The 121,896-nt window shown below is 41.1% G+C and overlaps 15 protein-coding genes, 1 long non-coding RNA gene, 1 other non-coding gene and 2 pseudogenes across 34 annotated transcripts; 7 read left to right on the forward strand and 12 right to left on the reverse strand.

Annotated features, from left to right (window-relative positions):
• Nucleotides 1-1,282: 1,282 nt before the first annotated feature.
• Nucleotides 1,283-2,817, forward strand: LOC115738570 (annotated as a pseudogene).
• Nucleotides 2,818-4,813: 1,996 nt separating this feature from the next.
• On the reverse strand, nucleotides 4,814-8,482 carry LOC115738779 (endoglucanase 2-like). The gene is made up of 6 exons (XM_030671511.2): nucleotides 8,027-8,482; nucleotides 7,474-7,757; nucleotides 6,706-7,140; nucleotides 6,262-6,409; nucleotides 5,557-5,723; nucleotides 4,814-5,452 (listed from the first exon to the last, which is right to left on the reverse strand). Exons 1-6 carry the CDS (start codon nucleotides 8,241-8,243, stop codon nucleotides 5,120-5,122), a joined length of 1,584 nt encoding a protein of 527 aa, XP_030527371.2. The 5' UTR covers nucleotides 8,244-8,482; the 3' UTR covers nucleotides 4,814-5,119.
• Nucleotides 8,483-9,890: 1,408 nt separating this feature from the next.
• On the reverse strand, nucleotides 9,891-12,606 carry LOC115738782 (probable diphthine methyl ester synthase). 2 transcript variants are annotated; one of them, XM_030671518.2, is made up of 6 exons: nucleotides 12,370-12,606; nucleotides 12,156-12,280; nucleotides 11,552-11,781; nucleotides 11,347-11,386; nucleotides 11,155-11,246; nucleotides 9,891-10,299 (listed from the first exon to the last, which is right to left on the reverse strand). In XM_030671518.2, the coding sequence occupies exons 1-6, from the start codon at nucleotides 12,517-12,519 to the stop codon at nucleotides 10,076-10,078; spliced, it is 861 nt and encodes a 286-aa protein (XP_030527378.2). In that variant the 5' UTR covers nucleotides 12,520-12,606; the 3' UTR covers nucleotides 9,891-10,075. The 2 variants fall into 2 exon arrangements, with proteins under 2 accessions (XP_030527378.2, XP_048131158.1); XM_048275201.1 differs by having other exon boundaries at nucleotides 11,552-11,835.
• A 1,488-nt stretch (nucleotides 12,607-14,094) lies between these two features.
• Nucleotides 14,095-20,292, reverse strand: LOC115738781 (tRNA (adenine(58)-N(1))-methyltransferase non-catalytic subunit trm6). Of its 4 annotated transcripts, none has more exons than XM_048274976.1 (14): nucleotides 20,024-20,292; nucleotides 19,770-19,897; nucleotides 19,074-19,194; nucleotides 18,550-18,631; nucleotides 18,384-18,454; nucleotides 17,694-17,735; nucleotides 17,158-17,258; nucleotides 16,481-16,574; nucleotides 15,533-15,581; nucleotides 15,443-15,490; nucleotides 15,212-15,369; nucleotides 15,024-15,129; nucleotides 14,567-14,653; nucleotides 14,095-14,379 (listed from the first exon to the last, which is right to left on the reverse strand). In XM_048274976.1, exons 1-14 carry the CDS (start codon nucleotides 20,146-20,148, stop codon nucleotides 14,284-14,286), a joined length of 1,308 nt encoding a protein of 435 aa, XP_048130933.1. In that variant the 5' UTR covers nucleotides 20,149-20,292; the 3' UTR covers nucleotides 14,095-14,283. The 4 variants fall into 4 exon arrangements, with proteins under 4 accessions (XP_048130933.1, XP_048130932.1, XP_030527375.2 ...); XM_048274975.1 differs by having other exon boundaries at nucleotides 17,137-17,258; XM_030671515.2 differs by having other exon boundaries at nucleotides 17,134-17,258; nucleotides 20,024-20,291.
• Nucleotides 20,293-29,437: 9,145 nt separating this feature from the next.
• LOC115738785 lies at nucleotides 29,438-32,094 on the forward strand. 2 transcript variants are annotated; one of them, XR_007197648.1, is made up of 4 exons: nucleotides 29,438-30,053; nucleotides 30,202-30,305; nucleotides 31,185-31,929; nucleotides 31,962-32,094. XR_007197648.1 is itself a non-coding variant. In XM_048275260.1 (3 exons), the coding sequence occupies exons 1-3, from the start codon at nucleotides 29,542-29,544 to the stop codon at nucleotides 31,835-31,837; spliced, it is 1,269 nt and encodes a 422-aa protein (XP_048131217.1). In that variant the 5' UTR covers nucleotides 29,438-29,541; the 3' UTR covers nucleotides 31,838-32,094. The 2 variants fall into 2 exon arrangements, 1 of the variants encoding a protein (XP_048131217.1); XM_048275260.1 differs by having other exon boundaries at nucleotides 31,185-32,094.
• A 1,483-nt stretch (nucleotides 32,095-33,577) lies between these two features.
• LOC115738719 (oil body-associated protein 1A-like) lies at nucleotides 33,578-34,757 on the reverse strand. The gene is made up of 3 exons (XM_030671430.2): nucleotides 34,592-34,757; nucleotides 34,077-34,480; nucleotides 33,578-33,987 (listed from the first exon to the last, which is right to left on the reverse strand). Exons 1-3 carry the CDS (start codon nucleotides 34,714-34,716, stop codon nucleotides 33,812-33,814), a joined length of 705 nt encoding a protein of 234 aa, XP_030527290.1. The 5' UTR covers nucleotides 34,717-34,757; the 3' UTR covers nucleotides 33,578-33,811.
• A 10,231-nt stretch (nucleotides 34,758-44,988) lies between these two features.
• On the reverse strand, nucleotides 44,989-46,676 carry LOC115738783 (WEB family protein At1g75720-like). Of its 2 annotated transcripts, none has more exons than XM_030671521.2 (2): nucleotides 46,473-46,676; nucleotides 44,989-45,648 (listed from the first exon to the last, which is right to left on the reverse strand). In XM_030671521.2, exons 1-2 carry the CDS (start codon nucleotides 46,608-46,610, stop codon nucleotides 45,118-45,120), a joined length of 669 nt encoding a protein of 222 aa, XP_030527381.2. In that variant the 5' UTR covers nucleotides 46,611-46,676; the 3' UTR covers nucleotides 44,989-45,117. The 2 variants fall into 2 exon arrangements, with proteins under 2 accessions (XP_030527381.2, XP_030527380.2); XM_030671520.2 differs by having other exon boundaries at nucleotides 44,989-45,657.
• Nucleotides 46,677-47,713: 1,037 nt separating this feature from the next.
• On the forward strand, nucleotides 47,714-52,243 carry LOC115738780 (hexokinase-2, chloroplastic). Of its 7 annotated transcripts, XM_048274092.1 has the most exons (11): nucleotides 47,714-47,909; nucleotides 48,039-48,098; nucleotides 48,162-48,468; nucleotides 48,956-49,106; nucleotides 49,199-49,381; nucleotides 50,110-50,184; nucleotides 50,276-50,431; nucleotides 50,518-50,613; nucleotides 50,703-50,833; nucleotides 51,256-51,337; nucleotides 51,688-52,243. In XM_048274092.1, exons 3-11 carry the CDS (start codon nucleotides 48,182-48,184, stop codon nucleotides 52,024-52,026), a joined length of 1,500 nt encoding a protein of 499 aa, XP_048130049.1. In that variant the 5' UTR covers nucleotides 47,714-47,909; nucleotides 48,039-48,098; nucleotides 48,162-48,181; the 3' UTR covers nucleotides 52,027-52,243. The 7 variants fall into 7 exon arrangements, with proteins under 7 accessions (XP_048130049.1, XP_048130048.1, XP_048130047.1 ...); XM_048274091.1 differs by having other exon boundaries at nucleotides 47,714-48,101; nucleotides 48,167-48,468; XM_048274090.1 differs by having other exon boundaries at nucleotides 47,714-48,098.
• A 1,231-nt stretch (nucleotides 52,244-53,474) lies between these two features.
• On the forward strand, nucleotides 53,475-57,109 carry LOC115738784 (AP-2 complex subunit sigma). The gene is made up of 6 exons (XM_030671522.2): nucleotides 53,475-53,647; nucleotides 53,758-53,856; nucleotides 53,981-54,031; nucleotides 54,861-55,034; nucleotides 56,235-56,294; nucleotides 56,777-57,109. Exons 1-6 carry the CDS (start codon nucleotides 53,645-53,647, stop codon nucleotides 56,816-56,818), a joined length of 429 nt encoding a protein of 142 aa, XP_030527382.1. The 5' UTR covers nucleotides 53,475-53,644; the 3' UTR covers nucleotides 56,819-57,109.
• Nucleotides 57,110-57,196: 87 nt separating this feature from the next.
• On the forward strand, nucleotides 57,197-58,193 carry LOC115738701. Its single transcript, XR_004015141.2, has 2 exons — nucleotides 57,197-57,367; nucleotides 57,452-58,193. It is a non-coding gene; the product is annotated as an uncharacterized LOC115738701 (long non-coding RNA).
• Nucleotides 58,194-58,920: 727 nt separating this feature from the next.
• LOC115738705 (snakin-2-like) lies at nucleotides 58,921-59,677 on the reverse strand. The gene is made up of 3 exons (XM_048274094.1): nucleotides 59,561-59,677; nucleotides 59,402-59,444; nucleotides 58,921-59,138 (listed from the first exon to the last, which is right to left on the reverse strand). Exons 1-3 carry the CDS (start codon nucleotides 59,648-59,650, stop codon nucleotides 58,957-58,959), a joined length of 315 nt encoding a protein of 104 aa, XP_048130051.1. The 5' UTR covers nucleotides 59,651-59,677; the 3' UTR covers nucleotides 58,921-58,956.
• A 4,956-nt stretch (nucleotides 59,678-64,633) lies between these two features.
• LOC115738691 (snakin-2-like) lies at nucleotides 64,634-65,743 on the reverse strand. Of its 2 annotated transcripts, none has more exons than XM_030671400.2 (3): nucleotides 65,552-65,743; nucleotides 65,404-65,449; nucleotides 64,634-65,044 (listed from the first exon to the last, which is right to left on the reverse strand). In XM_030671400.2, the coding sequence occupies exons 1-3, from the start codon at nucleotides 65,630-65,632 to the stop codon at nucleotides 64,863-64,865; spliced, it is 309 nt and encodes a 102-aa protein (XP_030527260.2). In that variant the 5' UTR covers nucleotides 65,633-65,743; the 3' UTR covers nucleotides 64,634-64,862. The 2 variants fall into 2 exon arrangements, with proteins under 2 accessions (XP_030527260.2, XP_030527259.2); XM_030671399.2 differs by having other exon boundaries at nucleotides 64,635-65,044; nucleotides 65,404-65,452; nucleotides 65,552-65,741.
• Nucleotides 65,744-80,767: 15,024 nt separating this feature from the next.
• On the reverse strand, nucleotides 80,768-85,747 carry LOC115738776 (ER lumen protein-retaining receptor erd-2.2-like). The gene is made up of 6 exons (XM_030671507.2): nucleotides 85,385-85,747; nucleotides 84,226-84,425; nucleotides 83,238-83,378; nucleotides 82,174-82,254; nucleotides 81,250-81,374; nucleotides 80,768-81,163 (listed from the first exon to the last, which is right to left on the reverse strand). Exons 1-6 carry the CDS (start codon nucleotides 85,605-85,607, stop codon nucleotides 81,115-81,117), a joined length of 819 nt encoding a protein of 272 aa, XP_030527367.1. The 5' UTR covers nucleotides 85,608-85,747; the 3' UTR covers nucleotides 80,768-81,114.
• Nucleotides 85,748-86,827: 1,080 nt separating this feature from the next.
• Nucleotides 86,828-90,416, reverse strand: LOC115738773 (probable alkaline/neutral invertase B). Of its 3 annotated transcripts, XR_007197567.1 has the most exons (6): nucleotides 90,078-90,415; nucleotides 89,323-89,792; nucleotides 88,548-88,979; nucleotides 87,855-88,413; nucleotides 87,255-87,647; nucleotides 86,828-87,148 (listed from the first exon to the last, which is right to left on the reverse strand). XR_007197567.1 is itself a non-coding variant. In XM_030671504.2 (5 exons), the coding sequence occupies exons 2-5, from the start codon at nucleotides 89,746-89,748 to the stop codon at nucleotides 87,352-87,354; spliced, it is 1,713 nt and encodes a 570-aa protein (XP_030527364.2). In that variant the 5' UTR covers nucleotides 89,749-89,792; nucleotides 90,191-90,416; the 3' UTR covers nucleotides 86,828-87,351. The 3 variants fall into 3 exon arrangements, 2 of the variants coding, with proteins under 2 accessions (XP_030527364.2, XP_030527362.2); XM_030671504.2 differs by having other exon boundaries at nucleotides 86,828-87,647; nucleotides 90,191-90,416; XM_030671502.2 differs by having other exon boundaries at nucleotides 86,828-87,647.
• Nucleotides 90,417-97,702: 7,286 nt separating this feature from the next.
• LOC115738775 (protein IWS1 homolog A) lies at nucleotides 97,703-100,129 on the forward strand. Of its 2 annotated transcripts, XM_048274123.1 has the most exons (5): nucleotides 97,703-97,762; nucleotides 97,812-98,227; nucleotides 98,423-98,584; nucleotides 98,691-98,761; nucleotides 99,633-100,129. In XM_048274123.1, the coding sequence occupies exons 2-5, from the start codon at nucleotides 97,877-97,879 to the stop codon at nucleotides 99,940-99,942; spliced, it is 894 nt and encodes a 297-aa protein (XP_048130080.1). In that variant the 5' UTR covers nucleotides 97,703-97,762; nucleotides 97,812-97,876; the 3' UTR covers nucleotides 99,943-100,129. The 2 variants fall into 2 exon arrangements, with proteins under 2 accessions (XP_048130080.1, XP_030527366.1); XM_030671506.2 differs by lacking the exon at nucleotides 97,703-97,762 and having other exon boundaries at nucleotides 97,775-98,227.
• A 359-nt stretch (nucleotides 100,130-100,488) lies between these two features.
• On the reverse strand, nucleotides 100,489-104,515 carry LOC115738774 (annotated as a pseudogene).
• A 1,253-nt stretch (nucleotides 104,516-105,768) lies between these two features.
• LOC115738629 (BRISC and BRCA1-A complex member 2) lies at nucleotides 105,769-111,221 on the reverse strand. 2 transcript variants are annotated; one of them, XM_030671301.2, is made up of 14 exons: nucleotides 111,076-111,221; nucleotides 110,903-110,993; nucleotides 110,421-110,613; nucleotides 110,236-110,326; nucleotides 109,653-109,688; nucleotides 109,433-109,531; nucleotides 109,214-109,344; nucleotides 109,059-109,107; nucleotides 108,875-108,964; nucleotides 108,739-108,792; nucleotides 106,802-106,867; nucleotides 106,119-106,216; nucleotides 105,941-106,039; nucleotides 105,769-105,852 (listed from the first exon to the last, which is right to left on the reverse strand). In XM_030671301.2, the coding sequence occupies exons 1-13, from the start codon at nucleotides 111,151-111,153 to the stop codon at nucleotides 105,973-105,975; spliced, it is 1,143 nt and encodes a 380-aa protein (XP_030527161.1). In that variant the 5' UTR covers nucleotides 111,154-111,221; the 3' UTR covers nucleotides 105,769-105,852; nucleotides 105,941-105,972. The 2 variants fall into 2 exon arrangements, with proteins under 2 accessions (XP_030527161.1, XP_030527158.1); XM_030671298.1 differs by having other exon boundaries at nucleotides 105,769-106,039.
• Nucleotides 111,222-112,145: 924 nt separating this feature from the next.
• LOC115738791 lies at nucleotides 112,146-112,244 on the forward strand. The gene has a single exon (XR_004015152.2). It is a non-coding gene; the product is annotated as a small nucleolar RNA Z161/Z228 (small nucleolar RNA).
• Nucleotides 112,245-113,319: 1,075 nt separating this feature from the next.
• LOC115738628 (putative E3 ubiquitin-protein ligase LIN-1) lies at nucleotides 113,320-120,418 on the reverse strand. Its single transcript, XM_030671297.2, is given in 18 exon segments — nucleotides 113,320-113,436; nucleotides 113,532-113,786; nucleotides 113,877-114,020; nucleotides 114,108-114,218; nucleotides 114,304-114,402; nucleotides 114,404-114,427; nucleotides 114,656-114,787; nucleotides 114,906-115,025; nucleotides 115,109-115,233; nucleotides 115,313-115,622; nucleotides 115,701-115,958; nucleotides 116,056-116,200; nucleotides 116,574-117,854; nucleotides 118,006-118,091; nucleotides 118,200-118,514; nucleotides 118,516-118,584; nucleotides 118,695-118,758; nucleotides 118,846-120,418. Coding segments are annotated over 18 exon segments (4,500 nt in total). The 5' UTR covers nucleotides 119,790-120,418; the 3' UTR covers nucleotides 113,320-113,418.
• Between the last annotated feature and the right edge of the window lie 1,478 nt (nucleotides 120,419-121,896).

Below are 121,896 nucleotides of genomic sequence, written 5' to 3' on the forward strand. Positions count from 1 at the left end.
TGGTTCAATCAGACCGGCTCGACTGGTTCATGAGCGAAATTTCCAATTGATTCGAGAACTTTTTGGCCGGTTCTAGGCGTTCTCGGACCGGTGCTAAGATAATTTGGTGTGTGGAGTCCATTTTTGGCGTTACTCACATTGTTTGTCCAATCTGCTATGTTTCGAAACTGGTGAAGTGCATATTATAGATAAAAGTGAAAGTTTCAATGTGCAATCACCATAGACTACAACCTAAGTAACGTGCAGGGACGGAAAGTCCGACTTATTTTTCCGTCACAGCTATTACCATGGATACTTCTCCCCTTGTCTATCGCTCTTTCCTTGGAGGGTTTCATTCAACTCTTCGAGAATTTGGTATTGCTAGTTCCTCTGTCCCTTCTGTTATGTTTATCACTTCAGGCACCTCTCATTTATGATTTTTTTTACTCCACCTGCTGCAATCGTATGACTTCAAATGATTATTTATTTAATCCAAATCATGCACCACCTAACACGTTTATGGTTCCCAAACCCTATCCTAAATTTGATTTCGGTAGGATAATTGTGTGAACCTAGCTTTGATGTTCACTTCTGGTTGTCGTGTTTAGATTCACGGACACGAGAGAGTAAAATTTACCGTCCGAAAGGTTGTGACAAATATGACGACATGGTTACCCTCGTAACATTAATGTTACTCTAAGATAAGTGCGTCATATGAGCTTAGGGCAAATTATTTTCCTATCGTGAATAAGATTTATCAACTGATCTTAAAAACATCTATCATCATTTGACTTGTCGGGTCGGGCGAAGGTAGCCCAAGCCTACTAAGCGGGTGGGGGCTTTCCTTGCCGGAATTTGGCGAGGGTTGCCCTTGTTGGCATTAGGTGAGGGTAGCCCTCGCCTAGGCAAGGGCGATGCCAAATTCAATTAGGGCGGCTCTCGCCCGCCCGGGCAAGGGCGACCCTCTCTCGATGCCACCAATGGCTTGAGAAGGGAAGAGAGAAGAAATGAAAAATATAAAGAGAAAAGAAAGGAAAAGAAAAAAAAAAAAAAAAAATCAATAAAGTAAATGATGAGAACACCCTTAGTCACTATTAAGATAATAAGAGTCCTTCAGCCTTTACTTGGAATTTTCTTTTGAATACTACAAAATCCAAAGGCAAAACAACAAATTCCGCCATCGTCCGTACATTCCTTCACTTTGCGTTGAAGCACTCCTCTCTGCTTCTCGTTCTCGACCCTTTCTTGCTTAATCTAACTTAATCTCTCTCCCTCTCTCCCTCTCTCTCTCTCTCCTTCTTCTTCTTCTTCTTCTTCTTCAAATAACAACCTGCAGCTTAGAAAAAAGAAAACAAATGGAGAATAATGAGAGGAAACATGGTGGTGGGGTGAAGCCGTCGAGGTTCAAGAGCGTGCGCGTCTTCTGCGGAAGCAGTCCCGGCAAGAAACCCGAGTTACCAACTCGCTGCTATTCAACTCGGCCACCAACTCGTGAGTCCAAAGTTTTTTTCCCTTCTCGTTGTCGTCTCCGTTTTTTCCTCGACTTCTGGTTCTTGTTCCGTTCTCAATTCCTCGATGCATGTCTCCAACCCACATTAAGAATTCCAACTCGCATAAAGTCCGTTCTACACGTTAAAGGGTGTGCGTGTTAATCCGATTCTTCTCGACTCGTTCCGTGTAGAATATACTTACATTTCTCATGTTGCACGTGCTCTTGTTTCGACGACGGCGGGTTCGACGTTCCCACCAACTGCGTCGCCATGGATCCTCTTTGGGTTCTAAGTCCTGTTATTGATGTGACGCTTACAGCGAGACGTTAACTCTTGCCATTACCAAAAGTTGACTATGATAGTGATAGGCCGTTGGGGGGCAGAACTACAATATTGAAGAGATTGTGGAGATACGATTGAGCAGAAGCTGCAGGACGATGCGGTTTGAATTGGACAAGAAACTCTTAACACTAAAAGAATTGCAGGTGGAGAGGAGCATTGGCCTGGTTTATGGTGGAGGGAGCATTGCCTTTGATGGGTCTGGTTTCTCAGCTCGTCTTCGATGGAGGTCGCCATGTGTTAGGATAATAATACAGCTATTATACAGATCTCTCTCTGTTTTTATATATATAAATACAAACTATTTACGCATCATTGTATTGCCTAATGCTTCCTCGTAATTTTTCTTGCAGAGTGATTCCCAAGACTCTGATGCCCCCGGGAGGTGATCCATCGTACATGAACCTCATTCGATCTTGTCATTGCTGCATGAGTTCTTCGGTTATGTATAGATCATGTAAATGAGTCCACCTTGATATTCTTTGAATGCAGATTACAGGAGAGACGATTGGAGAAGTTAAGAGTAGTGTGTGGAATGCACCAACAGAAGGCAAAGATGGCGCGCCAAGCCGAGGCATTCATCATCTTGCCAGTGCCAGGCACTCCTCTACATCACTTGAGATGTAAGTTTCAAGAAAAGATGATGTTGAAGTGAATCTGAGAAGAGACTATAACATCATGCAGGTGGATATGGCACTTTGGGGGAGCTCTTGGAGGTCATCACATGGGCTCAACTGGGCATTCACGATAAGCCGGTAGCGGGGAGGGCCAGACTGATTTTTTTTTCGTGCAATTTCTTGATTACCCTCAACAAACCGGAATAAAAATGATAATAATTTGGATGAAAATGCAGGTGGGATTGTTGAATGTGGAAGGGTATTACAACTCGCTGCTGTCATTCATAGACGAGGCTGTTGATGAAGGCTTAATTTCTCCTTCGGCTCACCACATTGTTGTCTCTGCCCCGACTCCATACGAACCCATGTCCAAGCTCGAAGTATGTCCTTGAAATTCTGTCATCTTTCTTGAGGAACAAGAAGTCGATCTCGGATCCACCAAATCTTAAAATCGCGCTCGCTGTTTAAGATCTAGCGAACGCAGATGAATGGGGACCCAAATAGCACTTTCATCAATGTAACAAGACCCACGAATCTTCTATTGCGAGTTCACGGTGTGAAAGTCGAGTCAGCATGAAGTATTGGATAGTGAGGTTAGATCTAACAAATCAAAAATTTTTCTTTTTTAATTTTTTTTTTTTTTTTTTTTTTTTTTTTTTTTTTTTTGGCGGAGTGGCGGCTTTCGGGTGGCCTCTAAACTATGTTGGGGGGGGCAAGCGGGTACCTTGCCAGCCTGTTGTCGTTGCTAACTAATAACGTGGTTTTGGTTGTTTATTCCGTGGTGTGGTGTCTGACTTTGGTTTAGATGGCAACACGGGGACTGTGGCTCCTGTGTGTCCCCTTTGTATTGTCGTTTTTTTACTGTTCTGGTGGTCCTCCTTGCTTAAACTGAGTTAATCTTGTTTATGGCAAATGGTCTGCTGGTCCCCCAATACCGTTGTTAGAGACGGGATTGGGCACCGAGGCAAGGAAACCGACCTCTCTCCCCGTCTTTTTATTTTTGCGTCGGGGTGACGGGGTCATGTGGTGTCCCTGCCTTGTTTCCGGACTCCTCACTGGGGGTGACTTCTTTTATGGCGCAATACATTGGGAAGATTTGAGTGAGCTAGGCTTCTGGGAAGGAACAAACGAAGAAGTAGAAGAAAAGGACCAAATTGAACTTTTCCAATTGCATTATTGGAGCCTACCATTCCAGTCTACAAGAACACGTCTGTGCCTTTGAGTTTTGACTGTACCACTAGCACAAACCCAAATGCCTCCAATGGTGGGAATTTTTTGTGACCCGTCGGTCTCTCTCTCTCTCTCTCTCTTTATGTCAAGATTGGGGGAGCCTGCTGTTGTCTGATACTTGTGAAAAAGACATAAGAACCCCCGAGGACTAAGCACTTGGTTGTCTTTAGCTGTGGAGTGAACCGTGCTCTGAAATGTTGTGGTGGTAGTGACATGTGTCAAGAGATTAAGAAGATGGATAAAGCAACCTCGGAAACTTTTTTTTTTTTATGCATCGAAGTATGTGAGCTCACTTCATTTCAGCCATCAAATGATGTTCGTACGTGATTTAACGATTGAAATGGAGTGAGCTCACATGCACCGAATATATGCGAGAATAGACGTGATTGAGAGGTACAAAGAACATCCATGTGAATTCTCAATGCTCATCGACACTGCTTGACCACTTTTGAGGGTCGTTTCCATTCACAGATGAGCACTAATTTGTGCTAAAGAGGAAAAGAAATGGCTCAGTTCAACTCTTACCAACTTTTCATCTAGCTGTTGCGTTTGACAGACCCCACAACAGAGTTGGTGTCCTAGGTTCGTGCTTTCTCTCAGCAGTTGCTGGGATTACATACTTCCTTTCTCTGAAGTCGTCTGTGTGCTACCGTAGCATCCCACAGATGATATGGTACCAACAAAACATTCTCGTACTGGCATGCGGTTCATTTTCATTAGTTGCTCTCCTGATGTGATTGATATTCACTCACCCTTTTGGATATCATGCTTAACCTAAAATATTCTATTTTGATGCATGTGAAAATGAAATGATGCACTCAAACAGCAAACTATGGACAATGTGCTTGATAAAACTCACTAAATGAGCAGTTCCGCTTAAACTTTCTGCAAAATTTGCCTGCGAACTGACAATATGATGGAAATGCACACTAGCAAGTTTTGCTACCCATTATTCATAGCAAGCCTAAGAGAACAAAAAGACCCAGCTCTCAAATAATTTAAATGATGCTGAGAAACTACAGGAAAGAAAAATGAATTCTCATCCACAATATCCAGAGTACATTCTTACGGAAAACCAAAACTTTAGTAAATCAATTGGTAAGGTGTATTTGCTAAGCATACTTGCAGAAGAAAGTTGGCTATGCACCAGCAGTTGAATGCAGAATAATCACGTTTGCTTTGCCTCTTCTGCACAAAGTACAACTTAGGCAGACTACATTTCTCTGCTGTCTTTTTTTCCTTTCTTTCCTTTTGGCCAGACTCTGCTGTCAAAGCTCATGGCATTATATGGAAATGATTACAAATAACGCATATAAAATGCTCACTGTAGTTGAGCCAAGAACCTATGACGAGGTAAACCAAGTAACAAACAACTAGCAGTACCAGACCTAGTAAAAAATAGGTTACCCCATTAGGCTACATATAATACAAGATTTTTTTGAGTAGTTATTTACTCAGAGCTCCTCAGGTGAAGGATTTGACAACTGACGATGTGGTGACCAGACCTGAGAGCAAGCCCACAATAAGAGCACTGTTGTAAGTGCTCGGTTCCCCTTGCATGGAATTGTTCCTGGAATCGATGTACGTCTCGTTCAGGAAAGGCCCGCCAACAAGTCCTCCCATGGCCACATTCGGATTAGGGTCGGTTGCGTCCAGCCACTTGAAACCGTCCCTGCAGTTTGTTTTGGCATTACCAGGGATAGAAGCTCCCCGGTGGTGCACATATTGCGGGTACTTGTCACCGTAACCCACCAGATAGCTCATTTGGATGGGATTGTCACCTAAGACATAATTAGCCTGGACGGCATCCAGAATTTATGTAGTTAGAGGGCATAAACCAACAAGGGCTGAAGAGATGTTAATTTCATTGTGTTCAGATTCTAGATCAGCAATCCAATTACCTGAGATTGGGCAAATTTACGAAGATCTGAAGGCCTATAGGTTTGTCCACTGCATGAGATTTTTGCAGTTTGGGATGTGAGCATGTAATCACTGTATATAGTTGCTAAGAATGCAGAAGCGACAGGATGTTGCAAAGAGTTCCATTCACTGACCCATATAAGACCACCTGCACCAATGAAAATCATTATAAAACAGGACCACATGATTCACATCATAAGTGGCACTAATGTTCTTCCTTCTGAAGTAAGAAGAAGCAATTCTAAGGACGGAGCCCAAGTACCCACAGTGGTGTGAGTTTTCACTTTCAAGGTTAGGAAGGGGAAACAGCTAGATTGAGGTTTTTCAAAGACATACGAGAATCACCCAAACTATTTTCACACAATCCTCTTTCCATTTTCGGTTACTGTTTCAGCCACCGATCAATCAAGGGATGTGCCAACTTTTACCCTCTTAAATATCAAAAATTGAGGTCAGTACTCATTTCACCCTCTAAGTGCAAAACACGCAACTCTAAGTCCCATGGCATAGAAAAATCCACTTCTTTCTTAAAGCTTGGCTTAGATGAACAATGCATGTGCCCAGTAGAAGCTCTTACTTTTAAATGACTAACTTTTGTCGGATTCAAATAAATTTGGAAAAAAGAAAACTAGTGGCATGAGAAGATTGCTTCTAAGCAGCAGATGAGCACAAGTGCAGCATATTACTATCTGTCCTGCTGGTTGTAGCTGTAGGAGATTTTGGAAAGAGGCCGCACATAACAGCCTCCGCTGTTTTTCTGTAATTCTGAAGGCCACTCTTTATGGAACTTGACAGATCATTAGCACCAAAAAAGCTCAATCGGGACAACAAAACCTGCAATAAGGCAAAGAAATTGGAGTAACCAAGCGGGACTGTAGCTCGCTTTGATCTTGAAAGTCACGATTCAAGTCAAAGTGCATTATCAATCTTTTAGCAAACGAGTGTCTTTTTAAAGTAGCTGTGTGAGTGGTTTTGCTGGTGTATACTGTGTGTGCCTACACGGTGGCCATAGGATGTGAGAGAGAGAAACAGAGATAACCATTAACCAACAAACTAATTAAGAATGGCTGAAAATTCACGGTTGATGAGTATATAACCAATTTGTTGATTGAAGAGAATCAGAAAGTTACCTGGGTTCCAGCAAGCTTGTTATCCCAACAAAACCAAGTTGGACTTCCAAATTTTGCATATTTATTTCCATTTTGCACAACATATTCCAGGTATGACTGATCCCCAGTTGCATGATAAAGCCAGCTAGCAGCCCATAAAAGTTCATCTCCGTAGCCAGTCGAATTATAGTATGTCTGCACTTCTGGGATGCTAAGACTGTACGAAGCTTGATGTTTATCAGCAAAAGTGAACAACTGTTCAGCATGCTTTAAGAGCGTGCTTGAATATGTGGAGTCGACGGTTTTGAAAACAAGGGATGCTGAAGCCATAGCTGCGGCAGTTTCAGCTGCAACCTCCGTTCCTGGGGTAGAGGTGTTCACTTGAGTGAGAGGCCTTTTCTCAGTCATAGTTTCAGGCCTGTCCCAACAATTGTGGTCCAAATCAGGATCACCGACCTGGGACAAAATTTGAAACACATCTCTAATTTTTAGAGCCGTTGTTGTGCAAACATAAATGATGCGTATTCTGTAATTGGGATCAAATACTTTCCTGCTGCAAGAAGATGAAAAGCAAGCTAATGATTTGTGGAGGAAAAAGAATGGAAGTGTTGCCCCTAATACAGACCCGTGATGGTGAGGTGAGGACAAATCAGTGTCTTTCTTCCCTCATTCACAGAAGGTAGAGACTGAATCTAGACTATAGTCTCTTCAGAAAGTCATCATAGAATCACAGATTCACAGAGAAGCACAATGATAAGCTGTAAAGGAGGAACTAGTCAAGACAACTACCTGAATATATAGCACATTGTCCGAAGCATGAGCATTGACAAGGTAGTCCGTAATCCACTTGAGCGAGCCCCTGGCAGTTTCCAGCCGATTCACGGCATTCATCTGATCTCCGTATTCAAGAATCGCCCACGACAACACAGTGGCAGTATAAGCCATTGGGAAACCAAACTTCATATGATCACCGGCATCGAACATTCCTTTAGAAAGATCTATGTCGGCTTGGTTCCCATCTTGAAGAGCCGAATCGCCTCTCCAGGATATAGTGTTGTCTTCCAGTTTACCAGCTACATAGACAAAGCAGCACAACCCACAAAGATTACGTTCCAAAATCAGTAAAGCATCACATTGTAGCACGACGTGCTCTTCCAAGGCCAGAATTTCTTTCGATGGATGAAAGCCGGCATTACAGAACTGAGGCCTAAATGTCGTTATCCGCTCTGATTTGGTGCCTGTATGGTCATAAACTCTACATTGCGCGAGGGATGCAGATCGATAGCAGAACGAGACAGTGGGAGAGAGAGAGAGAGAGAGAGGAGGCTATTGTTGACATTACATTTCTGGACGTCGAAGAACTGCATAGCAATCTTGAGAGCGTCGGCGTAGTTCTTCTGGATCGCACCGGGCGGCCCAGGGACCGGAGCCGCCTGGTCGCCGCCGCCATGGTCAGATTTCTTCTTGACGGCAAGGAAGATGGCGACGGCCACCACCGCAAGGATGACGAGCACAAGGAACCAGCCGCAATAGCCTCTGGAGCGCTTCTCAGCCCCCATTGTCACGCAATGCGAGAACGGAGAGATCTGTTTCGGGGAAAATGTAGGGGCGGAGGGAGCGAGAGATTTGGAGAGCGAATGCAATGCAAACAGCGACGGATCAACCGATCGCGGGGACGGATCTGGACCGGGTCGGACCGGCGGAGATACGGCCGCTCGCTGGCTGGTGGGGAGGCTGTTTTTGGGGCACCGACAGCGAGTCAGTTCAGTTGACAGCAAACCAGCGAGGCGGGAACGAATCGGTTTTTCCTGTGTGTTTCAGCGATTTGTCGAATGACGGACGTGGAGAGCCGTTCAACGTTGTGGTGCCCCACCTGGGAGGTTTTGTAATTTTGGGCCGTTCGAGATGGTCACCGACACCTAACGTGTGACGGGGACGGTTCGACACGTGGCGCTTCTCCTTTCCGTCTCTTTTGCTGGTGAATGAGCGGTCAGGATCGGGACGGTGAAGTAGGGTTTAAGCAATGTCGGTGTTGCCTTGAGGAGCGGTTTAGGTGCAATGCTGATTATGGGTTATAAGATGGGGCAAGATATTTGGATTAGCTGACCACATTTTCTTTTAGTCCATCTCACTAATCGGGATTTGAAGGTCTTAGAACGACACTTACGCGACATAAATTGCGGCCCTCATGCTTGTTAATATCTCGAGAAGCTCATTCAAAATGCGTGTTTTATAAATGGAAAGCTCTAACCTTTACAATCACCACGACTATATTTTTTTGATTTGAATAAGTTCTAGAGTTGCATGGACCGATTGATTCCATGCTTGTACATCCCGACATCCAATCCCATCAATGTTCTTATTTTTACGTAGTCATTAACATTGACAAGATCTTTCTATTTAGAAGCACCTTATGATGACATAGCTTGAAGTGAAGGACCGGATTCAAACGGGAAAATGCTTATACATACGTTTCGGGGATTTCAAAATAAGCGTAGGTCCAAAAATTCCTGAATAGGCCAACTGAATCCATGGGCAAGCAACGTATATCATGACATTCTCCCCGATTCTCAGATAAATAAGTGATCGCGACGAATTTACGGAGGTTAAGGGTGCGTATGGTAACGTTTCTTTCTGAAACAACTTTTTTTTTTGTTCCGGCTATGATTTTTTGGAACAAAACGTTTGTAATTACAAAAAAAAAAAGTGTTTAAAAGCTTTGATAAAAAGTCGTCCCTTTGAGAGTGTGAAGGAGTAGTCCAGGAAAAAGGGGGGAAAAAAAGTTTCTTATGCTTATAAAATATGTCAAAGTTTGATGACTGGTGCTCAAAAAAAAGTGTTCACTAGGTCGGTGCGTATTTGGTCATTCGGTCGTGAGTCCCTGACATTGCAGCTGCTTCATCGAAATAAAAAATTTAGGGTGACTGCTAATGACATCTCCCCCGCCCCCATACATCTGGGTTTGGCGGAGGACTGCAATCAGGACGGCGACATTTTCATAATGATCGCACCATCCCTTCTGTTAACCGAAACTCACAAGAAAATTAGCAGAAGGCACAATGAAAATGGAGTAAAGCACAAGAAAGCGAAAAGGTGTAAACCTCTGCTGATGGACTCAACTCACTGTAATTCAGTCCTATAACACCCATTAAAAGGAATCCCTTGGGCATGGGCAAAATCAATCTGGTGCTGCTAAACCGGATAGATGCAACAGGTTTGCTTGTTCCTTCAGAGTGACCTTGGGGAGTCACAAGAGGCGCAGCACCAACTGCTTCAATAGCTTCCGGCACAGTCCACACAGGGTCGCACCAGTTTCCACCAGGGAGAAGTTCGCTAATCTGCACGTAATTACCAGAACATCCAAAACTGCGTCGCATTGACACGGGAGATGCTAATCTGCAGTCACGTCTTCCTTAGGCTCTGAGGTCCTCCCTTCGAGCTTGTAAAACTCCAGCATTTCTTCTTCCAAAGGGTGCGTGCTTCCTACAATGACAAGGCAATGAAGAGGTGCTCCAAAATCAACCGTGCGCAATTGCCTCATGGATCCTGCTACTATCATCTGATCTTCACTTCCCAACCGCGCAAGCCCCACGCAATTGGTATCCTCGTTATAAACTGTGACAGAACACATTATGTGACCAAGGATAAGATTGAAAGAACCAAACTCCAACACAACTCAGAGAAAGAAACTGTCTCCCCTGAGTAACCAACGGATTTTTCAAGCTGCAATATGACTGGAACCATGCAGCTTAAACAACGTCATCCATTGTATATCAACTCCGTTTGTTTCGTGGTATCTGGAAAACATTTTCCTAAAAATGACTGCTTATATTGCTCTAAGTAATTAATCAATGGAAAATGTTTACATTACCGACAACAATTCATGTCTAAACATTTTCATAAATGATATAAAAGATTTTTCGTTCACCCATTTTTGTAAGCAGTACAAGCAAATTATTTGTAGGAAAATGCTTTCCAAATCATTTATTTTCCACGAAACAGACGGAGCCTAAAGAATACCATATTTTAGCCCAATAGTCTAACATTTAGCATAATTTTAATCCACCAACGGTTGCTAAAGGCTGTACAGGTGTAAATTCTCCTTTTTTGGGGTCTGATACAAGCGGGGTTTTATTTAATTTAACGGAAAGGTCACAATTCAGTTTACACCCAATTTAGTAAGTACTTTCTGCAAGAATATCAGACAATGTGATTGCTAGATAAGTATAATGTAAATGAGAAGAGTAGCAATCAATGAAAGGTACTGGATTACTCCAATTAACGCATTTTTGTGAAACAGAAGATGATTGGCAATTGACTGACTCAGTAAGTGAATCTAGTCCAATTATACATGCCGAGAATTAGTTGCAACAACTTTTTGACATTAACTGACCAGACTAGAAGAGGAGAATAGGCTTACATGCAGAAAATGTATATACACTTGGAGGAAGATAAGAACATCAGACTTACCACCTTGCCCTTGCCCAGTTTCAACCTCCAAGAGTTGTTCAATTGCTGTATTTATCGTCATATATCTTGGTGGCTCATATACCTTTCTTCCTCTAGCAGAAAAAGAAGTGCCGCACAATCCATCTTTAGGACAGTGTATTTACACTATAACGATAACAATGTAACAATGTGCTAAATCAGTTCGCCCACTACCTGCACAAAGATTCCAGAGATGGCTCCTTCACACGTATGTCTGTGCCAAAAAGAAACTAGACATCACTGAGTGTATCAATCAGTGAAAACTGAATTAAAGCTCCAAAAGATAAAAAGCAATGAATTGTTACTATGGCATTTGAACAAAACAGAATTGGAGAGGTCAAAGACAAACGGTCTTTGACCAGTAAAATAATGGCCTCACCTAAAAGGCAGAGTGTATGCAAACCAAGCATACGATTCTTTTGAATCTTTTCGTAAAAGCTATCAGGTCTCCATGTTTCAGTAAAGAATGGTATGGAAACTGTTTCCCCATAGTGATAAAGTTGCAGACCACATACTCCCACAGCATTCATCACCGAAGCATTGTGAACAACCTTAACATCTATCCCCAACCGCTTTGCTCGAACAACAAGATCAGTGTGTGTCGTAGCTCTGTAGTTCAAGTAATACACATAATAAGACGAGAATATCGTGCCATTGATTGCTCTGTAAATACAATTAGACCTTGTCTTTCAATTAGGTTAGCGACACAACGCCACACTCAAAATCAAAACTAGAGCAAGCAATCTCTCACAGCAAAGGGAACATCAATTTATAGTGCGCTTAAAACTCGACTGAAGCAGCAACATTTAACACTTCACCATTGTCATCTACAATTCGGGATGAAAACAAGCTAAGGTAACATCACCACACAAATAACCAAGCCAGCTGTACTCTACAGAAATTGAACAAGATAACAAAATTTGAATTTTCGAAGAAGGGCAGAGGCGAAAAATCGAAACAGCCGGAACCCAGAAAGTCCATACCCGAAAGGGTCGCCGACGACGAGAAAAGCCACATCGCTGGAACGAGCTTCCGCCAACATTCCGTCAGCCTTTTCCTCCACCATCTCTCTGTCCGCAACAGTGACTGGTTTCCCGTAGAGCTTCTCCTGAACATAGGCACGCCCGCCGGACTCGGTCGTCACCGGGAACAAAGCAACTGAATCCGGAGTCGAAAGAGGAGGTGTTTAGCAGTTACCAGGTTGGAGAGACCGTGGGAGGAGAGACCGAAGGAGAGGAGGGAAGTGTAGGCCTCCATGTAGACCTTGTCGCATCTTCTGATTGCTTCGAGGCCTTTGACGGTGATGTCCTTCTCGTCGCCCAGTCCCAGGCCTACGATGTACAGCATCTCTCTCTCTCTCTCTCTCTCTCTCTCTCTCGTGTCTCCGTGCGTGCCGCTAAAACCCTAAACCCGGGGAAGAAGAAGCAGAGGCAGCACGTGGTCTTGATACAGTTTGTCTTGCAAGATGTCGATATTTAAGCATTTCAAGTTTCTTCATGTTTTTTGTATTTAATTATTAAAGTGTTGGCTTTTTTATCTTGTGTATATTTATTTAGAGCAGTTATCATAATTCAGCTTTTTATGTATTTTGTTTGTTTAACTTGGCTCTGTGTACATAAAATAATTTTTGCCTGAACAATTTTCGAGAAATCTAATTATTTTTTTACGTTGTTGAGCAAATTTATGGGTTAATTGTCAAGTAGAATCTAGAGATTAACATGGAAAATTGTGAAAAACAATCTTATCTTCATAACTTTTTACTTTTGTTGTGCATGTCACCATCAAGCCCTTTCTTATCATGATATTTCTTCGAAAATATTTTGTGTCAATCCAAAATGATGAGATTTCGCTTGTATTTTTGAAAAAAAAAATCATTTTTTATTTTATACGTGTTGTGATTTAATTACATTTCATCTTTTAAAGCCTCAAGGTGGAGAATAGAAGTATGATTTTATTTTAGAAATTCTTTATAGTTTTTTTTTCCCTTTTTGTTTCTTCAGTCATTACTTTCTATGTAAATGTGCATAAAAGAAAAGTGATAAGAAAGAATGTGATGGTTGCCCTATACAACAACAGTGAAAGTTTATAAACAAGTCGTTTTGTTAAAAAGGTTTCTTGAAAAAAAAATCGACAACACTAAGTAAAATTGAACAATAAATTCAAAACATAGTACCTTAATATACATAGGATGCCACAAGAAAAAAAAAACAAAACATGTGAAATCTTAATTATATATAAAATTAGAGAAACTGCAAAAGAAGGAAAATGAATAAGTTCGGGACACCACTTTAAATGAAAATTAAATTAATTGTTCTCAATTTTATCTTTTTGGTAAAATCTGGGCGGATTTAGCCATACAAGGGATGAAAATAGCACCCGCCTTTGTTTAATTGTCAATCGACTCATGTCAATCAGATTAAACTTACATTCTCTATCTGGTCAAAGTAAAATCGTTCATATTGCAAATATTGAATTCGCATTTCCCCAAAGAATCTCCTGAAGGCATTAGCTATAAAGATTTTTTTTCTCTTGTTCTTTTGTCTTAAGTTTTTGCGGGTAAAGGGCCTTTTTTTGCGTACGAGGTTAGAATGAATGAATATTGTGAAAATTCAGCAATTAGTGGTAAGAGGTCTAGCCAGACACCACCTGTATTTGTAATGACCGTCATTTTCTCTTCACTAATTTGAAATGAATATGAAAGCATAGAATATTTGTGGCAGTCACATTGTATCCCAAACAAGTTTTCGGACATCGGACTAAAGTTCATCTCCTCGAAGATTCAGCAACAAGATAAATTTATCCATACAAGAATTCTAAGAAATTACTTGATCTAAAAAGGGCAAGAAATGCAGCAATGGCTTTTGCTGTCGTGTCATATTTGGACTGCAAATTATCAGGTTGCACTAAAAGATGAAGAAGTCAGATTTGAGCAATCCCAAAATTTGCTTCCCAGAAAATAACATTATATTAACCAGATTCGATGATCCAAACACAACACAAAAGAATGGCAAAACTATGTCATACAGTTTTAACGGTCACAGGCTGACACCTCTTATGAACTCGAGTTGACAAAGAATATGGAAGCACACAAGGATGTAACGCGACCACTTTTTACGCGCTTTCTGGATTACAAATCTTAACCCCACTTAAGATGTACCCGCCAAAAGCACTCATCTGCATGCATGGATGAGTTCTTGATGGAAGAACCTGCATATCACGAAGAAACAAACGGAAATGGAAAGGGGAAGTCAGAATCATATCAGAAGTCAGGTTGGGCATTCAAAGGAGCATCCTGTACCCTAAGGAAGAAAATAATTTTAAGGAGCAGAATCTCTGCAGACGAGCTGCCACATCTAGTGAAGACAAAATCAGTTCGTTTGAGATTTGGAGGAACCTGATATTCGCGCAGCCAAGGTTCTGATATTTGCAAACCGACTGCCATCTTTTCACTCTGCAAGCGGTGCATGCAAGTTGCCAGAGGCTGCACTTGGGACAAATGAAGCAAGAAGTTACTCAAAATTATCACACCCAGAATGTATCGATTCACCAGAAAGAGGCGGAAAGAAGTTTTATGTGCAAAAATAATAGATCTTATCGACAATGGATGCCGTTGATACGCATCTACGTAGCTTTGCATAACAGTTTCTACTCGAATATGCTTAACTAAAACTGCATATAAATGCATTAACCACAATACTCGCCCATTATAAAGAAAGCAAACTAAACAATACGATGAAATGCAAGCCCCCCCACCATTAGAATGATACCAACAAAGGATTAAAAATTTCAGTAGAAAAAAGTCGAGCAAAAAATTAACACAATTATTAGAAAGAAAAATTGGAAACACAAACCTGGAGATATTGGTGATAAATTGCAAAGGGAGCTGAATGTGATAGATGGGGCATGAGATCTTTCACTGTGTTCCAAGTATCCAGTTCAGGAGCTGCAACAATCAGACTGCAGATTGGATTTAGATTCTAGAATACTAAATTCCCACCATCATTTGTCTTTGATGAGTATATAGCAAGAGCTGAACTACCTAGAAAATCCATTTGCTTTCCACAAGTCAATCGTTTCTTGGGATGCTTTATCTCCAGCTTTTGGGATTTTGCATTTACTAACTTCATTTTCAGATGGCAGAGCAATTTCTTCCATACCAGATGGTTCTGTAAGTGTCTCATGAGAACACATTTGCTCCTGAGAAGATGGAATCCTGATCATTAGGCGACTGACGACAGAGCGAAATTTCGTAAGGAAGACAGATACCTACATTTGATGAATTTGCGGTGGCGGAGACATCATGACCCATTTGCTCAGACGGATCATTTTGAATGGAGACATCATGACCCATTTGCTCAGATGGATCATTTTGAACAGAACATAAATCACTGAGAGACGTCCTCACAATTCTAAAAAAAAAAAAATGAACTAATAAGCAGTGAGTGCGGAGAAACAGTATGAGGCAGAATATACAATAGGGATTATCTAATGACTGGTATTCATATATTTCAGGAGTGAAGAAGAGAGCTGTTTAGTTTCATCGATTATGCTATATGAGAAGATTCTGCAAAACATGTCCCAATTAAGAAAAGTAATACAGCTTTATTGAATAGTACAAAACTGCTGTCGCTAAAAAATGGTCCAAGTCAAGATGTAGTGAATAAGGCCCATCATACACTTGTTAAAGTAGATGATTTCAGTGATAAGAGGTCCTTGACATATTACAGAAAACAGTGGGTTAGTATCACACCAAAGAACAATAACACCTCTACAAGTGAGCAGCTTTTGCTAACAATGCCTTCCTCCCAACCCCCTCAGGAAAAAAAGAAGATAAAATAGACAATTTAAGCAACCTATCACAGCCCCAAAAAAAGTTCTTAAGCCTCCAAGTATAGACTGTGCCGCAGGGTGCAGACAGATAAAGGGTCAACCATTAAGTGCAATCATGAGAAAATCCTTCTTCAAAGATGAACATAGCGGAATCTGGTAACACACATCAAACCAAGTTATCATACCAATGGGACCTTCCTTGTATTCACTGAATTTTTGGAAATTGTCTTGTTCAATCACTGTCAATAAAATTTAGAAAACTTTGAAGAGATCGTCTTATCATTTCATTGTGAGTGATAACATCTTTCCTTCCTACTACTTGACTGATTGAAAGACATAACACGTCAACATTGAATTCACAAAAATAAAATTTAGGTGTTGCCACAGCGATGAAATAATTCTTTACATTTTCCAAACTCCTCCAATATATAAAAGTTGCAATGAAAGCACCTGTAGTGCATAAGCTTCAAATGCATACCTTTTACAAATTTCATCACCGAAATTGAACATCCTCACTATGTCCATGGGATACGGGCTACTTTCAAGATACATATTGCACACATAACCTGAACCTGTTGAAAACATGATACTGGTAAAAAATCAAGATTTTTGCATGCAATGATCTTTGCTTAAGTGACTGAAACAGTCGTAAATTTACAAGTAAATAGCATAGTGCCTTCTCTTCATTCGGGCAGTAGATGATCCATCTTGGTGAGTGTTCAAACAAATTATCGACGTTGAAATTTTTCATCAGAAATGAGAAGTAACTGACAACAAAGTACATACTAAGTGTTAGTCTAAAGTGACTTTTGACTATTCAAATCTTGCGGCTCCCTCAAATTGACCTTTCTTTTTCCATCTTAAGCACATGAAACTTTCACTATATAAAATATTGAAGTGCAGATTCACATAAATAAATTTAAATAATAACTTAAAACTTCAGCAGGAAAGTAAAAAAAGTGTTTTCTGCTTTTCACAAATCCAAACAAGCAAACTATTCTTTTTCCCTTTCATAAGTCCAAACAGAACAAACTATTCTTTTGCTGTTGAATAGCAGATGAACAAAGCATTGTCTCTAGTTACTTTAACAGCAACACGCAACAATCAATGGTTTAGATCAAATGGACGAACCACCCATGCGCTCTGCTACAGCACCAGTGAGAAGACCGCCAACCATATCCACCACAAGAATGTCAGAATTTGCAGCAACATTAGCCATGGAAAGCAGCAGAGACAATGTATCCACTCGCATGAACCTAAAGGCAGGAAGAAATCATCAAAGTTGTCATTCTCAGCAGTGATTACATGGGCGTTGCTCAAATTTATTCTTAGCGGTTAACTGTCCATAAATTCAAAGGGACTAAGCTAAAATCAAGCTACGTGCCGTTGTGTCTGCAGTACAAATAATTTTACAGAAAAATCCAATCTGATTATTTGCCCTCATAGCTTTTTTTAACATCCTAAAGCTATTCTGGTCTTGAACATTCCTCTAGACCTGGAATTGAAAATGCCTACATATGAGCGGGAAGCTTCCCATTTATACTTCCTAACAAAGGTACTTGTATTGACCAATCCATAGCTTACTGTGCACAAGTGCACAGATTTGCCCTGCATACCTAGACAAACCTCACAGTACCCAATGAAATGACAATCAACATAAGCCTGCAGTGGTGAAAGATTGCTGCTATTACCCTATTCTGGCTGGATACTTTGTGAAGTATGTCTCGCATATACTGAAAGGGATGAAGAGAAACACAAATCAGTGCGAAGTCAAATGAAGGAAACAAGTAATTTATATGCAAGGGATAAAAAGAGTGGAGAAAATCTTTCCAATATACAAACACATAGATGCCTGCTAACTGTCTTTTTTGAAATACATCTAACACACAATAAAGTGATCTGATCATGATATGATGAATGAATTCCCAGAGGGCACCTAATTCTGGAAAAGTCTTATAAATACCTACTTCTATTATATGGGGAACCATGAACTTGTGTATGCAGCCTATGGTTCCTTCTTTTCTATCACTGCACCAGCTCTATCCTATCAAGCACAATAGTTGAATATTTCATAGCGTTACAGCCGGTTCATCTAGAATGCTCCTAAAAGTAGCACCAAGCATCTAATTGGTTTGAGGCTTGAAATACAAAGCTTTTATGAACAGAAAAAAAAAAAAAAAAAAATCAAAGCTTCCCCTCCTAACCTAGAAACTGAATAAACCAACATTTTAGCTACACACAGATGCCTTAAAGCAACTTCCGAATTTTTGACAAATCTGTAAGACGAGAAGAAAGAGAAAATGACAACTGCTGCCAACTCAGACGAATAAAGTGCGAAAGAAGATAAACAAGATCGCCAAGCAACAAGTTTAATAAGTAACCTTCGTGCCACAGGTCGCCTTAACAGTACTCTGGGAGCATATTTCTTTTGCTTCTTCAATCTGTATTTTTCCTGAAGACAGAATGCAAATCAGCTTACCATTCAAGTTTGACACCTGACATTTTGCATGCCGTGAGGAGAAAAGCGCTTCAAGAGTAAGAAATAACCTGTGAAAACGCTGTCTTCTTCTCAAATGTAGCACTATTTGCAATTAGAGCTTCAATAATTTCATCACCAGTCGCACCCTGTCTGCATCAGACTGATAAGCTTTGGCAACATTTACATGACTATCGTATCAGAGAGACTGCTATATTTTTCTGTGGAAAATTCTCATCTGTCAAATCATCTTACTACTTAATGAAAGACCACCATATATTAGAGTCTTTCACCTTGCAGTGGTGTGCTCCACAGGGATGATGGGTATTTAAGCAGAAACACATTACAGAGATAAATAAAGAAAACTGATAATGGGCACACTGGCCGCATGTATATAATATACAAGACTTAGTGCCCATCCTCTGCAACTTCTCATGTACTAAAAGGTTTCCAGCTTTATTACATGTACAAGTCATTAACAGAGGCGAGCAGATTAATGATATACTGAGATTTTTCTCAGACATGTTGATTGTGCATCTATGGAAAAGTTTGCCAAATATTAGCTCCAGCTAACAAAAGTAGCTTGATGTCTAACCTCCGTAGTTCCTCTATATCTTCACCAGAAAGACTCTGAGCTTTATTGTTGTCGACAAGTTCCCTATTATCCCTGTGCTCCTCTACTGGCTGATAATCACCATTGTCTTCAATGTTACTGACTAGACAAGTAACAAAGACGTCTTAACAAGATGGACCAAATTGACAGCTCAGTGAGTAATGTGCCAGCAATGATATCCCCAGTATTAATCGACACTCAAAGTTAAAGCATGCAACAAGCAGATAACAAGTACTTCTTTGTGTGCTGTTCAATCTAAATTGATGCCGCTATTAGCCTCATAATTGCACTCTAAAGTGAAAACATTATAACAACATGAATGAAGAATCTCGTTCTGCTCGTCCTCCCTCCACAGTTGATGCATTTTCCTTTTGTTTTGGCTTTGTGGCCTCAATTTTAGTATGACATGCTGATGGAATGTATTGATCCAATGGTATAATACTAGAGGCCCCCTTACATTGCCAGAATACTGGAAAATATAGCATGAATTACCGAGCTGGACTGGAAACTCATATCACAATTCAGAAAATAATTCTCAATAACACCTGAACATTAACACTTCCAATCTCCAATACTACCTAACACACGTGAACATGCCTCGACCCTCACGTGACTTCCATTACAAAGACTTCATTGCACGTGCAACATGACAAAAGGAAGATGGGAAGTAGGAAAAACCTTCAGCTGATCGAAGAAGGCGAGATAATTTCGACCCTTCAGCTCCATATTCGACCTGGAACAAAGAACCGAACGGACAACCGATGAGCGGCCGTAAAGAATAGTTCTTTTTCCCGATCTTCAAAGTCCTGCAAATCCAAAAGACCGTACATCAACAAACACCATTGACCATCGACCCAACTCCAAGCATTCACATCAGAAAAAAAAAAACAAAAAAACAAAAGAAGAAGTCGTTAAATTTCTGAAACACTGACGAGTTTTCGGTGAGTCGAGAGAAGACCAATCTGTCGCCGTCGTTGATGTCCAGCAAGACGCTGCAGCCTTCCCAGGTGACTCTACGGCTTTGAACCGAATCGACATTGGACTGATTTCCGGACATTTTTGGACGACTGTTGAGCCAAAACTCCACGGGAAGTAGGAGGAATTTGGGGTCGAAGCTCGAAAGAGGAAAGCTTTTTGCAGTTTGCGGTGTCTGGACGAAGAGGGTCCGACAGCACTAAACCTCGTATTCGCTCAAGGGGGTTTAAGGGGTTCGATGGGCCTCCGAAGTTCGTGAGATCTTTGATGGAGAAGAGAAACACCAGTTCAAGCTCGGCAGTGCCTTCGACCAAAAGAAAGGAAAAAAGAAAAGCTCGGGAGTGCCGAGTTTGGGCCGTACGACCATGGAAAAACCGGTTTTTGTGCGTTTCTTAGGCCCAAAGTGAAATGAGCCCTGGCCCCTCGAATCTGGACCGAACTCGACGGATGACTCTGCCAGTTCGACCGGTTGAACCGGGAATTGAGCAAGCTAAGGGCCTGTATGGTAACACTTCTATTTCTTAATTTCTCTGCCGTAAGTCAATCCGACAGAGAAATCCGTTTGGTAAAAACACTGCTCGAAGTAGAAATTCGTTTGGTAAACAAATTGATTTTTGGTAAGATTTTTCACTTTCACTTCTAATAGGATTTTTCACTTCTAATAGGATTTTTTGTCAATTTTGAGAAGTAAAAAATTTTAACTTTTCGGCTCCATAATCATTTCTTGGACCACACTCGCCTCCGCCGACCACCGCCCGCCCACCGCCGCCATGGCCGCCCGCTCGTGTCGCCGCTCGCCGCCCGTCCTCCGCGCTCGCCATCGCCACCATCCGCCTTCCACCGACCACGCCCTAGACGATCGCACTGCCGCCGCCCACCAACCACCGTCGAAGATTTTATTAATAATGTTTCAAAAGTAGAAAATTTCAACCGTTACCAAACAAATTTCTCTTATCATAAGTCAATTTAGAGCAAAAGTAGAAAAATTAAATTATGCTTTTGAGGAGAAGTAGAGAAGTGTTACCATGCGCACCCTAAACCGCCTAAACTTGTTTTTGGTCGAATTGGATCGGACTTGTATTTCTCACTCCTTGGTAGTATTTTTTTTTTTCTTTTTTTGGTTGAAGTGATTGATAACTCCATAAAAACAAAGTTATTTTACCTATTTTATGCAACAAATAATGTGATATTTATGAAAAATATTTGGATTTCCTTCTATTTATTCAAATTTTTCTTGTTATTGCGGGATAATGAGATATGAAGAAGATAAGGAAAAAAAAGATAGAGACCAAATCGTTAGAAGATTGGCTTGCTCTTAGGAACTCTTAATGTTATCTTTAAAGATTTATTTATTTTTAGGAGCCCCCACTATTATCCTAAGAGATTCATTTGTTTTTACAAGTTTTGGATGTTATCCTACTTATAGGATAACATTGAGAGCTTGGGATATGTCTACGTTCGCATCATTCTTGGAGTTTTTCAAGTATTTTGAAGAGAAGACAAAGTGTTCAAAGAATTATTGTTCTTTGATTCAAGATGTTTGATATAATTTATTTTTTTGTTTCTTATTATATTATGTTTTAATTTTCTTTGATTAAGGCTGCGATGTAGCCTAATCATGATCATATGAATTTCATGATGTTTATTTTCTACAAGTGATTTCGTTCATGTGAGTTATATATTATTATGCTTAATATTTTTAAATGACTGGCCACCATTTGAATGATTTGATGTGCATGTTTGAGACCGAGAAGTGATAATATGCAATTACTCTTTATAATATATAATCATGATTAAAATGTGGATAGAAATATACCAAGTTATTTGCGTGGCTTTTCGGTGATGAGGTGATCCTTAATATTCATAGTAAATAGAAAATATTCACAGATTTTAATGCGCTTATGTTTATTTAAATTCACATAAAGATATATTGTATTGACAAAAGGTTTATTATACCTAGAGATAGGATAGTAAATAGCATGGTAAATTTCGCTATCACATGTTTGGTATTGTATGCGTAAAGATCCGATATTCATATCTAGTGGTTATGGTGAAATTGGATGCTTTAACATATTTATTTGATTGATTTATCGCATCTAGTTCCGAACTTTTACCTTTAAGATTATTAATTTTATTTTATACTCAATTCTATTTTTACTCGTTAGATAAATTTTAGAATTAGTCCATTTTTAGTATTTAATTAGTTTATCAATCATCAATCACTGTGGGACAAAATCTTTTTTTTATCATTATATTACTTTTTCGACATGTTCATTAACACCTACATTTTCGTTGAGAATTTTACAAACGGTAATATTTAATTCATATCCGCCAAAAAAAAAAAAAAATGAAACTTGGCAATCGCTATTGCTTCAAAACAAGACAAGCTCCAAATAACAACATAAATCATCAAAACAAATATAGGGATCACACACTCAAAAAAAAAATCTATGTTTTCTTCAAACCAAAATCGACGGCCAATCACCAAATCCGTGTTCTTTCGTGAGCACACGCCGAGATCTTCAACCGTTGCTATAACTTTTCCTTTCGGCGGTGTTCCCCTAAATTCAGTGTCCCTAACACTATCGTTATGCAAAATAAAAAGATTGAACGAACACTTATATGATAATGTGGGTGAAACCTTCAAGAAGCTCCTTCGATTTCCTTTGAAATTGGATTTGTATGCTAACAAAATCCGAGAGAAGCGAAATTTTGAAAACATAACTAAAAAACTCCTCGAAACGGGAGAGAGAATTTTCCAGATCTAGGTCGGATAGGGAAAAAAAAGCCTCCACAAACAGAGAAAAGCAAGAAATAAAAAACTAAAACACTTAACAAAGAGAAGAAGGGAGGGGAGGGAGGGATCTAGTTTAAACACTCCCCTCAATAGAGGTAGAATAAGGGAATTGTGTGAGATGAGAGGAGAGAGAATGAAGGTGGCATTAGGGTTTTTCTTCGGTAGTTAAGTTTTTTGACGAGATTTGAGCTCTGATCAAATCATCATTATTATCCAAACTTAAAATTACAAAATGGGTCAAAGACCCATTTCTTAACCGATATATGATAGTTTGAGTTATTATATGGGTAAGTTATATTCAATAAATAGGTCATAAAGAGGTTTAAATATAAATGAATTGTAAATGGGTTTATAACTTACTTAGACTTAACTCACCTTTATGACTTTGTTTTTATTCTCTCTCCCTCACTAGATTTCACGCTTATTCACTCCGCACTCTCACCTTAGTTTGTGTATGAATTTTCCTTGATTGGATTAAACATGAAAGTATTTTAGGAATATAGGTTGGATCGGATATAAGGTTATTAGATTTGCATTGTAATAAATGGATCTATTTGGGTAGGATTATTTATGGCCCAACCCAAACCCATCCCGACCCATCTATTAATGATTCTATCCAAACTTATTTGGTGGCCTTCTATTTTATAGCTAGAGTTAACCATAACAAAAAAAAAAAAAAAGAATACATTGGTCTTCTTTGGTCGAAAATGTTAAAATCATTCTTTGTTGTGTAACCCATTTCCTGTTTAAATGGTTTCGGATATAAGTGGCAAAATGAGTCTAGATTCCATATTTGAGGGTTGCTTAAGTTTTAAAAGTGTATCATAAATGGGTCACTTATAAACTCAATGAGTCCGAAATGGGTTCAAAATAGGTCATATATGGGTTAACTATGGTAACTACTTCAAGTGAAACATAAATAAGTTTTCTGAATATTTTAAAAGCATTTCAAAATTTTTAATAATTTATTATTTCATTTATTTTACTTTTTATATTTTCTTTCTTTCTTTTTCTTTTTCCCCCCCCCCCCCTACCTCCTCCTACCTCCACTGCCATGGCCATCGGGGCTCGCCGAGATCCGGCCTCAAGCTCACCGGCTTTGGGCAAGCTCAAGGTCACCTAGATCGGGTGAGCCGCGAGCTCGCATGCCTCGGGTGAGCTCGTGCTCGCGTAGATCGGCCGACCTCGAGGCTCACTTGGTTTTGGCGAGCCCTTAGCTCATTGAGGACGATGACCTAGAGGTCGCAGGAATGCGGCCGGTTGCGGGGCTTCCCTAGGACATGGCCGGTTGCCGGGCGTCGGACGGAGGTTACAAAAAGAGGAGGGAGGAGGAAGGAGGAAAAAAGAGAAATAGAAAATACTTTTTAAAAAATTAAAAAAATTTAGTAAATTTGTATTGCGTAAAAGTGTTTTAGCAATATCATTTTTTTAATCAAATTATAAGAAACAAGTATTGTATGATTTGGTTAAATATAAAAATGTTTAATAAATACGGGTTGGGTATAGGTCAGATCGGATATGGATCATTAAATTTGTACTGCATAAAAATGAGTCAAAACGGGTTAAATGGGTCAGATCATATTTGACCCAATCCAAACCCAACCCGATCCATCTGTTTGACACCTCTAGTTTGAGAGTGTGGTAGGGCTAATTTCACATTATTTTGATTGAAATACATTATTTCAATCAAAATATTTGCTATGAACATTGCTCTCTCCTCACTCCATATTATCATCTCTCCTTTGCATGCCACGTTAAAGTAAGTTTCCAAAAAAATTAATTACCTTATATACGGTATTTTTTGGAATCACATGTTAGTAGAATACCTTTTTAAAAATTTGTTCACGAACTTGACATGTGAATTAGAATCGAGAATCTCTCTCTGTCTCTCTCCACATTGGTTTTTTGTAACATATGATGCGAATTTGAGTTATTAAGACATAATTCATTGACGCTTTTATCTAAGTTTCACATGATTTTTATGGAAGGCCAAACCTAGTTACGCTTTCTTTATAATTAAACTCATATTTCTTCATCGGAAAACTTGGTTACTCTCTCTGGATATATAATCAGTAGGAATTATGGGATTGTGAACGATATGGCAAAATGATAGAAAAGTTTACTCTTTTTTTCTTCTTCTTTTTTCTTTATGGTTTTGTATTGGAAGGAACAAATAAAAAAAAAATCCCAACTCGAGTTTCTAACTAAAAATACTCCCCATCCAGGTGCTTTGCCTTTTTGAAGGAACAAGTAATTATTAGGTAATCGATTTCAAGGTGGACACCTGGAACCTATCTTGTCAGAGTCGATCTCCGTGTTTGAAATAAGAAACAGACTCTCTTGACCCCGGAGCTGGCTTGAATCTAAACTAGGCGATTTTTTTGTCATTTTATTTCTTTACATATATCATATGCACATGTCAATCATAAATATAATTCTTTCTGTTTGAGAATAATATGTCAAATATATACAATTTCAACAAATATTTATAGTTATAGAACAAAAAGTAAAAGAACTTATTTAGGATCAAAGGTAAACCAATTTTAGGTTTCCAGGTAAAGCCAGCAGGTTCAAGGAATAGAATCGAGAATCTAACTGGTCAAGACCCGCTCCCGGGTTGAATCGGCTTGATTGCTCACCTCTATAAAATACTCTCTTCAAAAGAAAAACGTTTGAAATAGATCAAGATAAGTAAGTAGCAAAAAAAGGTGTTATTATTCTTACCAAAAAAAAAAAAAAAAGGTGTTATTAAGTATCAACACATTTGCTTAACCAATATCGAAGACTAATTCTGTTTCACGTTCAACAAGCGACCAAGAAAAAGTAGCAACAATTTCCTTTTTTTGGGCTAGAAAACACATGCAACCATCATTTTCTACCAACACAATTCATTCTAATGGGGAGGGGCTCGCGTCTTATCGGATACATGAATTCAACTGTGTAGTTCAAAAGGGTTTGCCATTGATCCATCTATGTTTGGAGTTCCACGTCATTAAATCCAAAACTGCAATAACAAGACCAACTTGTCATATAAGGATTGTATTGCATTCACTGGAAAATCACAGCCACCCCTCCTCGAGCTTGAAATAGGTTTACCAACATAGTCCGAGGATGGCTCATAAAAAGGGAAAAGAACGTAGCTAAGAGGAAGAGCGTTTCGGAATTCTTCAAAAGGTGGGGTTCAGAGACCCTTTTCATCCCCCAAAAAAATACTTCGGTTTTTTCAAAATGTTGCTCATCAAAGTTAGGGCAAGCGCATCTCCCCGTAGTATCCCCGACCCAAAACCGGTTCCCCATTTATTTTGAAAAAAATCGAAGGTACACGTATCCCCAGTTCCTAATATCGTGAAAGCACCTAAAGATATAAAACATGGTCCACCTTTAATTTATGTCGCTCTTGCATGAATACGCGCTGTGCAACGTTTATTTAATGCTGAAGATATCATCCTTTTCTTTTTCCATCCACCAAGACACCACGATGTTCAAATTTTGAACAGAATTTCATGTCTTTTCCCCCCGTTTTCTCGTTGTTTGTGTCGTGTCGAACTTAATTAGGGTTTAAACTAAGGATTAAGTGCATAATTTTGGTCCAAACTTGTTTTGCCTTCGCTCAGTTCCACGCAAATTTATCATATAAGTAAATTAGTATTCCCAGTTGGAGCGCTTCGAAGTCAACCAAAGAAGCAAAGCGCACGTGGTGTTTGGACTTGTCCTTGATAGGATTTGAGGCGTGAGGACAGATGAAAGCCTATATTTCCGTGCTCATGATTAATGAGGCGGCCTCATGAAAACCCTAGCTCACATGGCCTTCCCACGAAGGTAGCCGATTCTTTCTCTGGTTCTCTGGTTTATTTAAGTGAAGATTGACCATCAATTAGTCTTGTTAGAATATTTAGTTCTCAGTAAAATCATGTTAGGCTGCAGTTAGATATTTTGAATGTGATCGTTAGTATTGCTTTGGGCCTAGAAAAAAGAAAAAAAGGGACCCTTGTGTAATAATTCGACTTAAATAGGAAAGAAAGAAAGAAAGAAAAACAAGTAAGCAAAAGGGGATTAAATAGGATCATGAAGTAGAGATTAGCGGCGTCATTAGGAGCACAAAGGTGATCAAACATTTGTCTTTTTCGTCAAATATACATTGCATGATGTAACAACGTAAACAAAGCTTGGAGCGTTGGCCAGAAGACAGCACTTGGTTTTCGGGCAATAAATCTAAATCAAGATCGTACTTTTAGTACAAACCCCCGTCTTTTTTTTTCCGTTTAGTTTAAGGTTTTAGTGGCAGCATAGTTTTGCTAGCTGTGCGATTCGTTTAATTAGCGAGCGTTTGCCCCATCATGGATCGGACAGAGAGCGATGGTTGTGGAGGACAAGGAGCCACTGCCTTTTCGGTTATTATATTGCAACAGATTGTTAGCCAAATCTCCAACCACTCTCCCTCTCTGTCTAAAAAAGAAGATGTCATCAGAAAATTTGCAGACTGAATAATCAATGCAATGGTGTTAATTCACTCAAAAAGGCCAAAAAAAAAAAAAAAAAACAGAAAGATAAGAGGAGTTGTTGAACTGCAGATCAGAAGGGGTGTTGCAAGATTCTTATCTGATCATTTGGGAAGCTAGCATAGCAAGCGATCGATGATGTTTTGTTCCGTTCTTGTTGTCGGTTCATTTGGTGATCCATATGCGCGGGTCTGCACATTGACAGTTGGTATAGTGCACTGGACGAAGCCCCAATGGTTTTTCGGCCAGAATGAAGGGCCGGCATCGACCAGCACGCATGATCGTTATTCGTGTTCCTGAGACATATTCACTCTTAATTAAATTCACGTTTATATACATCCATAGAAGGATTTTGCGTATCGTTTGCAAACTATAGTCACAAGCGTCTTGTAAGATGGTTGAGCTTTGCTTGATTTGTGTTGACGATCTCCATATATAAATGAAAGTAGAAAGTTTTTGAGGTATTCCAGCAATTCTAAGCAATCTTAGCTTGATCATGCTTTGCCAGGTCGGCTTTTGGAGTCTTATTGCTAAGCTCAAGTCTTTTGACATTGCATTAACCTAATCCCCGGCAACATCGTTCCCCTTCTTCTTCTTTCACGGTTCGGTGTCAGCGGCCGTGCGCACCGGTCATGGACGAGAGCGATATAAAAGCTTGATTTGAGATATGTTTAATAAAACGGGAGAGAGAAAGAGATATTAATGCTATACAATTAAGGTTTTTTATCTGGACATTGCATTCTAAGGTTGTCGCTATTGGGATGTGATTCATACTTTCCATCGATAGAAAAATACGGGGTAACCTCGTATTTTTATAATTGAGGAATGTAATGAGAGGTGCGAGGTATTAATTATAGCAAAATCCTCTATTTGACGTAACTCTAATTTAAGGATGAATTAAGAATAAAATCTTATGTTTCGATTTTCTTTTTTTTTTTATTTATATTTTTTATGTTTTATTTCATTGTAATTGTGAGCCGAATCTTAATGATTGCATGCAATTCGTTTGGGGAGGCTAATCGAGATTGGAATACCCTCAATTTGGACTCCGGTCTTGTAATAATCCCACGAGGACGGTCGTCGCTCATCTTGATTTGTAATTTTGGAGATGTTTCGTTGGCCATTAGAGGGGGAAAGAGGGGCAGATTCGGCAATCCAACCAGTGAGCTCCAAGTGGGGAGGGGCGTGGGAAGACGCACATTCGCAGCGGACGGTCCCAGTTTCCAAATCCTTTCCGCGCGTCGTGTACGATCCCTCCTCGGCACATTCGCTCCCCATCTTGCTCTCCCCCCGGAATCTGGGCCCACAACCCCCGACACAGTTGGTTCGGGAAATGACCCGAATGCCCCTCTTAACAAAACCACCCCAAATCTGGCCAAAAGAGGGTTGACTCGCCGAGTCGCAGGGCAGCTCCCATATGGGGAAAGTTCTCCGCACCTGAATAAAGAAAGAGCGCACATCCGCTCGCGGCGGCTTTGTATTACGAGGGAGAGAGTCCGGCGAGAAGTACCAAGGGAATAACTCCAACCGGGACAACATTAAACCCAACATGTTCTACCACCTAAAGTCAGATGTCCAAAGCACATCACGTGCTTTCTCTCTCTCTCTCTCTCTCTCTCACAGATATAAACCTAAGCCAGGCTCATCCACAACTACTTCCACCAGAAGCATTTTCACTAGACCCCATCTCATCAAGAGCTTTAATGGGGGTGTGAGATTGATATATATATATATATAGAGAGAGAGAGAGAGAGAGAGAGAGATTGTATGGTTATGATTGAATGCCCCTTTGCGATGACGGACCAATCCGTAGGTGCTGATCAGCTCCGACGTCACCCTCCCGTCGCGCCGAGAGAGAAAGTAGTCGCAAAGCTGCGACCTCAAAGACAACCAAATGTCGAATCATCAATTCGGGTCGCCAAGAGCGCACTTGCCTTTGCCCCATCTCTACAAGACAAGTACGCAAGTTAATCCAAAACCAAAAGTGATAGAGAGAGAGAGAGAGAGAGTTCAGAGAAATAGGAAAAGAACAATTAAACAAAGGGAGACCCACCACACCACCCACCTTTCTCTCCCTTAAGACCTCCTCTTGGATCTCTCCCCTCTCTCGTCCGATCAAAGAGAGAGCTTTTATAACTCTTCTTCTTCTTCTTCCTCTTCTTCTTCTTGTTTTCTCTTCATGGCTCTCCTCACTTTCCTACCGGACAGCTCCTCCAGCCACAAGCATAAACCACCCCCTCCTTCCAAACGCAAGCGAACGAAGCACCACCAGAAGCAGCACGAGCAAGATCCAAAGCTAAAGCAAAAGCCACCCGCATCGCCGCCGCTGTCGTCGTGGGACCAATTCAAGAGCCTCCTCACGTGCAAGCAGGTCGAGGGCTCCGCCGTCCACGACCCTTCCAAGAACAACAACAAGCTCGCCGGCTCCTCATGCAGCTCCATATGCAGCTTCCGGGACGTCGTCCACGGCAACACCCGCGTGGTCCACCGGGCCGACAACTCCCCGGAGGGCAGCTCCGTCGGCCAGGAGGCCGGCCTCCTGAGCCGCAAAGGCGGGGCCGGGTCCTCGTCCTCCAGGTCGCTGGCCGGGTCGACTAGAACCCACGGCGGCGGGGGCGGGTCGTCGAGGGGCATGCAGTTCCGGAAGCTCTCCGGGTGTTACGAGTGCCACATGATCGTCGACCCTAGCAGGTAATTTACTGGGCGCACGCTAACATGGTAAACTTTTCAGACCCTCGACGAAGAAGAATCGACCAACCACCGTCCTATTTCGCCTATTTTTAGCCTAGGCTCATATGACGAATGACAAAGATGGTCTTGATTTGATGGTCACCATCAGGTATCCTTACACGCCCAGGTCAACCATGTGCGCATGCTCCCAGTGCGGCGAAGTCTTCCCTAAGCTCGAGAGCCTAGAGCTTCACCAAGCAGTTCGTCATGCTGGTATTTTAATATTTCGCTTCTTTATCGTATCTTGGCCAAACCCAGAAAAATATCATTATTTTTCATGAAACGAACAGAGTTGGATATTATTTCCTTCTTGTTCTACATAATTACTTAAATTTCCTTTTTTTTATATGCCTAAATCATCTTTCACACGAAAGCAGAAAAGGAATAAAAGGAATAAAACTTGCCCGTTACTGATGCATATCTTTGCTTTGCTTCCATGTGTGCACCAAAATCGCTTTTTTGTGTCACCTTGTGTTACATGCCAGGGTATCACGTCACAGAGCAATTTACTACAATCTTTTTTTTTTTTTTGGGGGTGCCTGAGCAAAGACAAAGTAGTAGTAGTCGATTAGAGTGAACCGCCTTTTAATGAAAAGCTTTGGCTCCCGATTAATCACCAAATCACTTTATATAGAAGATCATTGCACCGCGAATCTTGCATTTTTGCCAATATGGCGCAAGGTATCAGATCGCAAATTGGGGCAATCTTCAATTGAATTACCTTTTGATCAATAAGCACTCGATTCGGTCGTGTTAATGGTGCACCGAAATTTTTTTCTTTTTCTAAGTTAGGGGGACCATTTACTACTTTTTGCGTTTTTACTACTCCTTGCTCCTTAGTCCACCGTCACAGCTGTCACGATGAGAACCGAAGCGATGCCCCACTCGGTTTCTTACGTGGCGATGTACTATTGGTTGATACCCACTTCCGCTTTATTCATTTCAGCGAATCGTGACCCCACCGACAAGTTGGAGTAAATATTGTTTTTTCTTTTTTTTTTTTACTCCACAATTAATTTTTTTCTGTTTTGCAGTTTTACCCCAACATTAATGGCGCACTTAAAAATAAAAATATTTTTATTTATTTTGCAGTGTCTGAGCTGGGCCCGGAAGATTCCGGCCGCCACATCGTGGAGATCATCTTCAAGTCGAGCTGGCTCAAGAAGGACAACCCCATCTGCAAGATCGAACGGATACTGAAGGTCCACAACACCCAGCGCACCATCCAGCGCTTCGAGGACTGCCGGGACGCGGTGAAGACCCGCGCCCTCGCCAGCGCCCGGAAGAACCCGCGCTGCGCCGCCGACGGCAATGAGCTGCTCCGGTTCCACTGCACCACCCTGGCGTGCGCCCTCGGCTCCGGCGGCTCCACCAGCCTGTGCGGGTCCGTGCCCGGCTGCGGCGTCTGCACCGTCGTCCGCCACGGCTTCCACGCGAGGCCGCAGGGCGGGGGCGTGTGCACCACGGCCAGCAGCGGCCGGGCCCACGACTCCCTCCAGCTCGCCGACGGCCGCCGGGCCATGCTCGTGTGCCGCGTCATCGCGGGCAGGGTCCGGCGTGTGGCCGAGGAGGGGGCGACGCAGCCGGGGGAGGAGGAGGGCCCCGCGGCGGGGGCGGCGGGGGGCTCGTACGACTCCGTGGCGGGCCACGCCGGGGTTTACTCGAATCTGGAGGAGCTGTTCGTGTTCAATCCGAAGGCGATCCTTCCTTGTTTCGTGGTGATTTACAAGGCGCTCGAGTCATAAAAGAGATCAGCGGACGGACAATTTAATTGAGCATCAACTTCATTTTGGCTTTGTGACAACGTTTTCATTCAATTTTAGTGTTTTAGCACCAAGTCAGAGGTGGGCATACCAAATGGTGTCACAGTTGACTTCCTGTTATGTTTCAGTCATTTGTATATATTAATGTGTTATTTTACTCGACGTATATAATGTCGAGTTATTAGGAACTTCATCTTTTCGATTGCTTATTCAAGATTTTGGTTATGAGTTGTTCTTTATTCAGGTGACGGTAAGATTAATAATCTGTTTTGGGTAAAAAAAAAATAATAATTAATTTTAAAAATTTATTACTCATAATATACTGTTATTCTCATAGTTATTCAAAAATTGCTATATTACTAGTAAAGCCTATTTTGTGTATACGAATTTTCAATGTGCCTTTTTGATTACATACGCTCCACAAAATCCCTATGATTAGCAAAAACAGAGTGATTACAGTTAACCGAGCTCTCTTTGTAGCAAATATTTTTATGACTTGATGGTTTTCGATGGAGTCACACCTTGACTTTGGTATGTTATGTGACCTCGGCTCAACCACTCTAACTAAACAACACGCCCGACGGATAAATTAAGGGTTATGACGCATTTTTGCGAAAGATCAATGAGAGATTGAAATGAGTAAGGTGGGGTTAAAGATCATTTAACCATTTCGTGCGATGAACCATGAAGAAGACAGCATCTTTAGATATGGGAGAGGACGAGCCAACTGCCGCTTTCGGCGAGGAGGGTCGCGAGTGCGCTAACTCACTCGAACAGTCGCCTTCGAAAGAGACCTCTTTCACCGGAGTCAAAATCACAACCTGACCTTCGATCCCCATGTTCGGCAGGGCAAGACCAGAGCAATGAATGGCCACGTGAGGCTCGGTCTTAAAATAGAAACTGTCTCGAAAGGAGGGAGGGAGAGCGGGCGCGAGATCGGATCGGGTCGGCCCATATGCATCGAAGACCTTTTTGACCGAGTGGGAACTCGGAAGAAAATGCCAATTTGCCAAGGCAATTTGATTGCACTGCACGTGCACCTCCCACCGGGGGTTGTTTTCTCTTTTTGTCATTTCGCCATTCGTTTGGACCTTCGAGACGGATTTATTATTAGACACGTAATGTCACATGTGACGTCACTGATTAAGATGGAGAGACGGTCTTCTTCTCATTATTGTTTGCGCTGCGGAATCTATCGAGATCGCCGCATGATCTTTACTGCACGTAAAATTTGGGTACTTCTCCGTCTAGAATAACTTAGTCATGAATGAATACGATCATCAGGCTGACCCTTTCATCAATCTCCCCTCCTAATAGAAAATAAATAAAAAATTGTAAAAAATTTGCAATTGCTCCAATTCAGCCTATTTGACCGGCCGGTGCTGACGTGGCATCGCCGACGCAGGAGTGATACTTTTTTGGTGCAGTGATATTCTTGACGGCTACCTTTGTTTTTATTGATTAGAGATAGGACGATGAAATAATTCAATGACAATACTCTTTGAAGGTACCTCAGACATGGCATAACTAATTATAGATGAGATTAGTTCAATCCATTCCCATATCGTGTTAGGCCCAAGACCATTGTTGCGCCCGACAAAGCAAGTTCCAGTTCTCTCCCGAGCGCCGATGGTCGTGTTCCAGCGCTCTGTAAGAAGTATATCGCCGGGAGAGATTCAGAACCACCTACAGCTACAGAGCTTTGACACACAGAAGCCCAAGTGGGAAGAAGCAGCAAAACCAGATTGCTTCTAGTTCAAGCGACGATGACATTACAGCAAACGGTGCGTACCTATGTTAAGTTTCTTGCGTTTTCCTAGGATTTCTCTGCAAACAACCGCGGCAATTCTTGACATGAAAAGAAAAAAAACGAGCCCACAGCATACGCTATTTACAACACGATTCGACCACAACCGATTGTGAATTTGTCCGGGACGGAACGCAGACAACCCTCCTTCAAACGAAGACTCTGGGCAAGGACTCGACGGGCTTGCATTCCACCTCCCTCAGCTCCGTCTCCAGCCCCTTCCCCGCCGCGTTTGCAACCGGGTGGATCCCGTGCTCAGGCCCCTTCATGTACGCCCGGTTCTCCCTCTCCTTCTGGAACGACACCCCGAATTGCTTCTCAACGTCTGCACGGGCGCATCCAAAAATCACCTACATCAGTCGCTCACTCGTGCGCGCCAACAGTCGGACGAATTGCGCAAGAGAACCGGCTTACCTCGGGCGAGTTCCTCCTTGAGCTGCCCGTCCCTGGTGAGGGCCATCATGATCTGGGGCAGGCCCAGCGGGAGGTTGTCCCCGCGGTCGACCTGCCAGAAGTGGATGGTCTTGCCGTAGGTCTTGCACACCTTGTCGAGGTCCTGCCGCTCTATTGGGCCCGGGACGCCTGGCATGAAGAGGTACCCGCCCTTCACCTCGTACTCGTGGCTGTGCCAAAGCAGCTTCTCCTCGTCGGGCAAGGTGAGGAAGAGATTCTCGGAAACGATGTACTCAAGGCCAATGAGCCGGGCGTCAGCGCCGGGGCTGTCGTAGATGAGGCACTGACGCATCTCCTCGTTCTGGTGGCCGCAGAAGTGGTGGGCCTCCACCTGCCGCGTCATGTCTTGCGCGTAGAAATGGAACCTGAAAATTTAACAAGGCAACAAAGAACAAAGTACAAGATGATGATGATAAAGCTCTTGGTTCACTGTTTAAAAGAGAAGTAGAGAGTGACATTGAAGCATTGAGTATTACGCGCAGAGGTGTTGGTGGATCTTGTTGATGGGGCCGAAGCCTTGGATGGCGGAGGTGGCGGTTTCGAGCAGCGCAGTGCCGGTCTGGGTGGGCTCGCCGGGGACGTCAGGATGAGTCGTCGCCATACTTCACCTCTCAAGCCTTATCTCTAGCAACCACTTCGAATTCTTCTGGCAGAGTCGCCAAGTCCCTTTTATTGCTTTCGTCGGGGCGTGGGATCGTGCGCCACTACGCGTGGCAGGGGCGGGACAAATGGCCGTAGCGAGGAAGAAGCGCGCTGTCAACGTGGAGGAACTGGAAGGTGCAGGACGGAGCAGCTATCTTCTTAGGGGTTTGAAAAACTTCGATTTTTACTTCTCTCTTTTTTGGCAAGTCTTGACTAAATTTATTTTTAACTGAGCAATTACTAAAATATCATAAATTTATTTTAATTGTGTTAATACAGTTAATTTTTTTTTTTTCTGATTAATTGTGTCCAGCGCGGGCCTCACCCATACCATTTCAAGGTGCGGTTGCAAGAGACGTCGACTATGGCCGGCCGGTGAGGCAGCGTTTGCCCAGATCTGGGCAACGTGGCCTTGCGTGCTGCCGCAATGGCTGCGACCCTCGCCAACCATAGCTCGCCATCCAACGGCCACAATGGGTGAAGGAAGGAAAAGGAAAAAAAAAAAGAAGTAAGGAAAAAAAGGAAAGAAAAAAATCAAAATTTTAAAAAATGTCCACGTCAGCTCTGGCCGTGCAATATTGGACACATGCAGGCGTCCATATTAGCAATTTTTTCCGGCCAAAATTAGTCAAATGGACTGAATTGGCACAAATACAAAATGTTTAGGACTCAATTGAAAAAAATTATGATTAAATTGGCACAATTAAAATAGATTAATGATTTTTTTTTTGTAATTTTTTCTATTTTTAACTGGTGTTTGAGGACAACTTACGCTCCTGCGCACGAAATTACACATCGAACTCAAGAGTTATTGGGGGCATGTCCACCAGGTGTGGTGATAATGTAAGAAGAATTCTCAAGGAAAAATTTCAAACAAGGGTTTTTTTTTTTTTTTGGGGTTAAAAACGCTATGCCTTTGTTCAATTGTAAAAGGTTCCGAGCCCATTAAAATGAGCATCCGTACAAAGTAAATCTAATAAGTCAGGAGGTGGGGATGAAACTCAATTTGAAGTGATTGTTTTCTTTCGTTGGGCTTTAGCAGCCCGATCTGCTACCAAGGAAGAGAAAATATCCATGCTCATAATACTCCAGTTAGAAGACTTAGTTTAATTTCTGTCGAATTGATGAAACCAAGAAAGATGAAGGTTGAGAATTTTCAAAGAATTGAAAAAACCAACAAAGAAAGGGCATCCTCAGAAAAGTAAAATCGTGCCAAAGAAAATTGTGGTGGCCAATATACCATAGTAATGAAATCCAGTTAAGCCTAAAATCTCTGATCCATGGAAAACAGATTACACTCCTAGATTAGGATCTTAACTATTACTTCAAGAAAAGAATCGTGCTTCTACATAGGACCCTAAACTATCTAAATCATAAAAAAGTTCAACATGTTCGTAAATACGGGAATATTTATTTATGGAAATTCTTAGAAAATCTAACATATAAACTTAACATGATAAGTGGAGAGAGATCATATGTATGGAAGAGCATATAAACCCCATAATTAAGCGATGTAGGAAATCTCAACAAAAGTTAAAACCCTTCGTACGAGAGGGAAATTACCAAAAAATTCCTAAACCGATTGCAAATGTCTTGAACCTTTTAATTTGTCCAATTTGGTCCTAAACCATTTTACAACTTGCTAATTCAGTTCATTTGGCCAATTTTAGTTGGAAATTACTAATGTGGAGCCAATTCTCCTACGTGGCCTTACTAGCACTGACATGGATAAATTTTCATATATATATTTTAAGAATTTAATGAATTTTGTTCTTACTTTTTATTTTTCTCTATTTTTTCTTTTTCTGTTTTCTTTTTATATTTTTCCATTGTGGCTGGTGAGGCATCTGGCGATCCGACTAGAGCATCCCTTGCTAGAGGTTGCAAGGTCGAAGGCCACAAGGTTCGACCTCGCGGTCTCTAGTGAAGGCGAGCCTCTCCGTCACAATGAAATAATACAAACTAAAATGAAAAAAAAAGAGAATAATAAATGTTCATTAAATTTTTGAAAAAGTATAAGAATTGTCCACGTTAGCTCCAACGGTGTCATGTAGAATAGTTGACATCCACGTCAAACGGTAGGTGTCCATGTCAACAATTTTTAGTCGAAATTGACCGAATGGACTGAATTAACAAATTGTCAAAATGTTTAGGACTAAATTAGCCAAATTAAAAAGGTTTAATACCGAATTGACACAATTGTAATAAATTTATAATTTTTTTGGTAATTTTACCTTCATGTGAGTCTAATCTATCTATGAGAAAATCCATTGGAACAAACTTAAAAGGCTTAAAGATCAAAAAAAAATTCAGTACTTCCGGATAGGAGTCTAAATTGTCTAAACAAATGTTCCTCAACACGAATTTAAAAGGTGTAAACAATTTTAGTACTCCTAGATGTGTTTCAACGTTGCCTATATTCTAAGATAAATTCAAGAATTAGACTTCGTTTATTTCACAAAAAATGAATAATTTAGAAACGTTTTCTTTAAAAAAAAAAAGATTGCTTGTATTGCTTAGGAAAAAGAATGAACGATGAATATTTTCATCATTCTCGAAAATGTTTAGACATGAATTGCTATCAGTAATGAAATTTTTTTTTATTGAGTAACTATTTCAAGCGAATGTGAGATCACTTAAAATATATATATATATTCCAAACCATTCATTTTTTCTCGAAATAAACTAAGGCTCCGTGTCTCATCTCATTTCTCTTTGGATGATGTGAACTGGGAAGTTGGAGAAATTCCATAAGTCGTTGGAGGGCAACATCTCATTTTAAAGTTTCTTCAAGCTCTAAAAACCCTCAAACGAGTATAAGAGGTGAACCGCACCGTTGTGAAGGGCGAAGGACTTCAAGTAGAAAGCTCCAGGGCACACCAGTATTAGACGAAGAGCATGAAGCTATGCCTCTTCATGCACTTTGCATACACTAGATGCATCAGACATGATTTGAAGTTCGCGGCATTTGGGAAATTTTGAACAAAAATAGTTTAAAAGGTGTCACGTCAAGTAAGATTTGATTGTGTGATTAGGAAGATCCATTTGGAGAAGATATTGATATTGCAAAACTTTTCTAGATATATACGGGAAAATGCTTTTACTGTCGGGACGTATAATCTCAACTATAGATCTATGTATCATTACCGGGTGTATTCATAAAGTACTTATTGATTGGAAGATTGTGTGATCAGAAATAATCGATCGTCTTGTCAGATCGTTAGACAAACAGTTTCCATCCTAAAAATATTTTGGTTTCTTTTGAGAAATTACTTTTAGGAATATAGCTGGAGATGATATCGTATTATATATTTGGAATTACTTTGTGGATTTAATTTGAGCATCTTTCTAATACGATTTTCTTCATCACCCTCATAGGGTGCCTATAGATAGGGTCACTCATTAAAAAGAGAGGACGTACACATTCAGAAGATACAAGTAGAGAGGGAAAGTTGTCCAAGCAGAGTTCTAAACCTACTTTATGGTGGGCAATTAGTCGTAAATCTTTTAACATGTCAGTTTAGGTCTAAACTTTTTAATAATTTGTCAATGAAGTTCTTCCAATCAATTCGTGTGGATAACTAATTTTCATAATTCACTATACATGTTTTATTGTTGGGAATTGTGACCTCATCACTGTCCAAACACTTTGGCCCACTGGAATCAATAATAGATGGTGACTGTTGACGCCCAAAAACAACCTAGGCCACAATAGAATCCACTGATGTTGACGACGAGACGGCCAATAGCTATTGCTAGAAATCGGTAACTAAAGAGGGTAACTGTCGCTATGTCAGGTGATCGGCAAAAGCTGGAGATCGACATACAAAGAGGAAAGACCAGCCGTCGGAAGTGCAGAGGTCAAGATAGAGACGAAGCACAGCCACTTGCCGATAAGAACGAATGGTTGTTAGCGAGTGAAGTAGAGGCTGGGAATCTCGAAAGTAATTAAGGAGTTAGAATTGGAGGAATAACCGCTCTCAACGGTTACGTTTTGTACATTGCTATAAAAATGAAAGATGACAGCTCGTTTGTAAAGGATCTGCCACAAACACTTATTAAATTTCTTTGCAAGTTTACTGTACTTTGCCAATTCTTTATCCTTTAATGTTTATCTTCAGTCGTAACACAGCCATACCGATTGTTCCCTGCCAAATCGTCACAGAATCCTATTCATTTCTAAAAATTAAACATCGCATCCTTTGATGAAAGATCATTCGTTGATCACCATTTTTGGCTAAAAAACAACTATTAACCATTATATTAGCCCCTTCTTTATCTTGCCATAACATTAATATTTTAACGGAACATACGTGACTATCAACCCGGTGTTACCTTACACGTACCGTCACTTTATCAATAAATTTTAATTTATTTCGCGCATTTACCTTAGTTATCATAAACTTTCACTGAAGATCCAATCTTGAGGGATATGACAAGTTGAATGCAAACTAATCATTTTACTTTTACTCGGGGACCTTAAAAGTTTCGTATTACTAGTGATTATACTGAATTATACAACATTAATGAATAATACGGTACGACGTACCATACCCCTAAATATCCGAACCTCAAGGGGGCATCAACTGTCGAATTACATACCTATCTTGTGTATGCAGGAGAAACGGCACGTAAAAATTTATCAAAAACTCTCTCTAATCTCATGAAAGAGAAGACTTTATTGGATGTACATATCCGATGGAGGATCAACAAAATCATGATGGCACGTGCTAGGGCATCGATGCCGGTCCATTGAACCCTTTACATTTCCGGTTTATCTTCGTGCGGCCTTTGTGTCCTAATGTCCACCTTTTGACGGAAGGAGAAAAAAATAAAGAGGTTGTGGATTCTGACACATCGAATTGGTTGGAACTTTGTAAAGTTTGTCTTAGCATATCCTTGAAACCTCGAAAGCAAAACAAGGACACGACGAGTTATGATGTGGTCTCCCTTGAGTTCTTACGTGCCGTTTGAGACAGCTAATAGAGCCCACCATTCGAGTTGTGCTCATTGGTCAGATCAACTCTTCATCAGGACCCATCGGATGGGACAAAGAGGGGGTCACTCACCATTAATGGATTGCTAGCTAATCATATAATTAGACATCCAAACATATATTATGTATGACAAATGTGTTTGTGTACTTGTGACCGTAGAAGAGAAGTCGCCTCATCAACGTTTTTCTCTATCGGAAGGGCGACTTTCGTATCAATAGGTCGATATGGTAGAAATTTGATACCTTCATTTGCGTAGATCACCAAAGAACAGACCGAATTTGAACCCATCAACTTAGTCAGGTGGACTCACTTTTACGTAGTGTCTCAAATCAACGAGTTATGGACTAATTATGATAATAACTGCACCACATTACGTTACATTTCATTCCCGATGTAGGATTTCTTTCGTTTATTATCCTCACGTGTGTAACTCAACAAATCTTCCCATTTTATGCGAATATTCAGCATTAAGACCGCTTTCCATTACATCAAGTGCCCTTCCACACCGATATTGTCTCAACTCAAATCTTCATCGTAGCTAGGGTTAAATGTAACGGATGTTGGAGCCAAGAAACAATATCTAATCTTCAGCCTCTACCCCAATCGCTTTGGCCCAGCCAAGTTTAGCGGAAATCAGCAGAGACCATTCGCTACCTCGATTAAGGAGTCACATTCGAGGTTTTCTTTCCTTGAGATATTCACTAGTTCTCGATTCGCACATATAGGAACTTGCCCATCCAAATTATCGTCTCTGGTGTCACTGGGTTAGGTAGATGCAGCAGAAACTTAACACTTTTGCATCACATCCTTCACGTGAGATTTTTTTTCGCCTAACACTCTCGCATGTAGCCGCTATAACCAATCATGGATGGCCACATACATAAATTTGGGCGGGGAATAATTATGAGCTTTGTAATATAAGGACCCAAAAGGGTGAAAGTGCAAAGACAGTCTCTGTTTACTTTTGCAAGGTGGTCCAACCAATCAAATTCCATGTAAGGTACCTTTCCAAAGGACAAAGTCAGCATTATTCAAACCTAAGTAGACAACACAAAGTCACTTGGATTTCTGGAGAAAAACATTTACATAAGCCCTGCAACTCCTTAAGTTTATCAATGTTTGCCAGCAATAATGATTAGTTTGCTTGGTAGATAATCGAACATTAGGGAGCAATCATTCCGTTGGACATGATCAAGAAAGAAAATTTTTGAGTATGCACTAATTAATTGGAGAATACCAAACAAACCCAGTTAGCAAACTATGCTTTGTTAGGACAAGCTAAGCCCATGCAAATGATTTGGGCACATGGGTCTAAGTTCTTGTCTTCCAAATATTCTCTCTAATTCAGTCTTTTCCCAGATAAAGAACGACCAAATAATTAATCATTGATCTGAGCACCCTCCATTTCTATATATAAGTATCAATGTGGCACATATGATAGCATTTTACACTTCCCACAGTAGCATATTTCTCAAGAAACAATTAAACTAGAGAGAGAAAAAAACCATCTGAACTAAAGGATTACTATGCATAACAAGCCTCAGGTCAGAGAGAGCTTTGTGATACAAGTTGGAGGAGAAGGGTCATCATCACTCGGGAGGCTCCCTCCGAATCATTCTCAAGCATCATCCATCACCGCTCCGAAGCCGAATCTCTCTTCCATGAAGCTCCTCAACCGGTTCCGGAAGATCGTCATGCGCCTCGTGTTCCCCGGGTTCCCTCCCCGCAGCGCGTCCACCTCGCCGGCGGCCGGGGGCTCGTGGCACAGGAACAGCTGCGACAAGCCCGAGCCGCCGAAGAGCTCATTCAGCTCGTATTACTCGTCTCAATCCCACTACAACGAGGCGATCGCCGACTGCATTGAGTTCTTCAACAAGTCGTCGTCATCGTCGTCATCGCAGGAAGGGTTTTCGGATGGGAGAAGAAGATCCGATGTTATGGTTTGATAAAGAGCTGTTAAATATGATGCCTCTCTAGACATGTGCCGAGTTTCGCCGCCCTTCGTATGGTTGAATTTTCCTTTTTGGGTCGCTTTTTATCACGAGCTAAGCGTTGGACAAGCCTATACACACTTGGTTTATCAGCTCTGATTGTGGTTTCAATTCCATGTGATTACCGGCGGCACGACTTAGTCCAAACCTGGAGCCAAGGACTTGGTAATGGTAATGTGCGTGACAATGTGTATTGCATATTTTATTGAGTAATTAGAAGTTTATGAATATGGACGTAACAAGTTCACAAGCCTGCGATCGCCTTCGGTTCGAGCCGGGTGATGAAAAGTTTAATCAACACTAGCACGAACTCTCGTTCTTTTAACCTTCTTTCATCCGAAAGTTGACCAAATGCCATTCGGTTTTAATAAGTCCGGCCGGCCTGGCCATGTTTTGGTCCGCTAGGACCCTCCTAACCCGACAAAATATTATGCATCATATTTATTGATAAGCGGTAACAACAAGTTAGGCTCGAATCGAGAGTCCGGAGACCCGAGCATGCCTTAATTAAGACTCTTGTGATAACTTTTGCCCTCGGCTGCAGCTTCTAGACTCTAAATTGCATAAAATCAATGAGCTATTTAGCCTCAAATCGATTTAGCAAAACTTCAATCAATGTCATGATCTTTTTTCTTTCGGTTGACAATGTCAAACTTGCCGGCATTTTGGATGTCGACCAATGCAAATACATGTAAAAAGTTGCGAATTGTAAATGTAAGATATTAAAAGATAATGTTCCGATTTGCTCCATAGACTAAGTCAATCCCACATTTAAGAAATAGTGAGATTTTTTTTTTTTTTGACATTGGATAGTATATGCAGCAAATACACACAAAGTGTCGATAGAATAATCACATAATGATTGATTCCGTCGATCACATCATCCATAAAATTGCAATTTACGAGATTGTAGGTTTCGAATTACTATTTTGTTGAACAACCAGCTTTCCAGGAGGCTTTTATGCCATCATGATATCTCTTGTCGTGCGAAAGAGAAGTGGCAAGTGTGAAAGGATTGTGAATATGACGCAGCGTTCAGCGAAAATAACAAGCAATTCCTTACTTTAAGAGAGAAATCTCGAAAAGTCTGATACTAAAATAAATATTCATCCTCCAAAAGCATCATAAACACATTTTTTTTTTTTGGTAACCGAGGTGTCCGCGCGGCCGGCGAGCTATGGCTCAAACTAGCGGTGAAGCACGACTAGTCCTCGGGGGTGGCTAGCGCAATCCCACCGCCACGACCCCAAATCACCATAGTTTCGGGACCTCTCGTGAAAGGAACTGGGCTCAAACCATCGCGGCCACCGATGGGTGGGTTCATAAACACATCTTTTATAGAGTGTTAACCCTAATCCTAACCCTAGTAGGATTCTAAATATCGAAATCCAAAATTACAAAACTGCCATTAATAGTAAAATAAATCTCGAAAATACTAAAAAAAAATAGGAAAACCCATCTAGACGATCCTAAATCGCCAAAATCCATCGTTAGTCATAGCCAAACGCAGTGAATATTGATCGGCACTCCGTTTCACTTCAACCTACCAAATTTGAGCCCGATTCGATGTCGTCGACCTAGTCCACCGGTTCTTGGTACATCATCGTTTCACCTTCCGATCAATTGGATTTCTGCCTGTCCAATCGATCAAAAAACGCACTACTAATACGTCCCGCATCAAAAGATGGAAAACTCATGCTTCTAATTGGTTTCTACTTGTGCCTTTTCCTTTTGCGGTAGGACTGCTTGTGTTTTTTTTATTCTCCAAAATGCTTTTCACTTAACAAATCCATTACAACTTTAGGCTACGGCATTCTTTAGGCCGTCAATATTAAAAATTTGGTATGTAAGATAGATAAATTGTAAGCCAATAAATACTTATAAATTTAAGGGAAAAAAAACATCGGTAAGCAAACGGTAACCCAGAATTAGTTGGTAATTAATTGAAAAAAAAATGATAAGTCATTTAAATGAATGTTGGTAATTCAAAATAAGAGTTGATAAATTCAAGGCGTTAATAAGAAATGCAAATAAAAGTGGGTTAAGGAAAACTATTGTGATGATTGATTTAGTGGTGTAAGGATTAATTCCAGGTGGTTTTGAGCACCTGGTTACAGGTTAAAATCCTCAAGTCGTTCCTTGGCCTTAGGAAGGCTGGGAAAATTACTTAATTAGTCATAAACTTATTGAATAACTATCAGTTTAATTGTAAGCTTTTCAATTTGACCAATATAATCCTAAATATTTATGTGCAAGTCTAATGTAGTCTTTTAGACAAATTTTGGTTGAAAAATGCTGATGTAGTAGTTCACTCACTATCAATTTGAATTGCTACATCAATCATCCTACGTGGCACGATCGGCGTTTGATGTCAAAAAACTTAGATATCATTTTGAATTTTTTTTTTTAAATTTTCCAAAATTTTCCTTTTGTCTTTCTCTATTTTTTTTCCTATCATTTCCTTCTACTGTCGATTTTCGTTTAAGGTTTTCCAAAGAAAGAAAACTACGCCGCTTATGTTATTCTAGTTAAACGCCAACAATGTTACGTAAGATGGCTGATGATGATTAGATTGCCACGTCAGCATTTTTCGCCCAAAATTTGCTGGATGGACTATATTGAAAAATCATCAAAAGTTTTAGAATTGATTTGACACATTAAAATGTTTAGGATTGAATTGGTAGCCGTATAATATGTTTAGTATTAATTGGTAATTTTTCTAGGAAGCCTAGGTTCATCAGGGGCGCAAGTAGAGATGGCCAAAATGGACCGTGGGCCCGGAACCGGCCCGGAACCGGCCCGTTGACCCTGCCCGTTCCAACCCGGGCCGGGAGCTGGTTCGGGCCGATTTAAAAAAAAAAGGGGGAGGAGGCCCGGTGAAAAATAACCATTGGGCCGGAACCGGCGGTTCCAAACCCGGAACCGGCCACCTATAGGCGCAAGATCGGTCATGCCATGATACCTACACCATGGTGTGGGATTATCTCGGCTCTACTCCCACGAGTATTGTGGTGGGACGGTGATGATAGACTTGCATAAAATGGGCCGTAGCTATGACTCAAATGGAATCTCCTGTCGCGGGTGGAACTACTATCGAGATGGAGATGCCTAAAGTCGCCGACACTAGTTGTCACGTCCCACCCTTTTCACTGATAAAAAAAAGTATTTGCAAGTTATCAACAAATTATCGGAAAAAATGAAGCAATTGCTGGAATCTCGTACCAACAATTTCCTGGGGGAAATTATGCTTATTTTCTGTCATCTTCGATTTTGCAGACAAGTATACTGAGGGAAAAGAAAGGTAATCAAGACAAGATGAGATCGATCCACCATTGTTCGACCAAACTCTCCAACTAAAATTAAACTACATCCTCATGCATGTAGCGCCGACGTCGTAGCTTCAGCTCTGTTCCCTCTCTTCCTCGAGAAGATCCCCCCGATGAGCTGGCCCAGCGGAATCAACGCCTTCTTCTTCTTCGTCCGCAGCGAGGGATGCCTCCGCAGCACTGCCTCGTCGACTGTCGCCAGCGGTGCCGCCATGTGATGAGCCACTGACACGGGGTTCGTGAACGTCACGTACCGCTTCTTCTGGAACTCCGTGGTCGTCTTCTCCACGAACTTGACATCTTCTTTCTCGTCGTCGCCACCGCCGCTGCCGGCAGCCTCGGCGGGGTGCTTCTGTTTCGAGTTCGAGCCGGAATCCCTGTGGCGCTCCAGCTTCTTGAGATGGTGGAGCTCGCGCTTGGTCCGAGCGAGCTCTTCCTGGAGGGAAGAGAGGGACTTGGCCATGGACAGGCCTTCCTCTCTCGCCATTTGGAGGCTCTGCTTCGTCTCTCTCAGCTCTTCCGTGAGGCTGTCGTCACCGTCGGGGCCATGGGCATGCCGGTTGACTTTGACTCCATTCTGCTGCATCTAGCAAAACAGTGATTTGGTTAGAGAAAGCGTGTTAATGCGTTAACGGAAAGAAAATTCTTCCTTATATAATTAATCCCTTTTGATCCTAGTAAATTATATTTAGAAAATTGTAACATAATAACAATAAATTAGCAAATGGTTCAATGTACAGAGCAAATGCGACTGAAATGAAACACCTTTATTCCTTCACACGTGATGATCGAGAATCATCGTTAAGAGGTGACTTGATCTCCCCGCAAGCTTGTAGCTTGTACTAGAACGCTTTGCGTTGGAGGAAAAGAATTTAATAGAACAATAACACTACACATTACAGATCTAAAAAATGACATTTTCTATTTGCAGTGATGTGTTAGACCGCTAGAACGAAGACTTAAAACAATTGGGTCTCATTCAACAGTCTTTTTAACGGTTTGCCATAGCGCTTAATATGTCAATTATAGAGACGGATTCCGGTGTATTCGCTATTTCTACTGTGCGAATCATCGCCTGGTTTTCGAGCTGAGATCTTTGCATATGTTACCCAAAGCACATTGGATGAATCTTGGCTGATGTTCTGAGAGGATGCATTGTTTTCAAGTACACACAAATGTAAGAAAGATCATCTTTTGTGAAGTCTTACGCGACACAGATGAGCAAATTCATGCATGTAGCTTGACCATATGTACCCAAGTGATCACAACACAGTAATCAAAAAGGAATCGGAGTGGCTGTATGGATAGGAACACTTGCAGAAAGGAACAATTTATGAACTGCTAAAAGCGGATGGAAAGAGTGAAGGATTAGAACTAGAGAACCCTTGAACATACTGTTACCTCTTTGGGCTTGCCGGTACAAACCAGCTCTCCAGCGAGGACTTTCTCGCCGAACAGCGAAACCGCCTCTTTGACGGACTTGAATGGCGCCCTCCGATCAATCTCGACCCTCCTCGCCATCACATTCAAGCCGTCCATGATCTTCTGATCGAGAGGAAGGAGCAGTATGTTTTGCTTCGAGAGGGGGTGGTGATGGTTAACAAGTAGGAAGCTTATGAAGAGGAGGGAAGGAAAAGATATCAAAGTATAACGTGGCTTTAGCTTCCTTTCTTCTTGTCCACTTCAGTGGGGAGTTTGAAGTGGAAGCTCGAAGATTAGATCTCACTCCGACTAAAATATATTTATTTGGGGAAAAGAGGGACTCTTCACCTGCACCTAACTCAAGATTCTTCGATTTCTTCTTGTCGCTGTTGAATTTCTTATGGTTATTATTATTTTTCCCTTTTATTTCTCAAAAAATGAAAATTTAGAAGACATTTTCCTAAAGTAGTCGCTTTTATTATTTGAAATAATTAATCAATAAAAAATATTTTCATTAATAACAGCACTTTAATGTCTAAACATTTTAGTGAACGCTGAAATATTTTTCGTTCATACTTTTTTTTTTTTAAAATACAAACATCTTTGAAAGGAGAGAGAAGCTTGGCAAAACTATTCTAATTAAGCCATCGTTTTAAATTGTGCAATTATCTAAGATGAGGCGTAGCTCACTTAGGTTAGGCTACAAGTTTTTTATGAGGGTTATTTATGGATATATATTTATAATGCGAAACTATTCTAATTAAGCCATCGTTTTGAATTGTGCAATTGTCTAAGATGAAGCAGAGCTCACTTAGGTTAGGCTACCTAAATGAGATTTGTATGGCCAGGCTCCAGATGACGAGTTCTTTCGAGTTCGTGCGACTCCAAAATCGACCTGCCTCCGTGTTGCGCCAATGGGATTTCGACCATGTAGCCTCGACGTGGGTTACATCCACTTTCGATGGATCTCGATCTACCGCGTACATTGCCGAGGTTTCCCTGAAATCACATCCAAGCCCAAAAATGGATCACCGCCTCACCCATAATGAGATCGATCCCAAACTCGTTATTAAGGGAAAGACAAACGCAAGAAAAAGAGAGGAATTTGGTGGAAAGAAGGCATGGAGCTCGACAGAACCCAAGAGCGCACCTAACCGTGCACGAGACCGCACGTCCGTATGATCCTCCTCGGCGAGAACCGAACTTTGACCAAACAGGAAACAGAGATGAGATTGCCCCCGTCCACATCCAGACATCATCGTCTCCTCCGCCCCCTTCCTCTCCCCAAACCTTGTCCTGATCCTAAACCCACCCTCCTTCCTAATTTTCAAGAAAGAGAAGACAACCCAGAATTTCGTTTTCATACTTCGTTTCGTATTTGTTTATTTCGGCAGAGAGCTCATCTGAAACTGTCAGGTAACGAACGACCGGTTTGGTTGTTAGCTACTCATCGGACTGTACAAAAGGTTCAACCTTTGCGGCCCCCCTCCCTTATAAACAAGAAGATCGTGTAATGATTTATGGTTTTGGCAACTAATCTTGCAGCCTAATTCTCACCAAAAGAAATAAAGGAGACGGAGCCCTCCTCTGTCTCTCTTTCTCTCTAACGTAACATCGGTCCTTCAGTGTCGCTGCCTTGTTCTTGTCCCGACTCTTTCCTCCTTTCTGCATAGATCTTGCCGCAGGCAATGTTGGTGGCATCAGCGTCGCCGGCCGTCGGATCGCCCTGCCTCCGCCGGTCCCCTGGGAGGGGCCGCGGCCGCGGCGGGGCCCGTTTCGGGATGACCGCCGCCCGATCCTTGTCCGTCTCTGTGGTTCCCATCTTGAAGAAGCTGCAGAGGGAGTGCGCCACCCCTCTGCCGGTCCTCCGCCACGTCGCGGACGCCATGGCGGCCGATATGCGCGCGGGGCTTGCCGCCGACGGCGGGAGCGATCTCAAGATGATTCTCAGTTACGTTGACAGCTTGCCCAGGGGGTATGTATGTATGTATGCGTGTGTTTGGTGTGTATGTATGTGTGTGTGTTTGAAGAGTTTGACTTGTGGGTCTCTTCTTGTACTGTAGCCGTCTCTCTGTGGTGTTTAAGGTGTCGTTTCTGGGTCTGTGATTGATCATATGTAGAGTCTGTCCGGTGCTTTTGAGTAGGGAAATCACGGGGGTTCCTTCTTTTCTTGTGTTTGAAGATCTTTTGTGTGTATAAATTCTGTCACTTGTTTATTCTCCTGCTGAGAGTTTTAAGAACAGGGTGGCAGTTTCTAGTGCTCTTTTGGAAAAATGATGAGCTTTTAATTTTGGCTACTCTCAAAGTTCAGCGTTTTTCAACTAGTCTACGTTGTATTTCGGTTTCCTTTTCTGGGTTTTAGATGGTTTTTAGATGGCTTCAGTTATGCATCAGTGGATATAATAAGCAATTTGTCTGTTGTGTACTTTATTTATGCCCTGATGAAAAAATGCACTTTGAAGGAATGAGAAGGGGTTGTTTTATGCTCTGGATCTCGGGGGGACAAACTTCCGGGTGTTGAGAGTTCAGTTAGGTGGGGAGGAAGACCGTGTAGTTGCCACTGAATTTGACCAAGTGACCATCCCTCAAGAGCTCATGTTTGGCACCTCGGAGGTTTGCTTTTCATGAAACTGTGCTGGAGAAGTTAATTTTGGTTGTGGCTATGCTCACCCTGTTTTTAATCCTCAGCAGTCATTGCTTCGCAGAAACTCTTCGACTTCATTGCTTCCGGTCTCGGGAAGTTCTCAAACAAGGAGGGTGGAAAATTTCACTTGCCGCCTGGGAGAAAGAGGGAGATAGGGTTCACATTTTCCTTCCCCGTGAAGCAGATTTCAATAGACTCTGGCATACTAATCAAATGGACGAAGGGGTTTGCAGTCTCGGGCACGGTTTGTCCAATGCTCACAAATTTTCAATTCTTAGTCAATTTCATTTGCAGTTTCGGGGGCTTTTATTGACATTATATATACAAGAAAGATGTGAATTTTCTGATCCTATCGTGGAAGTCATTTTGAGTTTTTGTATAAGCCCCTCCGATGACATTCTCCTGTCTTGAGATTAATTTGCCAGTATGGGAGTGTCTTGACAATGTCTGATGCAGAAAGTGCAGCTGGCAACTTAACTGAAAATGTGCATGTCAGCAAATGCTGCTATACAAGAGTGATAGAAACATGTTGATCTCGCCCTCCAAATCATAGTGTGCACGGAGGAAGTTTGGACTGAGCACTCGCGAATAGGGAAAAACTGAGAATATACGTGAGGTCCGTTTGATTAAAATCTTCAATGTCACCACAAACGTTAGAGGAGGGAGGAAGCAATGTACTTAGGAAGTACAAGAAACAAGCTTCATCAGCTGGAGCTTCATTCATTGGCTTAATTCAAGCAGCCACAGTTTAGTGAGACCTATGGTTACAATGGCTCTCCCAATCGTGCGTTTCCTTTTATATCAAGTCATAAATTGCTAAGATGAAAGAGTACCTACAATTGTCCATGGGGTGCAGCTTAAATTGTTGAGTGTGTTTGTTCTACAGATTTTCAGCCATTTCCCCTGATCTTTTACATGCCACTTGTTGCTTATTTGTTGCCATTTTGATTTAGACAATCTGACCTTCTCTAGGCTGGGAAAGATGTCGTTGCATGCTTGAATGAAGCAATGGAGAGACGAGGATTAGATATGCGTGTCTCTGCCCTGGTATGTGATTACTTTTCTCTCTCTCCTTCTCATGTCATCTCTCAAATTGTGTTTAATTAGAGAACGATTGCCAACAACTGAAGAATACCAGGTGAATGATACGGTTGCAACATTAGCTGGAGCCAGGTATTGGGACAATGATGTTATGGTTGCTGTTATTTTGGGTACCGGTACCAACGCTTGCTATGTGGAAAGGACAGATGCTATTCCCAAGCTAGATGGCCATGTTTCTACTTCTGGGCGAACAGTATGAACAGCACTCCTTTACTCTCTACATAATTAATGGTTTAATGATGCTTAGTGTCACCTTTGATAATTATATGTGTGGTTTAGATTATCAACACTGAATGGGGAGCATTCTCGAATGGCCTTCCTTTGACCGAGTTTGATAGAGAAATGGACGCAGCGAGTATTAACCCCGGTGAGCAGGTAAGAGATTTGATAGTTTATTGTATTTTCTCATTTAGCAATCTATTAACGTGTGGAATGTGAGCACCTTGAGTCCAATCTTGTGACAGATATATGAGAAGACAATATCTGGAATGTATCTCGGTGAAATTGTGAGGCGAGCTCTAGTGAAGATGGCTGTAGAAGGTGCTCTGTTTGGAAAATCTATACCGCATAAACTATTGACTCCTTTTCTTCTCAGGTAAGTTCACATGTTCAGTGTAAAAGTGACGAGCTGACTGGTGCTATAAGAAGCATTTAGAAATCCTCCTTGAGTCATAAAAAGAAAATTATGTCCCTTTGCCCTGTCGGTACTTTGCTTAAAAGATGGACGGTTTTTAATTCCACTGACCGTGATCATTCATCATTCTTAACCGGACATAACTACAAAATCATAACTACAAATGGATAATTGGTATGTCATTATTATCTAGAAATTTATGCTGATGCCGCACTGCACCATATTGAGAGAAGTTGCAACTTACAATTGTATATAGCTGAGAACCTGTTTTCCTCGGGGAATTGTTCATGCAAAATCTGTCACATGAAGTGAACTTCATGAGACTCTTTGCTGCAATGGATTAATTGATGCACCATTACTGAAGTGTACTCCAAACTTCTTAGGACACCGGATCTATGCGCAATGCAGAAAGACGAGTCCGATGATCTGCAGAAAGTGGGGTCGGTCCTATATGATGTAGCCGGAGTAGGTCCCTCTTATCCTTCCTCACTTTAATTTACTTGGTAGATGTATGGATTTCAGATGTAGAAACCATGGCATTGTGACGTGATTGACTCAGTTTGGTTACCGACCTCACTCAATTTGGTTACTGCCTTACCGGTGCTTTGTTCTTTTGTACCACGAACTGTGGGCCTGGGAGACGTGTAACTAACTGAGCTTTTGATAACTTCTGTCCGCATGTCGTGATTACAATAAATACAGCTCTATTTTGCCTTGGTGAAACTTAGTGATTTATCTTTGCGATGCTATACGTACTTTACGAAGTTGATGTTTGATATAATCTCAAAATTGCTTGCTCGTGATCTGGAAATCAGGTGGAGTCCAACCTCGGTGCGAGGAAAGTCGTTGTGGAAGTCTGCGACACCATCACCAAGCGAGGCGGCCGGTTAGCTGGCGCGGGAATCGTGGGAATCCTGCAGAAGATGGAAGAGGACTCGAAGGGTCTCATATTCGGGAAGAGGACGGTCGTGGCCATGGACGGAGGGTTGTACGAGAAGTATTCCCAATACAGGGGATACATGCACGGCGCCGTCACGGAGCTTCTGGGGACCGAGCTATCGAGAAACTTGGTGATAGAACATTCAAAGGACGGGTCGGGCATCGGAGCTGCTCTCTTGGCTGCTGCAAACTCAAATTACGAGCACGACTTCTAGAGTCAGACGGCCCGATCGCTTCGACGTGTCATTGCAGCATTTTTGTTCTTTCATGTTTGATTGAGATTTGGTACATGGAATTTTTGGTAGGTCGAATGCCTGGACGAAGAATAATAACAATGGATGGAATAAGAGAAACTGAACTTAGAAAGAGACTGTTTCAGTAGAGGATTGTGTAATATAATGCAGAGGCAAGAAGCACTGCTTTTCAGATTCAGTTTGCCAATGCGGACAGGCGGACAGGAAGACTCGGACTCATTTTGTTTTCGAAAAATTGAATGATTTGAAAAATATATAATTTTTTCTAAAAATCACTTGTATCGCTTGCAATCGTTAGCCAATTAAAAGTGTTTTCATCAGTCATCATAATTTGTATTTATATATTACTGTGGATAATGAAATTGTGATCAATTCGACAAGTGCAAATTTTTTTTATTTCTGTGGAGGCTTGCAATTTGTACTTGAATTCCTTTTATATATGCCTGTTCAGTAAATTCAATAGCCTCTTTTTATTGCTTTGCGAAATGAAACTCTATTCTTCAATTATCCATCTATAAATTCTGCAAGAATATCAGGGTCCTATAACATTAATATGTAATTCTTCAATTCTTCGCGTTTTGCCTTCTAGTAATATAACTTTTACTTTGAGAATCTCATATAGATTATGACTTGAATCAGGTCAATTTTTTTTTTTTTGAATTTTTATGCATGCAATTCCCTCCACATCAGAGGATATTCTCATATTTTTTTTTGTATATAATTTTTGATAAAATTTTGTATTTTTTTTAATCTTCTTGTATACCCTTGGAATATTTGTTGGGTTGTGCAAACCAAATAGAATGATGTCCTTGGATTATACTGAGTCTGACCAAGTGAATTTATTTTTTTACCAAGTGAATTTATTTTTTCTCCCATAATCCCCCACTATTATATATATATATATATATATATATATATATATACCTTTTTTCTAGTCGGATTGCTTTAAGCAAAAGAAATCTTTTTCATAGAAAGATGTATCTTTTAATCCAATCCATATATGACAAGCGGGTCTCCTTATCGCATAATTCCGTCCTTGAGCTTGAGATTTTAATTTTTTTCATAGTAATACCCTCGTTGACTTTGGCTTTACTAACAACTAAACTCGTTTTATTGAAATTCATATTATGACTAGCATTTTCTGCTTCAGAGTAAATCAACTTAAAAATGGAATAACACACTTGATAAAGGTATAAGTTCGAGTATCATATATGTTTTCTCGTAGGAGCATTTACGAGTCTTATCAATAATTTTTAACTAATTCATTTTCCACAAAATCAACGCACTTTAAATCCATTCACGGTTTACCTTAAACAACTCTTAAAGACGATATTTGGTTAAGTGTGATGATCTAATTTAGATTCGAAGTTTGCAAAGCATTGTGATACCTCTGTCTTTGTAATTTTCTCTTTCTCTCTCTCTCTTTGGGTAAAATTTTCAACGTTCAAATCAAACTCTGGTCCAAATCATCGAATCGAAATCCCTAGCTGAGCTGCTGCTGCTGCTCGCTCCTCCTCGGCTTGCTCGTGCGAAACGAGCCGGTTCCTGCTCCCGAATCTTCTCCGACGACCCTCGTAAAATGGTGATTCGTTGCTGGGCTTTTGGAATTTAAAGGAAAGATTCGAGCTTTTAGTTGGCTTTCCATTGATTTCGTCTCTGATCGCGTCGTTCCCTGATGCTTTGATTCGCCAGATCCGATTCATACTGTTGCAGAACAGGCAGGGCAAGACTCGTCTCGCCAAGTACTACGTCCCTCTCGAGGACTCCGAGAAGCACAAGGTCGAGTACGAGGTAGTCATTCCTTTTTCCTCCTTGCGATCGATTTGCTTAATTGTGCTTGTTTCTCGTTTTCTTGGCCGGATTGGTGTTTTTGCTGGTTAATCTTTTCTCTTTTGTGTGGTTAATGGATTTCTAGGTTCATCGGTTGGTGGTCAATAGAGATCCCAAGTTCACCAATTTCGTCGAGGTTAGAATCTTCGATTTTTCCCTACAGTTACTTTCTTTTTCATTGATGATCCTGTCATTTGTTGGCTCTTTTATGCAAATGCATCATAAGAACATGTTATACGGATAATTCCCATTGATTGTTGTGGTCACGGCGATAGATGAAGAGAATTTAGGAGTTTGTGAACACAAAAGGAGGATCATAGGGAAGTAGAAAAGAAACAGAGGAAGAGGAGAAATAAAAGAAGCCAAGAGAAAGATGAGCACTGAACTTCTAATGACTTGGTTTTCTCCACTCCTCAGTGACTTTACTTATGTGCCTGAAACCACCATAGCCAATAAGGTGTCCTCATAGATTGAGCACGCCCGTTCACTGATTGGTTTATGAAAATGCAACCGAAGTGATCCATAATATGAAAGAGTGGTTTGTAAAAAAAGAGTGCTTCTTTGTTCAGCCATTCTAGTTCTAAGCATCCCTGCTTGTTTATTCTTTCTTAAGTCATCAGAAATATATTTTTTTCCTGGCGGCATTATGTGTGAATTTCTTTATGGCATTGTCAAATCTATGACAAATCCAGATGGGATAGGCTCACTTTGAGATTTGCGATACATGTTTCTGTGCAGTAAACTTTAGGAAATACCTCTTTTATCTTTTAGGATGTATGAGGAGGAATTCGTTCAACATTTGATAGCCAAATATCCAACCATTTCGTTTACATCTGATTGTACAGTGAACTACATTTGTGATTCCATAGTCTTGATTTTGCAGTAACACTTTGTCTTTTCGGATGCTGAAAAGTTCCATGTTTCCTAGTTGCACATGAAGGTCTAATTGAGATTTTAAATTGCAGTTTCGAACACACAAGGTTATTTACAGGCGATATGCTGGACTATTTTTCTCGCTCTGTGTTGACATAACGGATAATGAGCTTGCATACTTGGAGTGCATTCACTTATTTGTGGAGATTTTGGATCACTTCTTCAGCAATGTCTGTGAACTAGACTTGGTATTCAATTTTCATAAGGTTTGTCCATAACCATCAGCTCTACTTATGTCTGAACCTGCTTCTGTATCACACCTTACAATTTTATGCTGCATTATTATATGAAATTAGTTATCAGATCTTGTCTGGCTGTCTATTTTCTTGTGCATACTACATTGGTGCTGTTGTCTGAATATGTGAGTGGAGCTGGACACTAGAATATGCTCTCTCTCGTGTAGGGTTTATGTACATCTTTCTTCTCCAATTGTTGGTAGACTGGGTTTCTGGAATTTCTGGAAAACCTTCACTGAATTAGCTATTTTTACTTAGTTTTCTTTAGTTTTAAATGGCCATCTCATATTTGAATTTACACCGAAAGACCCATTTGTTGTTGCATCCACTCACTGTCTTAATGCTGTATTTGGCTGTTCAAATTGACTAATTTCTCTTGGCTCATTTGGGTGTAAGCTATGAAATTTTGCTATGTATTTCAAGCTACTTTAGGGAATGGGCTGACAGAATCAGTGCTTGTTGCTTTCTTGTTAGTTTGAATAGGTTCTACACTCTAGAATTTATCTTGAAGCTCGAGAAGCTTCATTCCGTTGAGGGTAAAATCTACCCCATTGTGTTGTGCTCAACCAAAATTTCTCTGTTTCTCTATTTGTGTTTTAGGATTTATGCTTTGCTTTTACTAGAAACTTCTAAACATTTGGGACGGTAAAGGTTGAGCAAGTCCAGCTGTTGTCTCTAATCTGTTTTCGGCATAAGATCTAGTTATTGCTTTGAGAATGGGTAACTATGAAAAGACGGTGGATTTGCACATAATGGTGTAGGTTTTAGCTTGAAAGGAGCACACATGAGGTCTCAAAGCACAATTTGATCAGAAGTGGAAGTTCGACAGATAGTTGAGAAGTCTCTTATTCCCAATTATAGAGTTAAATGGTTAGTAGTCTGCCAAACTTGCTGGATATTGCAACAGCCTGAGCAAAGCTAGGGAATCATGATGCTGCTCATTTTCTCTATCTCATGTGTAGTGTCAACTTGTGGTTCACGAGGTTCTGCTTCATTGTGTTTGTATGAATAGTTCAAGTGTCCAAACAGTGTTATTTGTCGTCTTGACTAAATTATTATGCTTTTATATTCTTTGATGTTGCCTCCATCTTGTTGGGGACACCAGCATGTTTATCATGGTTGAAGAACTTATTTCTTAGAAATCAACTCACCTTTTTCCCCCTTGTGAAGGTTTATCTGATACTTGACGAATTCATCCTTGCCGGTGAAATCCAAGAAACAAGCAAGAAGGTAAACATCTTATGTGGTTGTTTTGTATTTTAACATCTAGTCGTCAGATTGACTTCCTGCTTTGGTGTGTAGCAAGATATGTTCCTCTTTTGAGATCGCTTCAATCAGCTATCTGTTTCAATTGTTTTTCCCTTTCCTTTTTGGTTTTCGGGAGAGTGAGGGAACAGTTGCAGTTGAGGGTTCCAGGGGTTGCACATTGGATGACACCAACACTACCTTTAAGAGACAGAAATACAAAAAAGGAAGGCAACTGTCAACCCAAAACAAAAGAGGCAGGAAAAAAACAAAGAATCTCTCCCAGGTCCATGCAGCCATGAAAAAGCTCACACATGCACATGCATACACTATGGACCTTGAGATCATTTAGGGAAATAGAATCACGGACCATGAACAACAGCTTTTTACACAAAGCATATGCTTTTCCATTTGGTTCCTGCAATTTTACGTAACAGTCACTGAAGCGATTTTCCTTTGGGTTGCAGGCAATTATAGAGAGATTGGGGGAACTCGAGAAGCTAGAGTGATGCTCCTTTTACCATCTAAAGAAATCTTCAAGTGGGAAATTCGATATTCTGCATCCCTCCCCTCCTCATCAGTTCAGTGTAGCTATTTTTTCTAGAGATGTTCTGTTGTATTGTGATTGGTTTTGTCCACATTGTTTGTGGAAATGTGCTATTCAAAATTTTCTCTGCGTGCCATTCGTGATTGCTCCACTTTGTGGAAGTCTGTTCTTGTCATTCGATAAATCATCCGTGCTCGATTCCAAGCTTTACGGGATAGAGGCCCACCTTTTATGTGATTCATCTTTTATCCTCGCAAGTGCAAGACGGTGATCATGGTGAACATTAAACTGACTAGTTGTCCCTATGTTAGAGGTGTTCCAGAAATGTTTGCGATTGAGATTGCTATAAAGTTGTGTGGGATGCGGCAGGTTGCCAAAGTGCCTACTGCTTTAGGTACTACATGATCTGACAGGCTTCACGAAGATTGATCCTTTGCTCGAATGAGATTGATCATGCATCCCTTGAAATGTGATTAATCAGTTTGAAGCGTAGTGAAATCATGTAAGATATGTAAGTATCATTTCCTCCTGCGGGACGAACTTAATACACTACAGTAAGTCTTAAATTCCCGCTTCTCATTATTCAAATTATCAGTTTTTTTGCACAGTTGACTTGCCTGTTCCGAAAAGCTTAAGGACATTTATGACGGCCTCAGTGGGTGGTCAGGTTGGCATAGCAAGGGAAGACTACGTAGTGGCCGTATGTTCCGGCAGCCACACACCGGCAGCGAGCACAACATGTCCCACAAGCTCTTTCATATAAATGCACCCATCTATTCATTCTATCCAGAGCAACGAGTTTTACCCATAGAGAGTGATACGGATCGCACTGATGGATGGACAGGAAGATGTTACCTATAAGTTCGTGATACGACAATGGAATTGATGCGGTGCACGTATCCGATTCAGTCACCTGAGAAAGTTTCGAAGCCTGAGTCCAAATTGGAGAAGGATTCAATACCCGAGTAAGAACTCTCAATCCTGCAAGATTTGACCGACGAAAGAAACAACCAGATTAAGTTTTCATTTTGGGGCAAAAGAACTTGACTCTTACCCGAGAGGACGGCCAGAGTATGGTGCATCGTAACGATGGCAGAAAATAGCAGGAGCGTTATGCAGGAGCCAAAGATCTCCATAACTCGAAACCTTCGCGATAAAGATGCTTTAGGCACACACACCCTGATTGCTTTGTCTTAGAATTCACAAAAGTCTGGAATTTGTATTGTATGTATGAAGAGAGATGTGCCAAGTCCAAGGGTCACATGATTTGCGGATGGTTTGACTTCAAGGCTTTCGCTGGTTTGCTAAGTTTGAATGGAATGGAATGTTAGATTAAAGCTTCTTCGGCCAGGACGTAGGATGAACCTACTACATGTATTAACTGAAGTTTTCGGTCATAACATGTTTTTATCACGCGGAAGAAAACGATAAGAAAGTTTCGAGTATTCGAGATAGAACAGAAAATGGGGGGCATCATGCATATCGTTCACAACATTCCTCACTAACTCCATTGGAAAGTGATCAGAAGTGCCAAAAAAATCCCTTCTCTTATTTCTCCTTCTGATCACATACATGCTCATAGGGAAGGCAACAATCAGTTAAGGTAACGACTAAGGTACAAATTTTTGTGTTTTATTAGTGTTGGGGTCCATGGGGTTTACCCTGGTCCGCCCATGTAGGCAACCACATCCCATGCACAACCTGTCAATAAGACAGTTATCAACATCTGTGAAACGACGTGATATATGTGTTTTATCTATTGTTCTTCCCTTTGCTAAATTCCTTCGATAGAACGAAAGAATAGAGAATAGTGAAACGACGGCAACGACGATTCTCTCTTCCCCTCTCCCGAAAGTGATATCGGGACGAACTCTCTTACTATAACGGTAACATTTAATCTGTGAAAAATGAGGTATATCCGTTCTGTAATGTAGTTCTCCGATCGGTGATTCAAGACAACCTTAGGGCTTGTTAATTCCGTGTAATTTGTTGTGTATGTTAATCGGGATCGGTTCCCTTCAATTAGCGACAACACGGCCTTCACTGGGAAAATACATACACCCAGCCACCCTCGGACCAAAACGACGTGACTTGCAGCTTCTAACGACACTTGCGCTTGTTGTCGCGGGTCGTGAGGCTGGCGTAGCAAGGGCACGTGTCAAGGTTGCCCGAGATGCCCGGCGGGATGCAGTTGCACCGCACGCAGCACGTGCCGCACGCCCTCTGACACAGCCTCGGCCTCGACGATAGTTCGCACCTTGCAGAGCAGGCTCCGCCGCAATCTGCAATTTTTTTTTTTTCCAAATTCATCAGATCAATGTTTGAAGAGCGGCATCGTCAGTTTAAATCTGCTTTCCGGCCTACAGACGTTGTCGCGATGGACACGCAACAGACCATATGACATGCGTACGTCGGAATGATCGGCGAACGGCGGGTAGACGGGATTAAAGCCTCTCGCTCCAACCTGTGGGACACAAAAAATGATAATGAAGAGAATAACACTACAAGGATCAGAAAGGGAGACTCGTGAGAGTTTCTTACGTACCCATCCTTTTGAGAAGCGTTTTCTCTGCTACATCTCCTGTTCCCTGCAAGATCATTCCCGTTTGGTCAGTCCACAAAAGCAAGATACGAAGGACTTCATCAAAGAAAACAACCAAAGCGGGTAGCGAATGAAAGGAGAAGAAGGGGTTTGCTGTATTACCGAGTCCTGTAAATCAGCTGGGGCCACTTGGAGGAGGAGGAGGGAGGCGACGATGAGCAAGGAAGCAGTCAAAAGCTTGGAGCTGGCCATGGACAAAGGGTGGCTCGAAAAGGAGATGACAAGATGATATGGTATTATTGGTGCATGAAACAGGAGAAAGGGTTGGTCGTATTTGTAGGTTGAGATTGAATTTGAGGGAGAGAAATCAAAAGGTGGTAGGTGCACAGCTAAGGCTGGATGGGTCGGCACATGCGTTTTGTTAGTCCAAAAAGTTTGGAATATGCTTATGCGATAGTTTTTTTTAATCTAAAATTGACATCATGTTGTGATATTGTGGGATCCACTCTTTCATCAATTTGTGGCCCTCAACATATTGTTATTCTCATAATCACTAAAAAAACTGATATGTTAGCAAAATCCAAAAAGTTTTTGAAAGACCGTGAGAGTGACATCATGTTGTATGTTATAAATTATTGAATAAGTGGGCCCCACAATAATTTTTAATTATTTATTATTCATTTTTTGTGTGGACTAGAAGGCTCTTAATCTCACAATAGATTTAGGACAATCACATAACCATTTGAGATTTGCTAGCATAATCGTGTTTGGGTGACCGTGATAGTAACAACATGTTATGAATCACTAATTTTTAAAGGAGTAGAACTCACAATAATTTCTCATTAATTATTTTATATATATTTATGGCTCAAAATATATCGTTAATTTTATAATGAGTTAAGAATGGACACATAATTGCATTTTAAAAAAGGAAAAAGGGGTGACATGCAAGCTCATGATTCTCTGCGCGCATGTTAAGGTCCCCCAAGATGATTAAAAGAAAATAAAGGTGTGTGAAACCCAAAAAAGGGGAGAGGCGGAAGGTGGTGGTCGGGAATATTTTTGTAGGGGGAAAAGGCTTTAGAAACATATGGAAGTTGTACTCACCATATCATTGTGCCAATAATGCAAAAGAATATAAAAGAGAAATCTAACTCATAGATTAGATAATTAAAGGAAAAATTATCAAAAAAGTCCTAAACTTATTGTAATTGTGCCAATTCAATCTTAATTTTTTTTTTTTGGCTGATTCGGTCCTAAGCATTTTACAATTATGTCAACTCAGTCCATTCAGCGAATTTTGACCGGCCAATGCTAAAGTGGATACCGGTCGCCAATGACACAAAATTTTAACATTTTTTTTATAAAAAAATTCCTTTTTTTCTTTCTTTTTTCTTTTCCTTGTCTCTTCTTCCTATAACCGGTTGGTTCGATGGTCGGCCAAATGCAATGGCCGGTGACGCGGCGAGGCTCGACCTCGCCGTCGCCGCCTCACCCGGCGACGGCAAGGTTGAGCCTTGCCGGATCTGGCTGGCCGTCGCCGGAACTCGGGGACCGGCTGGAGGAAGAAGAGGGAAGGGGAAGGAAAAAAAAAAGGAAAAACAATAAAATATAATATAATAAAATATTTTGTTGCTGGTCGGCATCCACGTCGATATCGGCCTATCAAAATTTGTCTGATGGATTGAAATGACACAATTATAAAAATTTTGGAACAGAATCGACCAAAAAAAAAAAGTTTATGACTGAATTGGCACAATTGCAATATGTTTAGGACTTTTTTGGTAATTTTCCTAATAATTAAATGATTCAATAAATTTTGACATGGTGGTTGACCATGATTCGCTTAGTATTAAATGACAGTCTATCACATTACTTGACAAATTAATTTTATCCCACCAAATTTTACACTACTCATAACTATCCAATAATTCTTTTTGGGCGCACATGACATTTACGTGGTTTTAATAGTTTTCCTATATTTGATTCTCTTTTCGAAAAATTACCAAAAAAGTAGTAAACTTATTGTACATATGCCGATTCAGTACAAATCTTTTCATCGTACCAATTTAGTTTTAGACCTTTTGATAATTTGCTAATGTAGTCTTTCCAATCAACTTTGATTAAATAAGGACTCGGGCCGTCTTACGTAGAACCGTTGATATTGAATTAGACAATTTTACAATTTTTTAAAAAGAATTTTTGAACTTTTTCTTATTTTTCTCTTTTCTTATTTTTTTCTTTATTGCGGCTGGCAAATGCTCGGTGACCCTCGTCGGCTGGCGACAAGGGTCTCGCGGCTAGTGAGGCCGACCCTTGCCTATGGCTGATCGCTGACCATTACTTGAGATCAACCACTAGCCAAAAGGAAAAAAAAAATTCAGAAAATTTTAAAAGATTGTCCATATTAGTGCTAACCACTCCGCATAGGATGATCGACGCTGATTGGACTGTCATATCAGAAATTTATAGTCAAAATTACCCGGAAAGACTACATTAGCAAATCGTCAAAAGGCTTAGGACTAAATTGTTACAATTTTGACGAAAAAAATTATCACAATTGAAAGGTTTAGGATTGAATTAGCTGTCGCACAATAAGTTTAGGACTTGTTTGATAATTTTTTCATTCTCTTTTTATTCAGTTGAACCAAAGTTTCTTTGGTTTCATTAGTTCATGGGAATAGTCATAGCGCACCTTTTGTGCCTAGTATAGTTAGATGTGAATTCAATCTCTTATATTATGCCAGCGTCTTCTGTTCCATTCATTAGACTTTGATATGTCACTTCATTTTGGCCTCGGCATACTGTTGCTTGCACTTGTCAAAGGTTTCTTGTTTTAAGCAGTCAGTGATGTCTAGGTCAGCTTTCGCGTATTTTCACTGGTCTACCTTCGTGGACGATCTTAAGGGCACACTATTTTAGTTAAGGATGCGCCATCACCACGTACCCATTGGTTTGAACAAATTCAAACATTTAAACTAAGTATTAGTAATCCTGCTAAATTTTACATAATATGTATCCTTGTTTTTATACTCGATATGTACAATTAACTCCTCTTTGTGATCAATGTTACCATAGAATTTGTTAACTAATTCGAACAAACATCCCAGTTTTCACGGGCCATGTTTTCCTCCATCTTTAGTTGGAGCAAATTTTCTCCAACCATGCCTTTGATTAGTGGATTACGACATCATTCACTTTTAATTTTAGGGATAAGTTTATTATAAGTCCTAAAACTTGTCACGAAAATGCAGTTGATTTCTAAAATTTTCAAAAAATGCAATTAAGTCATAAAACTTGTTAAATTGATGCAGTCAAATCATTCTGTTGATTCTACCCAATTTAGCTAATTGAAAATGTTAACGTGATTTTTTTTTATTTTCTCTATGCTACGTGGTGCTGGTGTGGCTAAAATGAATGTCGTTTTGGTCTCGATATGGTATTTTAGTACAAATTTTGTTTAAGTTATATTAAAAAATAGGCAAAGTTTAAAAAGAAATAAAAAAATTAAGAAAAGGGAAATGCAAGAGTTTTCCCTTTTGTTTCTTTTAAAATTTTCTTATTTTTTTTGTAAATTTTGTAATTTTTTTAAAATTCAATTTTGGATCAAAATGACGTAGTTTTAGCTTTATATGTTTGAGTGAACAACTCAATGAGGACTTTTGCATTGGAATTAGTGAGTTTATGGGATCTGTTTATGGGATCCACGTTAGTGATTTGTGTCAGAAAGGATTGAATTGGTACAAATGCAAAATGTTTAGGACTCAATTAAAAAAAACTATCATTAAATTGACACAATTATAATAAGTTCTAGACTTTTTAAATAATTTCCCCCTTAAAGTATCAATCCAACTTCAAGTTTTTGCAGAAAAGCAGCGCTTTATTTTTCCTGAAAAAGATTATGTGAAGATTTTAAATTCCAATTATGCTTAATCTTTTCCTGGCTTATCTCTGCTAGTTGTAGTTGTATACTACTATAGTTAAAAGAGAATTAAAGGGGATATTTGTCTATCAATTTTGTCAGTGAAATTTCACGCTCTTCATTTTAGAGATCATTCAATAGAAAAAAGATTCAGCTCGTCTATTACAATGCAAGGACAAACGATTATCGTGATTAGCATACATTTTTGTTTTTTTCACTTACCCACACTTTTTCAATTATCACCAACAATTACTCCCTTTTTCTTGGCAGCACTTGCGTGCTCTCCAAGTTTTAGTTCGAAAAATTCCTTGTTACAAAGCAAATTAGAAAGCAATGTTGTTTTGGATCTAAGGAAATTGAAATGGCAATCATGAAAACAAGCGAAATAAAGCGGCCAACGCATTACCTAAAGGAAATCAAACATGAACGCTTGAAAGTGGAAACGAACTATGAATGAAAGTTACGTGCGCGTTGACGTTCAAATAGAGTCATTGAAATGAACGCAACACTGGTATTCACATTGCACATTACGCATAACAAATCTAGCCCTAAAATTGAAACTAATTCGAAAGATATCACTTCGAAAGAGAGCAAAGGAATCAATAATCTATGTTCCGATTTTGATAATGTAGAATAGAATAGAATAAAATTGTTCGGAAAAAATTGACAAAATCACATGACAATCCAAAAGTTGTCAGGATAACACTAAGGCAAGTTTTGCTAATCTTCAATACTTGCAAATTTCAAATGTTTATTCAAGCAACTTATTTATCTTCTATTTCTATTTCTATTATCATCAGCCATGCGTCTATATATAATGGGTTTGGTGAGACTGCCAACTCGCAAGTCAACTGGTTGACGATGCCAACGTCATGCATTGCATGGAGATTTTGTCGTTTGCATGCAGAACCATATAAAATTATGGGGAATAGGCTTCCAAGCTTGCTTACTTAATATTTACTTTTGAGATATTTCACGGCCTAAGTTCCATCTAGAATCGATCAATTTCATAACAGAGTTTCATGCAAGATTTAATTGAGAAAGTGGTGGTACAACTAGGGATAAAGAGAAATACAACGTCTAATTATTGGTGGATGGACTGTGGGATTAACTTAGATCCTCGACTAACAATTTCGTCGTCTACTTAGGAAAATCGACCGAGTTCTTGATTCTTATCCAGGTAGTGCGTGCTCCATATTTTTTATGCATCCGACTAGACCCTCGGTAGACATAACAATCGACTATCTAACGGTTTACTCGTCTCTTAGTCGCCGAATTAATGTAGACAGAAAAAAAAAAAAAAAAACTTGTACTTCTTGAGGTGACCCTAAGAACCGTGATCTGAACTCATAAAAGTTCTTTGTTCTTATTTCTCTATACACGGAGAACTCGACATGATATCGGGGTTTTACATAGGAACATTCTAATTATTGTACTGAAGATCACGCGCTAATCAATTAAATTCCTTTATTCTCGGCTACATATGCCCATCAAAATGACACGAAACTCGCACTCCAATTCCACAGCGGGTGCTTGACTAGGTTAAGGGCACTTGAGTCTGCCTCCATGAGTGGTCATGCTGGCGTAGCAAGGGCACACGTCCCGGTTGCCGGCGGTCCCCGGCGGCACACAATTGCAGCGGGTGCAGCAGGTCCCGCATGCCCTCTTGCAAATTTTCTGCCTTGATGCTAACTGGCACCTGGCGGCGCAAGCCGCTCCACAATCTGAAGAAGGAAGAGCTCATGGGTAGTAATATGGACCAGTAACAATGCAAAAATAAAAAGCCATGTCCAATGAGAACGTTGTTAATTTAAACTCTTGGGAAATCAATTGTTAAAATGCACGTCTGATTTGTGTTATAGAAATCTTATATTAGGGATTTGATGTGGTATGAAGCAATTACTATATCCATCTTGGCCATAATTCAATGGCTTGAGCTTTTAAGTGGGTCTAATAAATATGTTAACGGGCAAGGGACTTGGACTCCATCTCATCGATCTCTCCGGGGGAAGGAATAATACTTTTGTTGCGCGCAACTAATAGCAATATGTCGAAGAGCACCGGTTTAAATTGAGATATTTACCTACTTTTTTGGCGGCAGAACTTTCCACGGATTCAGAGCTCTCCTCCTGCTCACAACATATGCAGGTCGAGATTAATTGGTGACATAAAAGACTAGAAGAATTCACCATCAATGTACACGCGTTGAGAGAGAGAGAGATTTCAATTACCGTAGCATCAGCAGCTTCAACAAGCTGATGGAGAACGAGGAGGGAAAGGAGCAAACAAGCTAAAACCTTGGACAGAGACATGACTGCTTGAATGATTGGGATCAATGGAGGGGTGTGTTAAGGATGTTTTCTCGTCTCTTGTGGGATTCTGCAACACATCGAGAGCCAACGAGTCTCTTTATATAGGGAGTCCTAAATCGAGTCGATGACTGTAATTTCTTGGTCGGTTTTATGCGAGGACGGGGATATTTGGCGCATGAGGGAACGAACCAAGAGAATGAAAATTTCAACTGGTACACTTTGCTGATGGCACTAGACGCGTGCCGGTACATTTGGCGGAGAGAAAAAAAGATAGAAAAAGCAGATGTGCTCTGGAATCATCCGGACGTGCCGAAACTCTTTTTGACAAGTTGCATTGCCTTTATCGCTTAGTTGGTGGATTGATAGATATGGATATGTCCTGGTCCAAAGCAAAAGCAGCTCGTGGTATTCAAGGGTACGCGTTGACAGAGCCCCCAAAAAAAATTCACAAGAGAAGTAGAGATTGTACCCTGCAAGTTCTTTAATCTGAAGCTGAGTTGTAACGCAATTCTGCACCCCGCGTGAACGAATAAAGAAAGGTGGCAGAAAGATCTGGTAGTTGGGAGATGTTAATACTTGGGATGTCACCCGGCAACACCAAGTCTTCTTGCATAGTCATTTACCTGAGCTAGCTTTCGCATTAACATTTCAGATTCAAGCCTCTAAACCAATCAAAGACGGTTCTTGTACTCGGGTATAGATGATTTGGAGGTAATAACTTCCTCGTGGTCTGCCTGAACGAACCTAGCAGTCAAGTCTAGAGCCCTAGGCTGGTTGGTGTTAGAAAAAAAATTCATAAATGACGCCGATCTCGCGACTATCGATCAAGTACCGAGTTGTCAATTCAATAAAGAAGCTGTTGATTCAATGAACGAGTTGTCGATCGGTTGCCAATGACCGTCCGACTCCCAAGATGGATGCACAAACTAGTGCATGCAACCAAGACTTGTCTTTATTGTAGTATAGTTTTCAAGGGTCATTATTAGGTGAGTTTATCAGAGTCTATTCGTATTTCGATGTGTAGTTAGTGCCATGTATATACATCGCGTCTATTCATATTTCTAGAGTAGATCAAGAGTCGTGTATTAAGCCTATAAATAGGCACGTCTTGTAACGAGATTTTGTATGAGTGACTCCAAGGTGACACACAAAGAAAATTTTATCGTCTCTTCCTCCTTCGTGAGTGTTTGTTCTTCACCTTCAATTTATCCCATCAGTCGAAGTGTAAGTCCCCTTTTGCCACCTAAGGTTAAGCATATTATACATGGTGAGACCGCTTTTGCAGCGGTGCTCAAAGAATGGAAAGAACTATGATCTCGGATAGGTTTGTCCTAATTTCGGAAGGAGGCTTGTGACTGATAGAGGTAGTCTCTATGAATATCGGAATTTCCGCTAGTTGGATTATTAAGCGGAATAGCCAATTATATATGTGAATTAGTGACAATTGAGTTTTGAGGTATCAAATCAACAGCGCAATAGCTCATGGATGAAATGAAGTGATGGGTGAGGTAATTGTCGAACGAAAGGACAAGATCTCCTAACGCATACTTTTGGTCTCGAGTTGGTTCATGTGTGGATTACAGATTGAGATGACCATTTTACTAGCGGGCACAATCGATCTTTAGACGTAAATATGAAGGACGGGCGTGCTAAACTTAGATTTGATGGGCCGTTAATTGTCAGATATCGTCTTGGATCTTCAAAGGAGTAGTGAGCCCCAGAGCCGGTTCACGATATAAGCCGTGAAGTCTCGTGGATAGCCCCACCCCAACCGACCTGCCCCTCCTATAAAAGCCTCAATCTTCTCTGTCCTCACTCATTCTTCCCCTTCTATTTTTCGTGAAAAGCCCTCCCCTCCCTTCCTTTTCTCTCTCGGCTTCCCTCTTGCGCATGACCTCCTCGCTCGCTCCGCGTTCACCCGACGACCTTACAGGCTCGACTATAGCGATCCCTTGAGCTCAGCCACGACCTCAGCCCCTCCATTATCGCTTGAAGCCTCGCCCGCATGCCCCCTCAACCATTCGGCCGGGCACGCCAAAGAGGAAGAATGGCAGCCCATGCTTGTTCTTGTGCCAATTCAACTCTCATTTTCTTCTTGAGCGACCTCAAGGCAAGTGATCATCTATTCTTGTCCCTATTCTACCCATTCATCGTTTGTTTTAGTGCAGAATGCCGATTTTAGAAATGGGTTTGTTGATGAAGAGATTGGGTTGCATATCGGGGAAGATAGGCTTATTTGGACGATCCGTCACTTACTGTAGTATCCACAGGTCTTGGGTAAGCCGATTCCATAGTCCGATCGTTTGGATTGGAGACAAAACTACTCAAATTGAAGTTGGACAGCACGGGGGTGGTTCGGCCGTACAAGGAAGGAAGATATGTGGCTTCAGGTGTTTGGACAATGATTCGAGCTCCGTTTTCTCGAGCAAAGGGCTAAAGGCAAGCGAAGCCTCTACCCTTCCTACTAGGCAAGCTATTTGTCGCTTGATTGGGCGCGACAATGCTGTCTATTTCTGGGTGCACCGATGGGATGTTCAGGTTGCATGGTTAGGAGATTTGCCTTGCATGTGGGTTTTGCTTACCAAGTTATGTTCGTGTGGCTTTGGATAGTCAAATAGTATGCGCTGATTGTCTTGATTGTTGTTGTGATAGTGCGAATTCGGGGATGGTTTGGCATAGGTGGATTCGGCCTTGTGGCCGTGTGGTACGTGTGTCACATTGGGTTCCGCTTGCTTGAATAGACTAAGAACATGTGTTTTGTGTCCTAGGTTGGTCCAGTCGTTATGTCATATGCATTGCATGTTAAGTATCGAAGCATGCACACACTAGATTGCATTGCTAGATGAGTCTTAATTCGGTTGGTGCGTGTAAGCTTGATGGATTGGTGGCTGAGTTATATATGAATCTGACTAAAGAACCAAGATCCCGTCGGCCTGTGTCTCGACGAGAACAATATAATATCCGCCTATGTCCGGATAATATCCCATGAGAGCCAGAGTGGAAATCGAAAAGTTCACGACTTGTGTCCCGTTGGAATGGAATGCCCGGGTCTGTGTCCCTCAAAAGCCCTCGAGTTGGGAAGAATTGAGACGTGTCACTCATGATTCCCATGACCGGTGTCCCATGGACAGAAAGTTAAGATGTTTATCCCTTATAATTAAGGCCTGTGTCCTTCGGAGATAAATTGAGGCATGTGTTCCTCAAATAACCATGGCTTATATGCCATGGTAATCGATTCTGAAGTGGAAACTAAAAGGGTAAACATATGAGTCAAATGCAAGCTCATGCGTGTGCGAGTCGTATTGCATAATGTGTGGCTATGTAGCACCGACACGACACGGGACACAACACGACACAATACGCCGACACGTGATTTCTGGAAAAATAGAGAATTTCAATACGCTAGGATACGTTATATATTAAATATAATTTATATATATACATGATAAATTATCATTTTTATCATTCCACAAATAAATAAATTTTAAAAAAGAGCCATAGAATAAATTTACACTAAAAATACCATGTGCCTGCCATCTTTGGGGACGAAATCTTCCGTGGAAGTGAAGAGAGAGTTTCTAGGGAAAATGGCCCGTGTGTGGGTTTTTTGTTCTGCTTCTCGTTCATAGACACAAGCCAACCATATCCATGCCAATGAATGAAAGTGTTACAATGAGGGACAGAAGAAGTTGGTTCACACATGATGGAAGCCTTTATTTTTCATGCAAGTTAAGCAAGAGTATGTCTAATGGAAGCATGGGGAAAAGTACACTAGAAGTGTTATAACTTTTGTATGGTGTTCACTTAAGTGCCATAAGTTTCAAAACGTTCACTTAAGTGCCATAACTTTCAAAAATCGTTCATTTGAGTGTCATGCCAATGTGGACACCGGGAAAGCTGACGTGGCAGCTGGAAAGTTAACGTGGCACTTTGGAAAAATTACTTTAGCACGCCGGAAAGCTGACGTGGCACGCGTGAAAAGTTACTGTAGCACGCCAAAAAAGTTACCGTAACACTCAAGTGAACGATTTTGCTCGACGTAGACTCAAGTGAACAATTTTGAAAGTTATGACACTTATGAACGTTTTGAAAGTCATGACACTTAAGTGAACGCCGTACACAAGTTATGACACTTCGAGTGTACTTTTTCCGGAAGCGTGTCTTCGAAACATGAGACGAGCAAAGACATCGGAAAATATTCCAATCATAAGAGCGGCGAGACGTGGTCAATTTTTTGAGTCCGAAAGGAAACGGAAAATAGAGCAAATCATGTTACTTCGTCTCCCACATCGGATACTAACTTGTGAGAGAGAGGGAAAGCATTCTATAAATGAGCGGTTCTGTGCTTTGAGCAATATCCTGATCTGGATGGGATTGATGAGCCATTAGGAAGCCATGGGTTAGGGGCCCAGATTTTAGTTTCAAAGTACAAGATTTTCTCAAATTATCCTTGGGACACGCGAATCCAGCGTGTCCCATTTGTTGACTGCGTGTAGAAAATTTTGGATACGTGTTGACCGCGTGTCTGACTGTGTCTGTACGTATCGGACACGTATCGGTGTCCGACACAGGGAAAATGTTTTTTTGAGCGTGTCCGTGCTACATAGATGTGTGGTGACATAGTCGAGTCACATTCATGCTTATGATTGATGGATTGTGGTTGGTGTCAAGTCTCGCTTGGTTTGGTGATAGATAGGTAGTTTAGTTGGTAGGTTAGATGCTTTACTTGCTGAGCATTCGTTCATCCCTTGTTGCTAAACCCTTTTTCATATAGTTAGGTTCTTCTGGCCACAAATGAAGTGATGAACTTGGAGCATGTCGAAGGAGACGGTGGACAATACTCCGGAGTAGATGTACCCGTTAAATCCTCCCAGTGTATTTGTTTTGTTTGTTTAAAGAATATAATGTAACTAACCGGTACCTATATTTTTATATAATTAAATGTTTTTGCCCTATATGATTATGTGCGCTATTTATTGAATGCTCTACACGTAGTGAACTCTATTAAGGCCATACCTTACTAGGCGTGCCTGCCATTTCTTTTTATGCATGCTCTTGTGATTGTATGGCCGTTGCTTGTTTATATATTAAGCTTCCACATGCGCCGTATGTATCTATTATAAATACTATAATATAATATTAAATCAAAGTTCATAGTTAGTGCCAGATGATGCCTTGGGATGTCGAAGCTCTGATTAAGGAAGGAAACAAGCTCTTTACAGTTCCAAATTAAGTTTTGATCTCACTCGAGGAAGAAATCTGCAGTTTGTAGAAACTAGCATTGCTAGTTTCGCTCTCTTCGAGTAGTGGGGAGAGCTTTTTAGTAAAGATTCATATCGACTTTTATATGAACAATTTAATTGTTGAGCTATAAATAGCCAGATTTTCTAGTTGTAAATACGTAGGGAAATTAATTGATTGTTAGGAGCAGGTTTTTTCCTATTTATGAGATTTTTTATTCTAATCAGCCCACAAATCAGGGGATTGTAATTGCTCTCATATTTAAGCTTTGTTTCCTATTTTGTTTGCTAGGATTTCTCTATGTATTAGCTATAAAGATAACACTGTCAAAAAGCAAAATATATGAATGAGAATAAGAATTTCTCTTCATTGAAATCTCTCACAGTTTGAGAATCCTAGGCTAAATTTATAAATTTCAAATTGCATCCTTCATTGCTACGTTTTTCAACCTTCATTGCTATTTATTATTCTCCATGAATTTTTTTTTCTATACGCAATCTTCTTAGCTGCATTATTGCTCTTGTTTTCTTCATAACTTTCTTTTTCCATAATGACCACACCCCAAACCACACCTAAAGCCACAGCTTCTACCTCTCCTACATGAACCAATCCGAGGACGTTGCCTCTACACACATAACAGGTGATGTCCTGAACAACAAGCCAACCTATAAATTGAATGAAAAAAATTGTCTCAAGTGATCACAATTTGTTAAGACGTACCTAAAGGGCAAAGGAGAAATCATCCATATACTTGGGACAGGACCCAAGCAAGGAGATCTTGATTTCTATGTGTAGGATGAGACTGATTCCATGATCATGTCATGGCTATGGAATTCCATGGAACGAGCCATAAGTAATACATGTATTTTTCTACCAAAAGTAAAGGAGATATGGGATTCCATCCAACGGACGTACTAAAAGGCTCATGATGTGGCCCAAGTGCATGAAATTAAGGTGAAAATCAATGGGACAAAGCAATGAGTTAAGACTATTACTGAGTATGCTAATTCTCTGCATAACTTATGGCAAGAAATCAATTATTATCGAATATTCTAGATGCGGTGTCCAGAAAACGCGGCCATTCTGAAGAATTTTATTGAAAAGGATAGAGTTTACGATTTCTTAGCTAGGCTTAATTTTGAATTTGACCAAGTCAGAATTCAAATACTTGGCAAGGAGGAAGTGCCATCATTGGAGGAAATAATTTCTTTGATCCGAGTATAAGAAAGTCGTAGATCCTTCATTCTCAAACCACAAGCAGTAGAAGGGTCAGCCTTGACAATCGAGAAAGGTTGATGAAAAAAGTGACATGCCAAGGAATGACAACTGAGACAACTTGTGTCGTGCCTATTGCAACAAGTCGAGACGTACAAAGGAGAAATGTTGAAAATTGAATGACAAACCATCTACTTTAGGCCGATAGTGGGTGAAACAGGTAACACATCCAAGTCCCCGTGTCCACCTAACTCGAGCAATCGATTACATAGAAGTTGAGGAGAAGGCAACCTTCAATACTAAAGAAATTGAGCAAACAAGAAGTTTGTTAGGATCTATTAATAAATCCTCCGGTGCATGCTCACTCACACTCTCAAGTAATTCTTGGTATTGATTTAGAGGCTACTGATCATATGACTCACACCTCATCATATTTCAAAACCTACACACCTTGTCCTAGCACTAGGAAGATTATTGTAGCAAATGGGTCTCTTGTTACTATTATAGAGTTGGAGATGTCTCTATCACATCTAATCTTGTTCTTAAATATGTCTTTTATGCCCTTGAACCGTTTGTCAATCTTATCTATATACAAAAACTCACAAACGATCTTTGTTGTCAAGCTATTTTTTACCCATCTTATTGTGTTTTCCAAGATCGGGGCTCAAAGAGGAGGATTGGCCTTGCTAAGGAATAAAGTGTTGTACTACCTTTAGACACCTCTCATCGCAAGAAGAATTATGAATAATTTGTTTTCATTGTTTCTTAGTACTTCAAATAAAGAAGCTACTTGGCTTCATCATTTTTGTTTTGGGCATCCGTCCTTTCAAATCTTGAATATTATGTTTCAATCTTTGTTTAAAGATTTGAATATTAAAAATCTCCATTGTAGTGCTTGCAAGTTAACCAAGCATAACAGTGTACCATTTCCTATTAGCGATGTCATAATTTTAATCATTTTTATTTGATCCATAGTGACATTTAGGGACCTTCTACGGTTCCAAACATCTTTGGAGCTCGTTGGTTTATCAATCTAATTGATAATTGCTATAGGGTCACTTAGACTTTCTTACTCAAACATAAATCTAATGTGAGTAGCATTATTCTTTCCTTTCATTCTATGATTCAAACTCACTTTGGGTCAAGATCAAGGTCTTTCGATCTGATAACACTAGAGATTACTTTAATCAAGTATTGTCCCCTATTTTCAAAATAAAGCATTATCCGTGAATCATCTTGTATGAATACATCACAACAAAAAGAAATTGCTGAAAGAAAAAATGGCCATCTCTTTGACACAACTCGTGCCTTGTTGTTTCACGGGTAGGTTCCTAAAACATATCGGGGGGAAGCTATTCTTATAGGTACATACATGATCAATAGACTACCCTCACGTACTTTAGACCACAAGACCCCTATGGAAGTTCTTTCTCGATTTCTATCAATTTCGCATATCTAATGGCCTTACACCGCGAGTCTTTGGTTGTACTTCCTTTTTCCACATTCATTATGATCAACGAAAAAACTTAGATCCTTGCTCAATCAAATGTGTTTCTTGGTTACTCACAAGCATAAAAGGGCCATAAATGTTACCATACCCCTTCCAAAAAATTCTCTCTTTCCATAGATGTCGCTTGTGTTGAAAACAAACCATATTTTTCAAAACCTCATCTTCATAGAGAGATTTCACCCATATAAGATAAGGGCCTTGGTGTTGTTGATAACTTGGAATTATTGTCCAATGTCCCTATCAATCCCAACTCATCCATTGTAGCTCATGAACCTACCTTAAATCCTATTTCCTGTCCTCCACAATCTTACACACAACAACCCGCTTCCTTTCCTATTTCCACTAGTCCAACTCGTATTCATGATTCTATGATATTTTCTCGGGTGTATTCAAGGAGGACAACTGTTCCAACATAAGAGCAAATCTGAAATACCACTCTAGCTACTACAAATGAGAGCACATTAAGTCTTGAACCTCCTGTGAATGAACAGTTTAGTGATACATCTAAGACTGATTTTGATCTACCTATTGTTGTTAGAAAAGGGACTAGAGAGCATCAAGAAATCAATTTATATATTGTCAAATTATGTTTCCCTTAATAGATTATTAGAATAGGGTTACACATACACACATACAAATGAACCTAAACCTTATTACTATTCTACCCTTATCTCTAACCAATACTTTCCAACACCCCCCTCAAGTTGGGATGTAGATATCAAATAACTCCAACTTGTTACATGAGCAGCTCACTCTATTTCCCCATAGATACTTAGTAAAAATGTTTGCAAGTTGATCATCCGTCTTTGTCTATGGAAGAATAATCTCCTCTTTGAGAATTTTTCCTCGGACAAAATGACAATCAACCTCTATGTGCTTAATTCGTTCATGGAAAAAAGGGTTGGATGCAATATGCATAACTAAATGATTAGCACAATTTAGCACTGATGGATTTGGCGGTGATCCAATATCTACAAATAGCATCCTCATCCATAGTAATTCACTGGTCACATGTGCCATAGCCCAATATTCAGCTTCAACGCTTGATCGAGAAACTACATATTGTTTCTTGCTCTTCCATGCAACTAAATTACCTCCAAGAAATACATAATAGCCTGAATTGTATCTCCTATCCATAGGATATCCAACCCAATCAGCATCAAGGAAGCTTGTAATATTTAGATGACCATAATTCTTATACGATAATCATTTACCTAGCGCTCCCTTCAAATATTTGATGATTTAAAATATAGCATCCCAATGAGTAATATGAGGAGAACTCATGAACTTGCTTACTACGCTAATAGCAAATGATTTATCGGTTCTTATGACGGTAATAGAGTTTAACTTACCAATCGATCTATGATATTTTCTTGGATCATGCAGTAATTTTTCACGTTTTGCATCAAGTTTTACCTTGGGATCTATAGGGGTATTGATTGGCTTTACTCCGAGAAATCCAACCTCACCAAGAATGTCAAGTACATACTTTCATTGTGATAAAGTGATACTGGCATGTGAGCAGGCTACCTTAATACCAAGAAAGTATCAAAGACAACCTAAATCTTTAGTATTGAATTCTAAATATGTAGAAATTGCTTGAGTTTATGTATGCCATCCAAATCATTGCTAGTAATGATGATGTCATCCACATATACCACTAGAAGAATAGAACTAGTTAAAAAGACAGAGTTGAAAACCGAATGGTCTACCTTACACCACTTTAGTCCAAATTTGAGAATAACATCATTAAATCTACCAAACCAATCACGAGAAAATTGTTTAAGTCAATATAAAGCCTCATGCAAACGACATACCATATTCTCCCCCAAAGCAACAAACCTAGGTGGTTGCTCCATGCAAATCTCCTCGGCTAGATCACCATGTAAAAAGGCATTTTTCACATCCAAGCGATGAAGAAACAAGCCAAATCACGCAACTAATAAAACAAATACATGCATAGATGGAATTTTGGCTACTCGGAAGAAGGTGTCATCATAGTTAACACCATAAGTTTGAGTATATTCCTTCGTGACCAACTGTCTTTTCAATCGATCAAGAGTACCATTCAAATGAACTTTAATAGTAAAAATCCAACGACAACCAGCATGTTTCTTACTTGTAGGTAAAGAAGTAAGTCGCTAAGTTTAATTCTCAATTAGTGCTTGTATTTCATCCTTTGTGGCACATCACCATCTCGAATGAGCAAGAGCCTAAGCAACACTGCTAGGCATGGAAACCAAAGACGACGAGATAAAAGTAGAGAAAGTAGGAGACAAATGATCATATGAAAAAGAATTAGAAATAGGATGACAAGTACGAACGCAATTAGAAAGACCAGAATATTTAGCATAACGATCACCTAGGCGATCAACACAAGAACGTGTGCCTTTTCTAGAAGCAATGGGCGGATCAAGATCAAATGTTGGTGCTGTAATGGATGGGGAAACAAATGAATTAAGTACTGGTGAAGACTGTAAAACTGTACTGCACTGATGATAGATGCGTTCAACAAATTGAAATCATGTGGATGTAGTTGGAGGAAGTGAAGTAATTAGAAGTGCAAGCATCTATATAACACAACCATCACATCATCGGGCATCACGGGAACCATCGGAGGAGTAAAATATTATTGGTCTTCAAAGAATGTCACATCTATGGACACATACATACAATAGTGATTATGATTGTAACATTTATATCATGTCTGAGTCCGAGAGTACCTCACAAAGATTCATTTTTCAGCATGAGGATCCAGTTCGTCATGACATGAAGTGAAAATGTACAAAAAGACACACTCAAAGACTCGAAGAGGTAAGGAAAATAAAGGACAATTTGGATGTAAAATAAAGAACGGTGTCTCCGGCTAAAGAACAGAAGTTGGAAGTTTGTTAATTAAATAACACGCTGTAAGAATAACATGTCCCAAAAAATGTTTAGGTAGGTTCATGTGAAACATAAGGCAACGGGGCAACATCAAGAAGATGAAGATTTTTATGTTCGGCAATGTCATTCTGTCATAGAGTGTATGAACATGAAGTCTGATGAATAATATCATGAGAATCAAGAAATGGTTGAAAACTAGAAGTTGTTGCAAAATATTCTCTAGCATTATCGGACCATGGATATTTGATAGAGGACACTTCAAAATCGAATAGGCGGAAGCAATGAAAAATCTACGTGTGATTTTTTTATTAAGAATAACCAAGTCATTCGGGAAAAATCATCCATGAATATAACAAAATATCTGAATTTAGAGACATCGGACACACGACATGGACCCCAAACATCTAAATGAACCAGCTCAAATGGACTAGACACACGACTCTAAATTCAAGAAGGAAAAGAGGCTCTATGATGTTTACTAAACTAGCAAGCTTCACACTAAAATGGACTCACAAACTTACACTCGGGAAATGGATGCTAAAGTATGCTTGGTGGCGAGTAACCACCACGACAATGTATCCAATCTACAATCAATGGATGTACGCTTCGCAACTGCTAACAGCTAACACCTTCTTGTTAAGATAGTATAGACCATTTGTTTCATATCTCCCACCAATCATCTATCTAGTCCTCGGATCTGAAAGACACAACGAGAAGCGGAATAGGTTACAAAACAACTCAATTCTTTAGTTAACGAGCTAACAAAAATCAAATTATAGGGAAATTTGGGTAGACGAAGAACAAATGATAAAGAAATAGAGTGACGCAAATGAACAATTCTTGTACCAGTAACTTGAGATTGGGAGCCATTCGCTAATGTGACAAAGTTTGAGGATAAATGAGACATAGAATGAAATGAAAACAGTAGAGTAAAGTTACTAGTCATGTGATTGGTAACTCCAACGTCTATGATCCAGGAATCGGACGCAGCAAAAAATAAACAAGATGAACTACCTTCAATACTAATGGCACCATGAGTACTAACCCCTCCATCACTCCATATGAATAAAACCACGTCCACGTCCACGACCTCGGCAACCTCAACCTCGACCGTCACGTCCACTAGGACCATGGGAAAGCATAGTGCTCATCTCCAAAGTCGACATGAATGAAATTTTCTCAGTGACTATAGAACGGAGAGCTTGAGAGAAGACTTCATCCACTATAGGAAGAGAGCTCGATGTAATACATTAGCAAAGAGATGAATACCCATACCCCAATGACTTGAGATATATATCACCCGCATATCCTCTTGGTGTTTAGCCAAAACATTTATATCATTCGAGGTAGGAAGATAAATATCCGGTCGCTGGCAAAGGGTCGTTAACCGAGCATAATGATCGGATAAAGATTGATCTCATCATTGAATATCAAATAATGCTTCCAACGTGTCACATACCCGCGTCATATTATTCTGTCTAGAATAGAGCAACGCCCATTTCTTTCAAATTGCCTTAGCAGAATCACATTGAATAAAGTGAGGACTGACCTTAGGGTCCATGCTATTCCATAAAAGGGTCTAAAATCATGGCGTCTCCTATAATGCAATCGGCAGCTTTATCCTTGTCAAACGATACCGTAGACGTAAGATAGTCAAATTGCTTGGTGGCAATAAAATAGGCCTCAATAGCTTTAGACCATGATGGATAATTAGTGCCATTTAACTTGACATAAGTTAAATTGAAAACTACCAAAAAGGGATCCAGAGGTTGATCCAAAAGCCATTAGTGAAGAGGAATATGACCAAGCCCAAAATAAAATGAACGTCCACTATAGGACTCATGAACTTACCTCGAATCCTATCTCTTGTCCACCACAATCTCACACACACTAACCCGCTTTTGATCCTATTCCCTCTAATCCAACTCGTATTCATAGTTATATGAGATTTTCTTAGGTGTATTCAAGGAGGACAAATCATTCCAATACAAGAGCAAGTCCAAAATGCCACTCCGTGTACTACCCATGAGAGCATGGTAAGTCATGGACCTCCTGTGAATGAACAACTTAGTGATACATTGTTAGAAAACGGACTAGAGAATGTACCAAGAAACCATTTTATTCACTATCAAATTATGTGTTCCTTAATAGATTATCATCACCATATCGAAACTTTATTGTGAGTCTAAACACTATTGATATCCCTAACACTTTGCATGAAGCATTGTCCAAAGTGGAATAGAGGAATGCCATGAAAAAAGAGATGAAGGCACTTGAAAAAAATGTGGCAAATGTTGACAGGCAAAAAGAAAAATCTAGTTGGTTACAAGTGGGTATTCACTATGAAGTACAAGGCAGATGTTTCTCTGCAGAGTTACAAAGCAAGTTTGATTGTAAAGGATTACACCCAAACATATGGAGTCGATTACCAAGAAACATTGCACCAATGGCTAAAATAAACACCGTAAAAATTTTAATGTCTTTAACTGCTCATTTTGATTGGGAATTTCAACAATATCATGTAAAGAATGCATTTTTACACGGAGATTTTGAAGAGGAAATCTACATGAACATCCACCTAGTTTTAAAGGAAAGGAAACAACAGAAAAGTTTTGTAGACTAAAGACAACACTACACAGGCTCAAGTAGTCACCTAGAGCTTGGTTTGGACGATTTGCTAGAGTTATGAAGGCATTTGGGTATAAACAAAGCTAAAGAGATCATACACTATTCATAAAACACCCGGATACATAGGGGTTTACAACATTGTTGGTGTATATTGATGACATAAAAGTCATGGGTAATGATGAAAGAGAAAAACAATGGCTAAAATAGTGATTGATTAAGAAGTTTGAAATAAATGATTTAGGAAAGTAACGGTATTTTGGGAATTGAGGTTTCGTACTCAAAGTAAAGGATCTTTACTCCACAACGAAAGTATGTGACAAATTTTTTGGAAGGAATCGGGAAGCTTGATTGCAAACCAATAGCTACTCCAATTGAGCCAAACCAAAGACTAGCGGAAGCAAAACGGAGGCAATAGTGGCGAGAAATGTATCGGGGATTGGTGAGAAAGTTTGGATCGAATTTGGATATTAGAAATATTACCATATATAACATAAAATTTCTCCGCCAATTCCTTCTAGTCGTCTACCTTGCTTATACCAACCAGATATCTACTATGTAGTAAGCTTGATTATCCAAAGGAGTCGCATTTATAGACTGCTCATCAAGTCATACACAACTTGAAAGGGAGCCTAAGAAAGGGAGTACTATTCAAAAAGAGTCCCAATCTCAAGCTTATGCAAATATGGATTATGCTAGATCCATGGTTGATAGGAGGTTACAACCTGTTATTGTACCTTCCTTAAAGGAAACTTGGAGAAGTAAAAAAAGAATGTGGTGGCAAGATCTAATGCGGAATCTAAGTTCAAGGTAGCAATTCAAGGAATATGTGAGCTATTGTGGCTCGAGATCATTCTTGATGACTTGAAGGTTGAGTGGAAGATTCCTATGAAGCTACATTATGACAATGAATCTACAATTAATATTGTTCATAATCCTTTGCAACATGATAGAACAAAGCATATTGAGATTTATAGGCAATTCATCAAGGATAAATTTGAAGGACTAATTTGTTTGTTTTATGTCCTGTCAGAACAAGAAGTGACAGATGTCTTGACCAAAGGTCTCAATGGTGAAAATTTGCACGAGCTAGTTGCTAAGCTGGAAATGGGAGATATCCATTCACTAGCTTGAGGGGTAGTGTTAAACTGTAAATAGCCAAAAAAATTTGGCCGTAAATATGTAGGAAAATTAACTGATTGTTAGGAATAGAGTCTTGGCTATTTAGGAGATTTTTTTATTCAGTTTAAATCCCACAAATCGTTGGGCTCTCCTATGTAGGCTTTGTTTCCTATTTTGTTTGCTAGGATTTCTTTATGTATTACCCTATAAGTATAACACTGTAAGGCAGTAGAATATAACAAAGCGAATAATAGCTTCAATCTCTGAACCTACAAGTTATTGACAAACAGAAAAAGACCAAAGGTTCAGCCGTTGAGACAGGTTCACAACTGCCATTCCACCAAAAACCCAAAGTTCCGAATCAATCCCCGTTCCAAACTAACAAGGATTTTCCAGATCCAATCATCACGAGGGATTGGCTAATCCAAGTCCTTTTACAAACCGATAGAATCTCCGAGCAAAATGCACTGGGACTATTGTGGGAAAGCTGTGTGAAACTCGTAGTATAATTACATCGCAAAAAGTTCTGACATATCTGATGATAATTTTAGGCATGAGATCAGATAAGCTCCGGAACACATGGACTAAGAACAGCCTCTAAGCTGTACATTAAGTTATGAGGACATCTACACAGTCGGCAACATCAAAAACAAATATCAAATGCCAACATCAGGAAGCCAATCTGCACAAGTTTTCTACGGAAAATTTTACGTACCAGATGGTAATGCATCCTCAACTCAACATCCACCAGATAGAAAAAAGAAAAATCTATAATGGTCGGACAGGAGGAGGCACAAAAGGAACTAGACAAGAGTAGCTACCATCTTTTGATGGATAAGTCTAAAATGGTCCCTGAATTCTTCCTGTATATTTTTAACATCGTTCACACCACTCCGGAGGGGAGACGTAGAACGAGTTGTCCACCAAAGACACTGTAACAAAGAATCGATTTTCAGATTGCATATCATGGAGGTTCAATAAGTTGTCTGAAGCAAAAATCTAGCAATCCATTGACTACCTTTTGACGTAGTAGTAGCAAAAATCAGCAAGAATGAAAGTCTGGACTATTTCAGACAAGAGGACCATGGAAGGCCACAGTCCGTATCCCAGTGCTGTCAGTAAGCCTCCTCTAGTGTCCAGTACCTGTACGAGACAAGGTAAGCGACATTGCCACACCTGTACAAAATCCTACTTGTGCATGCCACCACTTCATCAAATAATGACAACACTGGAGGATGTCAGGGAAGTCACAATAAGGAAACAAACATCAATGGATATGTTCCCTTTATTAAAATGCCGTTTCTCTAATCTGACCATCTTGTAGTAAATTGTGAAGAAGAGGGTAGTGACACAGGATAACGTTATAAACAAACCATATGCTGAATGGAATCTGGCAATACTCTTACTTATAAAAGCAATAAAGAATAATAATAATAATAATAATAATAACAGAACTGACCCAAATTCTTAAATACTCATTTCTTGGCACATTAGCAACAGAAAATACTATATCCACTTCCACTAGAATGCAAAGCATGAAATGTAAATTAGAGCAATGCCCCAGAAGGTAATTTTAACTGGCAATACCCCAAACCCACCCAAAACACTAAAAGAAACAAAGAAAAAGAAACAACCAGATGGCACATGCTCAATTATGCAGACAAAATATGTCATGATGACACTGAAAAAGACGAATTCATGCAAACAAACAATTTAAGTAAATACTAGATGATAAGATAGAGAACGAACTCATAACTTTTGATGGAAAAGCATTAAAAGTGCTGAAATCTAGCAAAATTTTACAGATCCCAGTGAAGAACACAAGCATGTCCATCAGAGCTAACAGGTGCAATCCACCTAAGCGAAGCATCTATACAAAGTTCCATACATCTCCTACAAATGGCATCATGTATAACGAAAAGACAAGCAAAGGAAAACAGACCTGGAGTACCCAATGGGCACAGCTCAAAAACCTCGCAACTCCCAGTGCAAAAACATAATGCGCTGTAAATGGCTCAACAATCTGGAAAAACACAAATGCCAAAAAGAAATGAAGTCTCAATAATTAATGAGCGACTCAGCTATTTCTATTTTAAGGGTACCACTTAATACCAGATATAAAAGGAGAAAATGTACACCTCATCTTGTGACACTAACCCTCTTGTCCTTAATGACAGAGTGATGTCTTTTCATCATTAGCTGCTCTACCTTTACCACGTTAATTTATTATGTCCAAAATTAGAAACCACCTATCCAGCCTTACAAACATGTGCACATTCTCTTTCTGCTATTTTTCTCTAGTTTCAGCTATTTAATTCATGTAAATCAAATACAGACTGGAATTCAGGAACTTGACAGTGGATTTGGCCAAGAGCAGAGCAAATTCAGCCATTAGTGATAACCCTGTCCTAGAAGAAAGAACGCCATCTTAAGAGAGAATAAGCAGCATCAGAAGAAACACAATCTTTTAAGATAATGCCAAAGCTAATCTAAACAGAGAACCGGCGCACTTGTCCATCAGCAAGAGACAACATTTAAGAAAGCCATGCTGCAAAAAACCCATGGGAATCACCTCTCAGCCTAATATAAAGCCAATACACTAGACATGATGTGTATGCGCTGGAATGATTGCAGAGCACCAACTTTGCAGGGCAAAGAGCAGACGGATAGAAATAGTAGTTCACAAATTAGCAATCTCAGACCTGGCTGACATGAATACATAAAATAAATAGCCAAAGGTTCAGAGTAAAGGAGCGAGTGGCAAAAGAAAAAGAAAAGCGAACATTCAAATATTTTGGAAAGAACTACAAAAGGGTTGCAAAATTGCTACTTAAACATGCATAATGAAGATATCAACTCAATGAAGGGGCTTCAGGCATCAATCTATCTCCAGAAGTGCAATTGATCAGCAGATAAAGAGTAGAGTACATCCATTTACAACCGGTTTCAATTGACAAAGATGTTTTCCACGCATATCACCGTTACAAGATTTGGCCATTGCAGTACCTTTGTATTCTGCATGACACGGAGCTGGGGTAGCACTGAAACAGCTTCAAGATAAACACAAAAGGCCCAGCAAATCCTGTTAATGATATGATGATGTGTCGAGGGGTGAATCACTAGAGATAGCACAGCACATGGAATCACCTGCATTAAATCCGAAAGGGGAAAGCACAACAGAATGTAAGTACACCATTAACAAATAAACTTTCAACGGATACAATTAAAGCCCAGCTTCTCACAACTCCACGTTCAAATTCTCTGATTTGGATGCCTCAAAGAGTAAAATTACCAGCTCAATTTAACAATCAACAAAATTGGAAAAGGCAAAAAGGGAGTAATTCATAACTATTTGGTTAAGTTGAAGCTCAAACAACTTAGCAGGCTAATAAAACTTAAAATAAGTAGAAAATTCATGAGAAGTTCAGTTATATGGTTTATTCTGCCCAATCTACCTTCAACCTTATTTGCGGTCCCCGTAGACAATATGAATTACATAGCACCATTATATAACAATCTATTAACTGATGCCCAGTGTACCTTTAACCTTATTTATGGCCCGTGTAGACAATAAAAATAAATTCATTGACCTTACAAGACAAACTATCGACTGATGCAGCTTGTCAGATAATTCAAAGCATATACCTACCACCCGACTACCAGAAAAGAAAAAAATTAACAGATCGCCATACCAACTCAGCCTTCTGGGGACACATTACAAAGAAATAACTCCAAAAAAAGAAGCTTCTGTATGTCAAGGTATCAGTTGTTCATTTGAGTCCATTTGAATACAGGCACCCACATCCAAACATAATCTTAATATTATTTTTGGCAATAAAGATGGACATGTCTATTCCACAGTTTGTCAGCAGAAGAGTCTGATGGCAACCAAAACAGAGATTGGGAAAATCTAAACTAGAGAACCAAAGCTAAAGAAACAGCTGTTGTCATTCCGCTTCCATGTACATAAATAGGGTGTGGATGGAGGACTCACAACATAGTAAATAGCAAAATTGTCTTTGTCCTCCATGTAACTCGATCTCAGCTTGAAGCGGATCATGTAGATAACCCAAAGAGTGGTGGCTAGTGTAGCCGAATCGAGTAATGTATGGATATCATACTCCATTACAACACTACAATAAAGTCTTACAGCTAAAAACACAGCTGTTAGTTCCTGTGATTTGAGCGACAACCCTGAAATGAATCATCATTCAGGAAAGTAGTCAGAGACTGAAGATATGATAATCATAAGAATAGAAAGTTGATCAAAGAGCTGACATGGCTGTGTAGAACAATTATTAAAGAAAAGACGTTCTCAGGATCACTTCGTTAGTGGAAGGACATAATTACTAAGAATCGTGATGATTTAAACTCACTCACATAGATAAAAGCAAAAATGATGTATCGTATTCACTCTTCTGCTAACTTTATGTCTCTTACTTTATACTAAATGCATAATCGAAAAAGAAAGCAAATGCTCCTGCCGGTTGAAGGCTGCAACAACACACATGTCAAAGTCACATCAGTGTCTTAAGTGTTAGTGGCGAAACACACATGATCAGAATCTCACAACTATACATTCCGTCTAAAGTCATGCCTCAGAGGTTGAATTGCCGAGTGGCTCATTATTTATGTCAAGTCACCTCGATTATTTGAACTATGAAGAAGCCTTGTGGCAGTACTAGCTAGTGCCATCGACTATCTTATGCCATTGCCCTCCATTTTTGCGACATCTTGAGAAGCCTCCACGTTTTCAAGATATCTCCTACTAATAGCTCACATATACAAGAAAAGGCAAAAAAAAAAAAAAAATGATATTTTCCTCATATTATTCACCTCAAAGCTTTCTCTCCCGAGTAATAGAATAGAGTCATCTCCGTGTCTTAAATTTTACAACCCCCGTAGGCATCTACTGAAACTACCCTATCATTGCTGCGAAATGATCGCACAGGAAGAAACTGGGCTTGTAAGCACTCGCAATCACAAGCAAGGCCACGGCATCGCCACCACTCGAGAAGCAAATTCAATCTGGAAAAACGCAATCTACGAAACTCACATCAACAGAGTCTATACAAACCTCGGGTCAACATAAGAATTGATCCCCAAACAAGATAAAAGAGAAAGCGAGACGCCCAGGAAAACAACGCCGATACCTGCACAGGTCTTCTCCTTGCTGAGCTTGTAAATGAGGACGGCGATTCCGAGGGCATGGACCGCCTCGGCGGCGACGAAGAGGTTGTCGTGGTCGTGGACCACCATCCGGAGGAACACGAGCGCCGCCATGCCGGAGACGACGGCGAGGAAGGCCTTCACCTTCGGCGGCTGGCGGCGGAGCCACGTCGCCACCGCCTGGATCGGCCTCTTGGACGCCTTCATCTTTGCCCTCCCTGCCAAGAACTCGCAACTCTAGTCCTGGATCGCTCGGGTCTTGAAACTCCTCTAGCGGTCGTCTCAGTTCGAATGAACGAGCCCGGTTCTTCTTCTTCTTCCTCCTATGATGTCTGTCTCGGTGCGCGTGTGTCGACGTTCTGAAGTGTCTAAGATTAGGGGATGCGTATGAAATGTCTTGTGAGGGGGTGACAAGGTGCGACGGCGGTGCACGGAGAGAGCCATGGTGAAGCCGTTAGGGAAACGACAAGTGTAGGTCAATGGTTGGTTGGAGTTGGGGTAGACGGTGGATGTTGGGGGGCTGGTCAACCACCGGAGGATGTGGATGCACCTTTAATGGTGGCGCCACCAACTTCGAGTTCCCACTAAAGTCACCCAAATCTCAGAATTGGGTGTTGCCGTTCACCCCACCCTTCTCCTTCTCTCACAGATTACACTGTTCTGCTGATATCAGATCCAACTGCTAATTTATTGATAATGTTAAGGATCGTTCATATCTATGTCCATGTTTAATAGATTGAGTGAGGAATATTCGGAAGCTCTAATCTTAAATAGTCCGAAAAAGAAAAAAACCAATCTAGCAAAGTAAAAATCATGTGAGGATGTTTAATTTAGGGCTCCCGTGGTCCGACAATTTTCTCTCGATAAAAAAAAAATATATATATTTACTTTAATGAGATGGGATTGACCGTGGTTTAGTGTGTAGGTAAGGGTTATATATATGTAGTAATGTCAAATGACCCATGAAATGCTAAGTTAGGGGGTGAACGAGCAAAATGGATCTTGAAAATTGGCTAAACGTGCAATGTGTCATCTACATTTTAAATTTGTTTAGAACGGTTCATGAGCTTTAGCTAATATGCAAGATCGTCCCTAAACTTTTACTTTGTTCAATATAGTCCTTGGGTTTTGGCATATGTGCAATTCGGTCCTAATCTAAATGAAAATGTTCAATACTGTCCATTAAGCTTGAATTAATTGATGGATAATATTGAACGTTTTCATATGATTCAATGACCAAATTGAATATGTACCAAGAATTGAGGGACCATAATGAAAAAAAAAAAAAGTTCACGGACATTGCACATTGAGTTAAAATTTAGGAAGCGCATTAGGTCATAATTGAGGGACCATTTGTGTCATAATCGCTCTATTGAATCATGTAGTAGATTGCAAATGGCCATTTAAGTGAGAAGACCATATTCAAATCTCCATGTCTCAAATATGTAAAAACTAGTATCATTGTAAATAGCATTCCTCAGCCTGGTTACATGGACACCGTCTGAACTGCAGATTTTCGCAAGAGCCATTGAAATTTTGGCCAACTCAATTCAAATCGTGTCTTAGATCTGTTGCGTCATGTTGGATCCTCCTCTCACATTCTTGCAACCCTAGGTGAGGCGATAACTCGAAGATTTGCAACGAAATTATTTCCTAAACCGGACCCCGAAAGCTTTTTTCTCATTACTGATTGAAGGCAAAAACCTCAGCAACTTGCTTCAGACAGTGCTCGTGGCGATGCAGTGATCCTGTGAACGAGGAGAAACAGATTAACACAGAACTGGTCCGTTCATGTGATAGCATTCACATATGGTAAAGTAACTCATCTCCGTTATTGTCGCCAAACCAACTTACTTGTCGCATCGATCTTCAAAAATGTTCATGAATTCATACTGTGAATAAGCTGTATTATAAAGCTCCTAGACTTTTGGGAGGGAACATTTATATGTGGTTAACAGGTCCAAGAAGCAGATCTTTTTATTAGGGGCTTCATCTGTCTGTCTTCCTCGAGCGAGACCATACCCAAGTGAGACGGGTCCTCAAACAGCATCTTGGCCACCAAGTAACCGGCGATGGACCAGGTCTGGAATTTCCGAGCCTGCTTCCCAACGTACCTGCCGAGCTTCCCGTCATAGTACTCGGGCCAGTGGTCCTTTGATAACCGGCTCTCGATGAGCTTGATGGCGCGCCTCGCTATTAGTGGGCGCCCCGTCTTGATGCAGGCCGCCGTGAGGAGCCAGAGAAGCACTGCACCAGCCCATCAGGAAAAAAAAAAAAAAAAAAAAAAACCCAATTGAGAAGGTCAAGAAATAGCTGATGAGTTTTGTTTGTCGCTAGTCACATGGGTGTTGCGAAAGAAGGTTAGTTTGTTAAAAGCGTCCATGTGGTCTTTTCCCTCCATTCTAGTGCTATTTTGTAGTCTTTGGGCATTAGAGAAACTATGAGCATACTCACCTGGCCAAGACCCTCCATTGTGATAGCTCCACCGAGTATTCTTCGGGTCGCATCCTGTGACGATCTTCCATTCGTGGTTTTCTATCGCCGGATAGCATATCTTCAGCGGCATCTCGCCGACCAGCTCTTCCCAGCGTTCTTCTATCAGATCCATTATGGCTACAGACTGTTCAGGGGTCGCCAGAGACGACAGAATGGCCACGCAGTTGCCCAAACAGAACCACCGGAAATCCATCTTCGCTGGGCTCACGTTCCCGACAAAGTAACCGCCGCGTCTTGGCATGAAATCAAACACCCAATCAGGAAGAGAATCGGGCATCACGTTGAACTTGTTGACTGCCGTGTGAGAATACTCCTCGGTCTTGTACCGGTATATGTCATTGAGCTGCTTCAGGTCCAGCCAGAAATAGTTCCTCATGTGGTAACTCAATGCGTGGAGGCGCTGCACAATCCGCTCCATGAAGTCCTTGCCCTCGCTGTCTTGCTTAAGCAAGACCAGGGCACATCGGAGCGCCATAAAAAAGAGGGCCTGGATTTCGATCGGATACCCGTATACACCCTAACATTGCAGAGAAAGAATGAGAAAGATCGGGTCATAATAAGGACTATCCAACATTACGTGTCTTCAACAAACATACTAGCTATTAGTAAAGATAACCTCATTTGAGCAAAGGGAAAATGCAAGAAACCAACCATTCTCCTGTCAATCATGCAGCATCCGTCTGCACAGAGCAGCGTCGGGAACGTGTCAAAGCCTTCCGAGAGGCATAAGCTCAGGATAAGGCGCATGCCCCTTTGGCACTCGGGCAATTCTGCCAAGGATGAATCGCCTGTGGACTTGGTATACGCACGGAGCAATATGATCCACCAGAATCCTGAGTCCACTGGGGCTACTCTCCCTATTGCGGTCTCGCCAAAGTCTGCAGTCAAGGTCTCGGAATTCCTTGCCGGGTGATGGATCACCTTGAAGCTCGCAGGCATCACCCCTTCTCCTAGCTTGAACTGGTCCACCATCTTCTCTCGTGATTGGAGGAGAAGGGTTTTGAGAAGGAAATTCTTCACTATTTCCGTCTCGCCATTCATCAGAAACGCCAATGCGCTCGGGAAAAAGTCTCTAACAAAGACCTGCCAAGTAGACGAACGCCATATTATTTTCACTCACATTCTAAGGGAGGCTTAAGCATAAGGAACTGACAGGCGGGATCAGGTATCGAGGTCGAACAAGTCAATGTAATACAAATTCATACTGCTTTTATAGTGTTCAAAACACTGAGACAAAGTAAGGACATGTCAATAGGCCATACGCCCACAATCTGCAACTTTTTGCTGATAACATCACGTACTTAAAATATTATGACAGATGAGATTATGAATATGAATTGTGGATCCACATTAGAACTCCACTGATATTGTAGTTGTGACTTCCTTGTGAAACCGACAATTTAAGAACAGAGAAGAGCACATTCACCTGATCATAGTTCAGTTCTTCTACAGAATGATCCAGAGCGGCGATAGTCCCAACAGGTTGCCCCCGGTAGAGAACCATAGACCTTCCCAGGGCTTCCCACGCATCAGCAATCATAGGGTGCGCCTCGTAGTAACTCTCGGATCTTGGTGTGTGAAAGCCCGACCTTCTTCCTGGAGAGTACACATACTCAAGATGGTCTACAAGGCGAAAGTTGTCAGCCACCCTATAAGAAAGCCGAGGCGATAAAGTGATGGACATCTCACAGTAAGACTTCTCGTCGAACGATCTGTTTCTCTCTATGTTTAGCGGCCTTGGCCTGTCCATTAACTTCAGAATATCGGAGTCGTCGATCTCAAAGATTGAGTTGGCGGTGTCGTGACCTCTCATGCTTCCATTCAGCGACATGTCCGTGGCAATTGAAGACATCCTCGATTTCTCTCGATCAAGAAACACCTCAAGGCTTCTAAAACCTGCATTCATCCACACGCAACAAGCAACTTCACAGTCAATGTGGTGGAGTTATCTCCTTCGAACATTAAGCGGAATCCCCAAATCATAATTCATGCACTATCGACACTGATTAGTTGGAACTCTACACACCATTTACGCAGCAGAAAACAGCAATCAAATGCTGCTAGGCGATTTAGCAGCAACAGATTGAAATGATTGTTAAATTTCAACTACCAATCTCTCCGTGCCTACTAGACATGACTACTGCATAGAATGGATTACTTAAACATGAGCGCGTTATGTACCCGATTCGAACCAACGGAGGAACCAACAAGAATCGCCCTTTCAACAGTTGATCGCCCAGAAAAAAGCTAAGGAACAGAGCTGGGAGGCATCAAGAGAATGAAAAGGAACTTGCCTATTCCATGAACAGCGTTCTACAGGCGATGGCCCAGATTTCCATTACGTCTTTGTGCTGATATGGAGAGGGAAGGCGAACCCAGATGGGATTATCTCGGTTTGTCCGATGAATGGTTTGGCATGATCTCCCGAGTGTTTTGTCCCTTTGTCACTACCAACCTCAAATGAAGCTAAGGCCCTAAGGGGCATACCACCGCATTGGGCGCGGTTTGGAACCGTAGAAAAAGCAATGTGTTTGTCGGCAAGCAGTAGCTGTTTTTGGTTAGATTACGAAGGTATCTTTCTCGTGAGCGATGACTTTGAGGTGTGGTGCTGATGTGCCTTTTCCTGCATCAAATTATAGAATCCTCACGACCCAATTCAAAATTTGTCAGCTTTACAATTTATTGAGGATGTAAAAGATAAACTGTGAACAGAAAAATCCATAGCAGACAAGGAAAAAACTAAAGCTTTTACTTCATTTTTTCATCCCTTTGATTTTATTCTGCCAAAACATGGATGTCCGGGAAAATTTCAAATAACGGCCCCAAATATTTTCATTTTCTCAAATAAGAACATAAAGTAATCATTATTTCAAGTAAGGGCTCAAAGTGCACTTTTTGTCTCAAACAAGGGCTTGTAGTGGCCATGCTTATTTTGAATAAGGGCCTAACCTCACCGGTTGGTAGGGGTGATCGGTTCCCGATTCGGTCCGGTTCTTCTCAAAAATCGAGAATCGAACCGGCCACCCTAAGAATTGGGAACGGGGCGGACCGCACCATCGATCCGGTCCGGTTCTCGATCGGTTCCAAGGACCAATAAGCAAAAACTTCCATACTGTCAATGGACCTACCTCTTAGTATAGTGGATACATATTTGACATGGAAAGCATCGAAGACCTGAATGCACATACATTGAATGAAAACATATGTAGTAGCTGCATTTTTAAAGAGGTTGCCCACGGTCCAAGCTTTAAAATTCAACAACAATTCAATGTATCCTCATATGATCATCAATAGCACATTGAAAGCACAACCAAAGGGGGGAAAAAATATGATCACTGGACATTAACCGAAATGATAGTGAAATAGAAAAAGGAGAAGATTTCTTGACTTCAAGTCCTTTCTTGATATTTGATGGATGAAGCAAAAGTGCGGGCAACTTGCAAAAAGTATATATAAGCAACGAACAATAGTTTTGAACTAGAAATAGAATTAATGGAAATCGAGCTCAAATAATGAATGAAAAATCTCACCATATATATTCCTTCCACCGACTTATAAACTCTATTTATTGGTAAACTCCGAATGAGCATCATCCATAGCTAAAAAAAGCAAGATATTAATTAAAGCATTCACTTGTTAGATGTACGAAAGAAATACAAGATATAAAAAAAAAGATATATCCACGACTTACCCGACTCGAACTTCTCTACATTCTCGATGCACTCTTCAACATTAAGCGGCTTGTTAATCACTCTCAACCAATCTTGAGCGCAAATCAAAGCTTCCACCACTCTAGGGGTTAAATAACTTCGATAGCCATCAAGCACGCGACCGGATGTGCTTGAAAGTGGACTCGAAGCAACATTTATTACAGGAATAGCCAAGATATCCAGAGCCATCAAAGAGAGGATTTTAAACTTTTGGCCAGCAGTATTCCACCACATCAAAATGTCAAGAGCACGACCTTCTTCACATGGGCCTTGAAGATACTTTTCGATCTCGGATAAATTGCCCTCGGCCACTTTTTTCTCCTCATCCATAAAGTATTCGAACACCTTGTCCCCATTGAAACTCACATCAAAACCCGCAATGAAACCAACCTCATCTTTGTGACCTTTCTCATGGCCATCACGATTCGAACTACCACTACCATCAATGAGAAGTTGACCACCCAAATGTTTGTCACCGGAAGGTCCGGAACCACAAGACTTCTCATAAAAATTAAACAAGCGTTCCAAGTAAGTCCTCACATAATCACACCTCTCATTTACTATCTCATCATCATCATCATAGATTAGTTTATAGCAATATCACACATATTTCATCTTTTTTCTTGGATTCAATATCACCGCAATCAAAACCATGATGTTCACTTTTTCAAAACTCCCATAATATTTGTCAAATTTTTCCTTCATCTTCACCCCCATAGATTTCACTCTAGGATCTAAAGCATTCTCCGCTTGTTTCGGAGTTTTATATAAACCACCTATCTCGTCAAAATAATTATTTGAAGTGATATACAATGTCCCGGACATCTTGTTGGTGGAATCATATAACTTCTTCAAAAATATGATAAGAACTCTCGCATTTTCCCAATCTACCTGTTTAGAAATTTCATCTTCAAGCTCAGGTGAGAAAAAAGGATCATCTTCTTCCAGCCTTTCAAAAGCCTTTCTTAGCTTTAAGGCAGTGTCTAACATGAGGTAAGTGGAGTTCCACTTAGTAGACACATCAAGACAACTTGAGCCCTTATAAGTAATCCTTGCACTCTCAATACAAGTTTGAAATGATTTATCTCTCATGGGAGAACCCCTAACATATCTAACAACATTTCAAATACATGTAATAGAATCATGTACCTCATGCAATCCATCCCTTACAATCAAGTTTAAAATATGAGCCATGCACCTCATGTGTAAAGCTTCACCATCTAAGATCAATAGCTTATCTTTTAAAAACTTAGCTTTCAAAAACTTAATGGCTACATCATTCGAACTAACATTATCCACAATGTTTGTGGACACATGTTTCTCTATTCCCCACTCATAGATGCATTTCTCAATCATTTTCCCAATTTCTTTGCCCTTGTGACTAGACATCATCACAAAATTGATGATCCTTTTGTGCAATTTCCAATCATCATCAATAAAATGTGCAGTGAGACATAAATAGTTCAAGTTCTGAGTAGAGCTCCATGTATCGGTCGTGAGCGCAACCCTAGACTTAAGCTTGCAAAAAAAATTCTTCAAACTTATTCTTTCAACAAGATACAACTTTATGCAATCTCTAGCCACTGTAAATCTTGATATGGGATTGAAAAGAGGTTGTAGCTAGTTGATAAAATCACGAAATCCGACACGTTCAACCAACAAAAAAGGTTGTTCATCCACTATAATCATCCGAACAAACAATTGCCTACAACGTTCCCGATCAAACTCCCATGTCGATAAGACGTTAGCACTACCAATACTAGTATTCCCCTTAGTCATTTGAGTCATATCCACTCTACGTGGGACAAACAATTTTTCCTTCTTATCTATATTGCGAGGATATTTATTGCACCTTCTCAAGTGCTTCAACATAGCAGAAGTACCATTATTAACACAATACTAACACCTTGCCTTACAATATTTGCAAAACACCTCAATTTTCCCATTCTTATCTTCATTGCCTTTACGAAAATGACATTGGGTTGTTGATGACTTTCGTTTACCAGTAGAAGTGGTAATGGGGTAATCATGAGATACCTTATTTGTGTCGACTTCCTCTTCGAAGACTTCTTCACCTTCGTGTGCGAGTGAGTCCATTGGCGAAGTCATCTCATCAATGGATTTGTCCACTTCCATTGACATGTAAGTAAATCACTTGAATCAAAGAGATTATAAGTTATAAAAGCTAAGGGTGAACTTCTAGTTCTAGCTGCTTGACTTCCCGTATGTTATGTAAAATGGCCATTTGGTGAACTTCCATCAATTTGACTTAATTGTGTGGATGGCAAATACAAACTAAAGCAAAGAACAACAGAAATTCGAGTAATCACAACGGATCATGACAATAATCCGACAAGGACATACGGTAAGTCATCATATAACAGTCGACATTAGTGCTTAAGGTGTCCCACCTAATAATGCCTTCGCTTGTTAATTCATCTTAATCTTCGCTTGGTGGACATTTGTCAAGAAATATAGTTCAATTAGCAACAGCAACAAATTGACAAAGAACAAAACCCGGTAAAAGCAAATCACGTAGCAACATCTACACTGTTTTCTCCCAATTATATTTGTAATCCTAACAAGATAAGCACATGAACTGTCGCAAAAGGCCTAAGAAAGCAATGCCTCAATAAGGCATTACGAGGATTGCCCAATACTCCATTCGACCATTCACTACTCACGACATCATAACTAAAAATCTGAAATATTAAGCAAAGGGTGAGCAAAACAATGCCCAGCAAATGACATATCTAACCACTAAGTCAATCGACCCGACAATTTCTCATATAGCTATCCCGAATAGTGACCCAAATTAGAAGGGCACGGTTTAAGCTATACTTGTGCAAAAGACAACGGAGGAATCAAACGATACGAGATGCCCGTGAACTCTGGAATGTCTAAAAACAGAAAGCATGGAGTACTTACCTTGATGAGATGCGATTGTGGTTACGATCGGCTAAAAACAAAGTGAGTGAGGGAGGCGAAAGTCCCGAGTTAAGCCGAGATTCCGAGCGGTAGGTGTCGACCGAGAGAAGGGATGTTCGCAAGAGAGAGGGGCCGATCGAGTCGAGAGAGGGGTTGAGTGAGAGGCGCAAGCACGAGAGGGGACCGAGCGACGTGAGCGAGGCGGGAGGCAATGAGCGGCGATGCGAGCGAGGCCGGAGGCGATGAGCAAGAGGCGCACGCCGAGATGCTTGAGACGTGAAGGCTGAAGAGGCACAAAGGGTGAGCAAACCCTAAACAATAAACAATTTTGGTTATTTTTTTTTAAGTTTGACCGGTCGAGTCCGGGCGGTCCGGTCCGGTCCGGTTCTACGTCCCCGAAACCGGGAAGCGGACCATCCGACCACCGGTTCCAATATGAAGAACCGGGAACCGGACCAGCTCATTTAAAATCGAGAATCGGACCATCGGTCTAGTCCGGTCCGGGCGGTTCCCGGTTCGGGCGGTCCGATTTGCTCACCCCTATCGGTCGGCCGGCTAAATATTCTAGCCTTTCAAATAAGGGCCTGACTTAGTACGTTAGCCGGCCAAATATTCCGGCCAATTAAAGGCATTTCTATCAAAACATAATTTAAACCTAAATTTTAGTTAAATTATATTAAAAACTAAAAAAATCAAAGGTGAAAAAAAAAAAAAAGATATACAGGTAGGAGCCTTCCCACCTATGGCGACGACCATAGTCGGTGGGATCACCGGCAACCCCTCCGACCCGGAGCGAGGACCGGTGGGCTCTCCGCCGTTCCCCGGACCCGGCAAGGGTCTCCGCCCCTCGCCAAGGCGCTAGCAACCTCATTGGCCATGACCATTACCCCATCGAAGATAGGGCAATGGAGCCCCCCTCTAGCGCCGCCTCTTTTTTTTTTTTTTTAATTTTGGAAAGCTAAAAAAAAACAAAGAAAAAATATGTAAAATACTAAATGACTAAAATGCCCCTACTCTTGGTGAGTTAGGCCCATTTTTGATACTGATAAGGTCACTTCATGCCCCGAAACAATGTCCATTTCAAACTCTTATTTGTAACAAAGTCAACTTCAAATCCTAATTTGAGAAAATGAATGCACTTTAGCCCTTTTTTAAAATTTTCTCTTGATATTTTAGTTTGGTAGAAAAATACTAGGATAATTGTCCAAAAAGCCCTAGTCTGCGTTTGATCATCGGGATATAAGTTAGGAAATGATATGTTTTATCTTATCGTATGTTTGGCGGTTGTCCAAGATAGGATAAATGGGGGATATATGGGGATATAGCTAGGGTAAAAAAAAAATCCTAGGAGAGGAGGTGAGATAGATTATGATAGAATTTCTCAAGAGAACAAATACAAAGAGAATTGAGTTTCTTTCACAACCACCGCATCTTCTTTGTGTCGGGCCGCCTCTTTGCTACCTCAGGCTGCCTCTTCGGTGGCAGCGACTATCAAGTGTGGTTGCTTCTTCGGAGCCACCAGGCTAGGGTCTCCATCTACAAAGTTGGGTATATCTACGACTTTGTTCTTTAATTGATTGTTTAGCGTGATATGAGATTACATCTCTCGTTCTTTAACCGCTTGAACATTTTCAAAATTTGAAAAGGGGTCTCAACATGTTATGAAGAACTTGAGGTTGATCATCGACTTTCAAATGAGATCTCAACAATCGAAAGGGCGCTCTTGGATGACCTACATGAGTACATCTTCCACTTGTGAAAAGAGACCGAATAATGAGATTGTCCAGCAATTATTCACTCACTCGACAAGTCAACGAGCGAAGGCGATAGGTCATTCTCAAAGGATTCGACTCTAAATCAAAACCCCTAATTCTACGGGGTTTGCTCCGTCAATGTTGTCCCCGAATTCAAATGACACAATCATATACTCAACAATAACTCACTCATTAGAACTCATCATTAAATAATTTCTAAAGAATCTTGATTTTTTAACAAAATAGAGTCGATCTCGGTCTCGTCATGCCTCTACTTATCCGACTTTAAATTCATAGTTCACCAAACAGTAGATAGGATATGACAAGATCCTTGAATTTCTTATCATGTCCTATCTTGATTAGAAATTTGAACGACTAAACACAATCTAAACCTATATGGCCAATTCCCTCCTAAATATTTCAATTATGTCAATTTAGTCCTAAACCTTTTGATAATCGACCAATTTAGTCCTAAACATATTATTTGGATAATTGAACAATTTGTCAAAAAGTTTAAGACTAAATTGACAAATCATTAAAAGGTTTAGAACTAAATTGACACAATTGAAAATAAATTGGTCAAAATTGTCAAAATGTTTATGACCAAATTAGGCATAATTGAAAGGTTTAATATTAAATTGGCCGGCGTACAATAGGTTTAGGATTGTTTGGAAAATTTTCTTGAAAATGCTTGATGGTAAAATTTCCTAACTGCTTAGGTAGCGTTTAGGTCATAGCCCACTTTATGGAGAATCTAGAGGAAAAAAAAAACAATTTTTGCAATAAGTATAAATCATATCTAACTTTATAGACATATGACGTGAAAATACTATGTAGAATCATTAGGACGATTTTAGACGAAATAGTAATAATGGAAGAAACAAGACTCAAGTAAAAGTTGAGGATTTTATATTTTAGGATAACATTAAAATTGGAGCTAAAATTAGGTTTTTTATTTTTTTATATTAGGTCAATAAATTGCAATGACAGTTATGGCAAACCGGAGGCGAAATTTTAATTTTTAGTAAATAATACCTATAAATGTAAATAAAACCCATAAAAAGATAGGAACATAATTGAAAAAAAATGAGCAAATATGAAACCATCGAGTATAACCTTGAACGAAATAAAATAAGAGAACGACATTACACATTGAATCAATATACGAAAAGAGAGAGATGAATGGGCCCAAGCTAACATGGTGGTCAGGCCCATTGGACAGGCCAAACTTTATTTTTTGGGGTCGGAGACAGGCCCAACTTGTTCAGGGCACACTTTATGGTCCAATCTAATTGAAAATCCTCGTAAATCTATTTTATAACCTAATAAAACATGGATTACAGGACTTCCAACAAAATGAATTAGAGAACTTCAACTTCGTACGAACGGGGTAGAAATAGAAGAGCATCGGCAAAAACGGTATCGTATTTGGCGTTCGGCACTCCTTGTCGGAGTTCCCTCACTCTCGCTTCGAAGCTCACCGCATCCTTCTTAGCAAAAAGCGGTCTTAGGAAAGAGAAAGGAGCCCTCTTTGATTTGCCTCGTTCGTCCACCGCGAAACAGAAAATCACGTTAAAAGGGAGAAAAGATGCCGTCAGAGGACGCGAAGACGGCGGCGACGGCGACCCAGTCGGTGAAGGACGAGGACGAGGACGGGATGAGCTTGGGCTCCATCCTCAAGGACAGGAAGAACAAAGCCCTCAATGCCTCTCTCGCCTCTTCTTCCAAGCCTCGCCCCAAGGAAGTGAAGGTGCAGAAGGAGGAGGCCGGTGGCTCCAACGACGGGTCCGACAAGAAGAAGCCCCTGAAATCCGGTTCGGTCTCGGCCTCGGGTCCTGGGTCTAGGGTGGTTAAGGTGAAGAAGGCAGAGAAGGTGGAGGAAGACGACGATGATGACAAGCCCATTTCGAGGAAGTTGGCCAGTGTCAAGCTTGATAAGGTATGTGTTTGTTCTGGGGTTCAGGGTTGGTCTCAAAAGATGGTCTTTTTTATGGGTTAGTTTGCTGAATCAATGCAATGGAATGAGGAGTGAAAAAGATGATAAGTTGGTCTCGCTTCTGTGCTATAGTGAGGTTCTGATGGAAGGTTAATGTTGGATCGGTTTAGTAGTTCGTTGTGTTTCTTTTGGTTGAAGGAAGTGAATGTGAAGAAGAAAGTCAAGCAAGAGAATATTAAGACAGTTAAAGTTGAATTAAAGCGGAAGAAAAGCACGGGTGGATCGAAGCAGGAAACTCCGAAGAAGAGGGAGAAGAAGGTTTACGATTTGCCTGGCCAGAAGCGCGATCCTCCTGAAGAAGTATAGCTGCTTTGTCCTTATGCATCTCTTTCATATTGTGGGATGAAATTAACTGTAGATTTTCCCAGCTATTGGTAGTAATTCACATTGTTATCTGGATTTGCAGAGAGACCCCTTGAGGATTTTCTATGAGTCGCTGCACAAGCAAATACCCCGCAGTGAGATGGCGCAATTCTGGTGAATATCTATTCCATGTGTTTTTATGGATGTACTAAAATAGAGTTGAATGTGATTGGAAAGTTAGGGTAGCTAGTCCATATTTGTGGCTCCTTGATTGTGTAATCAAAGTAACTGTGCTTTTGGAGTATGATTCTAATTGACAAGAGAGAATTGCCAATGGGAAACATCAATTGGATTTTGCAGTAATGTGGTACTGGCCAATTCTGTTTATCCTGTTTGAAAGATCATGCCTATTCTGTTTATTCTGGCTACGCAAAGTTGCAGGCCTTCAACGAGGACCTGGAAAATGAGGAAATGGCCTTGATTAGTTGTATTTCTGTAAGAAGAGAAACTCAGTTAGTTATAATTAGAGGGCTGTGATGAGAGCATCAGTGGCTATTTTAGTGTAAATTTCCTTGTGATACCCATGTCGATAGGGATTACGGTGATTGTTTCTTGATGAACTAATGGTACCTTTGCTGGTGGATTTTTCAGAGACCTGCTCAATGTAACCCTTTGCACATTAGGAATTGAGGAAGTTAGCTCTCATAATAAGTATACTGGATATTCTGACGTTATTTGAGTATTTGATAGTCTACATATTTCTAATAAGCACAAGTTATTTTGCACATTCTGGCATGACATACCTCCAGTTATGCACAGTGGAGGAACGATATTGCATTGCGGATGGTTATGTTGTTGTTGACTGGCAGATAGTCAATGCTCATGCTCATGAGTGCATAACTGTTCATGCAGTAAAGCATTGATAGTCTAGCTTAATTCAGAGGATCATATTTATCGTGGTATCAAAAGGATTGTATGTTCTGTGCTTGCACATTTCAATTTTTCTTGTTCATTTTCACAGAAGAGTTAATTCTGGCCATTACAGGATGATGGAGTCTGGGTTGCTACCCAGAGAAGAGGCAAAGAAGGCTTTTGATAAGAAACAGAGAAAGAGCCAAGCTCAAAAACTCAGTTCCCCAGCAAAATCTGCTGTATCAGTTCAGAGAAGCTCTCAAACCATGTCCATCAAGAAGAAAGATCTGTCCTCTTCGTTGTCTTCCAAAAAGAAGACGGCGGATGTCAAAGTATTGTCGAAGCAGCCCAAGAGGCGCAAGGATGAAGACAGAAGCAGTGGCAACGATTCAGATGACGACTTTGTTATTTCTAGGACAAAGAAACCGAGAACGGCGAATTAGTTCTTTCGGTCTTAGCTGCTTTTATCATCTTTTATTATGGAGCTTGATCTGACATTACCTTATTGATTCCGTGGATACTTCGGACAGATCTAGCTCTTCAGTGTTTTTTCTTTCATTGGGAAGTTTCTCGATAGTTTTTAGTTCACAGATCTCCATTTGCATTGAAGGATATTGGTTTCCGACAAAACTAGTTCTTCCCTTCAGCTCGAGTCAGTGAGCTATTGCTTATGTGCTATGTAGTTCGTATTGTATTGGGAGGATCTGAAGTGATAACTACTGACCAGTTCGTGAACTTCTGTTACAGAGACAGTAAGATCATAGATCAGAGCGAGGATTGTTATAGAAGCACGGTTTCTGTTTGGCCAACATTATGAGTACTACAGGTTTCAGGATGCGTTAAAATGAAATTCTGCAGGATCGACTCTGACTCCGGATACTCAGGATGCGTTAAAATGAAATTCTGCAGCATTGACTGTGACTCCGGATACTCAGTAGTCAGTATTAGTAACGGCCATAAAACCTATGTGTACAAGCACCTGCTTTCCGAATTCCATATCAAAAATTATTTCAGCGGGACTCATACATCACACTGGATTCACCAAAACTAACTCATACTCGGCTTTAATCACCCTGAAAGTGAAAATACAAGAACAATTGGCGGCCTTTCTAGTCCGGAATGATAACAAACATGGAACGATAAACCAGGAACTCCAGATTCTTGGAAAACAACATGGCGAAAGAAATTAGACAGACACGGACATAAGCAACAGCAGCAAATGAACGAAATAGAACCATGTACAAAACTCAATTCAAGTAGAAATGATTTGACGAACCTCTGAAACATCAGCCCTCGTAGGCCTCTTCTCCCTCTTCGTACTCTCCCTCATCTTCAGCGGTGGCATCCTGATATTGTTGATACTCGGCCACAAGATCGTTCATGTTGCTCTCAGCTTCAGTGAACTCCATCTCGTCCATGCCTTCACCAGTATACCAGTGCAAAAACGCCTTGCGCCTGAACATGGCAGTGAATTGCTCACTCACTCTCCTGAACATTTCCTGGATCGAAGTGGAGTTCCCCACAAACGTGGACGCCATCTTCAGACCCCTTGGTGGGATGTCGCACACGCTGGACTTCACATTGTTAGGGATCCACTCCACGAAGTAGGATGAGTTCTTGTTCTGCACATTGATCATCTGCTCGTCCACCTCTTTTGTGCTCATCTTCCCCCTGAACATTGCAGAGGCCGTGAGGTATCGGCCGTGGCGGGGTCAGCTGCGCACATCATGTTCTTGGCATCCCACATTTGCTGAGTCAGCTCGGGAACAGTGAGGGAGATGTACTGCTGAGAGCCACGAGATGTGAGCGGAGCAAAGCCTACCATAAAGAAGTGAAGGCGCGGGAATGGAATCAAGTTCACTGCCAATTTGCGGAGATCAGAGTTCAGCTGGCCAGGGAACCTCAGGCAGCATGTCACGCCACTCATGGTGGCAGAGATCAAGTGGTTTAGGTCTCCAACTGTGACAAAGAATTCAGAAAGCAAATTTTAGAATCATAGGAGACGATATTTTTAAAAGTTAGATAATTCAAATGGAACTCACAGCTTGGAGTGCTAAGCTTTAAGGTCCTGAAGCAAATGTCATAGAGTGCTTCGTTGTCAAGGACCATGCATTCATCTGCATTCTCGACCAACTGATGCACAGAGAGGGTGGCATTGTATGGTTCCACGACTGTGTCAGACACCTTTGGTGAAGGGAAGACGGAGAATGTGAGCATCATCCTGTCGGGATACTCCTCTCGGACTTTTGAAATCAGGAGAGTTCCCATCCCCGAACCTGTGCCTCCTCCTAGAGAGTGACATACTTGGAAACCTGGTCGAGAAAGAAAAACAAATAATGAGTTCCACCCTCTGTATGGAATTTTGTATATGTGTCACAAGTCCACCATTTGCACTCAGCCGCTAGGGTTGGAGCATCACGAGTAGTATCCACCAAAAGAGAGATCTAATGTGCCAGTTCCGGCTTCAAAGACAGATTGGATTAGTGTGAATTCTGACTTACCATGGACCATGGTCTGCAGCTACTTAATGGGATAAGAAACCAGTGGAAGTTAGACAGATAAAAGGGTTACATTCTTACATAACTTAATGTATGCAAAAAACAACCACATTAGAAGATTCAGAAATGTATTTGAGTGAGGAAAGAAGCACTAAATAAACATGCAGATCAAGATCACCAGTGAATAAATAAATTCTAAGAAAGCAACTCTAAAGAATTAGAAGATTTAGAAATGTCTTTTTCACAGAGGCTAATTGGGGCACCATCAGCGGATCCCAACTGCATCAAATAGCCATGAAAAACTAGAAGACGGAATTATTGAGAAATATAGCCATGACAGACTATTTGCATCAGGCAACACAAAGAGCAAGGTGTAATCATATGTCTTGGTCGCTCTATCAAAATTCAGGTCTTGTATTCCCTAATCACGATACACTTAACGCTCACTAAGGACTAACATGTAGCTCCAAATAACGTAAGACTGTATTTTGATTAGATGGTAATCTACAAATCTAGGCGCCAGGCTAACCGGAATGCCATATTTTAACTTGAGTACATAAGAGAGCAGTTGCTTTATTTTTCTGGTAATCAGATTCAGCCCATATATTAGCTTGTCCCATATCATGTATTGTCGTCATCAACATCTTTGCAAAGCGAAAGAAAAGTCTTGGAAGCTGGAATGCCGTTGACTGAAGCCCATTAACGTCCCAAACGAGTTAGGCATATGATAGGAAAACGGAAAGATCAAAAAGGGTTTTAATTTCCGTGCCTAAACGATTACAAATATGTAACTTTACAAGTCGAATTTTATATGCATGCCTCGTCTGATCTAAGTGCTTCTTAACCAGATCTTCGTCGGCACAACAGGAAGATGGGCCATCCCAATCATCCTTCCCTAGGAGGAGACAACTAGCTGTCTTTCTGGATTTACTATAGTGCATGTGAGTCTCGGGCATGGAAAAAAGCATGAACAAACAAGCTTGAGAGGAGAGACAAGGACAGGCCCACCAACCATGTACCAAGAAGCCTCATCATCGACCCAGTACCATATCAGTTCTTGTCCCACAAGCTCCCAATTTTTTTCCCCACCAGGGGGCCCAAAGGCCAATCGCCATTATTTACTTTGCATAAATGACAAGAATAATAATAATTATTAGACAAAAAAAAATGACAATAATTAAACTGCCATAATGAGTATTAAGAAACTTGCTTAAAAAGAAAGGCCAGAAAGCAAAGTTTGTCTCATTCCATAAAGACGGGCAATTATTGCCTAAGGCCTAATGTCGGTGCTAGCCTCCGGTGCACCAGGACTCCTGAAACGACTGCAGAGCTTGACAACGACGCCTCTGCTACTATCATCACTCAAGTATTAGCTGTCTCGCTCCCCGTTTCTGTCCAATCGAATCGCCCGTCTTATCCTTTTTCACTAACAGGCCATATTGCAATTAATCCTAACAATCTCCGAAATTGAAATCTAAAGAATGTGGGCTTATTCGAGGAAGACTTCATGCTGATTTAGAACAAACATAGTGCGAACGCTTCGATCCTTCAGTGAGAATGCACTGTGAAGGAAATGGGTTTTCAAACGGAAGGATCGTGGTTGATCGAATCACGAATACGCATGGAATGAAAGACTTTGATGGACAGAGACCACCAAATGGGTTGGTTGTTTAGCAGTTAACACATCTCCTTAACTCACATGAAGATATTCGAACACAACGCGAGATCCATTCCAATGGCGTATTGCAAAGATCAAATCTCGGGAAATGCTCGTGTTGATCAGATGATCAGATCTCAACCAACACACGCGGAAACAACGATGTATGCACGGACGACGACGAAATAAACGCTCCAAAATGAGAAGATACCTTGCAAGCAGTCGCAGTTCTCGGCCTCCTTGCGGACGACGTCGAGGACGGCGTCGATGAGCTCGGCGCCCTCGGTGTAGTGGCCCTTGGCCCAGTTGTTGCCGGCGCCGGACTGGCCGAAGACGAAGTTGTCGGGGCGGAAGATCTGGCCGTAGGGGCCGGAGCGGATGCTGTCCATGGTGCCGGGCTCGAGGTCCATGAGGACGGCGCGGGGGACGTAGCGGCCGCCGGAGGCCTCGTTGTAGTAGACGTTGATGCGCTCGAGCTGGAGGTCGGAGGAGGCGTCGCCGGTGAACTTACCGGTGGGGTCGACGCCGTGCTCGTCGCAGATGACCTCCCAGAACTTGGATCCGATCTGGTTCCCGCATTGGCCCCCCTGGATGTGAAGGATCTCCCTCATCTTCTCTTCGGAGCGGTGGATCGATCGGGATCTGGAAAGCTGGTTTTCCTTCTGGTTGCAGGGCTTTGATGGCGATGAAATGTGGGGTGCGTGTGTTCTTGTTGGTCCGATGGCAGTTATATGCAGTGAGAGAAGAAAGGAGAGAGAGAGAACAGAGAGAAAGAGGCGGTTAAAAATTAAAATGGGAATAACAGAGGAGGATGCATACTTCTTCCAAATACATCGGATATAAAGCAGTTATGCCCATCCCATCGAGATGGATACCAATTCCTCGAATGACTCGAATCGGGTTCGTTATAGTTGGGCGATGTATTTCTTAACTCGAATGACGGACGCCTCAATCGATTTACTTATGAAATTGACTCCGGCCACATGTATTGCTCAATCGAACGGGGCGCACCCACGCCCGAACCGACATTGATTCATGTTATTACCTCGTGTCGTGTCATCAAGGTACAGATAATCCACCTCTCGTCATTGCACGCAGCGGGCGCGCGCGAGGCTATGCCGTAAGGTTCGATCAGATCTACCCCGAGACCCGTAGGATCGATGGCTCTTGTAGATTGGGCTCAGGATCACTCGCACGCAAAAAAAAAAAAAATTTGCTCCAGATCTACGTGATGGTTTTCCATACGAGGGGGCATATTGGTCGAGGGAGGTGGGAGCATGTGGACAAGGCATGCATGTGCGATGCATGTGAGGGCGAGATGGCACCCAGTTCATGAGGTCGCGTTTCCAGGCAAAAAAAATAATAATAATAATTGCATGAGATCGCCGCGATGGTCCAGTCTCGGATTCTCGCTTGGTCTTTTGCCATATTCATCATGTGCACACCGCAGGGGAAAGAAGCCAATACGATCTACTGCTATTTTTTTTTTTTTTTTGGGGGAGTCGTATATCTACTGCTGTTGAATGCTGTGGATCTTGCATTCAAGTTTTGCTTATGGAAAGAGCTCAAGAGTAGGCCGAGGTGAGTTGTCCCATTGTGGGGCACATCGCAATGTGATGACTACGATGTGTTCGTTTTTATGTCAAAGCGAAGCCATCGACAGTAACTCGAGAAACATAAATATTTATCTATGCTGAAAGCATCCTTGGAAGTTGGAGGTTGGAGAAATCTTCCAGTTTCTTTATAGATTATTCACACCTGATGGAAAATCATAGTAACAGTTATGCAAAGATACATGTGAATGAATCACCAATTCTTTTTTCGACTCTGCTTTTTTTGTTTTTGAAGATCTTTTTTCGAGATATATTATTCCTTTCGTCCCCTAATTTATGAGCAGACGACCTGCGGAAGCTTTCATTGTTTTCACATATCAACATCCGTGCCAAAATAAGGCATGTTGATTGGCCCAACCGGGACAGCCTCTTGAACGTTCGATGCACTTGCGATGTAGTTGTTCGTTCTCTCAAAGAACAGGGAGCTCACAGGAACCGTGTAGTCCCATGGCATCAGCGGCTTCTGCGGAGATCCCCCACGTGAAAGATCGCAAAGAAAGATTAACAATATTTCACCGCAGGGGATTCTAAAGATACCGATGACATAATACAGATCTTCAGTGAAACGCATGACAAAGTGATCCCCTTCAAGATCAGCAGAAGTGTAGTGTCACTATTGGAAACATAGAGTTCAACAGAGCCGATTCCGACAGTGTGATAGGTACAGACAGACCACAAGGTGATCCAGCATTCCAGAAGCTCGTGCTATGTTTGAAGTTGTGCCTCGTTGCAAAATCTCTTGAAGTTCAAAGACTCATCCACCAAGAATTCCCTATGATAATCGGGACTTGGATTAGCAAAATCAGGTAGAAAGTTCACCCAGAAAGAACTTGATAGTTCAAGAAACTCACAGTATCCTCTCAGCCATCTGCGGTGCTTCCCATCTCGGACTCCACGGGAAATCGGTCAGAAGTGATGACCTGATTGGTGCTCCTTGGGAGTTAAAGTGCTGTAACCAATGGAAGTATTTTAGCTAGCAAAATGGTTTCCACTAGGAAGCATTCTGTAAATCCCCAGCAGAAATGGGGAAATAAACCTCTTCCTAAAGTTCCAAATGCAGAATCAAGAACTTCCAATGACCTACAAAGCTGCTGGTAATGCTTATTGCAGCAGAACAATCTACTAAATAGTAAATCCGATCGACGTAAGAGAAGTTTCAAGAAGTATACGATCTGTTGTGGTGGTCTTTGTTAGAACTGGAAAAACTTTGCTCCTCCCATTATACAAGACTCACAACTCATTTAGATGAGATATGATGGACGGAAAAGTCAAATGTCAAGGAGAGAGAGAATCAGGGGATTGAAATATCTGAACCAAAGGCCATGTGTTCGTGCTCGTCAAGTTTTGTTTGAAGAATCTGAAATACTAGCAGTTATTCCAATATTGAGAGCTTTCCTTTCACGCCTTAAAGGGAGTCAAAAGCATGAAGTCTTAAAAAAGTTCATATGTGCTTCCTGCTGCACGCTACTCTCCAGAACATCCGCATGGGCTCACCACATAAGCCAAAGCCAAAATACATTAGGAAATAACTTACCTGAGAACTCTGAAGCATCAGAGCTGGTTGTTGTTTTGGAAATTGTGTTGGAATGAAAAGGTGCACCTAGAGAAATATCACTCTTAGAAGTTTTCGATATCGTAGACAGAAGGCATGGAAACTAGAATGTTTTCAGAAAGAGAACTAGAATGTCAGGCAAATGTCATCTCAAAAGTTCACATTTTCAAAACAAATTCAAACTGTATACTTCACGCCATTGAGGACTCGTTTGATTGCTACTGTCTGAAGCAAAGAATATCTAACACAAAGTCATGCATTGTTCATCCTTTATCACTAAAACCAAGATAATAGCACGTACTCAGATAAACATATTTTGAAGACATAGATGAACTACTGTTATTAACTAAAATAAAGAACACATTTCTGTTATATATATGAGCAAAAAATTCACTTATGTTCTGGAACAGAACATTGAAATTGAAGCTTCATCACTAAATACTGCTCAAATAGTATCAATAGTATGACCTAATCTGTCCATTGATATAACTGTATTACAATACTCATGCACAGATCTTCGAGGTGAATCTACGATGTCTTCACCTGGTCAGCAGCCAAGACATTGGCAACGTTTCCAACCTACCACCACTTGAAGGCCAGTCCTCATATCTTAGTTCCAGATATTCAACTAGCACATCAGCAGCTGATGATCATCCTAACATTCAACAGCCCATACTTAAACATCACCAATTCTATCAATGACATGAGGACAGCCAATCAATCCGACCACTGAACATGCACTCCACCAGCTGTGACCATCTACTTTCATCGCTTTTAACATCTGGGCATTCATCTGCCAGTTCTATCTTTAAAAGCCACTTGCCATTCTGTGTGCAATGTCTATGAACTGCAGACTGGCCATTACCAGCCAATAGTTTAAAATCATTATCCTATGGACACTCAACAATATTTCAACTAATACAATCACTCTGGGTACAGAAGATGCAGAATAGCAGGAAAAGAAGATGATGCGGTATAATCATTCAGTACAGCCTTGTCTATGGAAAATGAATTATAACCACGACTCCATTATCTTGAAGTCATATGTTTTGTATGAAGGGATCATATGGGCGAAGTCAAAGAATGGAACTTTCGGTGCAGTCACTTTTCACCTTAGTTGCTGAGGTCTACTTCATACTATTCATCCATTTATTTTGCAGCTCCTTTAAACTTCTTTGCCAGATCTCACACCTCTACCAGTATCTCTCTCAAATCCTAATTCAGTTTTCACAATTCCATAGATGCCAAATTTTTACTGCAGTCACCGTTCACCTCAAACGGCAATGCCACCTTCAGACTGTTCATGCACTTATTTTGAAGTTCATGTGAAGCTTCTTTTACCAGAACTCTCCACATCTACTAGCGGGCTCTCTTAAATTCTCACTCACTTTTTTCCCAATTCCATAAACATAAATCATCTATGTCCACGTTGAAGCAGAGAACATTGGCTGGTTTTCTGAACTACTCTTATCATTCTATGAGTATCAGACTACTTGTCTTCTTGTAGTTGGATCTCCAAGTTTTTGGAATGCTCCAAGTTCCACTTGAGCAGCATCCAACTTTTTTTTACTACTCAAGGCTTCGATACATTTTGAAATCGAGAAATTTCCACTGAAGCGGGTGCTATCCGAGACCAATAAAAGTGGCGACACAAAATAATCGTGACCTTGTGCAAAGTGGCTTAGTTATCATCCTAGGTTTCATTGACAGAAGGATATGCAGCAAATAACATGCGTTCTCTTGATGACCCATAATTCAACCTTTGTATTTAGTACCTCAATGGATCCGAGCGTACGCATCCTAACCCCAGTTTTACAATAGCTACTTACTATGAGAACACTGCCTAAAACAAAACAGCTCAAACCTCTAGTCCAATGATCCTCTAAAATAAAGAAGACATAGCGAAATATAAGTAATACCAGAAAGGTAAATACGCCAGAGGCTACCAGAACCGTAGCTTTCCTGCAAAAGACCTGGCAAAACAAGCCATGAGTATTAAGGAATCAGTCAAAACTATTGACATATCTGCCCTCACACATATTTGATCATGCATACCGGATCAGCTTCGATTGGTCTGCCAAACACAGGGGCTAATGTCTCAATAAAGTGCCTCCTAATATCAATTAGTGAAACTGCTTCCATAATCTGAGAAGAGTTCGGCCATTAACCTTCTGAAGTATAACAATTATTCAAAATGATATTAACAGTCACAAGTAACTGCGAAACAAATGCAGCTAACCTGTCCTTGAAGAGATTCTTCGAGATGTGGAAGGTATTCAGCCATGCACCTTCCAGGAAGAGAAAATCAAAGCACGGGAAAGTAACACCAGAAAATAAGTATTTTTTCTATGAGAAAAATAGAATCATGACCATGCAACATATAGGTATACATACATGCCATCCACCCATGAAGGAAGCTTGACATCATCCACCGAAAATAAAGCCTTCAATTCAGGAGTAGACACCAATTTAAGACGAGGGGCAGAAGCAGCAGATACATACTTCTTTCCAACTGGATACACAACCTGCAGCCATCCAAATTTCACATATTTCCATATGCACGCCAATGAATTAAAGAGACCTTCTCAATCTCAACAGAAAATATGAGGAGACCTGTAAATGTATTTTCTGGAGATGTCTCCAAGGGCATCCATGCACCATTTTGTTTATATTCATGTCCAACAGGGGAACTGCAAGCTTTACCTCCTCTGGCTACGCTAAAATTCAAAGGCACAATATAACCAGAAATATAGTTGAAAGCTATTCAAATATCAATACCACTGCTCACTTGCAGTTTAAATGAGAATACAAAACCTATCCTTCCAAGAAGTACCTTTTCAAGTCCAGAACTCATATGCATTTCAATCCCCTGTACCAAAGAAAAGGGAATCATGCACAAGAAGAAGATGAGGAATGGTCCACCAACTTGGATGGACTGCGGAATGAACTCAACTACAACGGTTATATCATCTCATTAGTAAAGAAATAAATCAGCAAGCACAAACAAATTTCTACCATCAACATTGATGTGAAATTCAGACTAGTTTGATAATCCACTAATCAATTACAAGACCCGTGTACTAGTTAGAACCTACCCTATCACTGGTAATACCCATTCCAATCAAAGCAGAGATAGAATCCTATGATCATACTGGAGGTCATATTCGGAGGACGGGTCAATCGCATATAGGAGCTTTTGAGAAGCAGAATCATAAAGATTGTAGTGAACCAATAGATTAACTAGTGGGAAGAGTAGATTAGATTGATTAAAACTTGAGCAAACTAGTCAGGTTCAAATACCATAGTATAATGCAATCTAGATGTTACAAGACTGCTCATAATAAGAGTCATATCATCATTTTACTTGTCATAATATAATGGAAGAGTCAAAGTTTTGCGTGTCTAGAGTGATTTACCTCCCTAGACAAAATAGTGCTGATCTCAAATGTCAGCCTATCATCATCAACCTCTCCAGCACGTCTCCTCTGATAGGCTGTGTACTCATCCCTAATTAGCAAAGTTATTCTCAGGTTAACCTCTTTCAACGGTTTAGAATACTCATCCACAAATCATGACGCATCAAATTCAAGAGAACAATTGCCTCAGTTCTTGAATGAGAGCACATAGCCGAGTAGGGTCTTTGTGGTTCCACTCAGACAAGCTGTTCTTAGCTCCCTCCATTTCGTTTCCTCCCTCCTTGCTCCTCAACCAAAATGGATGAAAATGTTCATCTTCAGGCCCAAATATGACATCCGGCGCACAAAGGGGGAACTCTGCATTGTATAGAACATCCCCTACACAGACACGAATGAATCATCTCAGGTTACCAAGTTTTGCATCTCGAGGCAAACAGGTACTCTAACAAATAAAGAAAACACAAAGAGAACCAACTGAGCAACAAACAACCTCCATATTACCAAAAGTGACTGCTTCACATAAACGATCTAAAATCTTCTGACATTATGTCAAAACGTGCGGTCCAGACATTTGGAGGAATGCATAAAGTAAACAGATCAGACACTGATTATCCGCAGGACACCAGAAATTTTTCCATAAAAGCAGAGCAGTAGAGATGCGACTGACACTTTATGTAGTCCAGACAGTAAGGAATCAACAAAGTGAACCGATCAAGCACTCCAGGATAGCTCTTGCTCCCAGACCACACGTTCTCGACCTGCAACACCAGAGCTCGCTCTTAAAACGAAACTGCAAAACAAAAAAAAGGTAGGGTTTGTGAGTCGAAGCGAGTTCAGTACCTTTACGCCGAGAGGACAGTGGTGGACGAGGTAATTGAGCTGAGCAGCGATGAACGGAGGGAAGCAATCGGAGGCCATGATCGGGCGGCGGAGGTTGCCAATTGGGCGTGGCTCTGGCGGTCTCGGGAGCGTCGGTCCTTCGATCACCGGCGTGGATGCCACCAAATGGGACTCGACGGAGCTCGCCGATTCTGGCACCGTCTTGGTAAAGACACCACTTCCCAATGCCGGGCCCAAAACCCAAAACAGGCTCAACCCAAACCTAAGCCCAATGTCCCTATCACACCAATCAGCCCAGTAAGCAAATCAAGGCCCAACACAACGCAGAGCCATATTTCGTTCACTCCTCCCCAGCAAACAGAAACGATTTTGAACGATTGTTTGGTCGAAAATGAAGTTCCGAAAAAATAAAAGATTTTGAAAAATATTCAAGTGCAAATTGTTATCAATAACGAAAATATTTTCGATGGACTAATTATTTCGAGAAACACAAAAACGATCATTCTTCAGGAATCTGAATCTGGGCGGAGCCTAATTGTTATTTTTCACGAACACAAACAGAGCCTAAGATTACATGGCATAGGACCAAACGTGCTGAAAATTTTGGATATATGGTTTAGTCAACCATCTTGAACATGACATAAGTTGTGGGTATTATTGAAAATGGAGGATGGTTGATGACTCTTGCGTGTCTCATGAAAATATGGAATCTGAATCTGGGCAGAGCATCTGTTCTTTATCAAAGGATCTATGGAGTAAGCTGCTCTTATTTAGCAGTCGCTCATTGGATCGGGACGGGCCGCGGCCCACTAGGTAGCCGGTCCGGACCGGCCCGGAATATTTGGGGGGGGGGGGGGGGGTGGCGCCGCACAATCGTAAGTTCAAAGGGGCGAAACCCTAATCCTCCATGACGAAAAGGCATATAAAGGACGTCCTCTCCATTCCGTCAATCCTGAAGCTCCTCTACCTCCTTCCTTCCCTATTTCTCTCTGTGTCTCTGTGTCTCTGTGCGAGTTTCCGTGGCGGCTAGGTCCTTATGTGTGTGCTTTTGTGATACTGGGCGATGGAGGGATTCAGATGATGAGTTTGGATTACAAATTTCTCACGACGGTCGTCTGAGACACGACAGTGTCGAGCACTGATGTAATGATCCAATGTTCCTGATGATCCCTCCTTTCGCCGTTGCCCACGTAATCATCCATTACGAAATCTCTCCTCCTCCTCCTCCTCCCTCCTCCTCCTCGCAGCTTCTCTCTTTTATTTTTCGTTTCTTCTGGGCGGCGGTCTGTTTCCACCGCCCTCTGTATCGATAGCGTTTTGCGTTTTTTTTCTCAATCCGATCGTTCGTTTCTCTTTTGTGCTTTTCATTTTCGGTTGCGGAATGGGCACGATGAGGAGTGTACGACGAATGCGATTCTGATGAGATCGAGAGATCCGTGAAAGCTGTTGTTAACATCACTAGTCCTTTTCATTCTGAGTGCCTCGGGAAAAAAAAAGTCGAATGCCTCTGTCTTTCGCCATGGCTGAGTCGGGTCACCAAGGCAAGATTGTTGTTTCCTTTGATGTCCGATTCGATGATACGATCTCGGACATTGAAGAAGGCCTCGTTTTGAACGATTTTGGCCATCGTTTTGAACGATTTCGGCCATCGTTTTGAACGATTTTGGCCATGAAGAAATCTGCAGAGACATAAGATCAAAATGTGTGGGGGCGGAAAAGTGCCTCCTTTGGACTTAAATTTGACTTCTCTTTGTTCAGAGCTACCGATTTTACATGACCCTCTGAATTTATTCAAGATGATTTTTATACATTAATTTCATGTGCAATGTCAATTTTAAATTGTTTGTTCATATTCAATCTAATTTTTGAGTTATAATGCAACGAGAACATTAGATATTATACATATAATTTAGGTATTAAATTGGACATGGAATAAAATTTAGAATTATATCGAACAAATTTAAAATACAGGCACGATATTACATATTGGACTATAATTTGGAAATTGGGACTATAGTTTAGGGATCAGCAGACACCCATGAGTGGGCCACACTGCCTGAGTGAATCTAATAAGCTGCTCATATCTCGGATTTCCAAGCGACACATGATCGAACTGGTATGGAGACACTCCAGCAGCACTTGATATCTGGTCTGGGTTTGCAAAACACTGCTTGAACCATTTCTATTAACTGCAATCATCAGCAAGCAGCTAACTGCGGTCCATCACCAGGCTGATACAAATGTTAGTGAAGCATATGCAAAAGAGATGCAAAATTTTCATCTTTCTATGCTGGCACGATCTGCACTAGTTCCTGATGTTTCTTCCTCTAGCTGGCAGTGTGTCTAGTCCAGAGTCCAAGCCTGCAAAAGAGATGAAAGGAAAGATCATTATAGGAGGAACTGGTTGGAGATAAGGTGGGGTCTCAGTTTTTGGGTTCCTGAGTTCAACTCTGAACCTGTATCTTGCCATCTGAGGAGCCGGCGAAAAGCATGCCTCCGTCCACATCCTCCGCCAAGGATGTAATCTTGGCAGTGCTCCCTCCACTTCCCATCCTGATGGAGGCGACCCCCACAACTCTCTCTTTCAACCAGACCTCGATGGTCCCGCATTTCGTTGCTGTGAATATGAAGTCGTTGCTCACTGCCATCCGGTGGACGTCGAACCCTGTTGAGAGCGACCCGCTTATGGCCTTACTAGGCAGAGAGAATACCTTCCACGCCCAAATTCAGAAACATAAGTTTTTAACTCATTTATCCGTCAAAATTTTATACGAATGGACGGTGGGACATGGAAGTCGTACCTTTCCTGCTGTTCCATCCACAGATGAACCGCCGGCGAAGAGGAGGCTATCGTGAATAAGCAGGGAATAAATAGTTTGCTTCCCAAGCAACTTCCGAGCCCCCGAGTAGAACGTACATGATGTCGACTTTCCCAAGTCCACCTCCTATGACATTGTAGCATGCTCGATGATTCTTGACTGTCGATTTGTTAGTTGCAAGAATTAGAACATGCAAGTATATCTAGTGTGTACCTGGATGCTGTATCCAGAACAGCCGCAGTAGAGCTTACCCCCTGCCATGGCAAGGCACCGTGCCGTTTTGGTGAAATTTATATGCTTTGGAGTCCCTGACCAATTATATACCTGAAACCGGCATAAAGAGTTGGCTACAATCCTTGTCCTCGTGCCAATCAGATCCAACAAGTATGTGTTGAAAAGTAGGACTTGCCTTGACCCCGGTCCCTTGAGAAATGAAGCACGCGGTATACGCGTTGGCAGTCAGCTCGTACACCGGCTCTTTCACGTCATGGACCTGAACACATTGGACTTGCCTCAGGTTTGATTATCCATACCTGCAGAAGAAGAATGGAGCAGAGACCGTTTCAGCATTATAAGGCAACAGCAAAGTCTTATGTATCTGCCTAGCCGAGCGAGGCCTGCTTCGTGAACGAGGATACGAAGGTAAAGATCTAGATAATCTTTCTGTGAATTATATTCGTACCGTCAATCAAGTTCACGTCTATGAATTGTCCATGGACTGAATTACAAGAACGAAAATAGTGCAGTTTGAGATGATTTACCCTAATTGTCTTGTCCAGTGAACCGCTGTAGAGTCTGTCACCAGAGGGAGGAACGTGGAGGCATGTAACAGCTTTTGTGTGTTCGCGAACCTCTTGGATCAATCTCAAGACCCTCTTGCCAGCGTCCCAGACCTATGGCAAAGAAGACTTTGTTATGGAGGCCATCTCGTGATAGACTTAGCGCATAGCATGCTTGCTGTTGCGTGAAGGAAGACTAAGTCGGAAAACAGCGGTTCGCTTGGCATCTAACCTTAATGGTTCCATCAGAATGGCTGCTCAAAAGCAGTCCCTTCAAATGAAGCAAAGAGAGGACCTCGCCATTTGCAGACGATTCCAGTTCGATCACTTCACTGTAACTCCATAACTCTGTCTAAATTAGGACATTAGAAATCACTAGCTGCTCATTTGTATGTACAACCATTGATTCACGGCAAGCAGAATACGACCACTTACTGCATTCACAGATGTTAAGTTCATCAAGGCCTTCAATATATCAGCAACTAATACGGAATGCTTTTTCAGCTTTCTCAGCGTCTTGTAGATGGATTTTGCGTACATTCCCAGTTCTTCAAGTGCCGCTGAAAATTCGATAGAAACATGTCAATTTTTGCAGCGTTCTAAATGTGAGAGCATTAACCGCACTATGGCGGATCGTACCTGGGTCACTGATGAAAGTCTTTATTGCTAAGGTGGCCAAAATCTTCTCCTCTAAGTTCTTAGATGACTGGAGCACATTTATGAACTCGTCGAGGAAAGACTTTCGAGCAGCACTTTTCATGCCGGTATCGGGAAGAACAGAAAGCATGTAAGTGAGCCATGTGGCAATCACGAGGCATGATTTCGCCATTTCAATGGAATTACTTTTGAGGCATTCCTTTAGAGATTTGAAAATGCATCCCTTTTCATGGTTGCAAAGGACAAAGGCCACTCTCCTCTCCCACGAATTTTCAGCTTTCTCTTCCTCTTCCTGCACAGGGGAGAAGCTTTCAGAATTTTGGAAAGTGCATATGAGTCTACATAAACTACATGACAACTATACTCAAACCATTGTCTCTGCCAATTCATTCTCATGCATTGTTGGGCTTTCCACCTTCATTAGAGCATTGAATGGTTGATCGAACCCCGCAACCTTCAGCAACCAAGCTTCGGTGCAGGATTTTCCCGAGGCGGTCAAGCGTCCCGAAAGACACAATAGAGCATTCAAAGCCATTATCTGGGAATTGGGAAAATCCTTCTTCTGCAGTGCCTCAATCAGGGCCTCTATTGCTTCTTCCCTGTAAATGCTCATGTTCCTAGGTTCTCCCTGGAAAAGTGAAAAACCACTGAATATGTGAGTTCTAAGTTCAATCTGTACCTGCGATTCCTGGTGCAGACGTTGTTTGACAGGAAGAAGTACTAACCAGGAGATCAAGCATAAGAAGAAGTGTAGCAATAGCTGGTTGTTGCTCCATAGGAGCCATTTGAAGATGCACCAGGAGGGTGTGCATGGTGCTAAATGCACCTTCTTCTTTGATCAACTGCAATATCTGGTTGCAGATTGTTCTTCTGAGACAACAAAATCATGTATTAATGCTTAAAATGATGAGAAAAGTGCTCAAGATGGTAACATAGGGGTGGCCCCATAGAAAGTTTTCCTGTAAGTCCTCTGATGCCTCTGGAATCGAAATCATTACATAAGGGTCTATTTTATCAGACCATATACGTGAACCATTACAACAATGAAACATGTGGCACTGATAAATTAGAAACTGAACTTTCCTCAGGTCCGGACATTAGTTACTTTTTAGTCAACACGAAGAAGCTCGTCTCCCATGAGGACTTAAGTAAATCATTCAAATGGCAAAGCTCGAACATGTGAAGCTTGCATGACAAGAGAATGCTAACATAATTTAGATTGGTACACTCCAGCAGAAAGTACCTGTCTGTTTGGACTAGTTCCAGCAGAAAGTCTATGCAAATGCCTTTAACAGTGTCATTTCCAGCATGAAATAGGTCAAGGACTGAAGACAATTCGATTCTGTTTGCTATCAAATTCCTGCAAGTTCTATCAGCATGTATACAGCACAGTAGTATGGAGATAACTGACTGCCTTCCTTCAACCTTGTCCATGTACTTGATCAGGCCCGGAACTCCATTTGCCAAAATGACACTTTGAGCATTGGCGGACCGGCTGTTTTCATCCCCTCCCATCAAAATCTGCTCGAGCATTGCTATAGCAGCATCCTTTGGTTCGATCAACAGTTGGAGATCATTCAGATCTTCGCTTTTGTTAAGTATTAACTGCACAAGGGAGGGTACGAGGTCGTTGTCTGAAAGCTGGACGTATGCGGGCCTCAGTTGGTATATGAGGACAGCAGCCTCCGCAAGACCGTTCTTGAGTAATTCGGCCAGGCAATCAAAATCAGAGTCAACACTAGTGAGGGTCTCTCCAATAGATTCGTTGACATATATTAGCTCCGAGAGAATGTAAATTGAATATCTGAGAACCTCCCTATTCAGTGAGGCCGATAATATTTCGACTAACCCATTCATAGTCATAGGTTTGGACAAGTATGAAGGAATTGCAGGATTGCCTTTTGTCTCCTTCCAGGTCTTGGCAATTGTCAGGACTGCCGCCTCACATTCTTGCAAATTCTCTGATGTACAAAGGCATGAGACATGTGGTTTTAGCCCATTTATGATTGTCTCCGTAGCGGCTTGAGATATGACACTCGTTGGGGATGTAGCTACTACTCCTTGTGTAAATCTTTTGCTCCTTGGATTCATGAACCGCTCTGAGTTCGCGTTAGTGGGGAAGTCGAATGTCCTGGACACATTCGAAGGTTCAAGGTTTTCGGTCATAGAGTAAGAACTCATCGAGTTTCTTGGTGTTTCTGCATGTGAAAAATCTTGGGCAATATCAGGATGCTGTTCTTTCCAAGATGTGATTAGTCTTTTAAGGACGTAGTTTGTCTTGGGCAATGCGCTCGCCGAGAGAGCTTGCCGAGTGATGGGACAAGTCGTGTTTCCCCTCTCTATCCATTCTTGAATTGCTCTTCTTTCATATGTCTGTCCAGTTTCAAGGGTAACCGGATCGCTGAAAAGCTGGCCTGTGATTGCGCAGACAAAATCTTTGGGCGGTTTTGTTCGACAAGTTTGATTGTCAGACAGTGGGAGCGAAACGTAGCTATTGTTATCGTCATCACTTTCAGCATGAAAACTGCAGAATCACAAAAGAGTAACGAGCATAAGGATTACTTTCCCGAAGTCATCGATTTTGATGACAGTACTTGTCAGGGTCCTGCATTTCAAGTTGGTGAAGTTGACACAAGAAATCTGCAGATTATTACTTCCCAATGACACATTCTTACCTATTGTCAAATGGTTGGCCTCTCACATAGTCATTGTTTATACTCTCTGATCTGCTGCTGCTTTTCCTGTGGCTTCTTTGTGATAACTGTCTTGAGAAACCAGTTTTAGTAAGAATTCAGCATTTCGATTTATACCCCAAGAAGGACATGAACACAAATCTGAAGGGGTCTAGATTGTGCAAAAGAAAACATACAATGGCTTCACCATCGGAATTGGCAGAATTCATACTGAAATCACCATTTAGGCGTGGCGACTGAGGCAAAGAGTTGGGCATTGTGGAATCTTGGTTGCGTCCTGAAAGCAGGCGCAATACTACTGCCGGTTCCTTTCTGTCGTATGTATCGGCTTTTGGAGATGAAACCTTAGAAGTAGTTTTGGGGGAGTCAACAGGAGAGAACATTTTGGGACTCGGTCGGCCTTTTGCTGGATAATGAAGTCCTTCGGGCTCGTTGCTCTTTTCCTCGGCGATTCTCATACTCTTGAGAGAGATTAGCCTGCGATTCTTATATTTCGGAAACCATGGAGGGATCGTCATTCTCGGATTCAGAATTGTTGTCGTTCTTGTCAGTGAGCTCTTCCTGGGATTGCATCCAACATTCGAGTCATAATCATATTAAAATTTGATGAAATTCAGAGAGCTGGCGGAGCGTAAGAGCGTATCAAGTGACGGTAGGATGTTCCGACTTACGTGATGCTTGAGGGCGGCATACTCCTCCATATCCTCGGAAATACTGGAGGCAACGTTTCTTAATCTGTGGAAGACATCAGGAAGAAAGAATATATACTGAAATGCAATATGAATGCCAAACAATAGTGCACTAGTTAGAATAACAACTAACCTGCTCGCTGGTCTCGCGCCATCATTTGATTTCAGGATCAGGGAAAACCCGGCACTCTTGGGCAGAATCGGACCGAATTTCATGTAATCTGGAATGGAACTGCTCAACTCATGCAAGGGAGTCATTGGGGGTTCTGCGATCGGGAACATGGGCATTGCCTTATTGCCGCTGCTTGAGTCGCAGCTCATGCAGTCCCTATAGTACTTGGCATAAAGCCTCGTATTCTCATCCAAGGACTCTCGATAGAGCTGCTCGAGCTTCTGCATCTTCTCCATTTGGTCGGGCCTCATCGAGAAGACAACTGACTCGTTGAGGAACTGGTCCACATCAGCCATGAAGGACATGTCAGAGGCATCCGGAATAGCTTCCATCACGAGCCTGTGCCTCGCCTCTGTGTACCATCCGACGATCGAGCTCATGTGCGGAAGAAACAGGTCCTCCCAAAGATCGGGAGCAAAATCGATCCGCGAAAAGAAAGGGTCCACAATGAACATCTCAATGACATGATAAACGGACTCGCCATCCTCGTTCCTCAGCATCCACAAGTACGAAAGATTGAGATGCGCCCAGGCAGAGAGGTAGTAATTGGGGACTCCGGCGGTCTTCTGCTGAGAGTTCAACATCGCACACACTTGCAGCATCTTCTCGGCGTAGTCCAACCGGGCAAGCTTCGTCTCCATGTTGGAGGTATTGATAGCTTCTTCGAGGGCATCTATCCCCCAATCCAGATTCGCCAGCACCGCCTGATCAGAATATCGAACCTCGGTGTCCATGTGGTTGCTACCTCCCTCAGCCGCCAATCTCTCTCCACACTGTTCCTTCTGGCGTATCCTCTGCTCCTGGTTGATCAGCCGATCTCGGATAAAACTCCCGACGTTGGTGATCAATAACTCAACTATGTCCATGTCCTTCTGGTCCATTGAGAATCTGTAATTGCCAGACATCTTATTCAAACGCTGAACGAATCGTATGAGTCTTCTTCGGCCACCTTCCTCGTCCCTCCCTCTCAGGCTACTCTGATCGGGACATTGGTCCAGACAGTTTGGAACGATCCTCTGCTAAGTCAAGCCTTATTCTCTAGCCTACCATATAACGAAACTGCACCATGAGAACTACGGGTTTCTTCACCCACTGATCAGTCCGTCCCCTCGGCGTGATCTATACAAAGCACAAAAGTTCATGCAGACACGAACTCTGCCGGAGATACAAAAGCACCAGGGCGATTCACCATTCGCTAACTTAACGGAAAACAGGGTCAGAAACAATGAGGGAGCAATCTTGAGTCTTTTCGCAAACTACCCAGAAATGGAAACGGAAACGAAGACGAAAAGGGATTATAGAAAGCCATTACTCCGTCCCATTGGCGACTTCATTCACGACAGTTTCCATGGAAATGAATGTTGGAAACATTCAACGCGCGAGAGAGAGAGAGACAGAGGGAGTAGCTGAGCCGGCTTTGGCTGGTGGCGAGGCGATGACGGTGGAAGCATTGGAGTGGACTGATTATGTGTTAAATATAAAGATTAGATTGGTTGTCACGATTTGACTACTAATTTAGTTGGTTAGTTGACGAGGGGAAGTCATTGCCATTTGGCTTCATCGTTGTCCGGCTCGAATCAACGTCGGACCAGACCAGATGATATGACCGGGCGATCCTTTGTTTATTGAACCAACAAACCCCTGCTGCTCACTTGGATTTTATCTTTTGCCTCGACGCTTTTTGGCGCGAAGCGAATAATCCTAGGCCGGACTAGATTTTGCGCCCGGCCCATGATGAATAGCTTTGGGCCGGGCTACTGATCAGGCTTGGCCCCGCACTCTCCCACCCATGGGCCTGACAATACTCCTTTCACATAAGGAACGAAAAACAAAAAGGCCGGGGGAGGTGCGGGCAAGGCAAGCCACTCCCTCTGAACGCTGCCATAGGCATGCGACGCTTGCTACTGAAGTAGTTACTCGCAGCCCAAAGATCCGATGTTGGCGGACCCATCGCTGCAACCTCACCGAGATGCTAGCAATCAAGAAATATCCTCACACGATACACGTCGCTGTTGGGCACCACAGCTCGAACGGTTCATACGTCTCGCTCGCGGCGTGAATTAGAGCGGTGCTATTGCAGAAGGCACACGACCCTTTTTACTACTTGTCCAATCATCTCACTGGTTATTAGGATGATGCTATGACAAACAAATCATGGTTTGTTTGAGTGAGAGCGTTTTTCAAGAATTAGCTTTTCAGATTTTCACTCGTTTGGTTCGTCGAAAACGACTTAGTCAATAAAAAATACTTTCCAATCAACGAAAAATTCATGCACAAAATTAAGAAAGTGACTTCTTAAACGAATGAAAACTAACCATTTTCCTTAAAAATGATTTTTCGAAAAGTATTTGCCTTTCACATGAAGTTTTCCCTAAAGCAATCGTGCCCTTAAATTGCCTTTAATCTCCACGAAGTGTATAATAGCGGTGGAGGTAAAAATGCAAGTCAAATCAAGTCAATCATGTATGCGCTGAAGCAATTGTGGGGGGCCGATTAAACGAACCCACTTTGAAGTTGTAGAAAGACTTTCATCATGTTTTGATCTTATGTTTGGGGGTAAACTCGGATTTTGTATATTAAGAAAATTGGATTTGCACACTAAATCTGATTATGGATGCGAGTAGGACATCTTTAAAATATGATGTCATATTTGAATAGTAAAGGATGATTTATTATGAATTATTACGCTTTGAGGTTAATTCTTCTCCATATTCGTACCATTTGTAATGCTTACATTCTATATAACCTTAATATCCTAATAAGATAAAATCAAATGTTCCTGCAGTATCATTTCTCTTCAAAGCTATGAGAGTGCGTACAAAATTTCTCTGGAAAAATTATCAAAAAAGTATTAAACATGTTGCACTTGTGTTGATTCAATCCGAAACCTTTTAACTTAATCAATTTAGTCTTAAACATTTTGACAACTTACCAATGTAGTTAATCGAGCAAACTTTGACCGGAAATTGGTGACGTGGATGTCATCTATCTTACGTAACATGGTTGACGCTA

Source organism: Rhodamnia argentea, chromosome 2 (genome assembly GCF_020921035.1).
Source record: "Rhodamnia argentea isolate NSW1041297 chromosome 2, ASM2092103v1, whole genome shotgun sequence".
Classification (NCBI taxonomy): domain Eukaryota; kingdom Viridiplantae; phylum Streptophyta; class Magnoliopsida; order Myrtales; family Myrtaceae; genus Rhodamnia; species Rhodamnia argentea.

Coding starts and splice junctions, on each gene's coding strand:
- LOC115738781 (XM_048274974.1), bottom strand. CDS start 20,148: ATGTCCGGAAATCAGTCCAATGTCGATTCGGTTCAAAGCCGTAGAGTC. Junction 19,898..20,023: donor TCTCGACTCACCGAAAACTC/GTCAGTGTTTCA, acceptor TTGGATTTGCAG/GACTTTGAAGATCGGGAAAA. Junction 19,195..19,769: donor CCTTCTTCGATCAGCTGAAG/GTTTTTCCTACT, acceptor TTACTTGTCTAG/TCAGTAACATTGAAGACAAT.
- LOC115738775 (XM_048274123.1), top strand. CDS start 97,877: ATGCCGTCAGAGGACGCGAAGACGGCGGCGACGGCGACCCAGTCGGTG. Junction 98,228..98,422: donor CCAGTGTCAAGCTTGATAAG/GTATGTGTTTGT, acceptor TTTTGGTTGAAG/GAAGTGAATGTGAAGAAGAA. Junction 98,585..98,690: donor AGCGCGATCCTCCTGAAGAA/GTATAGCTGCTT, acceptor CTGGATTTGCAG/AGAGACCCCTTGAGGATTTT.
- LOC115738773 (XM_030671504.2), bottom strand. CDS start 89,748: ATGTCTTCAATTGCCACGGACATGTCGCTGAATGGAAGCATGAGAGGT. Junction 88,980..89,322: donor AAGAACTGAACTATGATCAG/GTGAATGTGCTC, acceptor TCTACTTGGCAG/GTCTTTGTTAGAGACTTTTT. Junction 88,414..88,547: donor GCATGATTGACAGGAGAATG/GTTGGTTTCTTG, acceptor CTGCAATGTTAG/GGTGTATACGGGTATCCGAT.
- LOC115738784 (XM_030671522.2), top strand. Junction 53,857..53,980: donor AGCACAAGGTCGAGTACGAG/GTAGTCATTCCT, acceptor ATGGATTTCTAG/GTTCATCGGTTGGTGGTCAA. Junction 54,032..54,860: donor AGTTCACCAATTTCGTCGAG/GTTAGAATCTTC, acceptor TTTAAATTGCAG/TTTCGAACACACAAGGTTAT.
- LOC115738779 (XM_030671511.2), bottom strand. CDS start 8,243: ATGGGGGCTGAGAAGCGCTCCAGAGGCTATTGCGGCTGGTTCCTTGTG. Junction 7,141..7,473: donor ACAATGTGCTATATATTCAG/GTAGTTGTCTTG, acceptor ATTTTGTCCCAG/GTCGGTGATCCTGATTTGGA. Junction 6,410..6,705: donor ACAAGCTTGCTGGAACCCAG/GTAACTTTCTGA, acceptor GCCTTATTGCAG/GTTTTGTTGTCCCGATTGAG.
- LOC115738776 (XM_030671507.2), bottom strand. CDS start 85,607: ATGAAGGCGTCCAAGAGGCCGATCCAGGCGGTGGCGACGTGGCTCCGC. Junction 83,379..84,225: donor ATTTTGCTATTTACTATGTT/GTGAGTCCTCCA, acceptor GATTTAATGCAG/GTGATTCCATGTGCTGTGCT. Junction 81,375..82,173: donor GTGCCCATTGGGTACTCCAG/GTCTGTTTTCCT, acceptor TGTCTCGTACAG/GTACTGGACACTAGAGGAGG.
- LOC115738783 (XM_030671520.2), bottom strand. CDS start 46,610: ATGGACGGCTTGAATGTGATGGCGAGGAGGGTCGAGATTGATCGGAGG. Junction 45,658..46,472: donor GTACCGGCAAGCCCAAAGAG/GTAACAGTATGT, acceptor CTGTTTTGCTAG/ATGCAGCAGAATGGAGTCAA.
- LOC115738705 (XM_048274094.1), bottom strand. CDS start 59,650: ATGGCCAGCTCCAAGCTTTTGACTGCTTCCTTGCTCATCGTCGCCTCC. Junction 59,445..59,560: donor CAGCTGATTTACAGGACTCG/GTAATACAGCAA, acceptor ATGATCTTGCAG/GGAACAGGAGATGTAGCAGA. Junction 59,139..59,401: donor AACGCTTCTCAAAAGGATGG/GTACGTAAGAAA, acceptor AAAAAATTGCAG/ATTGCGGCGGAGCCTGCTCT.
- LOC115738782 (XM_048275201.1), bottom strand. CDS start 12,519: ATGCTGTACATCGTAGGCCTGGGACTGGGCGACGAGAAGGACATCACC. Junction 12,281..12,369: donor CCCACGGTCTCTCCAACCTG/GTAACTGCTAAA, acceptor GCCTATGTTCAG/GAGAAGCTCTACGGGAAACC. Junction 11,247..11,346: donor TCTCTGGAATCTTTGTGCAG/GTAGTGGGCGAA, acceptor TTTTTCTGCTAG/AGGAAGAAAGGTATATGAGC.
- LOC115738719 (XM_030671430.2), bottom strand. CDS start 34,716: ATGGCGACGACTCATCCTGACGTCCCCGGCGAGCCCACCCAGACCGGC. Junction 34,481..34,591: donor ATCCACCAACACCTCTGCGC/GTAATACTCAAT, acceptor TTAAATTTTCAG/GTTCCATTTCTACGCGCAAG. Junction 33,988..34,076: donor CAAGGAGGAACTCGCCCGAG/GTAAGCCGGTTC, acceptor GCGCCCGTGCAG/ACGTTGAGAAGCAATTCGGG.
- LOC115738785 (XM_048275260.1), top strand. CDS start 29,542: ATGGCTCTCCTCACTTTCCTACCGGACAGCTCCTCCAGCCACAAGCAT. Junction 30,054..30,201: donor ATGATCGTCGACCCTAGCAG/GTAATTTACTGG, acceptor GGTCACCATCAG/GTATCCTTACACGCCCAGGT. Junction 30,306..31,184: donor CCAAGCAGTTCGTCATGCTG/GTATTTTAATAT, acceptor TTTATTTTGCAG/TGTCTGAGCTGGGCCCGGAA.
- LOC115738780 (XM_048274091.1), top strand. CDS start 48,182: ATGTTGGTGGCATCAGCGTCGCCGGCCGTCGGATCGCCCTGCCTCCGC. Junction 50,185..50,275: donor ATATGCGTGTCTCTGCCCTG/GTATGTGATTAC, acceptor GAAGAATACCAG/GTGAATGATACGGTTGCAAC. Junction 50,834..51,255: donor TTGACTCCTTTTCTTCTCAG/GTAAGTTCACAT, acceptor CAAACTTCTTAG/GACACCGGATCTATGCGCAA.
- LOC115738629 (XM_030671301.2), bottom strand. CDS start 111,153: ATGGCCTCCGATTGCTTCCCTCCGTTCATCGCTGCTCAGCTCAATTAC. Junction 110,327..110,420: donor GCTCTCATTCAAGAACTGAG/GCAATTGTTCTC, acceptor TTTGCTAATTAG/GGATGAGTACACAGCCTATC. Junction 109,689..110,235: donor GCACTATTTTGTCTAGGGAG/GTAAATCACTCT, acceptor TCTTTGGTACAG/GGGATTGAAATGCATATGAG.
- LOC115738691 (XM_030671399.2), bottom strand. CDS start 65,632: ATGTCTCTGTCCAAGGTTTTAGCTTGTTTGCTCCTTTCCCTCCTCGTT. Junction 65,453..65,551: donor TTGAAGCTGCTGATGCTACG/GTAATTGAAATC, acceptor ATATGTTGTGAG/CAGGAGGAGAGCTCTGAATC. Junction 65,045..65,403: donor TTCTGCCGCCAAAAAAGTAG/GTAAATATCTCA, acceptor TTCCTTCTTCAG/ATTGTGGAGCGGCTTGCGCC.